At 41.6% G+C, this 132,984-nt stretch overlaps 1 protein-coding gene across 8 annotated transcripts; it reads right to left on the bottom strand.

The window, feature by feature from the left end:
• Positions 1-15,497: 15,497 nt before the first annotated feature.
• kank1a (KN motif and ankyrin repeat domains 1a) lies at positions 15,498-120,132 on the bottom strand. 8 transcript variants are annotated; one of them, XM_042332916.1, is made up of 12 exons: positions 120,115-120,132; positions 58,612-58,725; positions 42,443-45,103; positions 33,535-33,726; positions 30,762-30,879; positions 27,639-27,860; positions 27,167-27,254; positions 25,875-26,094; positions 24,655-24,797; positions 22,852-23,052; positions 22,011-22,109; positions 15,498-16,483 (listed from the first exon to the last, which is right to left on the bottom strand). In XM_042332916.1, the coding sequence occupies exons 2-12, from the start codon at positions 58,643-58,645 to the stop codon at positions 16,421-16,423; spliced, it is 4,041 nt and encodes a 1,346-aa protein (XP_042188850.1). In that variant the 5' UTR covers positions 58,646-58,725; positions 120,115-120,132; the 3' UTR covers positions 15,498-16,420. The 8 variants fall into 8 exon arrangements, with proteins under 8 accessions (XP_042188850.1, XP_007890817.2, XP_007890818.2 ...); XM_007892626.2 differs by lacking the exon at positions 120,115-120,132 and adding an exon at positions 78,477-78,630; XM_007892627.2 differs by lacking the exon at positions 120,115-120,132 and adding an exon at positions 78,477-78,630 and having other exon boundaries at positions 30,762-30,876.
• Between the last annotated feature and the right edge of the window lie 12,852 nt (positions 120,133-132,984).

Below are 132,984 nucleotides of genomic sequence, written 5' to 3'. Positions count from 1 at the left end.
AGAGTTCTACCAACTGAGCCAGGCATACGCACAGGGCACAGGATTAAAGTTATCACACTTTTACCTGTAGAACTTTCATCTTTTAATCTGTATGATTTCATCTTTTATTCTGCAAAAAAAAATTCCCCTCTATATATTTGAGCTCTTGCCTGTAAGACTTTTAGCTTTGAATTAATGGCAAACTACTGTGATATTGTTCACAAACGTCATGGAAAGTCGAATCCCAGGTCCTGCAGTCGCTAACCAGATGCCGGGCAGTGCAGCAGAACAAGGGAACCTGGGGGAGTTGTCACTGGAGTTCCAGAGATCCAATGACTCGGACATTCCTAGATAACATGCGCTCAAGAAATGATATCACTGATAACTGAGGGTTCAGTGGACATTTGCCCTTTTACTCTCTTATGTTCACGGACTGANTTTTTTTTCCTCCAGATTCCTCTACAGTTTCAAATATTTGTGAAAAAGCCGAGGACTATAGAACATCATATCTCCCCTCCACCCCACACCCTCCAATCCATGACCTCACTCCATCATCGTACAGATACTTATTAGAAGTTTTGTTGTTGAAAGATGCACCAAGGTATGCTGCATTAAGACTGAAATATTGGAAGCACTAGCATATTTGCTTTATCTACAAGTTGTTATTAACTCCTCTCGTGTATTGTAAAGAATGTGTGCTATTTATAAGTTGACCTGGTGGTTCAGTGGGTCAGAGTCATATAGCATAACACTCCAGATTCTGCAGTAAATGGTACCTTCAGCCTGGTCACTGAAGGGAAGGCTAAATGAATGAGTGTAAATTGGTGCACAAGCCATTCTGAGCTGTTCTCAGTGGACAATAAAGTGTGATTATAGGCAGAAGCATCAGGATAGATTTCCTTCACCTCTCCCACTCGTTAAGTAACTGGCAATTGGCAAAGAAGGAAACTACAACAATGATAACAACTTGCATTCATGCAGCACCCTTCACAGTATATTCTGTGAAGAGCTTTGAGACGTCTCAAATACGTGATAAGGTGCTATATGAAATGCAAGGATTGTAATTTATTTGTTATTAAATCATGTGAAGGACTTTGGGACATCTTCCTGATATGAAAGGTGCTAAACCAAATGTAAGGATTATTGTTTATTATTGTTACAATTATCACATCATTGATAATTAGTGTCCATGAGACCAGTCAATAACTGAAGAGATTGGTTGGTTGGTAGGGCCAATTCCCACACCACCTCTCAATGGTTGGGTTTGAAGCTGGTCCATGGCATCATTGTACTTTCCACCCACAGATTAAAGTGGGATTCTGGATTTGTTTTGTGAAGTTATCCCGTTAACCAGGACTCTAATGTGGCCTGGCATCAGGTTTAACATTGTGACAGCATCGAGGGAGGAGATAGTGTAACACCAATCAAAGTCTACAGTTGTTAATCTCTATCATATTCTTTTTAACTCAATTATTACTGACATTTCTAAGACAGAGTAAATGTTTGTTGATATTTTTTAAAAAGCCAGTTACTGATAAGTAATGTACAGTGCCTCGTAAACAAATTACCAGAGAGGTTCCCAAGTAAAATACATTGGTAATAAATTGTTTCCTCTTGTACAAATGATCTTGTAAGTGTGCATTTCTCATGGTCTGCTTTTCCAGTGAAGAGATTTGTCTGAAAAAGTCAACCAGATCATTAGTTTAGGATATATCAAGAAGTAGAACAAGTAGACAGTAGAATAAAAAGACACAGGTTTAGAGTTCTAAAGGGCAATTTTAGGACAAATACCAGGAAGTTTCTTTCTTTACACAGAGGGTAATCGACAATTGGAGCAGTTTGCCCGATAAGGTGGCAGAGGACGGAACACTGGACTCATTTAAAAAGTAGCTTGAAGCTGTGATGGGGAGACGGTATGTGGATGTTCTGGAGGGATGAGATCAGATGGGTCGAAGGACCTTATACATCCATACCAATCTTGTGGTCCGAATGTAAAGCATGTGTGTATCAGAGGAAATTATGCGGTCATGTGGAAGAGAATAAGGATTTCTCCTCCCCTAATTGTTTCTTCCCTTGTAAATGTATTCAATGTGTTATCATGATGCATCTCTGCTTGCCAGTGTGTAAAATGTGCCTTTACACTGTGGGCTGTATAATCTGTCCAGCATGTTTACATTAAACTTCATAGGGGGAGGAGTGATTTATTCTTCTGATTAAAAATCACGTCATGTTGCGGGAGTAAACAAGAATTTGTTTTGTTAGTTATCAACTTGAACAGGAATATATCGGGCAGGAAGATTACATCTAAGGAGGATATCCTTAATGCTCCAAACATGGGCGCGTGGGTCAGATAACAACTTATCCAATGAATTTGATAAGGAGAGAGTCGACAGTGAGTTTGGAGTCATTGGACACTAGTAATGTAGATAAGATGCTCAACCTGAGCTTCAGAAGGCAAAAGGAATTTGAAAATAGGAGCCTAGGCTAGGATCGAAATAGTCCTTATAACAGATGTTTACGAGTGAGTGACCTGTCCAACACTTTTCCACTAATATTACATTAGAATACATTAGATTATACAGCACAGAAACAGGCCATCCATCCCAATTGGTCTATGCCGGTGTTTATAATAATAATAATAATCCTTGCATTTGATATAGCGCTTTTCACGTCGGGAGGACGTCCCAAAGCGCTTCACAGAACACACTGTAAAGTGAATTGACTGTATATTTGTGGGCGAACGCGGCAGCCAATTGCGCACAGCAATGTCCCACAAACAGTCGTAGATTGAAAATGACCAATTTATTATTGTTTTTGGTTTTGGAGGGATTATTATGCTCCACATGAGCCTCCTCCTGCCCTTCCTCAACTAAGCCTTCAAGCATAACCTTCTATTCATTTCTCCCTCGGGTACCTATCCAGCTTCCCCTTAAATACATCTACGCTATTAAGTTTGAATATGCTATTATCTATGATATTAAGGTGCAGCTTGGATTAACAGGAACTGCAAAAGGTTTTGATTATTTTTATATTTCTAATTTAGGTCTTCAGGAGATCGGCCAGTCTCTCAGACTGGTTATCACAGTGCACAAAATAGGAAATGAGCCCAATTAAAAAACTTAATCTGTTGGGGTGAGTTTATTATTGCTCTTTATGTAATGAAATGACTAATGCTCTATGTATCCAGTTTTACGTTCCATCTTTTTGACAACCATGAAATGTGTGGGTTATTTAGATGTCTCTTGGAGCTACAGAGCACCAATTGTAACAGCAAACATGTATCTCAAGGGATAACTATTATTCTTTCTTTAAAATTTGCGCTCTATCAGTTGGGTTGAACAGCTCAGAGATGCAACAGCAAGCTTGGAATAAGCAGTGACTCTACATTAGGATTTATTTTATGCCACTCACACCACAGAAAATGAATACAGTACAGCACCAAGAACATGGGACTACATACCAGGCAAGGACACAATGAGCATCACCCCCACCAATGGTCCTCTTCATCAAGCGGAGCTGGTACTTGACATTTACACTGCTCAGGATAGCTTCAAGAACTCACTTGAAAAGAACTTGCTTGCTCACTCTGATGCCTTCATTTTAACAGTAACCTTTATTTTAAAAAATTAATACATCCAATTATTTTTCTCCCTATTGGTAAATGTCTCTCTGCTCCTGGTACCCAGCCTCCTCTTGCTGGTTGTCCTTCCTGTTTCCCACCCAAATGGCCATGGTTCATGTGTGAGCCTTGGCAGTGAATATCAGGAAGCTACTTGACTGTAGAAAGTGACACAGTTGAGCCTGCCCCCTCCCGAGTTTGCCTGCCATGCATATGTATAACCAGTAGAGGTGCTGGAGGACGAAGAACAGGAGCCCTGGCTGGTTTCACCCTTGCTAACTCTGGGAGGGCTGGGGCCAGTTTAACCTCCACATGCCACTCAGCATGGAAACAAAAAACATTGTTTAGCAGAAGCCAGTGCTGCTGATGAAGAACGATGGCTGACATTTGGAACAGTCAAATGAGCTAATAATCATAATAATAATCCTTGCATTTGATAGAGCACCTTATCACGTCTTTGAGATATCTCAAAGCGCTTCACAGAAAATACAGTAAAGTGTAGTGACAGTGTGTTTTGTGGGAGAGTTGAGACATTAACTCACTTTCCTTTCTCCGTAGATGTAGCCTGACCTGCTGAGTGTTCCTATCGACTTCTATTTTTATTTCAGATTTCCAACATTTGCAGTATTTATTTTGCCTTTGTTTTGAGTTGAGACATTCATTTGTTTGATGTTGAACATTGATGATTGAAATTGATTGTGGAGTCCTGTAGCTCAGTGGTTAGAGCACTCGCCTTGCAAGCGAGACACCTGGGTTCAATTCCAGGCAGGGCGAAACCTTGGGCAAGTTTCCTTACTCCACACGCCTAATAATAATCCCTCCAAAAACAAAACAATAATAAATTGTTCATTTCAATCCATGACTGTTTGTGGGACACTGCTGTGCGCAATTGGCTGCCGCGTTTTGCCCACAAATATACGCTCAATTCACTTTACAGTCTATTCTTTGAATCGTTTTGAGACGTCGAGAAGCGGTGAAAAGCGCTACATCAAATACAAGGATTATTATATATTATTAAATTCTCGCAAAAGTCCCATTTGAAAGGTTTTTATGATTATTGTTTAAACAGATGATAATATGGATGCAAAAGTATTTTAGTGATGAAGTATTTATTGCACATACAATAGCTGTGTACAGTTGCCAAGTCTTTGCGAAGCTCTGGGAAAATATATACCTGGTGACATCACCAGTTTAACTCCAGCTTGAATGAAAATGCTGCTCTTACCACCAGATGTCACTCTGCACCTGTTCTATGCAACAGATTTATTCCTGCAAAAGGCAATCTACTGCGGATGCTGGAAATCTGAAATAAAAACAGAAATCGTTGGAAGCATGCAATAGGTCAGCATCTATGGAGAGAGATTTATTCTTGCATTTTGCTCACACGGGCAACGCACTTTGAACCAGTCATCCTGAATTTGGATCTTGTCTATTTTTTGAGGTGACTGTTTTGTTGGTCATCCTAATGTCTGACACACACGGAAACAACAACAACAACAAGGTTCCATTTATACGTCGGGAGAACGTCCCAAGGCGCTGTACAGTTGGGTCAGGACTCGAGCAGGGGGGAATGGTCAGGGTGAGGGGAGGGAAGGGAGGGAGCGAGGAGGGGGTAGAGAGTCGAGAGGGGAGCTGAAGGCACAGTCAAAGAGAAAGGTCTTGAGACCGGCCTTGAAGGAGGAAAGGGAGGAGGCAAGGCGAAGGCACTGGGGGATAGAGTTCCAGAGCCAGGGGCTGAGAGGCTGAAGGTGATAAAGGCGTGGACCAGAGTTTCAGCAGCATGAGGGGTGAGGTAGTGCCGTAGTCTGGCGATGTTCCGGAGGTGATGGAAGGTGGTGCCAGTTGTGGCGCGGATATGAGGGAGAAAGGACAGCTCAGGGTCGAACAGAACACAAGGTTCCCGACTGGCTTTGAGAGGTGGAGAGTGCAGCCTTGGATGCTGATGCTGTCAGCGCCTGAGGTGCGGAGGCGCTGACGTGAGCCAATCAGGAGGGCCTCGGTTTTTCGCACGTTGAGCTGAAGAAAGTTGTCTCTCGTCCAGGACTCGATGTCGGACAGGCAGCTGTCAGGACATCGGTGGTCGTGGAGTTGAGGGTAGAGGAGGAAAGGTAGAGTTGGGTGTCATCCGCATACATGTGGAAGTTAACCCCATGTCTGCGGATGATGTCACCAAGGGGGAGCATATAGAGGGTGAAGAGGAGGGGACCGAGGACAGAGCCCTGAGGGACACCGCACGAGACAGTGCGGGGTGGAGGAAAAGCCATTCGTGGTAACAAAGTGAAGACGGTGGGAGAGGTACGACCTAAACCACTCAAGGACAGGGCCTTGAAGGTTGAGGTGGGAGGACAAGCGGTGGAGGAGGATAGCGTGGTCGACCGTATCGAATGCTGCCGATAGGTCGAGGAGGCAGAGGGAGCCCTGGTCACAGATGGTCAGGATGTCATTGGTGACCTTGACCAGGGCAGTTTCTGTGCTATGGGCAGCACGGAAACCCGACTGAAGGGGTTCGAATAATGAATGGGTGGAGAGGAAAGAGCGCAGCTGGGAGGCGACAACTCTTTCAAGGACCTTGGACAGGAAGGGGAGGTTGGAGATGGGCCGGTAGCTTGATAGCTGCGACGCATCAAGGGAGGGTTTTTTCAAGGTGGGAGTGATGGTGGCAGTTTTTAAGGGAATGGGAACAGAGCCAGAGGAGAGGGACAGGTTGACGATGTCTGTGATATGTGGGGCAAGGAGGTGGAGCTGGGAGATAAGGAGTGGAGTGGGGATGGGGTCAAGGGAGCAGGTGGTGGTTTCAGGGATAGGATGAGTTTGGTGACAGAGGGTGGGGAAACGGGTACGAAAGTGTGTAGGGGAGGATGGGTAGGAGTCGGAGTGTGGGAGGGAGGGGGTGGGGGGTGGGTGGATGTTGGAGGGGAAGTGACCGCGGAGCGAATTCCCTTGATTTTGGATTCAAGGAAATCCAGCATCTCCTCGCAGTGAAGGTTGGAGGAGATGACCTGCGCGGGGTGGACGGAGGAGTCGGGATGTGGTAGAAAACAGTAGCCTGGGGTTGTTCTTCGCCTCCAGGATTATCCTGGAGTAGAAGGACGACTTGGCCGAGGCTAGAGTGGAGCGGTAGATTTTGAGGAGGTCCAGCCAGATTTGTCGGTGGACCGTTAGGCCAGATTTGACGCAGGTGCGTTCAGCGGCCCGCACCTGGCTCTTCAGTGAGCGGAGGTGGGTGGTGAACCAGGGGGAGGAGCGAGAGTAGGAGACAGTACGGGAGGTGATGGGGGCAAGAGTGTCGAGTGTGGAGGAGAGGGTGTTGTGGAGGAGGGTGAGAGGAGAAGAGGGGTCAGTGAGGGTTGAAGGCCAGAGGGAGAGGAGTTCAGAGGACTCCAAGGCAGCGGTTAGGGATTGTGGGGGTAACTTCTTCCAAGGGCGGTAGAAGATCATGGTGGGTCTGGTGGAGGTGGGTGGAGGTGGTGAAGGAGATGAAGTGGTGATTGGAGACGGCTTTGTCGGTGATAGTGACATCTGAGACACTGAGGCCCCGGGTGATCACCAAGTCGAGTGGGTGGCCGTGACTGTGAGTGGGGGAGTTGATGTGGAGGGAGAGGTTGAGCGAGGAGAGCAGGGAAGAGAAGTCTGAGGAGATGGAGCAGGAGGGGGTGAAGTGCAGGTTAAAGTCGCCCCGGATGATGAGGCGATCAGAGCAGAGGCAGAGAGATGTAAGAAGTGTCGAAATATCGGAGATGAAGGTGGGAGAGGTTTTAGGGGTAGGATTTTTAGGGGGAGGATTTTGAGTGAGAGGAAGGAGGTGTGGGAGAGGGTGAGGTGCTCGAAAGAGGGGAAAGAGCCAGAGGAGTAGGGGGATAGGGCAAGTGGTGTCCTTGAGATAAGGGCTACACCACCGCCACGGCGGTTGGGGCGAGGGATGTGGTGGGAGGTGTAGCCGGGTGGTGTGGCCTCCGTGAGGGGGAAGGTGTCGCCTGGGGTGAGCCAGGTTTCCGTTAAGGCCATGATGTCAACACTCTCATCAAGGATGAGATCGTTGATGACCAGGGCCTTGTTACAGAGGGAGCGGACGTTTTGTAGTCCGATGTGGAGGGAGCGGTTGACAGAAGGGTGTGTGGGAGGGGAGGGGGGTCCAGGTTGTGAGGCAGGGGTGGGGGAATGGGGATAAGGGAGGAGAGGTTGGCTCCCCGGGTCTGTGTCCGGGGTGGCTGGCGAGTGTGGTGGGGAATGGGGCAGTCGGTGTGGCTGCTGCTGGACAGCCAACGCCGAGTGCCGCGGTGAGCCCGGCGGAGGATTCCCAGGCTGGAACAGAGGGAGGTTGTGGGAGGGTCAAGTGGGGATAGAAGGCGAGAGGGACGGAGAGAGGAGGACAGAGCGGGAGAGATGCAGAGGGGGGAGGGTTTAGGGGGAGTGAGGAGGGGAGAGGGAGGGAGGGGGTGAAGGGGCTCGGGTCAAAGCGGCAGCCATAGTGCGCACGCGGGGACCGGGAGCGAGCGGTCAGGTGGATGGCATTAGCCCATAGGCTGGGGCAGCCAACCCAACAGGACCATGGTGGTCCCTGATGTGAGCCCTGGGGAGGGGGGGGGGGGGCGCAGCGGTTTTTTTTCGCTGTTGCGCGCACACACTCCTGAAAACTAAACTATGATGTCAGCGGTTCCCCCGCTCCGCCCCCACTTGTTCCATCTTCAGCCCCGCTAGCTGCACTCCCTGCCGCCTCGTGGGTAGGCCCAGGCACCTCCCCGCGCTGTCCTGCCGCCGCTCCCCATGTGGCTGCACTCCCTGCCGCCTCATGCTTAAATACCTGGGTAGGTAGGCCCAGGCTCCTCCCCGCGCTGTCCTGCCGCCGCTCCCCATTGCCATGTTTATGAGTATCCAAATCAAACAGAGTTCTGTATACAAATGCACTTACACAAGGTGACTTGCCTTTGTCTGTGTGATGTTTTGTGTTCCTCAGGTGGATTTTGTGACTGACCAAATTTGCAATACTTTTCAGATACTATTAAAGTCTGATGGGCACAGTACACAACCGAAAACAAGTACAGTAAGTAAACATCTTAAAAACGAGGATGTTTTGAAACTGCACAGAAAGGAATATAATGAAACAATCTAAACATTTTTAATCAATGAACAGAGCTCTGAAATCTAAGTAACCAAACATTTTAAGTGCTCTTTTGCAATACATTCTTCTACTCAGGCTGAACTTCAGCACGTTGGATCTATTCACAAGAAATTAAAGTCTTCAACAACTTCCATTATATACAACAAAATGCACATGAATGTAGCTGTCCTTCTGATGAGATATTAAACTGAGGTCCCAACTGCCTGTTTGGGTGAATGGTAAAGATCTCATGGCACTATTTGAAAAGAGAAGGGAGTTTCTCCCAGTGTCCTAACCAACTATTCCTCAAATAAAATTGGTCACTCACTCCATGGCTATTGGTGGGACATTACTGTATGCAAAACTGGCTTCCGCGTTTCACCCACAAAAACAGTCGATTCACTTTACAGTAAATCCTGAGAAGCAATTTGAAACTTATCAACAATGACACCGGACTGGTCACTGAAACCCTGGAGGCTTCCACTGAGGAGAACATCAGCTGTGGCTGAGCCAGGCTGAGTGAGGGTAGGCATTCAGTGAGCAGTGATGGGGGGGCTCCACAGGCAAGGTTCCTGCAAGAGGAGTCCTGTACTGTAGTGGTTAGAGTGCTCACCTCGCAAGCGAGAGAACCTGGGTTCAATTCCCAGACAGGGCAAAACATTGGGCAAGCTTCCTTACTCCACAAACCTCTGTTTGCCTAGCAGTAAGTAGGAACCCGCTTGTTAGTGGATTGGAGGATCGATTTCCGAGGTTAATAATTTCTCAAAAAAAAGAATAATTTGGTCACTCAATCCATGATTGTTTGTGGGAAAATCCTGTGCACAATTGGCTGCTGCGCTTCGCCCACAAAATATACAGTCAATTCACTTTATAATGTATCCTGTGAAGCGCTTTGAGACATCTCGAAGACATGATAAGGCACTATATCAAACAGAATTATTATTAACATAATAAGGTGCTATATCAAATGCAAGGATTATTATTATTACCTTTCAAGTGGAAGAATGTCTCAAAGCACTTTCCAGAGATAAAGTAAGAACTTGAGTTGAGTGGGAGATAGGTAGGGGAGGGGTCGTTCAAGTCACAGTCAAAGGAAGAGTTTTTCAGAAGGTTTTGAAAGCAAAGAGAGGGATGATGTGGAGGGATTTAGGAAGAGAGGTCCAGAGAATGAGGGGCAAAGTGGCTGAAATCTCAGTTGGTCTGCTGGTAGATAGAGAACCAATGAAGCCTGGGGAGGATGGGTTTGTAGAGTCTTGGGCAGAAGAGAATGCAGGCTGTGGAGTTCTGGATGATTGATAGCCAGGATACTAGGCAAAACTTTCAAACAGTGCCATGAGATCTTTAATCTCCTGATGGGACCTTGGTTTAACATCCCATCTGAACAGCTCCTCCAAACAATCTGAGGTGCTCCCACAGGCCTGCAAGTGGAATGTTATCCGAGAATATGAGCTCATGTGCTTTTTTAAAATAGGGTTTGAACCCACAATTTCCGGACCCAAAGATGAAAGTACCAACTGAGCCAAAGGAATAAATAATATATCGAAACACAAACGTTGTCTAAAGCACCTTCAGCACAACTTCATTTAATACAAGGCAAGCCACTTGAAGCCACCCAAATCAGAGTTAGGGTTTCATATAGAAGAGCTATTGAACCAAAAGTCACACTGGTCAGAATATAATTAATATAATAATAATCCTTGCATTTGATGTAGAGTCTTATGTCTTTGAGATGTCTCAAAGTGATTCACAGAATATACTGTAAAGTGAATTGACTGTATATTTTGTGGGCGTAACTCGACAGACAATTGCATATTGCAGTATCCACAAACAGTCATGAATTGAGTGACCAAATTATTTTTATTTTTGTTTTGAAGGAATTATTACCCCTGGAAAAGCGATCTGCCAATCGACTGACAACCAGGTTCCTACTTACTGTAAGGTAAACAGAGACAAGTGGAGTAAGGAAACTTGCCCAACATTTCGCCCTGCCCGGGAATCGAACCCAAGTCCTCTCGCTTGCGAGGCAGTGCTCTAACCACTGAGCTACAGGACTTCACGATCAGCCGATTCTAGGAGTTGAGAAGATGGAAGATTAAGTTTCATTAATTTTATTTTTCTTTCGACCGGAGAATTTTTCAAATTAGACTTCCGAATGGGACGTCCTCCTGACGTGAAAGGCACTCTATAAATGAAATCTTGTTGTTGTTGATGTTTTTTTCAGCAGTTTGTTTATGAATGGAAACTGGTGACATATTTTGACTGAAGTACAGATACTGTGGTACAAAAATGAATCTTGTAACAGTGACTTTATTACACCAGTAGAGGGACACATTTGCATTTTGTTGTGGCATGGGGTTATGGAAAACAGCACTATTGTTTCTGAGCAAGAGAAACTGAAGGTGGAGGATAAACAGAAGATGGCAAGCTATTTGTTTTTTCCCTGGTTAAATTCCAGTAGTACCGCATCCTATACTCTGGGGTCCCCAAGCCTCGGCTCTTGCCAACCTATGCTTAATATTCTTCAGAATTAGGTAAGCAAGGGGTATCCCTCCAGGGAGAGAGTGCGCATTCCATTGCAGACATGAGGAAATCTCCAATCTGTAGGTGGCAGATAGCAGACATATGTGGATTTTTCAGTCAGGTTAGAATACTCTTAAGCTTGGAGATTGATTACCACAAGTGTCAGTCACCTGGCTGACCAAATCAATCCCCACAGGAAATGATGTACAATTAGTGAAAGAATAACCTTAACACTGTGCGTGCAATACCTCCCTGTGATTGACACAGGCACTGGCTGAGTTCTGGCAGGCAAGAGGTGATAAGAGAGTGTGACGATTCTGCAGGAAAAAGGAACACAGACTAGGAATGTCGCCATCTGGCACTGTCCCCTGTCTGTGCTCAGCTAAATTCAGTAACTTAGAAGATTATGGGTTGAAGCCCCACATTTGAATTTGCACGGTCTAGGTTCATACTCCAATTCAGTACTCAGAGATGCCAGTCTTTGGATGAGATGTTAAACTGTTATCCTGTCTGCCTCAAACACAATTGGCCTCAATAGTCCCAGTACAATGACCGGGACACAATGTTAGTCTGTGCTCCCACTACTGATCATTGTACAATAAGCCCTGTTACAACAACACAATTACATTTGTATAGCACCTTTCACGTTAAGTAACATACCCCCATCAAACACTTGTTATTCACTTAATAGCATACAACTGCATAATTAAATACTCAAGGAGTTTATAAGATTAAGAGTCAGAGGTGTACAACTGTTCTGCAGCATTCACTAAGGTGGCCTTTAAAACACAATGCAGTGCTCAGACTGTGATGGAGGTACATTATCCAGGAAAAGGTCACAATATTTCTGAGTCATAAGAGTCCACAGCCGTGTAAAGTGAAGAGAGTGTGTGAAATTAAGGCTGTTAAAGATCTCCATGTAATTGTGCCTTTCAAAGATTGGTATGTTAAGACCTCAGGACAACCTGTGTTTTAAAAACACATGAGTCAGAAGTCTGAACTTTAAAAGAGGACTGATAAAAAGGAAAACAGTGAATGCTGAATATACATATATATATATATATAAACTGAAAGGCACCTCAGGTCAACCTGCATCTGAAGGAGAAATATTGTTAATGTTTCAGGATATGGTTCAAGAACAATAATTTACATTTATGCAGTGCCTTTCACATTAGGAGGATGCCTCAAAGCACGCAATTGACTGAGAGCCTGAGTAAAGGGAGTGGGGAAGGGAGCAGAAGCAGAAGGAGGTAGAGAGAGATAAAGGATCCAAAAGCTGTCAAATAGGTATTATTTTGGAGGTCCAATGATTGATCTCATGTGTATGTCCAGCATTTTTGGTCTTATTTTGTATTTTGAATTTAATCTTGTCAGTTCCTACTGCTGGCTTGCACAATTCACATCAAGATATTTACTAACAAATAATAATCCTTACAATTTCATAGAGCACATTTCACATTGGGAGAACGTCTTAAAGCGCTTCACACGATATACTGTAAAGTGAAGTGATTGGGTATTTGTAAGTGAATGAGTCAGCCATTTGCTCACAGCAATGTCCCACAAAAAGCTTTCGCCCACAAATATACAGTCAGTTCACTTTACAGTCTGTGAAGCATTTTGAGACGTCGAGAAGATGTGAAAAGCGTTATACCAAATGCAAGGATTATTATTATTTATTATGAAGTGAAAGACCAATTGTTTCTGGGGGATTGTTGGCCAGGACACCGTGAGAAACTCGCTTCTCTTTTTGAGTGGTGCAATGGGATCTATAATGTCCATTTGAAAAGGCAGATAGGATCTCAGTTTAATGTCTCATTCAAAGATTGACATCTCTAACCATTCAGAACTCCCCCAGCACTGGACTGGAGTGTGAACCTCGACTATGCGAGTTCAAACATGGGGCTTGAATCCACCATCTTCTGACTCAGTGATGAGAGTGTTACCAACTGAACCAGACATTCAAAGAACAAGAATACTTTAACATTAAGATGAGAAGTACTGTACATACCAACAAATACACTTTTACCTGAAATAAATACTTTTAAAAGTCTCAGAACAGAAATTGGCTCATCCTTAGCTCTAGCAATCATGCTTTAAAAACAGACTATGTTCCTCCCACAGTATGAAAGACATAGAACTGGGAAATTCAGGGATGTTTATCCCTTTAAGTAACCTTAGAGCTAAGATTCCATGTCACTTTCTCACACTGTTATCTGTTTATATAAGTTTTTTTCCACCAGTCAATTACTGTAATGATCAATTTCCCTTGCAACCTGAAGGAAGGAAATAAATCCCTTTTCCTGTTATGCTGCAGTGAACACTACAGCAAAGACATTAACTGGACTATTCAAAATAACCAAAGCCTTTGCTTCTGTAAGAAAAAAAAGTACCAGAAAATCAAAACATGGGAGAACAATTGAATGTAAAAAATGTTCCTATTTTTAAATCCTTAAAAGCAGCGTGAGGGTGGACAAGCAGAACACTTGCAGGAATTAACCATAGCTGCTCTCAACCTAGCTGCTGTACCAGTCCTTGCTTTTGAATATAGCACCTTATTAAGTTGCAAAAGGCGTCTTAAAGAACTTCAGAGTTTACTGTAAAGTGCAGTGACTGTATATTTTGCAGATGAATGCCACAGCCAATTTGCACTCAGCAACAGCCATGATGTGAATGACCAATTTAATTTGGGGGTTTGTTGACCAGACACTGGGAGAATAGTGCCATGGAATCTTTAACAATCCAAAGGACGGCACCTCCAACAACGCAGCACTTTCCCAGCACTGCATTAGAGTGTCAGCCAGACCATAAGTTCCAAGTCTTAAAATGGGACTTTCTGACTCAGATTCAAGAGTGCTACAAATTGAGCCAGATTGTAATGAGAAACACACACTCACTGCTGTTGAATACAGTAATTTACTTTACCAATTGCCTGCCTCCACTCTGCACCTCCTTCTGGTGGGAGGGTTGAAATTGGGCCAAAGCACCATTTAGAAACATCTGTTTGTTCTATAATCTCCTAATATTACCTTTTGTCTTGCACCATCAACATTTCTGATCTCATCGTCTTCTGTCCTCCATCAAAAAATGTTTCCTTTGTCTTTTCTTTCCTTGCCCCCTTCTCTGGTTGTCCTTATAATCTGCTCCCTTCCAATATCCCCAGGTCTGATAAAAAGTCATTGACCTGGAATGTTAACTCATTTTCCTCTCTCCATGGATGCTGCCTGACCAGCGACTTCTGTATTTATACCTGATTTCCAGCATCTGCAGTACTTTGCCTTTTGTTCAAAGCATCAGCTTCTTGCCTTAGAAATAGAAATGTCATAGAAATGTCAGGCAGGTCATTATGCCCATTGTATCTCTCTGCTGGTTCTTTAAAAGAGCAATCCATTTAGCTGCCGACCCCTCACCGATCTATTCCCTTAACTCCCTAACATCCTCTTACCTTATCTACAACCTTTGACCCATTTTCCATGAGGTTTTCTTCAATTTTTAATCTCATTTTGTACCTAATCCCAGCCCTTGCTTGGGTGGTAATGAGATTCCAGTCACAGTGAAGATACCAGGTTAATTTTGTCAGCTTCCCTGTCTGACAAGCGTCTGAAACACAAAAGCAGCTAACATGGCATCATTGGATTATGCTGATAATAATCCTTGGATTTGACATAGAGTTTCACGTCATTGAGACATCTCAAAGCACTTACCAGAAATATACTGTAGTTTGACTATTTTGTGGGCGAAACATAGCAGCCAATTTGCACACAGCAGTGTCCCAGGAACAACCATAGAGTGAGTGACCTATTTTTCTGGGGGATTGTTTGCCAGAACACCAAGAGAAACTCCCTTCTTTTCGAATAGTGCCATGGGAATTTTAACGTCCACCTGAACAGACAGACCCAGTATATCGTCTCATCCGAAGGACAGTTTAGATTATGTGATTCAAAGTTTCGCATGGCGCTTCACCCCACCATCTTCTGCCTCTGAGTCGAGAGTGCCACTGAGCCAGGCTGACACACGATTTGGTGTTTTTGATGTTTTCTCATCTGATTCTCACTCGCTCACATAATTTACCATAAAATAGGCATTCTATAGCCTGGGAAAAATAAAATAAGGGGAGGGGAGGGAAGAAGAGTTCTAAAATAATCCTTACATTTGATACAGCATCTTTCATGTCAGGGGAACAGGATATACTGTAAAGTGTAGTGACTGTGTAATTTGTAAGCTAACAAGTTCTGAACTGGTTTGAACAATATAAACTTTTTTATAATGGCACAACAAAAGGAGTGAATAGTGAATTAGCATAATGCAGCTTTTATTCTGAAAATATGGCAAGGGTCTAAGGCACTTCAAACATTTAAATACACACGTGACAAAATTTATATGCGAATAGATTGCCGTCTTTATAAATATGCACGAATAAAGTGTACATGTTTTTTTAAACTGAAGGACAGAAGTGGATATACAAAAAGTACCTCAAATGTCACTCTAAAACCAAATTAAGATACAATGACGTGTACAATGTCTAAAGGAATCAATATATTTAATAGCAAATTAAGTAATTCTTCATGTAAATTTATTTATTAGGGTCTGTATAAAATAGTTTGAAAATTCTGTGCGACTCAATTTTTAATAGATACAAATTATTTCATTTTGACATATAAAAGTAAGTAACAACTATTTAGAGATATCTTTCTGCAGGGAAGCCTCTAAAACACAAGCCCTCCCTTATTTCAACTGAACATGTATAGCATTTCATTTTCAATGCAGCTAATTTAAGTCGAATAGCTCCGCCAAAATATTATAAATATGTGTCCTAAAATATGCCATTAAGAACATGACATTTCTTACAATTAAAAGATCGATAGATAGACAAAATAGATTACAAACACTAATTAATGCATGCAGAGAGATAGGGCAGCTTTTTATTATATATATTACATATATAAAAAAAACTTTAGGAAAGCTGGTTGCAGCATCACAGGTTGAGGCAGTAGTTTTGATGAGTGCATTACAAAGTCTACACAATGCCAGCCATCATAATGCCTTCCAGTTTAGTTGCTGTTCAGCAGATTGGCAGAGCTACCTTTTTCACTATTGCTAAAAAGTTTGCTGGTGAGCTCAGGCACACATTTACATTCAGTATCTGTCCACGTTAACAGGAATATATAGCAGCTTGGTTCAGGGTTGGGGGCAACAGCGGATAGAAATCACTCAAACTTGCTTCGTCGGGTTGGACTTGGAGACGTCTTTCTTCCTAATCTGGGGGTACCCTGAAAAGAACAAGAGGTCGATTTACCAAACTGAAAGACTACATTCACCTGTCACAATAAAATACTGAACTCTGCAATTTATGCAGTTAATAAAAAAAAACTTCTTATTGGCTCGGAGTGGGAGGAATCAAAAACTGATTTTCCTTTTGAGAAGGAAAACGCAAAAGTTAAGAGATTAAAAATGTTTGTGCACAAAAATTGACTCGACATCTCTTCTGCTCAACATTCTGGATCAATTTGAAAATATCTCAACATACTTACACGTCCATATTGACCGCTTAGGGAAATAAACACTGTATTTACATTCCAAATTACTTCACAGTAAAATAGTTTCCCAAGTAAAGGACAGAGTATATTTTTCAAAAATGGATGTGCAACACACTGCAGACTTGACAAGTGCACTTTACTTGCAGATGACTGTGCAGTAAAACTCTAACACAGTGATTTTGAGCATGGCTAACATCTTTAGAAATACTCATTTCATGAGTCATCTGTCTTAAACACGTTACCATGGGGAAAACAACAATAATAATGACATTAATACAGCACCTTTCATGTCAGATGGACATCGCAAGGCGCTAGACAATGAGAGGTTTGCACCCGAGCTAGGGATTGGGGGTCACAGAGGAGTGGAGGAGAGAAGATGACCAAAGGTATGGTCAAAAAGCAAGGTCTTGAGATGCGCCTTGAAGGAGGCAAAGGAGAGGGTGAGGCAGGGGGCAAAAAGACACAGCTGAGGCTGTACTTGGTGCAAGTATGTTGGCGCTTCGCTGCACAGTCTATTATGGCCTTAGAGCATGATATAAAATAATAATAATTCTTTCATTTGATATAGAGCCTTATCATGTCTTCGAGACGTCTCAAAGCACTTCACAAAATATGCTGCAAAATGAGTTGACTGTATATTTTGTGGGTGAAAGCGGCAGCAGTGTCCCACAAACAGTGGTGGATTGAGTGACCAATTTAGTATTTTTTTGTAAGGCATTATTACCCCCGGAAAAGTGATCTGCCAATTGACTAACAACCGAGTTCCTACTAGGGAAAACAGAGGCATGTGGAGTAAGGAAACTTGTCTAAGGTTTTGCCCAGCCAGGAATCAAACCCAGGTCTCTTGCTTGCGAGGCGAGTTCTCTAACTACTGAGCTGCAGGACTCTGTTTGAGACTGATCTCTTGGATATGAAATCAGTGAGGACAGAGGGTCATCACACAAAATATAATGTTCAGTACCAACCAGAAGCTTCATCTATCAGCAGCTGTACGGTCACTATAGTACATGGTCAGTGCTCTCTCTCTGCTTTGCTCCACATGTGATTGGTGCTCTCTCTTATCCTGACTGCCTTTGCCTGTGTGTGTACATGCATATTTGTGTACACATCTTTGCTTCTGTTGATTTTAATCTCTCTCTCCAATCGCACCCTCCACCCCACAGTGTTTATTTAAACCAGATCCATCCACTTCGTGATTCATAGATTCATAGAATGTTACGGCACAGAAGAGGCCATTCGGCTCATCGAGTCTGTACCGGCTCTTTGACAGAGCAAGTCACTTTCACTAACCCCAATCACCAGCTTTCTCCCCATAACCCTGCAAACCCGTCTTCCCCAGATACCTATCCAGTTCTCTCTTAAAAGCTTTTATCGAATCGGACTTCACTACCCTTTCAGGCAGATCATTCCAAATTCGAACAACTCGCTGAGTGAAAAAATTTCTTCTAACCTCCCCTCTGCTTCTTTTGGTAGATATCTTAAGACTGTGACCACAGGTCACAGATACACCTACCAGCGGAAACAGCTTTTCCTTATCTAGCCTGTCGAAACCTTTCATGATCTTGAAGACCTCTATCAGGTCCCCGCGTACCCTTCTCTGCTCTAATGGGAAAAGTCCTAACTTCTCCAGCCTGTCCTCATAGCTAAGGTTCCCCATTCCTGGTATCATTCTCGTGAATCTCCTCTGCACCCTTTCCAGTGCCTTGATGTCCTTCCTGAAGTAAGTTGCCCAGAACTGGACGCAGGACTCCAGCTGAGGTCTAACCAGTGTTTTGTATAGATTAACCATAACCTCCCTACTCTTATACTCTATGCCCCTACTAATAAAGCTCAGTACACCAAATACCTTTTTTACTGCCTTATCTACCTGCCCCACTACCTTTAATGATTTGCTTACTTGAATACCCAGATCCCTCTGTACCCCCCCTTAAGATTGAGCTACCAAGTCTATATTGCTTCCTATCATTTTTCTTACCTAAGTGTATCATCTCACACTTACCCACATTGAAATCCATCTGCCACATGTCAGCCCATTCCACTATTCTGTGTATGTCTGCTTGCAGTGGGTTACAGTCCTCCTCACTATTTACTACCCTACCTAACTTTGTATCATCTGCAAACTTGGAAATAGTGCTCTCTATGCCCAAGTCCTGTGTGGAGTCCTGTAGCTCAGTGGTTAGAGCACTCTCTTTGCAAGCGAGAGACCTGAGTTCAATTCCAGGCAGGGCATAAACCTTGGGCAAGTTTCCTTACTCCACACGCCTAATAATAATCCCTCCAAAAACCTAAAACAATAATAAATTGGTCATTTTCAATCTAGGACTGTTTGTGGGACATTGCTGTGTGCAATTGGCTGCCGCGTTCGCCCACAAATATACAGTCAATTCACTTTACAGTGTGTTCAGTGAAGCGCTTTGGGATGTCCTCCTGACATGAAAAGCGCTATATCAAATGCAAAGATTATTAAGTCCAGATCATTTATATTAGAAAGAGCAGTGGTCCCAATACCGATCCCTGGGGGACACTGCTGCACACCTCCTTCCATTTCGAGAAACACCCATTAACCACCACCCTCTGCTTTCTATCACTCAGCCAGTTATGCGGTATCTGTCTCTTATCTATCTCTTATGCGGTACTGTGTCAAAAGCCTTTCCCTCATCAACCCTCGCAGTCACCTCTTCAAAAAATTCTATTAGATTTGTTAGGCAAGATTTGCCTTTAACAAATCCATGTTGGCTATCTCTAATAACCTCATGTTCCTCTAAGTAGAGATTTATTCTGTCCTGGATTATGGTCTCCAGTAGTTTTCCTATTACCGAAGTTAGGCTGACTGGCCTGTAATTTCCAGGTTTGTCTTTCGGCCCCTTTTTGTAGAGGGGGGTAACATTAGCCACTCTCCAGTCTCTTGGCACCACTCCTGTGTCCAATGAAGATTGAAATATAATGGCCAAAGCCTCCGCTATTTGAACCCGTATCTCCCACAGCAACCTTGGGTGAAACTCATCTGGTCTTGGTGACTTATCAATTTTGAGCCCAGTCAATCTTTTCAGAACTTCCTCTCTGTCTATAGTAATCTGATCTGTTTCCGCTACCGTCTCATCCAATACTTCGGCATTTGGGGCATCCATTTCCGTTGTGAAGATAGATGCAAAGTACTCGTTCAGTACATCAGCCATGCCCTCTGCCTCCACAACAAGATTGCCGTCATTGTCTTTGATTGGCCCCACCCTACCTTTAACTAACCTTTTTTCCTTTATGTGCTTGTAAAATATTTTAGGATTCCCCTTATGTTACCCGCTAACCTCTTCTCATGTGATCTTTTAGCCTGTCTTATCACTCTTTTAAGATCACTCCTGCATTCTCTATAATGCGCTTTGCTATCCTCAGTATCTTGCGTCTTCCAATTGTCGTACTCCGTCTTCTTCTTTTTCATCCTAGACAGAATATCCCTGGTCATCCAGGCTGACTTGGTTGTCACACATTTCCCTTTTGTGGGAATATATCTATTTAGACCATGAGCTATCATGTCTTTGAGGATTGCTCATGAGTCGTTTTACCTGCTAGTCTTACTTGCCAGTCCACCAACTCTAGGTCCCTTTTTATCCCATCAAAATTAGCCATTTTCCAGTTAAGCATTTTCACCCTTGACTGTACTTTGTCCCTGTTCATGAGTAATCTAAATCTAATAATATTATGGTCACTGTTACCTAGATGCTCCCCTACCGAAACTTGTTCAACCTGACCTATTTCATTCCCCAGGACTAGATCCAGCAATGCTTCCTTCCTCGTAGGACTGGAGACATACTGCTCAAGAAAATTTTCCTGTACACAGTCTATGAATCTTTCTCCTGCCTTGCCCTTAGCGCTGCTATTTTGCCAGTCTATATTGGGATAATTGAAATCCCCCATTATCACAACTCTGTTCGCCTTACATCTATCCACGATCTGGTTGCAGATCTGCTCCTCTATCTCCTTCCCGCTGTCTGGTGGTCTATAGTAAACCCCTATCAGTGTAACCACTCCTTTCTTATTTCTTATCTCTAACCAGATGAATTCTGTTGTCGGGCCCTCCAGAGCCTCATCCTTTCTAAAGCTATAATTGTATCTTTAACTAATATTGCCACCCCTCCTCATTTTCTTCCTTCTCTATCCTTCCTGAACACATTATATCCTGGAATATTTAACTCCCATTCCTGTCCTGGCTTGAGCCATGTCTCGGTTACTGCCACCACATCGTAACCCCCTATGGCCAGTTGAACCTGCAGCTCATCAACCTTATTCCCTAAGCTACGTGCATTTAGGTACATGCATTTGAGGAAATTGTCCGCTTGTACCTGCTCTAAACTTCCCACTTGTCTTTTTCCTCTAATCTCTAATCCATTGTTTATCCTTGGATACCCACCCCCCCTCGACACTGGTTTAAATCCGCCCCTACAGCATTTGATACTCTCTTGGCAAGGAAGACCACCCCTGCCTTGCTTAAGTGCCGCCCATCCTCAAGATAAAGATCCCACCTCCCCCAGTAGTGGTCCCAATTGTCCAGAAACGTAATGAAAAACACAAAGCCTGTTACAATGCACCAAGACCTTGTTACTTTGCAAACACAAATCTTAGACTTCACTCCCACCACAACAACTTGCATTTATATAGCAACCTTCACGCAGGGTAGGGTGGGTTTCTGAGCCTTCGTAAGTAGATATGTGATTAGCTGGCATTCGGACAAGTAGTGCGCTCCTGTACCCGATGAAGAGGGAGAAAACCAGAGAGCTGGTCACTCTGGGCTGTTCTCAGATACAGAACAGTGTTAGCAGAACATTGGCTGACAGACAGTCAGCTGTTGGGGTATGGCCTGGAGATAACTGAGGTGAGCTCTGGCCTCCTACTCGTCCCTTACCCCCTCCACTCCACCATCGGTGGCTGTGCTTTCAGCCACCACACCCCAAAGCGTTGGGACTCTCTCCTTCAATCTCTCTGCCTTGAGTCCCTCCTTCCCCTCTTTTAGATCATGACTGAAGAACTTCCTTTTCAACTGTGTTTACAGTAACCTACCCCTCCTCCTGGCTCGGCTTCAGGGTCTGCCACTGTTAAGCGCTCTGAGACGCTGCCTGCTTGAAGGGCGCAATATAAATGCAGGGAGTAATGAAGGGAAATGCACTAAGTACACTAATTTATATGCACTGAAGTCATTATTATCCNTTTTTTTAAACAAAGAACTACTCTGAAAATTGTGAAATGGGAAAACAATCAAATGTGCACTCACCGGTGACTGAGCTTTGGAGAAGTTTACATGAGCATACAGCAAGACTGCTATATCTTTATGACCAGCATCAAGAGCAATGGACAAGGCTGTACTTTCATCCTGAAAAGACATCCAGTGTAAGGTTTACAGCGTTACAGCTATAGCCTCCCACAACAAGAACAAACTACATTTGTATAGCACTTTGCACGTCGGGAGGGGATCCCAAAGTGCTGGACAGTCAGGGATTTGGCCTTGAGTAGGTGGTTGGGATCAGCAGGGATGGAGGGCAGGGAGGGTAAGGGTAGGAGGGTGACCGAAGATGCTGTAGAAGAGGAAGGTCTTGAGACGTGCCTTGAAGGAGGAAAGAGAGGGAGCAAGGCGGAGGGATTGTGGGATGGATTTCCGGAAGGTGAGGGCAAAGAGGCTGAAGGCCCGACCGCCAACGGTGGGATGGGCCAGGCGGGGGACGTGGAGCAAACCGGAGCCTGCTGGGATGGGGAGTGGATCCCACACTTCAAAATTAGAAACAGTTTGGCTTTGAAAGTGATTCTGGTCAACTATTATTATATCCATTTCTTCTTAAAACAAAATCCTTTTTAAAAAAGAATCAAATAAATACATCTTCTATTTATTTATGTACATCAATGTCGTGAAAATTAGTAAAATAATAAAGGAATTTGAGTAAATTTTCTTCAATATTCCTTCTTCAAGTCTCCTTAAGGAGCACACATGTAATATTAATGAAACCAAATGGCATATATTTGAATAGAGGAAGGAGTGTGTGCGGTAGAGAGTTCAACACGTACATCTTGGAAACGTGAAAGTGCTCAGTCCTTGCATTAAAATGCTCCCGGGAACTTACGTTGTCGGTTAGGGTGGCATCACATCCGGGTTGGGCCAGAAGGAGTTTCACTATCTCCGCATGGCCATGCTCACTTGCACACATCAGAGCCGTGGAGCCCTCATCATCCTGGATGTTGACGTCTGCAGCACAGAGCAGCAGCGCTTTGACCATGTCCATCCGACCGTGACTCACAGCCAACATCAGTGCTGTTTGACCAGCCTAAAACAACACAGATACACCATACAAAGCTTATCAATCACTCCATGCTCCAAGCAGCATTTCCAAGCTGGAGACGATGCAATCATGTAGGAAAGCAGGTGCACAGTTCGCACGTGCAATGGAAAAGTACTAAATGGAGAGAGAGAAGGAAACTCTTTGCTCCTGGTGTTGCTTGCACTGTGTATTGGTGGATACTAAAGAGAAATTTTGGCGGAAGCATGAGAACTGATATTCTGCCAGTTCACTCAGCTAGGGAAGGACGTGGAACAGGGAAACAAGGACAAAGGTACAATAGGACCACAGGTCATCAAACCCATAAAGACTACGTCTTTGCACAGACCATTTGCATTGCAAAAAGAATCTTCAATCAAGCGAACACTGGTGCAGATAAATAATGGTCCAAACCTGGAAGTGCACTGGGTTGGTAGAAAGAGGGAGGGTGGGGGAAGACACCAGGGGAAAAAGAAAACCCAAGCTGTTAACATAATAATAATAAACCTTGCAATTGATATAGCGTCTTATGTATTCGAGACGTCTCAAAGCGCTTCACAGAATCTACTGCAAGGTGCAGTGAATGTATATTTTATGGGTGAAACACAGCAGCCAATTGCACACACAGTGTCTCACAAACAGTCGTGGATTGGGTGAACAATTTATTATTATTTTGAAGGGATTATTACTCCTGGAAAGTGATCCGCCAATCGACTAACAAGTGGGGTCCTACTTACTGCTAGGTAAACAGAAGCATGTGGAGTAAGGAAACTTACCTAAAGTTTCACTCCTTGCATTTGATATAGTGTCTTATCATGTTGTCAAAGTCTAAGCGTTTCACTGGATTTTTACACTGAAGTGTAGTGACCGTGTATTTGTAGACGATACACACAGGTAAAGCATGAAAGGTGAAGAGAAAGCAACAGCTCTAACACAGACAGTTGAAATAGGGATCAGAGGTGATTTGGATGTTCAGATTGACATTGCTACCTGGTGTTTTTTTAATTGCTTGGAAAGGGAATAAAGTAGAGGAGCTGAGCAAGTGATTGTTTAACCAGTGATTGTTTGATTGTGGCATTAGTTAACAGAAGGTGGTCAGTTTCAGACCATTCATTATTTTATGTTTTTTGTGGCACCGAGACAATCCTGCTCGAAAAATATTCACGAAGTTTCGCCACCAAGTTGATGTATGTTTTAAAAATCTGTTTTTAAGAAAAAAAACTCAAGAGGCTACGGCAGTTCTATTCTTTACCCACAGAATCTTTCATTCACTGCTAAATTCATCCATGTTTCATCCACAAATAGTTAATTCACTTATATTCTGTGAAAGGCTTTGAGACGTCTCAAAGACATGTTAAGGCACTATATCAAATGCAAGGATTATTATTATTATAAATTCAAACCTAGCTATAAAATTCAAATACTTAAGGAGGGGTATGTACTAGCTGTGCATAAAATGGAGTACGACATTAACCTGGTAACCAAAAAGGCATTATTTTTACTATTATTTTTATGGCATACAAAGTGAATCCTTCCAAACACTTCTGAAAGAGCTATGTGCATAGACCTCTCAAAAAGGATTGCTACAGTGCAAACAAGGACATTGCTGACCTGACTGGCTTTGGCATTTACATCTCCTTGACTAAAGAGCTCATCCACGATTTTCATGTCTTTCTCGGTCTCCACTGCAGCCAGAGCGGCCAGCATGATAGGAGTATAGCCAGCTTTGTTCTGCTGGTTCACGTTGCAGACATCTGTAACAAAGAGAGGGCCTTAATCTCTTGGCAAACGATAATGTCCAAAGACAATAAGCACAAAGCTTTGTTAATGTGCATACCTTTCCTGATAGCTATCATGCAAAAGTACTTAAAACAGAAATAAACATACATTTTGACTATCTTTCAATGCAATAAAGACTCCGAGTTAAATTAAAGTATATGGTTACTTATAAACCAGGTCTCAGACATTAACAAATACAAGAGATCATCTTCAGGGACAATTCTAAATATTCCTAACGCAACAATAGTGTGGCTTGTATTTCAGCAAATCAAAAGAGCACTCAGTGTTCTTTTAGAACAGAAGAGATTAAAAAAGGAACATAAGTACATATACGTGCATTAGAGAAGCCTCTTTTGGCTCCAGTATCTCTGTAACCAGGTCAGCAAATCCTAATTTATACAGATTTGTTTTTTGGTGTCTAAATGGCAAGTTTATTTTTTTCCAGGTACTCAGATGTCATTCGCTGCATAACAAACAGATCACACAAGTGTGTGAAGGTATTCAGATACTGGAAAGCTGTCTGGGCTTTGATCTATTACTTACCCATAGTTTGATGCCAAGTTGGGAAAAGGGAGGTGACTGTTGGCACGGTCAAAGAGGAAAGTCTTCAGGTGTGATCTGAAGACTAGTAAAGAGGGGGCAAGGTGAAAGGATTGCGGCTAGGTGTTCCAGAGGTTGGGCGGATGGGTGGGGAAGTGGCTGAACGCATGGCTGCCGATTTGCACGCAGAGGGGTTAAGGGATGCACAGAAGAGATTCCTTGACCCCTCTGCAGAATACAGTAAACTGCTGATAACTCGACCCTAGCTTAACTTACCACTACAATTGAAGTCATCATGCTGGCAATATTCCAGCCCCATTTATTTTGTATTTTTATGTATGCCTAACTCGCCCTTCCTGATAACTCGTCACTGAGTCTTTTACCCTTGGAGTGATGAGTGTGTATATTTTGTGTGCGTGTGTGTATAAATTTATATATATAAAAGATACATATAAATAAATATATTTATCGTATAAACATGTAGGCTACAATAAAGGAACTATAAAACATACTTGCATCTAGAAGCATCTTCACAATTTCGAAGTTTGAGTGAGACACGCTATAGTGAAGGGCCGTGTTTCCATTGCCATCTGCCATATTGACCACATGCTTCAAGACTTCCAAAGAGATCTCCCTGAATCCTGTCAAGTAGTCCTCCACCATGGTGGGAACAGCCGACTTCTGACTAGACACTCGGAACCATTCATGCTGGACACTGTTCAGGCAAAGTCTCTGTCAAATTTACACAAGCAAGCTTTACATTAGGAAAGGGGGAACTTAAGTAGAGGAAAGAAAAAGTATCCAAAAAGCATATTGAAGCCCCTTTATAGTGAATTCTGATAGCGTGCTGAATCTCTCCATATCCTATTTATTCACAATGCAACTGAAAAACAATGCAACACTCCTACTGCAGTGAAATACACCTCCCTGCTTGCTATTCAAATGTGAGCTCTTACGAAGCAGTGGCATTCTATGAACTATGCAAGTGGATGGAATCTGTGATCTGCAGTCAGAACTTTAATCAAGTTTTTACAAAGGCAGATAGTTTTATTACATGAAATACAGGATTTTAATGACAGGAATTTGTCGCAGGAGTGCAATTCTCTCTCTGTAGTTTAGCGGTCTGACTGATAATACATAAGCAGCAGAAGGAATGCAAGGTTTATTTAATATTTAATAATGTTAATATTTAACAATACTGAAAACTATTAGCTTCATGAAATTGTCAGATGTGTTCAACCAGGCAGCTTTTGATATAGTACATTTCCTAATATCATGTCATCGCAATGAAGTAATAATAATAATAATAATAGGCTTCATTATAAAAGGGCTACAATGTCTAAATAGGTTACAGCAGTGCTTTCTAAGGCTTTTGTTTCCAAAGAAAATACTCTATCCTGGAACATTATGTAATATCCTATAAAAGCCACTGCAACAAAATAGAAATACTGTAAAGTACCATTGCATTAGATAGGAATGGGACAGAGCATTCAGCTCATGAAGCCTGGTCCACTTAATTAGATTATGGCTGATCTGCAATTTAATGACATTTCACAGCCCGCTCACTATATCCTTTGAGTTTCTGCCCGCCAAATATTCATCCACCAAACTCTTAAATATTTCAATTGACCCGGGGAAAATAATCTTGAGCACGATACATTGGGTCTGCCTGTTCAGGTGGATGTTGGAAGATCCCATGGCACTATTGAAAAAGAAAAAGGAGTTTTTCCCAGTGTCCTGGCCAAAATTTCCCCTAAATAAAATTAGTCACTAAACCATTGCTGTTTGATTAATTTAAACCTACCACTTCTTTGCTTGCCATTGCTTTTGGGTCACAGAGCTGGCTTTTCAGTAGTTTGCATGCCGAAACCATCTTCTCACTTAACTCATACCTTTTTCAAAAAAAACAATGTTAATGCAAACATATTTTACTCAGCATGAGCTTTTGTAAACAATTTTGATTTTCAACTGGCCTCAGGCTGCGCCACATTTCCCAGTTCAATAGAATAGGCAGACTAGTTACTTGTGAGGTTCTGCCAATGTCATTATGTAAAAACAGTTAACGGGAAGTGTGCAAAAGTGACTTTTCAACAGAATTTTCATGGGGAAGGAGTAAGTCTTCCCTTTATCTCACTGAGAATATGGATCAGATCAAGAGCATCTCTTGTGACGAGTGCTAGAAATGTGAGCAATCCCATCAAATACATGTAGATGATATGATCACTGTCTTCAATCAGCATTATAAATTACAATACTCGTATGCAGGTTGTTCATACCTCTCCCTTATTTCCACCTTGTCCACCTCTTTGTCCAATTCCTCACTTTCTCCTGACACATCTTTTTCAGTCTCAGGCTGACGTACAACAGGTCCCTCTGACGACTCTTCGCTATTACCTTCAAATTCATCTTTACAAGAGTCTGGTTCTTCAAGCTCCTCTTCTGATTCAGAAGATGAACTCTCATCTGAACTGGAATCATCACTGGACGTGGTTTCGTATCTACAAGATGCAAAATAGTTAGCTGGGAAGCTTTGAGGATTTATAATAGACACGAGCTAGCACACCACACTCAGGAAAAAGCCATATAGCTTATTACAGCTATGCTCCAGGCTGAGTTCAGGGATTTATAACTAATATATTTGGTACTTATAATGATGGATACAACAACTTCAATTTATAGCGCCCTTCATGAGGGTAGCATCTGAGCAATCAACACCAGTGGTGCTTGACAACAACAACAACAATTTGCATTAACAGAGTGACTTTTAAGTACGTTAACTCTACGATGTAGGATACCGCCATGGAGCACTGCAGACTTGCAGCAGAAGCATGGCAAGAGGAAAGGTCAAATTACAAGAGTAACCAGCAATGTAGTAATTTTCACATCTCTGTACACTGGACCGGTGACATTCTACAGTAAAATAAAATCCCACATCTACAGTAAAAAAAAACTCTAAATATATAGAATGAGAACAGCAAAATCTATGTGATTCGATTGCTGTCTCAGGCTGAACACATGGTTGAAGCTGTACAAATTCTATGTGCACACAGCTCACTGAGTGTACACAGAAGCATTCAATGTGATGTGTTGATTTCTTTCAGCAAGTTAGCTCATCTCCCCAGTGTCCTGACCAACAATCCTCCAGATGAAACTGATCATTCAATTCATGGTCATTGGTGGGACCTTACTGCGCACAAAATCCCTGCTGCACTCGTCTGCAAATATACAGTTGCTGCACTTTACAGAAAGCTTTGTGGAGCACTTTCAGTGCTACATAATAATCATCCTTAAATAGGGCAGAGGACCTTTCATGTCAGGAGGATATCCCAAGCACTTCATAGGATATACTTTAAAGTGACTGTGTTTTGTAGACAAACTTGGTATTCAATGCAATATCAAATGTAAGGATTATTACTACTCTATTTGTTTTCTCCATAAATAATAATCCTAGTTTTATATCTAACCAAGTTGTAACTGAAATGTAACTGATTCACGTGACCGGCGCCAAATCCTATTCCCCAGCAGGAACGGAAGTCGGCAGCTACAGAATTCAACAGCGGGATGGTTTCCTGCACAGAACAGCAGCTTGCTGTTTGCCTCTCTCAACTTCACAGATGGGAAGTCGTCCAGAGAGAGGCACTGATCCAAGACCATACCCTTTTGTTTAAGAGCCAAACAGCTTGGGTTTAAATGTGTATAAAATCTGTTCTGTGATCCTAAACCTTTGTTTTAAGGGCCAACAGCCCGAGTTTTAAAACACACAATATTTCATTCTGTGATCTCGCTCCCCATTGCCGATACAATACTGTATGCTTCAAAAAAATCTCTCTCTATATATATGTAGTCAGCATCAAAAAGCGGCTTAGTGGACTGTTTGAGCAGAGTAATGACCACAGGCTGTTCCACATAGGTTGGGACTAGGAAGGTGGAGGCAACTCAAGACTGAATGAGCTGAAAGAAAAGACTGTCCTAGAGAAACAGAGCTGGTGGTGAAGGCACCAGCACAAAGGAGCCAGCTGTCTGCAGTGGAGACCATTGAAAAGTTTGGTTATGAACATCAAAAAGGGCAATTTATGAGCCAAGAAACGATCACGCTATAACAGAAACCGGTTGTACTCTAAATAAATTCAAGCTGTTTTTTCAAAACTGAAGTGTGCAGTCTTTGGGTAGGATACTGGAGCTCAACATAAATCAACCGGGACGAGGGCAGCCCTGAAGGTTCATTGGAAAGAGCTGCAATTCTGGTCCTGGAGTTCACTGGTTCAAATCCCAGCCCTCACTGAGTGTGCTGTCTCATCCAGGGCTGTATGGGAATGCTAAATTGGCCCTAACCTTCCCAGGGTTAGGGAGGGGAAAGACAGCTGGGTTCCTGGACCTCTTTAAACACCCTCTACTGGTTGTGTGAGTGTGTTGTGTGTGGAGGGGTCAGCTTGTAATGCCCTCCACAGCTCTGCCAACACTCACTGCCAAGGCTCACACATGAAGAATGGCTACTTGGGCAGGGAACCGGAGAGTTAACCAACCAGTGCTCGTGGAACTGCATCTTTGGATAGGATGTATCCCAGGCAAAGGAAGCTGTGGAACAGGAACAGAGGCAAAGGCCCATTGTGGAGAGAAAAAAAAATTGGACACACCACATTTAAAATCAACCAGGACAGAGAATTTGCTGTACAAAATAGGCTAAGACTGAGGGGAAAAGGTTGCACTCGATTCTAATGGCTTTACTATTTACGCTGTTCCAATCCCCCTATACCTATTTCACTTTGATGGTTTACAATGTCACGAGAAAAGCACTCAAGAGAATATTACTACACAGAAGTAGGCCATTGTCAACATGTTTTGCTCTATAAACAAACACATTTAGTCCCACTTCCCAGCTCCCCCCACATTCCCTCCTATTCCTCTTCAATCTTGCTCTTTTCCAAGCCATTTCATTTGATGTGAAAGGCACTGAATACATGCAAGTTATTATTACCCAATTTTCCTGTTAAAACCAGAGTTTGCATTCTGCTTCAAATGCTTTGTGCGGTAGAGATTTATTGGCATCCTCTTTGTAAACATTTGTTTCCTACACCCTCATTGATTCTTGCTGTGGTCATTTTAAACCTGGGTGCTCTCTCGTCATTAACTACCCCATGAATGACCAGCGCTTTGGGACGTCCTCCCAACATGGCAGGCGACAATGTGACAGTATACAAATGTAATTTCTTGTTGTTGTCGTCAATGACTCGCTGACCAGTGCAAATAATCTATTACTATTTCCTTTATCAAAATCCTTCATAAATCAGGAAGATCTCCATGAGAAGTCCCAAACTTTTCTTGATAACTGAAGCCCATAATCTCTAGGAACATCCTATTGAATTGGATTCTGAACTCTCACTAAAAAACATTGCACTTACCCTCCATTAACACCAACAAATTGTAGGTTCTTCTTGGTGCCATTCGTTTCATGCTTTTTAGGACTATCTTTCTTCTTCATAATGGACTTCAGTATCCCCGTACTGCTAGGAGACACTGCTAGAAAAAAAAGCACCCGTTAACAATTCTTTGTGCTGTATTTTCTGAAAAAAATTATCAAATGTGCAGAAGCTCAGGAAAATTGTTCACCAAGCAATAAGCTGCTGTGGCAAATGGATACGTCAGGCTGGCTTAGTTGGTGGTACACATGCCTCTGAGTCAAAAGAATGGCTTTGGGTTCAAGCCCACGTGGAAACTTTGACCTCAGTCAAGGCTGTCATTCCAATACAGTGCTGGAGGAGCCTTGTATTGCTGTAGTTGCTGTTTTTAGATCAAACATTAAAACAAGATCCCATCTGCCTGTTCAGGTGGATGTTAAAGATCCCTCTGCATTATTTGAAAAGGAAAGGCAGTTGCTTCCTCTGTCCCAGCCACATATCCCACAGATTATAATTGGTCACTCACTTTGTTTGTGGGACATTGCTGCGCGCAAGTTGGCTGCCACATTTCCCTACAAAGTACAGTAACTACACTTTACAGTAATCTCCCATGAAGTACTTTGGGACATCTTCCTGATGTGAAAGCCACTATATCAGATGCACAGATTATTAAAGCACTAATCTCCAGGTCTACACCTGCACTGTTGCCACACTGTAAATCTCCAGTATAATCTATGTTGCTCTGGCAGGTGCCCAGAGCGACCACCACCGGAGGAAGCCTTTCTCTATCATCACTGGCTGGTTTCAGAGCATCATTTCAGAGCTCTTGGGAGTCTGCTCCCTTATCTACTTCTCTAGCAAGCATTGTTAGAGACACAAAAAACTGTGTGGGAACTAAAATGGAACTAAAACTATTTCAACCCAAATTTTGTTTTAAAAAGACTCAAGCTTCAAAATAGTAAGGATATGTTCTACGGATAAACCAAATGATCTTTGCATATTTTAGACCATTTCATCTGTTTTGGTTTCCATAAAACCAGTTCCCAGGTAATAGTGAAACAAAGGCTTTGAACTTCCCGATTGAATCACTCGTTTAATTGGTGTTTAATAATGAAATGTGTGATTCTAAATCTTTAATTCAAGGCACAGATCGATTAATGAAGTACAGAGCGTTCAAATCATAAACTGGCCAACCTAATGGCAGCTACGTAAAGAGCCAAGTACCCAATGTTTGATGAGAATTTAAGCAGAATTCAGGCAGGAACTGTAGACTGGTTAACGAAGAAACACCAAAACTGTGGATCTAAGGAAATGCTATGCCTATCTCCGTGCATCTGATACGCTGAAACTAATTTTTTTGCCTGTGAGGTAGTCATGTACATGGACCATTGTTCTTTGTTAATTGGAAAGGCTATTTGAAAGATCTATAGAAATGTATGACACAGGAGGAGGGTATGTAATCCAATGTATTAGGATTAGCATTGGCTCCAATTTTCTGCTCTTCACATGCAGCCTCTAATTCCCTTCCTTCACATTTGGCCATCTAATTCCCTTTCAAATGCCCCAATGAACTCTGATCCTACAGCCATCCTTGGCATCAGTGAGCCGTTTATTCCCATTTACAGAATGTACAGTGGATGAAAGTACAGCTTAAATCATTTCAGTTTGTTTAACAATAAAGACTGCCAAGGCGAGAGTAGACTGCTTGCAGAGCGCAAGTTATTGTGGCACACTGCATCATGATAATAAGTAGGACTACTTTCAGCACCGAACACCTCAATTTTTTGCTCTGCAGGAATGCGCACAATATGAAAAATAGATTGCTAACTCATGGGCGGGGGGCGGGGGGGGGGAGGAAGGAGAGAGAAGAGGGCTGTAATAGGGACATACCTTCATTCTTTCATCAGGGAACAGGAGTGCTCCAAAGACTGCTCTCAGCTGCAGTAAGGAGCCTCAGAAAAGGAGAATGTGCAATTGGGAGGTATGCTATATCAAAACCTTCTCCCCCCTCCATAATTACATAAGTAGCTGATGTAATAAACTGGGCAGGGGCGGTTGGGGTAGGAGAGGCACTTTAAGATTAAGCTGTTACAGGATTTATTCACACATTTTGCAACATTATTTTTCACACATGATGTACAGGGAAAGCGGTGGAAGAACCTCCCCTGGGATATAGGAACAGCATTTAAATCTTGAATGTTAAGCGCTTTGAGATGTCCTCACAATGTGAAAGGCTCTATACAAATATAAATTATATTGGATGAGCCTAAGCTTTATAATAGAAGGTTAAAAGCCGTTGAGGGGAAAGTGCACGGACTTAGCTTCTTCGGCATTGCATTCGACAGCAAAGCAGATAGATAGTCAGGCTTGGAATGTCAATAGATTAAGGTGGATTAACAGTGGAACCATTAAAGATAAGAGATCACAGCTTTCAGTTAAATTTGTAAGATACAGGAGAGGGAAAAAAACTGAGAAATTGGGGTAACGGAAAGCACGTATATTTTTATGGTGCCTTATGTCAAACAACTCAATACCACACAAGTAACTATAACAATAATAATCTTTGCTGACGCTCATATTGTGCCGCTCATGTCAGGAGGAAGTCTCTGAGCATGTCAAAAAACCCTGCTGTAAAGAGTAATGACTGTGTATTTTCTAGGCAAATTGCTGCCAGGTGTAGTGAGTTTTGTAAGCAGATGGGGCAATTCTTTGCGCTATTTTTGTCTCACAAACAGCCTTGCCCGAAAATAAAAGAATCAAACATTAGAGTACGTACCACAAATGGTAGATGTCGCTGGTTGACTTGGTGAATCAGTCTGAGGAGTTAAATTGTCTTGTTGTAGTAAAGTCTCACAAGATTCGATAGTTGTTACCGTTGTAACCTGTTCGACTCGGGTGGCAATTGCTGACTGAGATGTGGTCACAAGACTGGTACTTTTAGTAGACAAACTATGCTCACAACTTATACCTGTTGGATGGACAATGATGAAACCAGCATTAAAGAGCAGTAGGTGAGCAACTATAGTACCCATTGGACATGTAGCTTGTGTTCTAAAAATACTTACGCTTTTAGTAGTTTTAGTTAAGCTTATGCTGTTGTTCATGGCAAAAATGCTCTTCCTTGCTTCCATTCAATAATATTAATAATAATACTTGCATTTGATAATAGTGTCTTTCACATCAGGAGAATGCCTTAAAGCACGTTGTAGGATTTAGTGTAAAGTATAGTGACTGTATTTTGTAAGCAAAAGTGCCAGCCAATTTGCGCACAATAATGTTCCACAAACTAAAGTTTAATACTGGTAAATACATAGAGGATCCCAGAATAGAAAACTCAAGTACTTCATGAACTTGCCAAGGAGGAAGCTGAAAGAGATCTAGGGATATTAATTGACTCATTGCCTGGACCAACAGAAAAGTGCAAATGCACGTTTTCCGTGGAATCCGCTACAAAAGTGCTGCTGCTACTGTGAGCAGAGCGGCTCTTGTTGTGCATGTGCAGCGCGGGGAGTGTTGGGATCGCGGAAGCGGTATGAGTGGGAAATCAGCTTCGCCCGAGGCAACTGAACTCCTGCAACAAATTCTTGGTAAGTGCTGTACCATTAAAAATTAACATTTTTAGCATTTTAAACATAACTACATGTTCAGGAAATATATGCCCATAGTTTTAATCTGTTGTTTCACAAAATGCGTCTCTCAAAAGCACCAACCAACCCCCGCAATTTTCTGCAAGGTTCACCAAACCTCTCGCAAAATTTGTCAAATGCCCTGCAATTTCTGGAAAATATCTCCCCACCTTTTCTATTGGTCCAGCTCATCACTTACTATGCCAAAACAATGTGAGGCAGCAATAAATAAAGCAAACAGGATATTTGCTAATCAGTTGAGTTTAAAATCCCCAGACGTCATACAATGCTGTACAATGCTCTGGTCAGACCGCACTTTGAATATTGCATACATACACCGTGATATAAGAGAGCTGTCCAGGCCCTTGAGGCTGTGCAAAGGAGAGCAATGATGGTGATCCTCAGTGTTAGAGTAACAACTAGACAAGCTTCAGTTTTGAAAGAAGACAGCTCAGAGGGGACCTCATACCGGTGTGGAAATTTTTAAATAAGATTGCAAAAATAAACCCAGAACAATACTTTAGGATGCATCAAGGCTGTAGAACAAGAGAACAGGTTTAAAGTTGTTAAGGGCAATTTCAGGACAGACATCAGTTTTTCTTTACACAGAGGGTAATCAATGACTGGAATAAGTTGCCAGGAAAGGTGGTAACGGCCAGGACACAGGACTCATTTAAAAAACAGCATGATTTTGTAATTCTGGGGGTTGTTTTGGAGGGAAGAGGTCGGATGGGCGAAGGGCCTTCTTCATCCAGACCAATCTTGTGATCTCATGAACAGCCATAAAATGAATGAATAGGGACTGGGACTTTCTGGATTTGTATACCCCCCTATTTCACACTGGGCAGTGACTTTGATACCTGAACCATTAGGGAAGTATTTATATATTTGAACATTACAATTCCTTGATCTCAAGCTACAGACTATCCAGAACTCTGCAACCTGTGTCCTCTCTCACATCAGATTCCAAGAGTCTGTCACCCGCATCTCGCTCGGCTCCACTGGCTCCCCATTCCACAGCGGATCAAATTCAGGAATCTACTTCTTACCTTTAAATCTCTCCATAACCTCACCCCACCCTACCTCCTAAACCTCCTCCAACACTACCTACTCAGACACTCCCTTTGCTCAGTGCCCACTTGCCTGCTTCATGTCTCCTACCCTATCTGGTCCACTGTTGGTGGGCAGGCTTTTAGACACCGTCCCCACTCTCTGGAATTTCATCCAGAGGCCCTTGGACTCTCTCGCTCCCTCCCCTCGTTCAAAGCCCGCAAGGAGACCTCTTTGATCACACTTTTGGTCATCTTTCTCCTCTCCACTCACCTCAGGTACCCAGCCTGCAGTGTCAATTTTGAGACATCTTCTCAATGTGAAAGGTGCTATATAAATATAAATTATACTGCATCTCCTTACTTTGGGACACCGGTCATCTTAACGAGGTGGACTACACAAAGGAATCTGGATAGACTGTGTGGACTCGTGACAGATGTCACCAAAAGTAGATAAATGTGGAGTGCTGAGACTAGGAATGGGGAAAATTATGGTTGCAGTACCATTAAAGAAAGCAATCAAGATATTAGGATGCACAGCCAGAGGGATTAACATTAAGCACAGAACACACTATTAATTCCTTAAAATCTCTGCCTTTTCGACATCAGTGGGTGATAAATATGTGCAGCAGACTGCCCAGAGACAGCAATGATGAACAGTATCAGCAAATTCAAGATGCAGCTTGACGCAGTTTTGACACAAGAAATGTTTGTAAGGGCACCTTCTGGAGGTATTTTACAGTTTGGAAAGAAACACGATAATCCATTAGGTTAGCTCTGTACATTCCCTCCACAATTCGCTCCATTCCACCGATGTAATCTTCTTGATTCCTGCATTCCAGCCCATATCCACAACTATGATCTGATAGTCACTCTACATTCCACCAGCTAGACAACAGGCCCATATCAATCAGAAAGCTTCAAAAACCCTGTCCAAAATCCTTTTAGAATATCTACATATAAACACACATGTTACCGTGTATGGATCAAGTGGACAAAAAGCTGTCTGCATTTTGAGGCTTTGCTGAAGTGTTTTACACACAGTTCAAAAAGAATAACAAAATTCCTCTCAGAGGAACATCAAGGTTCTCGACTCTGCATCTCCCAAAGTTGACAACTTTTGAAAGCTTCCCCACCCTCATTTCAGATGATTAAAAGTCTATGGGCGTTTCAGTCAATTCACTTTACAGTATATCTGTGATGCACTTTGAGACATCTAGAAGACGTGAAAAGCGCTATATCAAACGCAAGGATTATTATTTATTATTATAAAATAAAAATTTAAGTACATTTATCTATTTTAGCTGAATGGGAAACAATTTTTTTTCATGAGTAGGCATGTCGGTCTTCATCTTAGCTACAACAGGAATTACAAATTGATAATAATGAAGCAATGATCAGGTCGTTGTTTTAAATGTAAACGGGTGCAATGCTAAGTATAATGTCTCTATTTATAATTTTTTAAAGCGTACCACAAAGAAAACGTCATCAGTCCTGAACAGCCGAGCCAGTCTCTCTCAGTCTCCTCCGAGAAAACAAATTTTATGTTGTGGTTGGGAACGAATTACTGAAATAATAACCCTGACAAAACTGGAGGCCTAATATGGACACGATTGGACCACTCAATTTCTGATGCCTGCTCTGCTTACTCCACTAGGAGATAAATGGGAAGCAATATGTAAGCAAAGAGGAACAGTAAACATATTACTCATGTTCACTGAATGTATTGTGGACACAGCCCTGAATAATACCACATTTAACGCAATAGTTCAGATGATGACAAGGTAGAGAACCATTTCAGTACCTTGAAACAAGCAAAACTTCCTGTTTATACTAGGTCGCCTGGGATGATCATTGCCAGTAACCTCAGTCAACTCCAACCAAAACAATGACTGGGGATACATTTTCATCTAGCCAGGCTGGGTCTGACTCCAAGAAAAATATTTCCTGGAATTACTCACATGTAGAAACAAACACATTAAGTTACTGGCTAGCCATACAAGCTGCACAAGGATCTCAGGTTTTATTTCTTCTAATTGTCATTACTGGTAAGGAGTCAGCGAGCAATCAGCAAGGAGTGAGGACGCGACAGTGGTGTGTGGGCAAGGGGCTATTGGCTCACAGCACTAAATTACCCTCGCTCCTTGTAATAATCGAGCCTAAAATACATACTAATAATTTACCAGTCTAACAACACCGTAAAATAATAACTTTTTGGGTTTAAAGCCAGCGAGATCTCTTGGGTTCTCTGTACATTTCATGTCAACACGAAGAGAGAACTACAGGCCAATGCAGTTTTAAGTGCCACTGAGGAAATAACTGGCAACTCAAAAAATAAAACTTTTACAAACAGCAAAGAGTACATTTCATTAGTTTTGATTCATGCTGTTTCGTTAATGACCAACCATCACAGTGTGAAGCATTGAACCCGTGGCAGTAACACAGTGACGTAATCGACAATGAATGTGCCCGACACTGATGCCCTCTTCCAGGTCACAGAGTGCACTTAGCCTGTCAGATCCCATCATACATCTTCCCATAAGGAATGCAAGGTTAGCATAAACTAAGTATGTGGCTTCAATTTAACATGTCACCACTTCTCGCAGACACTGGAGACGGGAGCGGGGGTGACGGAAGCGTTTAGTGAACTACATTAGCGGAGTTCCGCTAGACCCCTCTCCAAGCAGCACTGTCACAAATACGGTAAATGCGTGTAAAGCGCCAGGAGACGTCCGCCTTTTGTGAAAGAAGCTAATTGTCAAAACTGCAATCGTAAAAAGGTCAGAACGCTGTATGGCTTGCTAAGCATGAAGCTAAGTGGAACAGTACAGATCCTCAACATGCTCTGTTCCTGCTATGCCTGTTTACGAGCAGTAAGTAGGAACCTGTTGTTAGTCGATTGGCAGTCCGCTTTCTGGGGTAATAATCCGTCCCCCCCAATTTCTTTTTAAAAAAATACTAAATGGGTCACTCAATCCATGATTGTTTGTGGGACACTGCTGTTTGAAATGGGCTGCCACGTTTTGCTCACAAAATATACAGTCAATTCATTTTACAGTATATTCTGTGAAATCCTTTGAGACATCTCAAAGACATGATAAGGTCCTATATCAAATGCAAGGATTATTATATTATGATTATTATTATACTACTTTGGTTCAAACTCCATGGTCAGAACAAGAAGGAAATCCATCAATGAACGATCAGAGGAAGATTAAGAACTAGACTTGCATTTAATGTAGGATCTCACCAGATCGAAATGTTACATTTTTGTAGTTACTTTGACATAAGGAATGGTAGCAAATCTGCAGCAACAGCATTAGGATCCAGGTAATCTGCTTTTAGGTTAAATTTTAGAAAAGGGAACAATATTGGTGAAGACTTTGGGAGGAATCCCTCCTCTTCTTGAAAACAGAGGCATGGAAATTTGTATTATCCATCTGAACCAGCAGCGTAGGGAGAAACAAGATCTTGGTTTAACGTCTCAGTTGAAGAGCACCACCTCGGTCAATGCAAAGCTCCCTCAGTACTTTGTGGAGTCCTGTAGCTCAGTGGTTAGAGCACTCGCTTTGCAAGTGAGAGACCTGAGTTCAATTCCAGGCAGGGCGAAACCTTGGGCAAGTTTCCTTACTCCACACACCTAATAATAATCCTCCAAAACCAAAAACAATAATAAAAAATTGGCATTTTTAATCTACGACTGTTTGTGGACATTGCTGTGCGCAATTGGCTGCCGCGTTCGCCCACAAATTTACAGTCAATTCACTTTACAGTGTGTTCTGTGAAGCGCTTTGGGACGTCCTTCCGACGTGAAAAGCGCTATATCAAATGCAAGGATTATTATTATTATTATTATTATTATTACTGAAGTTCAGCCTGGATCGTGAGTTTAAACACTGTTGTGTGGCTAAAACTCACAAACCTTCTGACCGATACAATATAAATGAAGATTAAGAACAAGACTTGCATTTAATGTAGGATCTCACCAGATCGAAATGTTACATTTCTGTAGTTACTTTGACATAAGGAATGGTAGCAAATCTACAGCAACAGCATTAGGATCCAGGTAATCTGCTTTTAGGTTAAATTTTAGAAAAGGGAACAATATTGGTGAAGACTTTGGGAGGAATCCCTCCTCTTCTTGAAAACAGAGGCATGGAAATTTGTATTATCCATCTGAACCAGCAGCGTAGGGGAAACAAGATCTTGGTTTAACGTCTCAGTTGAAGAGCACCACCTCGGTCAATGCAGAGCTCCCTAAGTACTGAAGTTCAGCCTGGATCGTGAGTTTAAACACTGTTGTGTGGCTAAAACTCACAAACCTTCTGACCGATACAATATAAATGAGAGGTGGTGGAAATAGACAGCTCAAGACACCCAGCTCCGTACTACCTCAAAAAAAACAGAATGTGGAAATAAAACTACAGAGTTCTTGTAGGTCCAAAGGTTATCACAATTGATTTTGATTAACTTATAGCTTTTAATAAACAAACTGAATCTAATTAGAAAATTAATAATCCTTGTATTTGATATAGCTCCATATGCTCCTTGAAAAGCCCCAAAGCGCTTCACAGAATTTCACAGGATTATTATAAAGCATATCGATTGTAAAGGCAAATCAATTTACAGTGGGTTGAATACAACAACAACAACAACAACAAGATTCCATTTATAGAGCGCCTTTCACGTCAGGAGGACGTCCCAAGGCGCTGCACAGTTGGGTCATGACCCGAGCAGGGGGGAAATGGTCAGGGTGAGGGGAGGGAAGGGAGGGAGAGAGGAGGGGGAAATGGTCAGGGTGAGGGGAGGGAAGGGAGGGAGCGAGGAGGAGGAAGAGAGTCGAGAGGGGAGCTGAAGGCACGGTCAAAGAGAAAGGTTTTGAGACCGGCCTTGAAGGAGGAAAGGGAGGAAGCAAGGCGAAGGCACTGGGGGATGGAGTTCCAGAGCCTCGGGGCTGAGAGGCTGAAGGCCCGACCACCGATAGTAGGGCGGTTGGGGCGGGGGACGTGGAGCAGACCGGAGCCAGAATACAAATGAATTATGAAAAAGAACAGACCAATCGAACTAAAAAAACAACTTTTCCTCTTGTTCTTATAAATAAGAGTGATCTGATCTCAAAGAAGCTCATGTTCATTTTTTGGTTGGGTCGAGAGCTGTTTTGTTAATTGTGAGACACAACATTCAATTTCAGAAACGGGAGAAGGAAAGCAGCGGAGGAGGGAGACTATGAAAAGCAGTCATGCTCAAAGCAAGCCTGCTGGGCAGGCTGTTTATGGAGTGGAACAGACTGTGGCAGTGAAGTACACAGAACAAACAGTTCAGGTTAGTGATGAGCTGGCATAGTTAGATGGGGAGATAAAGAAAGGGTAAAATAGAGGGAGAAAAAAAGACACAGACAGATGCAATTTTGAACCACAGCGGCCAAATAAAACGAACAATATTCTACAAGTTTAATTAAACTTGATGTCCACCTTCTGAGGATGGTTTATGCAACGAAAGGATTAGCACCCGCCTTACTAGCTACGCTGTACAGCAAATTAGAATCTTTCAAGCGTCAATAAATCCAATTACCGTTCGCCTGTGTAATGGCTCTGAATACAATAATGATCCTTACATCTGTTACAGCGCCCATCATGTCAAAATGCCTCCAATAGCTTTACAGTCATTTATTATCAAAATAATCATACTTGTATTTGATTCGGTGCTTTTCATGTCGGGAGGAAGTCTCAAAATGCTTCACGGAATTAATTATAAAGTGTAGCAACTGTGTAATTTGTAGGCTAATTAAATATTACAGCTTTTTCCAAAATTTGGAAATCCTAACATATTATGGCACTTTCAAAGAAGTCAGAACAGAGCCCAATCCCAATCTTGTCCTCGGTCTATAATTCATACACATGCCCTTCCCAGGAGTGTCATTAGAGATTAGTTGTGGTGCTTGAGGGAACTATTACTGGCGGGTGGGTCGGTTATCCAAGGACACTGATATAAAATAGCTGTTAAAAGAAACAGAGGGAAGGTGAGGAGAATTTTTTTCACACAGTGAGTTGTTTGGATCTGGAATACCTTGCCTGAAAGGGCGGTGGAAGCCGACTCGATAACAACTTTTAAGAGAGAAGTAGATAATTATTTGGGGAGAACAAGTTTGCAGGGCTATGGGGAGAGAGCGGAGGAGTGGATTGATTCGGATAGCTTTTTTCAAAGAGCTGGCACAGACACGATGGGCTCAATGGCCTCCTTCTGTGCTGTATAATTCTATGATTTCCCCTTTTACCCTGACTGATCAGCTAACAGCACAGATGTCCCCACATACTCTATAGTCATGTGGATTCCCAGGCAGGGCGAAACCTTAGGCAAGTTTCCTTACTCCACATATCTCTGTTTACCAAACTGTAAGGTAAGAACCCACTTGTTAGTTAATTGGCAGATTGCTTTTTAGGGGTAATAATCCTCCCCAAAAATAATAATAATCTGTTCACTCAATCCACGACTGTTTGTGGGACACTGCGGTGTGCAATTAGCTGCCGCATTTCACCCACAAAATATACAGTCAATTCACTTTACAGTATATTCTGTGAAACGCTTTGAGAAGTCTTGAAGACGTGATAAGGCGCTTTACCAAATGCACAGATAATTATTATTACAGCTTTGTGATGCATTTCCTCTCCCTATAAAGGATGCTGCACGTCCCCCGTACACCCCACCGTCAATGGGTGAGCTTTCAGCCATTCAGCCTCCGCTCTCTGGAACTCCATACCTTCGCCTCGCCCATTCCCTCCCCATCTTTAAAGCCCACCGTAGGATTACAACCATGCTTTTGGTCATCTTCCCTACTCTCCCACTCCCCCAGCTCAGGCTCCCAGACAGTTCTGTGCAGAGTGTTTTGACTGCTTCCCGACAGGAAAGGTGGTACGTAAATGTAAAATTATCATTTAAAAATGTCACAGCCAGAGTAGGGAACAAAACTGAGCAACTTCTACATGGAAAGGGTTGTAGACTTGCAGCTAACCTGTGTCAATCTCTGCGCTGTCCGGACGGAGGTCCACAGCGTCACCGCTCCTAATTTCCTCGGTGCTCCCGTACTTCATGGCCGAGCTAATAGAAGACAGGGTGTTGATAAGCTGGCAATTGAGAGAGCCAATGTGGGAGCCAGGCTCTCCGAAGGCATCAGCCAGTTCAGTGTAATTTTCCGCCAGCAGCGTCTGCTGTTCCTGCAGCAGCTTTTGCACAAGCTCAATGTAATGGTGCAACTGTGGTGCCGGGTCCTGAACAGCCGGCTGGCCCCCTTCTGCCACGCACGCAGGCTCGTCGCCTACGCCGACGCTTTTTGTGTTGCCGTTTGCAAGGGTTGGACTAACCGTGCCACAGCCAATGTGTCTCGTTTTCAGACCGACCAAATAGCTCTCGTTAACGTTGATCTGTCCGATCCCAGAGTCTTTGGTCTTAACTGAGGATTTTTCCAAATCAATATCACTGGTGGCTGTTGTGCCAACTCCAACAGAGCGGGTTTTCAGCGCTGTGCTGACATCTTTCACTCTACCATCGCCCACAGCCACCGTCCGCATTTCAATGATGGCTGTGCTGGTCTCTTTATCGCAACTGCTCGCGAGGGTGTTGGTGCTGGACTCCATGTGGGCCACCTGTTCAGTGTTTGTGAACTTGCAGGACGTATCTATTTGTGTGTGCGTTTGTTGGGTGGTGGTTTGTGGTGCTGCCATGACAGCCAACTCAGCCGTGCTAACCGCCACAGTGTTCGTGCTGGAGGACGCCAGTTCTTTTGCTGGGAAAACCACCACATCCACCAAACAGTCCCCGCAGCCTACGGACTGGACGTCCTTGGCCCGCGGAGCGCTGTGTGGCCCCCCGGAAATGTCTGGATCCTCCACAGTCTCATCGGTGTTCACACCCATGTCTGAGAAGCACACGTTCACTCCACAGGTCACAGTCTTATCGCACATTACAACGTGCCCGCCTACATTCTTCTCTTGCACTTCCACTTTCTCATGCACAACCCAGCAGTCCATGGGGATGGCCGGCCCCACAGCCACGTCACAGAGATCGGGCTTGCATGTGACTCCAACGCTACGCGTCTCTTGCTGGATTCCTACACAGGCGTCTGCATACTCCACGTGATCACCTACCATTTGGCTTTTGGTCTGCACTGCTGCCTGCACCGACACACTGCATACTGCCGGTCTCGCTGTCGCACACTTGTCCGCCTTCTTCCAGGAACCGGCAGCCTGCAGCTCAAACTTCAACTTGCTCATCTCCGCTTGATGCATAGTTTCTTTGACCTGCGCCTCGAGCCTGTAAACTTTATCCTTCAGAGCATCGATGGTCTGCTGCTGCAGCTCAATCTCCTGATCCGCCTCCGTGGAGACACCTAACAGCGCCTCCGTCACCCCCACACTGACATCTCTCTGCTCACTCACCGTCCCCACTGCTACATCTTTGAAGGATCTCGCAGACCGGTGGTAAATCACAAAGTCATTCATGTTTACATCTGTGCTCACAGCCACAGACCTGAACTCTCTCGCCTTCGCCAGATGTTTTACGCAGGGCTCAACCCCGCCTGGCTTTTCATTGCCATTGTCCTGTATCTTTCTCTCGAGAGCCTGCACCTCTGCCGTGAGCTGCCTGAACTCTTCCATCCGCAGCGAACTCTGCTCCAAGCTTTCCATTTCGTCCTCGGAATCGATGTGCAGCTCCCCCCGCAGCGGCTCCAGCTGATCCGCGTTGCCCGCGCTGTAGGACCGCTTCCGGAAGCCGGGAGCCACGTTCTGACTCGAAAGCTTGTGGCTCTTCAGCTGCGATGCCAGTTGCCTCTTTTCCTCTTGTAACACTGAGATTTTCACCTGCAGAATGGGAATGGCTTTCACTTGCTCCTCCAGCTCTTTGAGGCGACGCAGTGCCACCACCATTTGCTCCCTGATGTGCTGCAGGTGCGTGGGGGTGACGTTGGTGACCGGGGTGGTGAGCCCCGAGCTCAAGGGGCTGTGACGGATGGAGCTGCCCATCGATGACGTGAAGTACGGATTGTAATCCCCGTTGGTCTGGAAGCCGTTGTGAACTTGCTGGGAATTTGGGGACACCTGGTTCAAGCCGGTGGAGCCCGTGAACGAGGACAAGGAGCTGGTGGAGCCCATCCCTCCGAAACTGGCAAACCTCGGACGCCGGGCGTCCCCTGACGTGGACTGCATGATCAGTCGCTCCTGTTCCAACCTCCGGCGTGTTTCCATCAGCGTCTTTTCGACATGGAAGTTGTGTATCGGTGGCCTCGGTGAGGGCGGTGGCAGCAGCTTATTCTCCTGAACAGTTAAAAACGCCTGAGAAGCTTCAATCCCACCGCCCCTTATTGGAGGAGCTGGCTGGCTCCGTGCACCAATAAACAGAGATGGTGACAATTTGTTGTCCTCACTGTTGGAGGAGGATAGGGATTCAGTCGAGGTCCATCCACTGACCTGCCCTCCGGCGTTTCTCGTGGTCGCCAGTGTTTTGGGCACTTTGGGCTTTCTCTGAATGTTCACTTTCTTTATGGTGTTTCCCCTTTGTATATCATCCACATACTTGAGAAAATCAAGGTCTATCTGGTAGCCATAAGGGGTTTCCACAGAATACGGAGACTGCGGATCCTTTTCATCTTCACCGTTTAAGGAAGCCTCTCCTTTTTCTGTAAGAGGGAAAATATAAAAAAAAATTCAAGTTGCTAGTTTCCTTCCAAAAGAAACAGTTTCATTTTAGAAAGTTCAAAAAAAAAGCAGCATAGAATCTCACATTAAAGATCACAAATGCATAGTGGTAATTGTTATCCCTGTGAACCGAAAAACAAACAGGATGCAGTCTTGCTTTGAAGCTTATGAAGTCTGGGACAAGAGAGGTATGTTGCATGTCTTAATAGACTTTAACTATCAATCTCCGCTGAAGTACAACATCGAGTGGATAAAAATAAAAGATCCAAGATGGTGATAGTCCTAAGGGTATCAGCAAGCTGCCATGAACAGAAATCTGCTGAAATCGCTCACTGTTTGACTTCAGGGGCATGTTACTTTACAAATAAAGAGGTGGTCTGTTGTACAGTAATCAGGTGGCCACATGTACTGATGTGAACTATAGAGGGGGACAGAAAGGGTAAATACACAAACGAGTTCTACTAAAGCCAGGTCATGGCTACCTTCAGTTTACGTTGCTCCCTCCCCCCCCACCCACAGAAGAGTTCAGACTTTGCTGAACTGACGGGTGAGAAATAATCTATTCTCTTGTGTTTCAGAAAGATTTTTTTAAAGTCTGTTTGTCACACTGCATGCGGTTGGTCTCCGGCAGATTTCGCCTCTCTTGGAGTAGGCTTGCTAAAAATATGCCTTTCAGTTATGGTCTGAAATTCCACAGCTCAAAGTGAGACCGTCTATACAAATATCAGGGCAGACATTGTGTAAAACCAGGGCACAAAGCTTCAGGCTAAATTAAACATTATATTAAACATCAGGCTAAATTAAACTGAGCAATCTCAAAACCTCATGTGTGCAACAATAGAATAGCTGTTGCTCAGATTTCCTTCAGCTGCGCTAGTTTTGCTCTGTGCTACTGGACGAGAAATGAGACATAGCTTCAGTACTTACGTCTGCAGGCAAGAGACTGGAGGAAACGAGAACGATCCAGCTTCTAAAACGGTGGTCAAGTCTTGGCAGTATAATACAGCCAATACTTTTTTTAACCCCTTTTCTTCCAGAGGGAGGAAGGGACAGGGAGGGAAAACTTCCGTTGCAACATACTCTGCAGGGCCTCCTCAGACGCTTTTGCTGCTCTGATCAGCTTCAACTAATCTGAACGAGCTATCAACTGGAGCCCTGCCTGCTCAAGCTCCTTCCGTGCTCTATAAGGTAAAATTCCAGTATTTTGGGTAACTTAGCCAAATGAAGCACAACGCAGCACTGCCCCATCACCAATGAAATCTTTCAGCTTTTTGAGACTACGCCAGAACTCTTCCACCTGCTGCTGAACACTGTCTTTTTGAATTGAAAACAGTGCAGCTTCTGTTCATTGAAGCCGATGTATAACGTGCACTGTTGTACTACTGCACAGATCGGACTGTAAAACAAGCAAGACCTCAACTTATTCAACGCACAAACGATGGTAGAGCAAATTACTGCAGCTATGAAACTGCTCATAAATCAGCTGTAATTGTTTACGGTTCAAATGCAATCTCATCAGTTGTTAAAATTCAACTGCAAAATACAGTCACTCCATTTCACAGTATGCCCTGTGAAGCGTTTTGAGAGGTCTTCACAATATGAAAGGCACTATGTAATATGTAAATATTACAAAAATACCTCTTAAAAAAGGAAAAGTTTGTGCTGTGGGAAGACTGAAATACTTTTCAGGTGGTATAGTAATAGTATCCAAACCAAACTGACAATTCCAGGCATCCCTGCACGGAAATCCCAGAGATATTTGTTGGAATGGAATGGACACTCTCCCTGGAGGGCCGCATCCTGTTTACCCAATTGCAGTAAGTATTAGGTGCAGGTTGTCAAGAGCCAACGGTTGAGGACCCCAGAGTGTGCGTTGGGTTAATGCTGCAGTCTAACCAGCTAAAACCTAAGACATTGCTAAGACATTGAGGGATTTGATTGGAAAATAGAAGTGGCATCAGTTCCAATTGTTGATTCTTATGGTAACTTGGGTCGTGGTGGACAACAACGTTTGCCTGGACACTGTCCTGAAGGACCGTGCTGCGAAGGGGGCAAAGGGGAAGCTGAAATATTTCAAAATGTACATTTCCTTGATATTATAGTTTTAAGAGATCAGAAACCAAGAATTTTACATCTGTAGTTGGCATGATAACTTAATTTCCGATATATAAAAACATTTTTATATCAAAATTAACAAGGTAATGTTATGGATAGCTTTAGATCTTTTGCTACACGCAATTATGTAAAGCTTGCATACTCACCAATGCACTAAAACCTCAATAAGTGATCTAACAAAGGATTTGTTGCCTTTTTAGATAAACTGAACAGAAGAAGATACATGCATTTAAATAGGTGACACACACTTCTGAAACTGAGGATATACTGTAAAGTGCAGTGACCGTATTTGATGAGTGAATGCCGCAGCCAATTTGCGAACAGGAATGTCCTACAAACAGCCATGAAGTGAATGCCCAATTTTATTTGGGGGATTGTTGGCCAGGACATCTGCACACACTCCCTTCTCTTTCAAATAGTACCTAAAATCTTTAACCTCCACCTAAAAAGGCAGACAGGGCTCAGTTAACTTATCATTTCAAGAACAGCACAGCACAGACTATATGGGTTCCAGATCCTGATGTGAGGCTTGAACCCACAATCGGAAGCAAAAGTGCAACCAACTGAGCCAGGCTGATGTACACAGTTGTTGGGAACTATAATATCACAATTTGTGCTCTAGATTTGATCCTAGATTTGAACAAAGCTATCACTCACCTCTCAATCAAACATGGGTTCTTCATTGTACAAGGATTTCAACACCAAAACAATGAGCGGTTTATATTAACAAGCTAATTTGGTGTTACAAGTTGATGTGATTTCATGCTAACAGTACTGTACACACATTAGTGCTATAAATGCACGTCACTGTACCAGACAGTGCTACTGTGTGAGCCACAGCTCCAATTGTGCATCATAGCCAGATGTGAGCAGTTTGTTGCCACGCCAGAATTCTCTGAAAAATAATCACCCTTAACATGTACCTGCAAGGCATAAAGTTCTAACAATCAGCAGGAACATTTACCCTACAACCGACCTACATAGACCAAAGTACTTCCCAGTGGGCAAAGTACTGTAGAAAGCAACACTCTAAGAAAGGAGAGATAATTCCACTGACATTAACCTGGCACAGGCTCCATAATATAACTGTACCGATCACTATTATGTACTTACAAGCTGATGCCTTGCTGTGTGCGTGGGTAGGTTTGGAGCTCAACTATAATGCCCCCTAATATTCACTGGCCTTGGTTCATACCAGAACAATGGCCATTTGAGCAAGGTACAGGAGAACATGTGGAATTGTAGAAGTGAAAAAGAATCAAAAATTGACTTACGGAGAGGATGAAGAATAAATTCCTGCATTTATTACGTTTCTGGACTTGGAGTGATGAAGAGGGCAACATTACAGGAGAAACAGCTAGTGTTCCCATTCCCGACCACTGTCCAGTGTTTAATATTTGATGAGACGGCATGTACGGACACTTGATGCCCAGCATCATAAGAAGGGCTGACAGCAGCTGTGAAGCCGTACACCATCTAGCGTACACCAACATGACTCACCAACTTCAGATGCAGCTGTGTGCGCTTGCGTATATGCATGTAAGTGTGCGACGACAATTTTTTTGGAAAAACCTCACGGCCTATTTAACCTTTCCAGGGAAATATCTGAGCTATGCAACAAGTGGAAACGTGCTTCGGGTATGCTGAAATTGTAAAACTGATTTGATAGTAAACTCGTGAACTTGCACGTTCTTAGCCTGGACAAGCCCTCAGAATCTCATCCACCCCCATCCCTGTCCCATTCAATACAAACATGCTTCTAACCTGCAGGATTCTCCAGATTGCCCTCTGTGTCTCCCCTCCTGCAAAAAATCAGTAAAACTCTGCGTTGATGCAATTAATAAAGCAATGGAAATGCAGGGGAAGGTCTTACAGTCCAGACAAAGTTGGGCCATCTACTTTTTTCCACGTACCAAAATATAACAATTCGTGAAACCCATGAACTGGGTTTCATGGGTTTCACGAATTAATAATTGCAGAGTGTAACTGTGAATTAATGGTTAAAAGATTAGTTTTCTCATTGCACAAATCAATCAATCGTTCACACACCCATACGCATGTTAGTTTTAATTAATTCTGGATAAAAAATAGACTCACTGTAAGACGGTGCCCCATTTTCAATCGTGGTGGCGTTTGCAATGGAAATGTCTTCGGGTCATTTCACCCAGATTGCCTGCAAACTCCGCCTCACCCTCCAAAAAAAAATACCTCCTCCTCTAAACATGCTGAGGTTTGTTTGTCAGCGCAGCACAGACAGATTCAGCCTGGACTTTATGTCCTTCAAAACCATAGATTCAATATTTATTTTAAACTTCCTCTCTGAGTTTTAAAACTGCGGTCATTGTAATTGTTAGTTTGTTAGTTTAGAAGGACCGATTATATACACACACGCATGCACGCACAGACACAACATACATACATACATACTGAGCGAGTTAAATATGTTTGGCTGCCTTTACAGTCACAGTAACCTACAGTAAAGCGTTTGAACAGTCAGCTGGAGCAGATCAAAGCAGTGCCATAACACTACAGTGTTAAATTTAAGGCCAGCACAACAGAGCAGAGTGGTTTATTGCTCTCCACCAACTTTGCATTGGTCATCAGGTGCAACATTCCTTTAAGATTAAGAACTACAGGCTCCAGATTTCCTGGGGGGTGGGGAGGGGGGGAAGGAGATAAACATTATTTAGTGTTTTCTTCTATAGGAACAGGGAGAAAAGCTGGTTTAATTAACTGGCCTAACTAGCTCAATGGGCTGAAATGCCTCTTCATGTTCCTATGGAATGGGGTGGGGAGGATTGGTGTAAAGAGAAGTGGAGGGCAAGGGGGATGGGGGTGAGAGGATAATGATAATAATAATCCTTGCATTTGAATATAGCACCTTATCACGTTGTTGTTGCTACTTTTGTTGCCCTTGCTGTCAGCACTCAGATATTGGAATGGGTAATGTATGAAGGAGACCACTTGGAAGGTAAATATTCCTGACAGCCAGACGATGCTGTGCACCGACAGGAAGGACCACCATATCTTCTGCATATTCCAAGGGAGCTGTGAATCTTATGATAAAAGCTGCAAAGTTGGGACAGTGGGATAGGGTCTTTTGATGCACGATCGAGTCATAGGAACTTCTACCCAACCAGTCTTCTCTCAAAGTGGATGCAAGAAAAAATCACAACAACTTGCATTTATATAGCGCCCTTCACATAGGGTAGTGTCTCGGAACACTAAATAGTGGCACAGCGAGCCAGAGGGAGGGACCAGGTGATCATAAGCACGGTCGAAGAGGAAGGTCTTCAGTCGTGATCTAAAAGAGGGGAAGGGGGACAAGGCAGAGGGATTGGGGAAGAGTTCCAAAGCTCCAAGGCTTAGTGGCTGACACAATCAAAAGCAAAAGGGGCCTAGTTCAAAGCCACCTGATGTTCAGGGGTAGACTGTCCAAGAGAAGTGTTTTTTTTTACAGGTTTAGCACGTATGCCAGACATACGGGATCGTGCATTGTAACAAGATGATCTCACTGGCTGCACACATGTGGAGAAACAACCACAATGACTTATTAATATTAAAGTCGTAGCTGCACAAAGAGCAACTCGCCAAGAGTCAACAACAATGGCGCCAGGCAAGGGGTGTGAAAGGGGAGTCAGCACCTCCACCAGAGTTTTAATTTTTACCCACAGCAGGCAGCACTGCTAAATCCTATGAGACAGATCGACTCACTCCTTTAATACAAACAAGCCTCCAGAGCAGTTCAGCAGACTTAGAACGTACGACTAAATCCCAAATATTTTCTTATCTTTAGTAGGATTGCTTCAGGTCCAAATATGTGCTGAAGTAATCACTTTTCTACAAAGCATACTTGAAGAAACTATTTGACCTCTAGGAGAACATTGTGCAGAGACACTTATTACATTCACAGTTGTACTGAACAATAAAATTAGCTTGCTAAGGCGTTCTGGTCTACTGATGAAGAATAACCAACTTGCCAATCTTAGAACTGCAATTTACTTGCATATATATGAGAGCAAAACAAGAAAAATTAGCCTTCTCTCCAATTCACATACAGTCAAATCACTTTACAATATATTCTGTGAAGCGCTTTGAGATGTCTAGAAGACGTGAAAAAGCACTTCATCAAATGCAAGGATTATTATATTATATATTATATAATATCCCGCACTCCCTAATTACCTCAGTCCTTACCAGACTTCTTACTACAGAACAGATCAATTTAAGAGTGTCACACTCGAGCACAAATCACTTCATGCCCCGGCACCTCCCTGCCTCTCCGATCCGTTTACCCCCACCGACCTACTCTACTAGCCCCCTGCACTCACCTGGAATGATCTGCCTGAAAGGGTAGTGAAGTCTGATTCGATAACAGCTTTTAAGAGAGAATTGGATAGGTATCTGGGGAAGACGGGTTTGCAGGGTTATGGGGAGAAAGCTGGTGATTGGGTTTAGTGAAAGTGACTTGTTCTGTCAAAGAGCCGGCACAGACTCGATGGGCCAAATGGCCTCTTCTGTGCCGTAACATTCTATGAATCCACCATTACTGGTCGTGCTTTCAGCCGTGACACTCCAAGACTCAAACTACCTGCTTCAAAACCTCTGTTTTGCCTCTCTCTGCCCTCTCTTCAAATCACACCCGAAGACCTTCCTCTCCAACCACGTCTACCGTCACTTTGCCTCCCTCCCTGGCATGCCGTTAAACTCAGTCACTGTTAAGCGATCCGAGACATTACCCCACCTGAAGGGTGCTATACAAATGCAAGTTGTTGTTGTGACATGTTCCATCTGGCAGTGGACTGGACTATATTTAGCAAGCTCATAATTATAAAAATAGGTAACTGGAACACTGAGCAATTAAATCTGTATTTTTTTGGTATTATTCTTGGAATAGGAATTCTGTGAGAGAGGAATGAGCGGTGCACTGGAATTCTGGACTTGGACTGAGTTTATTTTGTGGCATGTTTAGTCGAAATGTGAAACACGCAATAGAATTTAGACAGCGAGATGCCACAGTTTACAACAAAAAGGGTGAGATTCAGGACAGCTCATTTTTACTTTGAGAATCTAATCTTAGAAATAAAATATCACTTACAAATGGCATATATGAGCTTGCTTTACAAGCTGACCACTCTAGGTTCAGTGGCATCAACAACATTGCTCTGTGAGGGGAGGCAGGGTAAATTTATTTATTTTTGTTTGTCTGCATGCATATCTCTGAACTCCTCTCGGTACCTCCCCTATCAATGCCCAGCCAAAATTGGTTTACAAAAAACCCTTAGCAAAACATGAAAGACTGCGCAGGAATCGTGTGCAAACACGACTCACTGCATTGCATTATGCTTTCAAAGTTTTGAAAACAAAACCAAAATGTATTTCGTTTTTAAATTACAACCTCTCTAAAGGTTCAAGAGAAACAAAATAAAATCTGAAACCTATTCGAGTCAACAACAGAGTACAATGTCCAAATTGGTCTCACTAAAGAATTTCTTTGTAAAAATCAAAGTGGCATGCGTTATTCTACCACCGAAGCAATTTGCTTGTTGAAATTTTACTTTTTTTCTTCCAAGTAATGATGGAAAAAGTTTGAAATGTTAAGATTTCACTTGTACTTTGAGAATCTTATCTTAGATTTAGCTCCATCTATTTCAACAATACTTACCAGATAGTAATGATGATAATCTCTATTATCCCACACAATGCAAGATGTTAAAAGCCCGAAGCACACTCCTCAGTGAGGTCTGTTTGTTCCTGACACATCAGCAAGCGAGTAGCTAGCGTTACTGAGGCCAGTTCAGGCTGTTCTTTTGGAATTTCCTGGTAGATGCTGAACTGGCTGCCAAACCACAGATCTCAATCCCACCATTATTCTCTGCATCAGCACGTGTTTTGCCAATCAAACCCGAGTTTCAGTGAGCTATCCACAGGTTTCCAACATTTATTTTTTAAAAGTGGAAAAATACTCTGCCATCCAATACTAATTACTTGCCTGACGCCCAGTATTAAGAGCACACTCCGATCTCAAACTAAGAGTAGTTAAACAGTCTGTGAATTGATGAGCTATAATAAATACATGTTTTTGTTAAGAAAGATACTGACAAGACCATTCACTTTTTCTTACATAAACACTTCCATTGTTAAGATGCATTAGCTGGATTTATAGCTTTTGAGAAAAACACATAATTATAGTCCCAAAAGGAAACACTGACGTTAGTCAGTGCTTTACTCACAAAAACGGGGATATACTTTTAGATCTATTCTCTCTCTCTCCACCGCCTTTCACGTACCAGAATATCACATATTCTGCTTTTGCCATCATACTTCACTATTTAACCTGCTAAAGAGATGAAGAGAGTTTAAAAGGTGCATTATGTTGCTTTATGGACGAGGTCTGGTTCCAACGCAAGTGCCAATTAGGCTAGTGGTGCATTAAACTAGTTTTGCATTTTTACTTTTTATTTTTCTTAAATGAATTTCAAAAAAGATTAAAAAGTAATTAAACCAAAATGCAATTTAACAGTCACAAAGATTATAACAAAAAAACCCAAGGGAAATTATATCACACCAGTTCTCCACTGGTCATTGCTTACGAAATGGGGATCACAATTGTGAACAGGGAGAGCAAGTGAAGGGCTGAAGTTAGTGATGCTCAGGACAACAAATTACATTTGTATAGCACCTTTCATGTCAGGAGAACATCCCAAGGCACTGGAAATTCAATAATATTCAATGAGCTGGAAGCAAACCAGCCCCAATCTCGCTCTCACTGACCAAATCCAGAAAGCTAGATGTAGAACAGTGGACTTTCAGCTCGGGGCCTTCCATGACCAGTGAGCAGTAAACAAAGTTTTTAAAAAATGCCAGAGTACTGAAACCCAGACACATGAAACCGATTGTCCCCGGTGTACTTTAGCTGTTCTAAATAATTCAACATCATTAATAATATCAATATTTAAATCTTATGGGAAAGAACAGAGAATGGGATTAGAGGAGACTGCTCCACCGTGTATTAAACACCTGAAGACGTGATATGATAGTATATGAAATGCAAGGCATCTTTCATTTTAAATGAACTCCAGTGCTTCAAAATCAGCTAAATACTTCAGATGGATTTTAAGTTAGGTTTTACTTCTATAATATAAAATTATACAATTGCACACTTCTGGTGGCATTCGTAAATCACAGTCATTTTACAAACACCTCAATTAAATGGCATTAAATGACAAGCCACAAATGCAACATTGGAGCTTTCCATCTTGTCCTCAAATAGCTCAAATTAGATTACATTAAGCTAATGGCAAATAAAATATAGTCTGAAACTCATTGCAGTGCAGTTCAGAGCATTCAGATACAAGGAAGGTGCACTTTTACAAATGGTTAACAATGGGGAGGGGAAAAGGAAGAAATATGCTGTGCAACCAATCTAAGTGATAGGAACTCAAAAGATGGGTAAAGCTACTTTGGAAGGACTTGTTGGCATTAACATACCTGTGGTATGGGAAGAAATCCAAGAAAGATTTCAATAATAGTTACTGTTATTTTGAAGTAGGTGAGGGTGGTTGAAAATTTTATCCTTCATTCAAATAAATATTTGGATGTATTTAGTAAATTTCATTAAAAACGGATTTGTCAACTCGCTACTATTCTAATCTGGTAACAACAAAACATAGTACTGTAATTCTGAATGATATTTTAACTGGATTTGTAATTCTTTGTTCTGTTGCAATATAAATTTTTTTTTCCAAAATATGTTTCTTGACAGTCTTTAGCAGGGCTCCAGATGCTTGGAGCAACATGCTACACTTGAGGTGCTTGCATTACAGTCACTCACTCACTGCCTAAGGGGAGCGATTATATCAGTCCTTTTACTTGCACAAGCTTCAACTGTAAGTCTCCTCATGGGTGGCATAAAGGAATATTGTAGTTTCCTGTCTCTTCCCCCATCCCCCCAAGGTGAATGCTTTTCACTTGTTGAATGAAGCCCGCACATGCCTGGCTTTCTGCATTGAATGTTCATGTTAAGACAGAGGCAATTTAACATCACTGCTAAACCCGACAACTAAATTAATGTGCCGTAAGCTATAAAGCGAAAACATATCTCTTGGCTATTCTATCTGGTATACACTCATTGCAATAAATGGTTGACTCAAGTGAAAGCTCCTTCAAATGACACATTCTGCAATTGTCTACATTCTATAATATTTGCTGAACAGCCCACATACAGCAATTCTTCAAAAATAATGATTTTATTATCCTAACGTCTCTAACTTTAGCAAGGCCACCACTTTGGAGTACAAGACTCCCATGTTGTACCATTCAAAGTTCAAAGCTGCGGTTAAATCTGTAAGTAAATATACCACCGATTCCTTCAGCTTAACTTTTAAGAATACTATGTGGATTTCAAGTATGTGGGCGCCTCAAGTCACTGTACCCATATTTGTTAATATTAACAAATAATATTAACTTCAACAACAAAATTAATACCGTCACCAATTTTACCTTATTATTTACATCGGGCCTTTCACGTGTGGGACGTCTCAAAGCACTTCCCAGGGCAACAAACCAAAATACAACACAAAAATGTTAAAATTTTTCCTGTAGCCTTTTATATGTTTTATTTTTACTCTTTTCCCACCTCAATATATTTCTTGCAAATGAAGTCAATGATCTGGAGGATATCTGAAGGATTGTTGGCCAGGACAGCATGAGAAATTCCCTTCCCTTTTCCAAATAGTGTAATGGGATCTTTAACTCTGCCTGAACAGGGAGACGCAACCTCAGTTTAATGTCTTATCCGAAGGACGGCACCTGCAACAACGCAGCATTCAGCACTGTATTGAAGCGTCAGCCTAGACTATGAGTTCGAAAGTCCTGATGGGGGGCTTGAACCTTAAATGTTCTGAGTCGCTGCCCTGCATGAACGGTGCTATATAAATGCAAGTTGTTGTTCTTGGTGAATCTACAAACTTCTGGTCAGAAGCGAGACTGGTACCAACTGAGCCAAGCAGATACCTCTTGGAAGCTAAAAGCTTGAAGATTGATAGACACATTTAAGAGATGCCCCTTGTAACTTTTAACCCGTGAAATGAGAAAAACAAAATCCGGATCAGGAGCCGAGCAGAGAATAGGAATACATCAGCCTCGACTAGAGGAAGATTGCCTGTAATACAGATACATCTCAGTGGAACTTTGAACGGTTGTATAACATAGGCCAGGTCACAATTATAGCACACAGCTCCTTGAAAGAAACAGAAGATGTGTTCCAAAACTGTAGTTAGAATGGCTTACCTTTGCAGATTATAAAAAGAATAAGCTCTCATTTATATCCCAAAGTGAGATGTGGCCAAAAATAACAGTCTCACCCTCAATCTGCTCTCAGGCAGTACAAGCAGTTGGCCCAAAGCTCATTGATAGTGACTGAGGAGCAAGACACATACCCGATTGCAACTAAGGATGGTGTGTGGTAGCGGACTGACCATAACCCTGGACAAATAGTGATCAGAAAAATACATACACATGTTGAAGAATCTATCCAATTGGCCCTTTCACTACATCCTTAGCCCCTATACCAACCAGCCAGTCTACTCCACATTCCAGCAAAGATACGTGTAAAATAATTACTTCCCTTAAACCTGCACAATTTCTTTAACTTTATAAACCAACTCTGGTTTCACCTCACCATCCCTCAGGATTCTGAATGTATGGATTACGGTAGTTTCTTTACCACATCCTTGTCCTCCTTAAGCCCTTCCAATGATTGACTTTTTTTTGGTATGAATGCCCGAACTGAGCAAAGTATCCAATGATGGCATCTGACACTTCACTTCAGGTTACCAACAATTTAATGTCTCATCCAAAGGACGCTTCCTCCAATAATCCAGCACTATATTAAATTGGCGTTCTCAAAGACATAGGACTTGAATGCACAACATTCTGATTCAGAGATGAGAATGCTACCAATTGAGCCAGGCTGAAACGTAGAGTTACTGACCAATAGAATTATTGTATCTTGAGAATTGTGACTCAAGGCAGACATAAATAAGGGATAGTGGGAACAGTTTAACAATATGCTTGCTATTTTTCCATTATTATGAACTGTCTTACAGTTCATGACATTAAATGTCAAATGCTACAGTTTGCTAACATACCTTAAGAATGCTCCAGCCTCATCTCTTTACATCAACCAGCAGAAACATTCTACTTTAAAAAAAAACTACCTTCAAGGTCAATAATGGAGTTGTTGTGAAAGGAATGGGCTGCGACTCATCAGGAGGGATCTGATTTCATCTGCCCAATTAGATCATTACTGATGATAACTACCTATTTTCCCATTACCTAACCAATTACTAACCCGACATGCAACTTTATACTGGATCTCATTCAACTACCTTTTAGTTTAGTCATTAGTGCTCCCCTGAGAGGTCACATCAGATTCTTTCTGAATGTCAAGTACTAACTTACAACCTCAAGGAACTTAAAACAAATTAGATATGTGCTTAGATCTTGCTTTATGTAGCTTCAGTCTGGCTCATATTCAGCACCCATTAACTCATTGTTCCTAAAATTAGATCCTTTACATCAGAAGCTAACATTTCTCATACAATGGATGGCAAATTATAAAGCTTTTCAGAATCATACCCAAGTTACAAGAAGGATTCGGGAGGGGATTAGTCGGTTTTTTTTAAAAATACAGACATGTCAGCCACCAAAACATGGATTGAAACTTATTCAAACTTATGCAACAGGGGACACACATTCGTCATATTGGTTTGGGTTAACATCTACAAAATCTTACAGTTACTGTCAATAGAAAACCATTATTGAACACTACAGCCAAAAACCACACGGGTCATACACATTAGTTGCATGCTTAACAAACTATCACACTCTTTGATTAAGATAATAAGCATTCAAGATTTAGCATTCATTTTGTTTATACTATAACTTGAAGAGCATCATTTATTATCCATTTGGTCCCATTATTTAATTTACTGGACAGTGATTAAGAGTGGGCGATAAGTGATGGTGCCTCAAACGTTTTAAAGGTCAGAAACAGAAAAGTCAAGGAAGGGAACACATTTTGTTAATGGAAAGCTGAAATCCCGGCCAGCTCTCAGTGCAGCACATCCATGATGTTGACCTCCAAATGGGATTTTTTCCCCATCATAATCAAATCATCAAAGAATTCCTGCTCAGAAAACAGAGCGGAAATTCTGCCATCCGGAAATTGTACGTTTTGTACCAATAGTTCATGTGCCTGGAGGAATTGCAGGATTTTTAAGCAATCTCATGACACTGCCCTGGGACAGATCACCACTTGACATAGATCTTGACGATACATTATTGTTGCAGGAAAAATGTAATTGGTTACCTGGTACACTCTCATTAATCACAGTGTGAGCCATATCTGCAGCGGTTTACTCATAAATCCAAAAAGACATTAGGCATGCAACCGCCATGCAGAAAGTCCAGCCAGTCATGCAACCTGCAAAGGAGAAAAGAAAAAAAAATGTTATGTCAGATTAGGTATGTGTGAGCACATCACCATTCATTAACTGGAGCTAATTATAGTACACATGATGCAATTAAATAACTCGCACGGCTTTGTTTTTTACATGCACATATATCATCACAGCACAATAAATCACAGGAAAAAGTTTGTGATCCCCAAAACGGCAATTATAATTATTTTGCACATTAATGTTGTCAAGATGTTCGTGCATTCATCCACGGGCATGTTTAGATTATCAAACAAATTCCCAGATGGCTGTAAAAATAAACAAGAAACTTGGAAAGTTGGTGGTTCATTCTAAGGGTTTGTTGCACATGTACAACTAGAAAGTAATGGTGGCGGGGGTAGGGGGGGGGGGGCTGGCAGGGGGAGGCAGGGAGCTTGAAGGCACCATTTTGAAAAATGTAAATAATCTAAGATTTTATTTTCTTGTGAGAAGTCATTGCAGCGAATAAAGCGCAAGTATGTGCACACACTACAAGAAACAATTTGTGCGACTGGTTATCAAAAAATAGGGTGCAGGCTTTTGCATCATTAGAATGTTCTACTAATTAGAAACGGTTGCATGTGGAGATCAAAGAAAGATTAAGTTTTTATTGCTTTTCTAGGAACGTGAACACAGGATTTGCTGCACAAAACCACCATAACTAGACTTCAGAAACATTTTAATACTGCACTTAAAAATAATTTTCCTTTCAACTTCAACTTTATAAAACTTCCAAAACAAACTCATCCAAAGTAGACTTACCAACACTGTGTCAAAGCCCCCAATCTAGAATAGCATCAAATAGTTTTATTTTATTTATTTAAGAAGACCAGGTTATTTGAAACATTTACAATTGACGTGTCCCAGAAAAGGCACAGGGCGTAACTTTCATCCAATTACATAAAGAATTGCAAAGATTTTCTGTTTCACAGCAATTATCTCAAGGTCTTAAAATAGCCATTCCTCTGAAAAAACCCAGCCTACCCAAAAAAATTGTGATCCAAGCAACGATAACATATAAACCTGTCTGCTCCGTCCGCTCAGCAGGCTGCGACCTGCTCCACGTCCCCCACCCTGACCGGACCGCCCCACCATCAGCGGTCGGGCCTTCATCTTCTCTGACCCCACCCTTTGGAACTTCATCCCACAGCCCCTTCACCTTGCTCCCGCCCTTCCTCCTTCAAAGCACGACTCAAGACCCTCCTTTTCAACCGAGCCTTTAGCCACCCTCCTTCCCTACCCTCCCTCCACCCCCAACCCCCTGCTAGGGTCCAAATCCCTGACTGTCCAATGCCTTGGGACATCCTCCCAACATGAAAGGTGCTTTACAAATATGATTTGTTGTTGTTGCGTTTTTTGTAAAGGCCTTTAGCATAACACTCTCAAACCAGAGCTAGAACTAAAAGTCATATCAAATGCTGTTCGGTTTAAAAAAAAATCAAATGCTAAAGGGAATCAGGAAAATCATATACTGCTGGATATAAGCAGTTACAAAAAACTGCACAATTTCTCTCTCCCACCCACTCCATGCCACCCGACTTATCAATAACTGCAGTCTCGACAAACCTGCACGATAATCCAGTTGAAATCTGTGAAACCTGAGCATAAAGTTCAAAGCACTTACGCTTTGGTAATGTAAAATGAATGCACTATATAAACACAGGGTGACATAATAAATACTCACTTTAAATAACTGTTGCCATCAACAAAGGGGACAGTTTTGCAAGCCGCACACATGTGAGCAACACCATAGAGTCAACCTTCTCTCGATGCAGATTACATTGAGATGATTCTCTTCAAAACCACACAATTCAAGAAACAGTTTTATGAACAAGCAAGTGAAGAATCCTGTCTTTGCAAGAAGATAAACAAGTTGCTTGTATGGGAATGGGGATGAAGCTCACTCAGACCTTTCAACTCTGCATTCCGCAGATGAAACCACATAGGCCTCAAGATACAATAAATTCCATACTGAAACATTACAAATGCTTTGATATCTTATATGCTGCTTTGGTTTCTTTCACCACTCCCTTCCTGTTGGAGTATAATCCCACAGGAGCTAAGTACCTTCAGTTACCTCACTCAAGTGACTATTCTTCATACATGAACTCAAGATACAAGTGTCAACAGATGGTCAGCTGTGAAGGCCTCACAACTGAACCATACTCATCTCGAAGAGAGATTTTTTTTACCGTGGAATACGAGTAAAAGTAGCTCTGCAAACACAGGGTGGGGATGACAAATGTTGAAATAAATTAAAGAAGATTAAATCTGGACAAATTGAACAATATGTATGTTTAAGTCACATAATTCTCTTGCACGTGTAGACACGCAAACATTATTGGTATCACCTAGAATTTGTAATGTTCGAGGACATGGTTCCTTTGAGAAACGCCTGAAATTGTGAACCTGAGAAACATCTTAGTTCCCGAAAAGCTAATGCTCTGTACACATCAACTAAGTTGTACACATCAACAGTGGAAGGAATGTGAAGCAACGGAATAAAACCTAGATTTCCTGAGATAAACAAAACTCCGCTTTCAGCAAAAATAAAGGATAGGACCCAGGGAGTGCCTTCTGCACAAGCCAAACCACATAGCCACATCAACAACATGCAGTTCACTGATCCTTTATTCTGAGGCAAAGTTCAGAATTGTTTGAGTGAAAGATACCCAAGCTCAAAAGGGTCGTGCCACTAAATCTACTCGTAAACAAATTCCAAATTAAAAAAATGCCATCGGGAGACAAAACACGAGAAATAAACTGACAAAGCTGTGGGGCAAATAAACCTTCTGCACAAGGCAATAAATTTCTATAAAATCAGATCTTTAATTTTAGACTACACTGCAGAATCATAGTCTAAAGTCATCTTGGCTCAGTCGTTAGCACTCTAGCCTCTGGAACAGAAGGATGTGGGTTCAGGTCTAAGGTCCAGGCTGACATTCTAGTCCCGTGCTGGGAAAGTGTTGCATTGCTAGAGGTGCTTTCCTTTGGATGAAACATTAAACCGAAGTCCCATCTTCAAGTTTCAGGTGAACGTTAAAGATCCCATGGCACCATTCGAAAAGAGAAAGGAGTTTCTCCCGATGTCCTGGCCAAAAATCCCCCAGATAAAATTAATCATTTGCTTCATGGTTGTTTGCGGGACTTGCTGTCCACAAATTGGCTGCTGCGTTACTTTAAAATACAGTCACTACACTTTACAGAAAACTTTGTAAAGTGCTTTGCGATGTTCAATGTTTTAGGTACTGTATCAATTGCAAAGATTATATTTATATCAACAAGCTAAAATGGGATCTAGGTTGGAAAAAAGCATTAACTTGATTTTTTTGCCGGATGATGGAAAACACATTGATATTCAACAAGGGTATGCCTTTTTTTTAATCTCAAGGTACAGTGCTGCTGAGTTTTGAGAGAAAGAAGGAGTAGGCTTGTAATTAATAAGTGCAATGCCAGCAGGGTCATGGCCAGAACAGATATAAAAGGTAACCCAAGATTTCACAGAGAGAGGCAAGGAAGGCAGCATCATTCATGCGTATAACACAAGTTCTGTGGGTAATCACGGTGAACTTGCCAGCACTGGAGTCGTATTTTAAGCACTTGCCAAGGACATGTTCAAACACAAATTACAAGTCAAAATGAATTCAAATGTGACAGAGCCTGGACCAAACAACAAATCGAAGATAGCGCAGACTTTGTTGAAAAATTCCATCTGCACGCCTCTACCAAGCCAGGATTGCATTTGCCCGCAGTAAAGACATTAATGTTAATAAACACTTAGGCCCATGCTCAGGAAGTTTTTTTTGCATGCAGCATCATTTTCAATCGCAAGACAGTTACAATGCCTTCAATCCAGTCATTAAATTGTGCCTCAATCTCATCAGATAAGCACATTATTCACAGCAAATTACATGTCTATTTCATGTACCTGCATTGTCTTAGGTCCTCGAGTGAGACATCTAATTTCAGTGCAAGTTTGCACTGGGTCCTTATGCCAACCCTAGACACTCAACAGAATTGAAGCTGGATTCATTTTAATTCATGGAAAGAAGGGACTCAGTTCCATCCCACTGGTGGTGGAGTAGAATCCAAGTGTCTGAAGGGAAACCAGTGCGTTAAACCATCAAGCTATCCAGTACCACAAGTCCAGAAACTTATGATCAAGTGCCACCCTGAGTAAAGGGAGTTATATAAATGACACTGTTGCTGAAATAGATGGAAGACAGAGGGAAACACAGCAAGCATTAGAGTACGATCAATTCTGGGTTCCATATCCATTCCCCAGAATTGATTTAGTCCAATGTTTATGAAGAAAATGTTATTTGATTTCTATTTCAGTTGATCAATCTCAGGCAAAATGTTAAATAGGGTGTTATTGCATGAGTGCATCCTGAAACAGCTCCTTATTTTTGTTACGAGACACAAAGATTGAGACCGTTATGTAATTTAAACTGTGATGGAGAACATGAGATGGTTCCTCGTGCAACTAAAATAGGAGCCTTGGGTCTAACAGTATACCCTTACAATAATGAAATCAATATTATGCATTATAAAATGAATTTGTGATGGGTTCTGGTTACTTAAACACTTTCTGGGTGTAAACAAGTTCCTGGAGCCTGAAATCGCCATTTAAGCTTTCAATAGTATTCTTCCAAATAATCTAACGAGAGCAAATTACCGCTTGTCCTGCAAGATATAAATGTACAGCACAGTGGAGGCTGAACTCTGTAGCAACCAGAAGTCATTCTTTGATGAGCGTGAAAGATCCATCAGGACAAGTGGGCATCGTCTGCTACAAGAAACAATGAACGGCTGCGTCAGACATCACTGCAAGGAACATTACAAAGAAATAAAATAACAAGTGAAAGCCAATAAAAGGCAGAAAAATATTATCATTGAAACTGAAACAAATTCAACACCGTGGTCTTAAATTCTCCGTTTTGTATTCCTACTCTAAAGATGATGCTTGAATTATCGTGATAAAACAAATTGATACAGACTGGATGAGAAGCATCATTTGCTTCCTTCAGTTGAGCCATTTTACCATCAAACAGCAACTTGGGAGTCAGCAACACTTAAATGAGACAGCATTTAATCTGACACAATCTTAGTTAGTCATTGGGGGAGGGGATTCTTCCCACTCAGTTCCTGTTAACCCTGCAAGCCAAACCCCTAATGGATAGGGTGGTCCTAACTGGACAGGTAAGCTATGCAGTTTTAACTGGTTAGACTCATTTAGTACACCAACGCACACTCAGGGGTCCCCAAAATCTTGACTTGTCAACCTGCGCCTAATGTTCTCCAGCACGAGGTAAGCAGGGTGAATCCCTCCAGGGAGAAAGTACAGATTCAATTCCACACATGGAAATTTCCATATGTAGATGGCATGCATGGAACCATGTCTGGGTTTGGATACTCCTAAGCCTTGTGATGGGTTTTCCGTATGTGTCAGAGACACCTGTCGAATGCTGGTAATTGGAGCGTGTGCTTGCACTTAACCCAACACAGTAAAGAGAGGTTGGTTGATGGAATTTGTGCCAATAAAAAGCACAGAAAACAAATCATCTTCTGAGAAGCAAGAAGAACTTTTGGCGTAGTAGCAGCATATGATGAAATTGCACACACTTGGTAAGACAGCCAATGTCACAGACAACAGCAGTGTGAATATAAACACTACAACAGTTACGTTACTAAGGCTCCCCCACTACGTCCAATTATTGTAAGACTGACACTATACAAATTGAATATTTTTATGATATACACAGTATCTATATCTTATTTCAGCAGATAATAAAATGCTGAGGAGTGGATAGGTAACTTTACATTGGCCACATTCCAACTCCTTGGAGAGGCACCTGCATTGGAAATTAAATATGTTTTTATGATTTGACAGCTGTAAGGGGGAAGAAGAGAAAGTGGCCGTGCCAAAGAGGCTCCGTGAAATAAGCTTTACAGTGTATCACTTTTCATCAGACACTATGTGAAAAACAATATTGTTTTTATATTTGTATTTGTTGGGAACCGTTTTTTTTAAAGAGTGTATTGTGTATACGGTAATACTATCAGAAGGCAATGTATTGAGATGACAGTGCTAACTTATTCCTTCAATGTTTGTCTTCTCCCCTGACAATTTCCTCTGCCCTCATCCCCCTACCCATAGCACCAATTGACCCATTCCTACATGTAGGACGTGACAGGGTGTTGGTAGGTTATTCAACCACAGAGATAATCACTGTTTAGCCATACGCTGGATACTTTTCAGAAGTTACGAGTTAGTAATTAGGAGTGGGAAACTGGGGTAATATATTGGTTTCATGTAGTCTTTTACTGCTCAATGAATCTCAAACAACCTGAGAGGAGTTGAATTATTGCATTTTCACCCATCTTAAAAAAAATCACGATAGCAGAGTTTTCTTAGAGTTGAGCTGGCTTCAAGGTGATGTACTTGGCTGAGTAACATCGGAATTGAGTCAACCCTCTGTGGAAGGTCAACCTACCTCATTGACAACACTTGGAAGGGCAAAACCATCAGTTTGGTTTGGATACACCTAAACATGGAATTATTATATTTGGGCATATAACAGGGAGAAATTCAAGTAAATCTCAACTTAGGGTTCAGCTTTTAAGTCTAAAACATGTCATCGTCTGCAGGCTTGTTTTTAAAAGAAACAAAACAATAGCATCAGGCCAACCCAATGAAGTAAGATAGCCTAACACATCACTGATTAGCCTTCCTTGGCCACGTATTGATTAGAGATTGTGGTTATAAATTATCTTAATAAAATTGTGATAGTAATGATAATGTGGAGTCCTGTAGCTCAGTGGTTAGAGCACTCGCTTTGCAAGCGAGAGACCTGAGTTCAATTCCAGGAAGGTCAGGGCGAAACCTTGGGCAAGTTTCCTTACTCCACACGCCTAATAATAATCCCTCCAAAAAACCAAAACCAATAATAAATTGGTCATTTTCAATCTACGACTGTTTGTGGGACGTTGCTGTGCGCAATTGGCTGCCGCGTTCGCCCACAAATATACAGTCAACTCACTTTACAGTATATTCTGTGAAGCCCTTCCTCCCGACGTGAAAAGCGCTATATCAAAATGCAAGGATTATTATTATAATCGTGAATGTGTTTGTAATGGGGGCAAAAAAGACAGTACAGGGAATGTAGGGACATGAAGCAGGCCAGTGCCCGCTGAGCAGAGGGAGCAGGCAGGTTGGTATGGTTTTAGTAGGTTGGAAACGTAGGGAGGAGCTTTAAAAGAGAGGAAAATTCAAGCACGAGTTATGTGGTTCAACGTCACTCAGTGGATATGCTCTCATAATCTTTCGCTCACTGGTTTGCTCTAGACATACAAGAGTGAATATGCCTGAAGATACATTTGCCATTTAAATTGAAGAAGCAAGATTCCCTCTCATGCACATGGAGCAGAAGCTCAGTTGATGTTTTCTGCTGCTTCAGGTTGAATAGACCAAGCACTTGGAATTATTTGGTGGACACATTACTGCTGGCAGATCTGTAGCTTAGTTCCTGGCTTCCAGAACAAAAGCAAACATATGCACGCCCACAAAGCTTTCACAGACCTTTCATCCAACGGCACACACCCTGTGATAAATTAGATTCAAAGTACATACTAAAGAAATGCTGGAATGTGTTTCGCTGCCTACACATCCTGGTTTCTCATAACAGCTCATAAACACCACTCAACACTGTCCAGTCAGCAGCATATGCTTCACAGCCCGATTCCACTCTCTACGATCTGTAGCAAGATGACTGCAGTGGATCCTTGAATGTCTGCCATCAACAAAACATAATCTACTACTTTACCTGCCCCATACATTCTCCTTTAAATCTGCAGAATACAACAGCACATGACGAAAATATTTTTTAAATATACATCACACAATGTTTTTAAAATTGAGGTCTTAAAAAGAGAGAAACTGATTTAGAAGCATGACACAGCCTTTTAGTAGATACAGTTATAATAATAAAAATAATCCTTGCATTTGATATAGCGCTTTTCACGTCGGGAGGACGTCCCAAAGCGCTTCACAGAATAGACTGTAAAGTGAATTGACTGTATATTTTTGGGCGAACGCGGCAGCCAATTGCGCACAGCAATGTCCCACAAACAGTCGTAGATTGAAAATGACCAATTTATTATTGTTTTATTTTTGTTTTTGAGGGATTATTATTAGGCGCGTGGAGTAAGGAAACTTGCCCAAAGTTGAACCTTGATTACCTACTTCAATTACTCACTAGGCGGAATCTCAACAACAACCACCAAATTACATTTGTACTGGGCCTTTCACGTCGGGAGGATGTCCCAAGGCGCTGGATGTTGAACAATAACCTGCATCTCCGTCAAGGCAACTAAATCAATTTATCCCCCATACATAAAATCCCTTTTAAACATCTTATACACAGCGTGCTGACAAACGCAGCATCAGATACTTTCCAGCCAAAGGCAAGTGGCAAACTCCAATTCACATCGAAGTGTCCTCTCTAGTTTTCCCCTCTCTCTCTTCCCCCACTTTCCCAAAAAAATGTACAAACATGTGTTAAGCAAATGAACAACTCGTAGGCGGTAAATGTAACTCATAATTGAGTGATGCAAAAAAACACCCAAAGCCCATCATTTTCTTTTGCACAACCTCCCCCTTCACTCACTGCCACCTGTGAGATGACATGCTCAGAACCAGTGTTTGGATATGTTCAGCCATCTACACTGTATGTTTCACCCACAAAATATACAGTCCATTCACTTTACAGTATATCCTGTGAAGCGTTTTAAGACGTCTCGAAGAGGTGATAAGGCGCTATATCAAATGCAAGGAATATTATTATTACATTCACGATCAATTACGCTAGAATCCTTTCATCTCATCCACACAGAAAACTCAGGCAAGTTCTACTTTTAGCCAAGCTAACTCGGGTTCAACAAAATACAAGTCCCAGCTGAATGTCGACGTACAGTTTATGCATTATGTTTTAATGAAGCATTACTGTTTTACTCGCTAACATAACATTAAAAAGTAAACTGCTGCTCATAGCAAAATGTAAAAGCAATAGCTGACTGCGATGAGGGATAAAGTGAACACCAGCAGTGCACAACACATTCCAGGATGTGTTTGAACCCGAGAACCGCATTCTTGCGAGGATTGATTTTAAAATTGATTCATAATACTGGGCGACACTGGCAACCAAACACGAGAAGCTGCATAAATACGCAAAAGTATAATGAAGAGATGACTACATAGGTGATTAATGTGCAGCACTACAACAGGAGTTTGCAAACTTCACGCAAGATTAGAATATTTTTGCAGTACAGTAAAACTCGTACAAGTTGATCTGTATAAATCGTATCATCACCTGAATTGTACATCTGCCTAAGTCCCGTTGAATTTCCTGGTATTTATATGTTGCACATAACTCAAACTTTGCATAAGTCATATTAAATGTATGGTCTGATATATCTGATACTCTGATATGATTTATGCGAGGTTTACTGTTGTACACAGTTAGTAAAGCCATGATATCGTTCTTGCCTCTCCCACCCCCCAAAATAATTGTGCAGATGTTACTCAGTTTTAACGTAATGGTTAAAGAAAAGCCTGAAGTAGCAGAGCACAGATCAGGCAATATAGTTCAGTCATATGTAAAACAGTCAGTCACAGATTGGACTGGACATTTATATTAATCCTCAGAGTGCCACAAAAGGCCGTGGATGCTGGATCCATTCAAATTGTCAAGACTGAGCTGGATAGATTTCTGTTAGGTAAGAGTATCAAGGGTTATGGGGCAAAGGCAGGTAATTGGAGATGAGGTACAGATCAGCCATGATCTAATAGAATGCCACAGGCTTGAGGGGCTGAATGGCCTACTCCTGTTCCTGTGTCATGGATGTACATCGTCTCTTGGTACATTGCCTTCCTCCAGGAGGCCGCTAACATGTATTAATACTCAGACTCGGGTTGACCCCTGATCTCAAAACTTTTTCTATGTTGGAGACAAATAGAATGGTTTTGATATGACAATGTCAATCATCAAGCTTTTAGCTTTCAATTAGTTCAAACATCAGCCTTTTGTAAACAATAACCAAAAAAAATTTGTATAGAGCCTTTCACGCCTGGAGGACATCCTGACGAAACTCTGATCGTGTTTTTAAAAAAAAACTGTTACAATCTTCCAGAGTGGGCTTTTGGGAGCCATAAGGCTCCACAAAGCAACCACTCTTCTAGTTACATGCATCACCTGAACAAGTCAGTCCCATTCTTTCGCTGCAAAACATTGTATTTTTTCTGTTTCACCCTCAATTTAGAATGGAGTCCTGCAGCTCAGTGGTTAGAGCACTCACCTTGCAAGCAAGAGACCTGGGTTTGATTCCCGGCAGGGCAATACCTTGGGCAAGTTTCCTTACTCCACACGCCTGATAATAATCCCTCAAGAAAAAAACCCAATAATAAATGAGTCACTTCAATCCACAACTGTTTGTGGGACACTGCTGTATGCAATTGGCTGCTGCGTTTCACACACAAAATATACAGTCAATTCACTTTACAATATATTCTGTGAAGCGCTTTGAGACGTCTCGAAGATGTGATAAAGTGCTATATCAAATGCAAGGATTATTATTATTATTATTATAATTTAAGATTTGCTCCAAGGCTTTCTCCAAGGCTGCTTTACAGTTTGCACGCAAGGAAGGTCTGAGCGACTGAACCTCCCATCTCATTCTTCAGTCATAATGTGAAAAGCCCTGTAGCTCTGTGGTTACAGCACTTGCCTTGCAAGCGAGACACCTGGGTTTAATTCCAGGCAGGACGAAACCTTGGGCAAGTTTCCTTACTCCACGGACCTGATAATAATCCCTCCAAAACAAAACAATAATAAATTGGTCACTTCAATCCACGACTGTTTGTGGGACACTGCTGTGCATAATTGGCTGCTGCATTTCGCCCACAAATATAATTCTACCATTTTAAACACAAAAGTCTGTTAGATGATAATAATAATCCCTGCATTTGATACAGCGCCTTATCACGTCTTCGAGATGTCCCAAAGCACTTCACAGAATATACTGTAAAACGAATTGACTGTATATTATGCCGGTGAAATGTATTGCAACTGTAGGCTCATTCCGACTAGTCAGTACAAAGAGTCTATCTAATAGTTCACCAAACTCAGAGATCGTAAGAAGCTGAACATGTCTTTTTTTGAAAAACTTTTGATGACACTGCGGATTTTTAAAAAATTATACATTGTATAGCACCTTTCACATCGGGAGGACATTCCAACTAAACAAACTAAAAGCTGATTGTGTTTTAAAAAAGCTGATTATGTTTTTAAAAAAAATTGTTCCCATATTCCAGAGTGGGAGCAACAATGCTCCAAATAGCAACCACTCCATCCAAAAGACGACATTACATGTCCCCCCATCACTGCATTGGAGTGTCAACCTAAACTGAGCATAAAATACTGATGTGGGCCTTGAACCCAGAAACTTCCAACTCAGAGGTGAGAGTGCTACCATCTGAGTACATGTAGTACTGGTAAACCTCTCGCTATCCGAATGTCTCATATCTGGAATTAGCTGGATCGGGTCCAAAAATAAATAAATAATATAAATGTTTAGTGGTATATGTTTTACCTACTTATTTTAAACATTAAATGTAAGAATTAGTAGTTAGCTGGAAAATCTGGCTTGCCATACCGGATCTCCACCCTATTTTCTGGTTAGCCGTGGGTTTAGTGTATTTTAATGTGACAGAGAATCTGTATTTCGCTTTGAGCAATATGAAACATTGAGTTCTACTTAGATAAGCAAACCTGAGCAATCAATTAAAGCAATTAGATTTTCAACCACCAGACTGAGGACCCTCCAAGAATAGTCACCTCCAGCAGGGAGAACGTGCCTGCCACCCCTATCGACTTAGGTCATAGAAACAAGAGAAGACCATTCAGCCCATCAAGCCTGACCCACCAATTTTCATGATCTGGTTGAACTAAATGACTATGTGCTATAATAAGTGTGCAGAATCCATTAATCATCCTCTTCCCTCACCCTGTGATCTTTAGAAAGTTATGACAATTATATATAGTTTGTCAAATGCTGCAGGGTAGACATGAAACCCTGGGCAGCCTGCTGAAATCTCACTCTCTTGCTTTAATAATAATCCTTGTGTTTCTTCGAGACGGCTCAAAGCGCTTCACAGGATATACTGTAAAATTGATTGACTATTTTGTGGGCATTAATAATAATCCTTACATTTGGCATGGCACTTTTCACATCAGGAGGATAGCCCAAAATACAGCGACTGCGTGTTTTATGGGTTAGTGCAGCAACAAATTTGTTCACACAATGTCCTACAAACAGCCATGGTGTAAGTGATCAACTTTATTTGGGAATTGTTGGCCAGGATAATTACAAAATTGATCATTCTTCCACAGTAGCCATGCGCCAACAATTCATAAACCTTTATCTTTGTTGCTGGAAAACATTTGCTCGAATAAATGCTTACATATTTCTGAAATAAGCACTCATTGTTGGATCCCATCCCTGAACATCCCTGAGTATTGTCATGGAAACAAAATGTTGTTTGAACATTCCAGTCAACTCTTCTCTTTCCACCCTATCCCCAACCACTTTGAACATCACAACAACATATTGCATTTAGTGTCTTTCACATCAGTTGGACGTCCCAAGGCGATGGACAGTGAAGGGTTTGTGCCAGAGCTGGAGATTGGAGTTAAGAGAGGTTGAGGGCAAAGGAATGAGAGGATAATAATAATCTTTGCATTTGATATAGTGGCTTATGACATCTTCAAAACGTCTCAGAAAGCACTTTGCAGAATATATATTATAAATTGAATTGACTGTATATTTATGGGCGAAACGTGGGAGTCAATTGCGCACAGCAGTAACCCACAAATAATAGTGGATTTAGGTACCAAATTATTGTTATCTTTTTTCAATGGATTTTTACCCCCGGAAAAGCGATCCGCAAATCGACTAACCACCAGGTTCCTGCTTACTGCTAGGTAAACAAAGGCGTGTGGAGTAGGGAAACTTGCTCAAAGTTTCACCCTGCTCGAGCATCGAATCCAGGTGCTCTCGCTTGCGAAACGAATGCTCTAACCACTGAGCTACAGCTAATGTAAAGACTGTATTTTGTGGGAGAAATGCAGCAACCATTGCGCACAGCAATGTCTCACAATCAGCCATGGAATGAGTGACCAATTGTTATTTGGGGGATTGTTGGCCATGTTGGGAGAAACTCCTTTCTCTTTTCAAACAGTGACGAGGGATCTTTGCCGTCTTCCTGAACAGGTAGATTAAATCTCGGTTTAACATCTCACCTGAAGGATGACAACACACCCCAGCATTGTATTGGAGTGTCAGCTTAGACTATGTGATTCCAAGTCCCAATGCGGGGCTTGAACCCACAACCTTCTGACCCAAGAGGCAAGAGTGCTACCACTGTGCCAGGCTGACAAACAATGACCGAAGGCAGAGTTAAGGAGGAAGGTCTTAAGACGGGCATTGAAGGAGGCAAAGGAGGGACGAGGCGAATCGGCTCACAGAGCTTGGTGCAGGAGAGGACACGAGCTGCAGAGATCAGAGTAATCTGCAGCTTGTGGAGGGAAGAGTTGGGAAGACCGGCAAGCAGAGAGTTCTGAATAGTAGCCATGCAATGCTTATCATCTGCCTGAACAGGACAGCTCAGGAGTGTCAGCCTAGATTATGTGAGTTCAAAGTCCCAACAGGAAGTTTGAACCCAAAACCTTCTGACTCAGAGGTGAAAGAGTAACCAATGAGCCAGGCTGGCATATTTAGCGCAATGATATAAGAACAATACCGATCTGAACATTAGACATTAGCTCCAACTAATAGTGTGTCAATCTGACTTTGTGTCAATCTGGTTTAGTTGGTAGCGCTCACACCTCTGAGTCACAAGGTTGTGGGTTGAAGCCCAACATTGGGGCTTAGAATTAAATATAAGATGTCACTCCAACGCAGTGCTGGGAGGGGTGAAGGGGTACTGCTGCGTTATTGGACGTGCTATTTTTCAGATGAAACATTAACCCAAGGTTCCGTTTGCTTGTTCAGGAGGACATTATTATCCTCAGTTTTCATTTGGAATTGATAGTGACCAAAACTCAAAATACAAGTCTTATAAACTACCCTTAATAGTAGCAGTAGTGTCAGGTTTCCGCTGCACACTGGACAAACCATGGCTGCAAAATAATGTAAAGTGTTTCAGTTCATTTTATCAAGAAAAAACTAATCTGGGAGTCTAGACTGCAGTAGTGTAAATTCATCGAGTCTTGTGCCAATATAATTTTCCACTGTGCAATGAAATTTCGTTCCAGCAATCACACAAATGCACAACACAAATACTGTGACCTGCTCCACATGAATGCTGCTTGTCTGGCCCAGTTTTGTTGCAAATCAGTCGACCTGCTGTGCAATGCAATACAAAAATTACAATACAGAAAAAATAAATGAAATCTAACCAGCTTGCAATCTAGGCACGCCCAACAAACATCACCCTGGGAGTAACCACTTTGGTATAAAATGTACAATGGGTTTTGGCGGAAGTATAAAAACCATTTTACACAAGTTTGCAATTTGGGTCTTTCTCGCCAATCATAAATCTCACTCATAAATGTTTTCCCCCTGGTTTGGCAGTTCCACCTGGCATCAGTTTTACTGGAACACCTCCAGCTACAATGCATAAAGGAAACTTACCACCGCAGTGCAGAGAGTACATTTGATCTTGAGTTATATGAAACCAGTTAAACTGTAGGAGTTATCACAATTAGGGCAGAACACCCCAGCAGAAAAGGTGTGATATGTGTGTATGCGCATATATAATATATATATGTATTATAGGTATATAAGCAGTGACTCAGCACTTGACTTTCAGTATATACATTCAGCTTCGGAAGAACAATTGGAGCAGTCGCTGGGAGAACAGGGGCAAATTTAAAGAGTTGGGAGCCAAATCTCCAAATTGTTGTGTGCAAGGAGAATATAATTAAAAAATGTCAGTTTCTTCTTCAAATAAAACTAAGCAATGTTGAGATGCTGGTGGGGTATGCAACACGAAAACCACTGCACATTTCTGACGAGAAATGGTTTGAATTGGAGAGGATGGAGATCAAAGAACACATTAAAAAAGTTTCCATCGCGTGAAAGAATCACAGCCGGGTGTTGCTTGTTGTGCAGCAGGAGGTTTAATCCAGTTGGAATGCAGCCAACCCCTGTGCGAGTCTCAACCTGAGGACATAACTGGGTTTGTCTCAGTACACGTGGATACACACACACACACACACACACACAATCATCATCTCACTGACTGTCTGGTTCCCACAACGCTTTCTCTTGGTATAGGTCAGCCTCTGTAAACTGCTGCACCATGATAGGTTTAGGCTGAGACAGTGTGGTATTCATTTGGATGAAACATTTTGAGATTAAAATTCCTGACAAGCTGATTATACTCAAATGCATCTGAATTAAACTCCCAAAGCACAGATTACAGATCAATCCTTTATTGAGGGGGGTGGAGAGAGACTGGGGAAGAGGGAGGAAGGAAATATATAAGCAAAGATTAGCAGTTTAATTATCTGAGCCAAGAAAGCAGGAATGCTTATGCTGTAGGTGTGAATCTCTCAACGACACGTCACAATAGAGGGTTCAGCCCTAGATATTCCTGTTGGCACAGTTTTGTAACCAGTTACACTGAAGGGCCACAAATAGCCAACGGCAATTCAACCGGCAGGACAAAGATTAATTTGGATGCCTCAAACTGTACAGAAGTTCCATTGTTTTCCCAATTCCTGCATATATGTATTGTGCAGATGAAAATAAGTTTCATTGGTGAAAAGGTTAACTCCACTCGTAAAAAGATTACAATAGTGTATCTCATCTCTCTCCCACCCCACAATCAGCAAAAGGGTTGAGCATTATTTGAATGTATTTGCAAATTTACATAATCTATGCCATAACAATATAAATCTGAAAAGCCCAGCAGTAAATCTGAGAAATGTTCCAAAAGACTTGGTGCCAACACAATCCAATCATATTGCATCACTTTGAGTTGTAAACAAATGCAGGCATTTTAAACCCGTGAGCAAAAATTGTGCACTTTAAAGGCAAAACCTTTAACAATGGTAGAATCCAAACAGAGACTTGAAGCTTCCCCGATCACTATATAATTTACAAATAAGATTTGCTTTTGCCTCCCTTCATAATTTACTAATAAGATTTTCTTTTGACTTCCTATCAGAGTTAAACGTAAAGCAACCACAAGAACACCAGTTGAAACTAATTAATTTGAACCTTCAAACATTTGCAACCAAACACTGTGCGCAGTCAACTGTTTCGCAATGCTTTTTCTGTACTGTTCCATCTTAAGACATCTAATATTAAAAATCTCCGTCAAGTTAAAGGTCACATGGGCTGGAATCTCATCTGAAAGGCTGAAATCTATCCATTGGCCAGACAGCTATCAAAAATACACAAGCTTCAATTAGACTCTAACAAAACATTTTGAAAGGCAAGGGGAAAAGGGGTGACAGATATTTAACTTTAGATACAAGCAAAACCTAAAACTGACTTGTTGCACAATTCTCCAACATGTTGCTTTGAGCAGCCAACATTCAGCCTTTGTTTAAAAATATATTGGTAATATTAGGCATATTAGTATCAAGGTCAAAGGACACTTGAAGCTTTACTGTTAAATTCTATTTTCAAAGATAGGCATGTTTACACACACAAAATAGTGCTTTGCTGCATAAGCGTTTTAATGCAAGAGTATTTCATCTCTCGTCAGGGATATTTGGCCTCCATACCTAGACATTTGCTTCAAAGGGTTAGGAGCCAGAAATACGTGCATTCCAACACATTTTATTAGACTGTGTTCTTGCTCTCTCCCTTTTATCTGTTTCGATATTCCCTCAGCAGAAAACAATCTCAAGTTGAAATGGCCCAGGGCTGCTGCCCCCTGAACTCACCACGGTAGCACTGTTCAGATTGAGATGCAAATTAGGGGGCTCCAAAGTATTTTTAGCATCAAGCTTCCACCCTACACCCTCCCCCCACCCATATCAAAACTTCACCACTCTCTTCAGGAGCGTCAATCATTAAAAACAGATCGTTAAACAACCACTTTAATGCTGCAATCTGTCAACTAGAATAGCCTCACTCTTAAAATTCTGCATCGAGTGTTCTTTGAAGAGGAACGTGAAGTTGAGAACAGCAGCAATGTCGCTCAGCAGCAAGAAAATAATCATAAAATGTAATCTTTTCAACTGCTCGGTGTTCTTGGTAGCAATGAATCAGAGCTAGAAATACAGTCTACGCTCTCTGGGGAAAAAAAATCAGCACAGTATCTTAAACAACCTGTCAGTGAAATTTTTCCTTACTTTAAAAGTCAAAAGATCCCGACAACCTAGATTTCCAATTTTGAACTTTTAAGTGTGTTAAATACGCATTTTGCCCACAAAATATACTGTCAATTCACTTTACAATATATTCTGTGAAATGCTTTGAGACATCTCAACGATGTGATAAGGCGCTATATCAAATGCAAGGATTATTATTATACCTTCAAGGTCAATAATGGAGTTGTTTTGCTCACAAAATATACAGTCAATTCATTTTACAGCATATTCTGTGAAGGGCTTTGAGGCATCTCAACATAATATCAAATATATCAAATGTTGTTGTTATTATTCATTGTAATAATAATAATAATCCTTGCATTTTATATAGCGCTTTTCACATCGGGAGGACGTCTCAAAGCGCTTCATAGAACACACTGTAAAGTGAATTGACTGTATATTGGTGGGCGAACGCGGCAGCCAATTGCGCACAGCGATGTCCCACAAACAGTCGTAGATTGAAAGTGACCAATTTATTATTGTTTTTGGTTTTGGAGGGATTATTATTAGGCGTGTGGAGTAAGGAAACTTGCCCAAGGTTTCACCCTGCCTGGAATTGAACCCAGGTCTCTCGCATTGTACACACCTAGCAGCAGGTTACACAAATATAGGAGGCTTGACAGGAGGTTGCCGTAGAGAACTTCCTGTTTTTTCCTGCCAAATTATATTCTATTATTTATTAACCACATTTGTAAACAAGTTTTCTTGACTTGCCATTTTTTCCTTTAAACACCTTATCTATCTCGGTCCTGGCTTTGGCTACACATTCACAGCCTTTCCCCCAAAAATAAGAAAATAAGGGCATTTCCCTCCCACCCCCCAGAAAAAGGAATCTTGGAAATAAAAGGAAATTGTGCAAACATTTGCTCACAAGAGAGACTTTTGTGTATTGGAACTCTCCATTAACGCAGCATTTCACAGGCTCAGCAAGGCAAAACATGGTTGACAAGACAGGTTCATGGTCAGTGTTAGTCCTTATTAAATGCCGAGTCACTAAAAGAGGAACCAGCAGTCAGATAAGGCTGGTGAGGAGGAGGAGGAAGGAAAAACGAACTCAAGAATGTGGACTGCTCTTGCAAACTACCAAATGGCCATCTGGAAACATCATAGAGAGAGGATTGTCGGCCAACTCTGCCAGGGAATGGCAGGTACACTGGGCAGACTGACAAATTGAGGAAATAGCTGAAATGCCATATCTTGCAATGCACGCGAGCTCGCAATCTTGGAATTTATGGAACTTAAACACTGGCTAAATAAGATAATATCCAGATAAAATTAAGTAAAATGCCATAAGTTTATCTTAACTAAACACCTCTTCCCCCATCTTGATTATTCGCCAATCAAAGTTGATTTGGAGGCTCACACAACTCGGTGAACATTTCTATACTGGACAACCTTTGCCATATTACACAGACACAATGAGTATTGAAACTTTGTCTATTAAAGGTTACAGACCAGAATTTTCCACTACATGGTTACTGCACAAGTGAGGTCTTTTGGTCCACGAAATGCAAATACGGTAAGAACAGTAGCTGAGTTTTACTGAAGTTTTCACGCAGTAAACAAAGTGCAGGCAAGCAATCCAGTTTGATGCAGCAGACTTCCAACACAACATCAGCAAAATGAAAGCTTGTTGCAGGCAATATTGCACACATCTCAAAATAGCCTTTAGCCACCTATGCCCAAGTTCTCAACAACTTTTTCCAAATCTTTCTGGCTTGCGTCTTCCCTCCATGCCTTTTTTTAAAAAAATGTCTCTCTCTGACCAAAAACTTCAAGTTCCTCCTCCTTTCTTCCCAACTTGGAGATATCCCCCACCATTCTTGAGAAGCACTTTGAGACTTTCACCGATATAAAGTCACAATTCAAAAGTGCAAGTAGTTTTCAATACGTTTAAAAAAGGGGATTGTAAGATTTTCCTGCAATCACAGATCAATAAGCAGGATACGACAAAGAAAGATTGTGATATTCTTTTGAAAGCACCCAATTATCTGAATTTTTGTAAAGCAATGTTTCTTACCTTTTGGTGACATATTAAAGCTCCTGACTGACTAGTGTAGAACATTCAGCAGGCACAGCAGAAGGGGACAGTGTTACTGGTCAGAATAAAAGTCAGTGAAAACTGAGATCTGGGTATCACCTCCTACCCGAATTAGCTACTTTAATCATAGGAGTGTAAGGCGACACCTCAATCGCAATCTGGTGGGTGCATAACCACTTAAAAAGAACCAATGGAAACCAAAGGTCTTCAAAATGTCAGGATCAGAAGAAAACAAGTAGCTGTTACTCACCAAGAACAACACAGGGAGGAACAAACATTCCTGGTCGCCAGATGTAAAATACTGCTCAGCCCTTTATAGCTAGTGAACTTTAAAACAAAATACTAAGACTGGGAGCTGCAGGCACCAGCAACTTTACATGAGCTCGACCACGCTGCAGTACTTCACATGCCTCAGGTTAAATATTAACTGCACTGACTTAATAGACAATCTGCACCAAAAGGTATCTATCTCCCAGTTTCCTAGATGAAGACACACCTCCACTGATTCAAAGTCTTACAATCACTGTGTGCTTAACAAACTAAAGCACAAACAAAGGCTTCCTATGTGTAGACGTGTAAAGGAATGCAAAGTAAAAGGAATTAAGTTCATTAAAAGGAAATTTCTTTTTTCAAAAAAACCTTTTCAATTCACTGCCCCTTTAATTTACATTTAAACTGTAATAAAATGCTGGAATTAATTATTTTAATCAAATTGAGTACAGCATGAAATGAGTTCTGGTCTTTTGAGGAAGTGCAGGATGCAGAAGGATCTGGGAGGGTGGTGAGAATCAGTGAATATTCACAGGGTAGGGAGTTTTTTCCAGTGTGCTGGCCAACAATCCCCCAAATAAAGTTGGTGATTCACTTCATGGCTGTTTGTGGAACGTTGCTCTGTGGAAATTGGCTGTCACATTTGCCTAAAATAGAGTCACTACACTTTACGATGTATCCTGTGAAGTGCTTTGAGACATTCTCCCATTGTAAAACGTGCTGTAGCAAATTTAAGAATTATTTGACAAAAAACTCTCTGCCGCCCACCCCGCCCACACACAAAATCAGTTAAACAGCTTTCAATAATAGAAATTTTCCACCCACACGGAAATGTAGACGATAGAATCTGGTTTTATTCAAATACTGGTACCCAGTCAAACTAAATTATCTCTTAAAGTGTCAGACTTCATTTGTCAGCTTTTAACCTTTACGGTTTGCTTCCCTGTATGTGGACCAATCTTAAAACCTTTAAGTCCCATTTGCATTTGACATAAAAAAAAGCAGATCCATAAAACTTATCTGTACGCATTTCCTAATTTCAGAACACCACATGAAGGATAGTCTCAGAGGGGGTCATTCCTCCTATGGTTTCCGCATAAAATCTGCCAAGTACAGAATCAAGGAAAGTGCACACATATTTTGCATCATATTGGAATATTCATTCACAGTCTTTCCCATCCTCCTTAGGATCAATTTCTTCTTGAAGGAGCAATTGCAGACACTAAAAAATGGGTTGAATGGTCTCCTACTGTGACGTACATTTGTTTGGTCCCAAACACTAACAGTATCAGACTATAATAATAATAATCCTTGCATTTGATATAGCGCTTTTCACGTCTTCTATTTGTGGGTGAATTGAGATAGCCAATTGCACACAGCAGTGTCCCACAAACAGTCATGACCAAATTGAGTGACCATATTATTATTATTTTTTGAGGGATTATTATCCCCAAAGTGATCCACCAATCGACTAACAACCGGGTTCCTCTTTACTGCTAGGTAAAAAGAGAGAGATTACTCCGAGATTTTAGGGGTAGCACAATTAGGGGTAGAGCATGACAGTTAAGGCCTCAGCTTTATGTCCTTCCCTGCTCCGTAACAGCTCTACTAAGTGCTCTAATGGAAATTACAACATAGGAGGCCATTCAGCCCATCGAGACTAACCTAGCGATAGATGTGATAGCTATTTCACTGGAGCTAACCACTCAAATCCCAATTCCAAACTCTTCCCACACACACACACCCTTTTATATCCCTCCTCTTCAAACATTTGTCCAATTTACTTTTTTTTAAAAATTATGATCTTAGCCTTAATAGTCAATTGTGGCAAAGCATTCTTCGTTCTGTCAGCACACTCCAAAGTACTACAGTATGTATATTTTTGTCTTATCAACACAGTCTGTTCTTGAGTACTGTTCTTTGGAAGTTAAGCAGAAGAGATGGAAATCCCACAGAAAGCAGTCCCATAATAGATTATATGGAGGAATGAGAGAATGGAGCTATAAATGAAGAAGACTGTGCAACACTCATATGTAAACTCTGTACTAGCATAGAGAGCTAAACTTGGACAGTGAATACAATCAATATTGATATCAGAACCATAAAATGGCAGGGAGTGGATACCATACTGTAGATCCAGAGAATAGAAGAGCAATCTAACAGCGCAAAAATATTTGGCCTGGTTAAGACACCTTTGTAGGTTGGGAAATAAACTACGAAACAGATGAGATCACAGTAAGAAGGACAACCAAGGAAGAGCTGGAAGATTTCAGGCAGAAAACTGAGGCAAAGTGTTAATTACATACATTAGTAAATTGCAAAATTGGTATGGGGTTGGTTCGTTGCCGCCCTATGCATTCTTTTCGCACCAGACAAGAGTTAAGAGAGAAAAAATCTTAGCACAAAACTAACAAGGTCTGAAATAAGCAAATAAGTCTAATTTCTAGTGTGTGCCTAGCACCCATACATACACACATACACGCAAGTGTGCGCAGACTGAAGGGCATGAATAAGGCAAATCACATTTCCAAATCATTCACTTCAGTTTATCACCCCCCAGGGGACTTCCTTACTCCACATGCCTCTGTTTACCTAGCAGTAAGTAGGAACCCAGTTGTTTTTTTCTGTGGGTAATAATTCCTTTTAAAAAAAATTAATAAATTGGTCACTTCCATCCACAACTGTTTGTGGACACTGCTGTATGCAATTGGCTGCTGTGTTTCGCCCACAAAGTATACAGTTAATTCACTTTACAGTATATTCTGTGAAGCGCTTTGAGACGTCTCAAAGATGTGATAAGGCATTATATCAAATGCAAGGATTATTATTATCATATTGCTTTGACACTAAGTTTGTCTCCGAAAAAAATCTCTTTATTGTGAATCGCTGGTTTTCCCCAGCTCTGGAACAGAGTCGGATACACCGTTGCTTCCATAACTTGGAATTCAATCTCAATCACATAAAGTGCCCGGCAAATCAGTGTGTGACAACTTCAAACAAGCATTGCGGGAACATCAAGATGATCATACATGCGTGAATTACCATTGCAACTTTTTCTTTGATCTCGGCAAGCCAGATAATGGTAGGTCAATGGCCCACAAACAGCCTGTGGTAAAAGACCAATTTTTGAGTTTGGGGGATTGTTGGCCAGGACATCTGACGAGAGGCGAGAGTGCTACCAACTGAGCCAGCCAATGAACCTAATTTCTTAAAAAAAATAAAGACTATTTCTCCAGGGATCTATTGAGAGGCAATATACATCTCTGCTATCTGCAGTTCTGCCTGCAAATCTAGATTGCTCAGTTTACAAAATGTTTTAAATCCTGATCTTGTACATAATGGATCCTCTGGGATGGTCATGCTCAGAAACACATAATATGGAAGTGGGGCGTGGACAAAGAGAACTGCGTTGAAGGTCCACAATCAGCAGTTTGTGACAGAGGACAACTAGTCAAGCCTTGCAAGCACCAGGAGAAACATTCCTCAGTTGCAGTGAGATAATGTAGTAAGCTTGATCAAGTCCTTGAATACGTAATCGAGGGCTTGTCCTTAACCAAGCCCTGTCGGGGAGGGGGAGCGGAAAAAGAAAAACAGCAAGAGGGATTATAGATTGTATGACAGCCCCCCAATGGTTTAGTAAGTTTATCCTGCTAGTTTATCAAGCTCTATGGTTTGATCTCCATTCTCAACTTTTTCCCTTTCTTTCCCAGAGGCATGAAGCCAATTAGAGTTCCCCTCTGATGTCCTGCCCAATTCTAGTCAAGCCAGCCCAAGAAAGGAGACTTATTTTGTTGAATAAAGAAAACAACACTCTTGAAATCCTACACCGATTGGTGTGCAACCAGATTAAAACAGTTAATGTGGTTGTCATAATGCAGTAATATCATGGTGTTTATGAAATCAATGCAGCATAAAAGATCAGAGTGAAGGAAGAAAAAAAAAGGATGAGTGACAGTCAGTCATGAGGGTGGAGGGTGGCAAACAGAGGCAGGGACAGAAGAACAAGAGAACCTGGTGCTATCAGAGAACCAGAAGGACCAGTGCTTTCAACAAGTACAATGAACTAGTCATCAGTGGGGATAAGGAGGAGGCCAGCTGGGGGGACAACCAACATACTAATCACAGCACCGTGGCACATATTGTAATTCATGGGAGGAACAAATTAAGGAGAGGATTAATGTTACAAGAGATTAAATTATTAGAGTCATAAAGGAATTGTTTGCAGTCACAATCGAGAGCACAGGAAGCTATACTGTCTCCCCGGAGTCATGGAGAAGGATGTTTTGAGACGATTGGGAAAGAACTTGGAAATGGAGGGTGAGCAACTAGTAGCTGTAGTCTACATGGGAACCAATCACATAGGGCAGTACTCAAGGGAGGTCCTTCTCGGTGACTGTCAGAAATTAAAGATTTAATTAAAGGGCAGGATCTCCATAATAATAATCCTTGCATTTGATGTTAGCACTTTTCATGTCGGGAGGACGTCCCAAAGCGCTTCACAGAACACACTGTAAAGTGAATTGACTGTATATTTGTGGGCGAATGCGGCAGCCAATTGCGCACAGCAATGTCCCACAAACAGTCGTAGATTGAAAATGACCAATTTATTATTGTTTTTGGTTTTGGAGGGATTATTATGAGGCGTGTGGAGTAAGGAAACTTGCTATGAGAATGATAATTCCCACATTACATCCAGTCACACACAAACAGGTAACATGGGCAGGCAGATCAAGGAGGTGAAGTGGAAGTGAGGGAATGGTGCGGGAGTAAGGTTTTTTTAGTGGGACACTGGCACCAGTTCTGGAACAAGTGTGGGCGGAGCTGTACCTGAGGATTGTCGTTACTTGAGGAGGTATCAAGGTTCCAGTGGAAAGGTTAACTGCCCACAAAACAGTCATTGCATTTTACACCATATTCTGTGAATCACTTTGGGATTCCCTCTGACAATGAAAGGCACTGTCTTGCCAAATATAATGATTATATTATAATAAATGGGACTGAAAGGATACATTTAAACGAGTGGGTTGGGGGAAGAAGCTGGTTAAAAAAACTATAAAAGGGAAAAGTAGAGGAGAAAGTGGGTGGGGGAGCATATAAATTTGAGGGAATACAAGTCACTAAAAAAAAAGGAAGCTACAATGGTGCCAGTAAAAATAAAAACTATAATGAATTGTAGCTGCCACAGAAACTGCACCTACTGAAGTATGTAGACACTTAGATATAGGGAACTGCAGATGCACTTTCAACCACACCACTGCACAATGCTCCAAGTGTACAACATGTGTCTCCATTTACATACCTATCTACCTCCCACTTTAGACTCTCCCATTCATTTGCAATTTGCTGGATTTGATATGAGGAGGAAGTGAAAGGAAAACCTTCTCCAGGGCTCTGCCAATTATGATCTTCAGCAGTTTACTGGGTCACACGACTTTGCAGGATGATTATTCAACCCGTTCATCAGTCAGTTAAACCTGCCCCATTGATCACTAGTCAGAAACACCAGTACTGCAGGTTAAATAGTACAATCACGACTGGAATGCTCAGGTACAGAAGTAGAATACCAAAATATATCAGAACCATAAGGCATTTGTTATATATAATATATACTGTGTATATATATATATATATACACACACACACACCTCCCTGGTTTGTATTTTTGTTGTGTTATAAATAATGTTGCTTGGCCATATACATGAGATTAATCAAAGCAATATACAGGTCCCCCCAAACACACACAATCCCCCCCACTACCACATGCACACAGCACCCCCCTCACACACTCGCGCAGCCGCCCCCCCCCCACCCACACACTTTAATCCACGACTGTTTGTGGGACACTGCTCTGCGCAATTGACTGCTGCGTTTAGCCCATAAGTATACAGTCAATTCACTTTACAGTATATTCTGTGAAGTGCTTTGAGTCTAGAAGATGTGAAAAGCGCTATATCAATGCAAGGTTTATTATGATTATAAATGTACCAAAAACCCAATCCCTCAACCAGCAAAAAAAAAGCTCCCCAATAAAATTAACTTATGCCCTGAACCACAGAAGGATTACCATGACATTCCAGGCACAAATATGGATGTGAAATGAATTTCCAAAGCTATATTTTTAAGGAGATTTGAAGCCACTCCCTAGCATTTTTGGTATGACAACTCTACACTCCTAAAGCTTTAAATGTCAGCATTTTTGCATGGCTTACAGGCAACCGCTCAAAACAAAAAGCACATGACGAGTCTTCAGCAACTCTCGATTAGATGCGAGGGCAACTGATACACAAATCCAAATACAAGATGAGGCTCTATCCCATCAGATCACATAGTAAACTGCGGGAGTGGTATAAGCCACTGTTAAGTGCTCCAGGATGCTATCCGGCGTGAAGGGTGCTACATAAATGCAAATTATTGTTTTTGTTAAGTGCAAGAAAGAGAAGCAAAAGTTCAGATTTGAGAGAGGAGAATACGTGCGAACATGCATCATTATTTTCTTTAAATAGACATAACTGAAAGGCAGGAGTAATGAGACTGGCAAACAGAACTGAAAGTGATAAAAAGCATTCTTCAGGCTTTGCCAATAGCCTGTTTACATAACATTTGATTTTGCACCAAATGTGCAGCTGTTCCGCATTGAGTAGCATCTGAATGGCGAGACTGCGCAATTAAACAATACTACTCACTTTTCTGTCTGTAAAATCAGCTACCAGCATTTCTTAGACCAAACACACACTCTTAACTGGATCCCTAGCCGTTTACCTCATCAGTTAAGCATAGGTGTCGAGAGAGGCAACATTGAGTTTAGATTGATGGTCCAGAATGAAATTAATTGGATTTCTCACATAAACCAGAAAAAAACACAGAAAAATGTGATGAAGTGCTATATCAAATGGAAGGATTATTATTATTGAATTTTGAAATGTCATACGAGTTATATCAATTTTATGACACGGGTTGCTTAGCACATCAATCAATACCAATATGTGGAGGTCCCTGTGGGGGGAAAAGAAATTCAGCCATTCCAAATTTGCCAAAATAATAATGATGATAATAATCCTTGCATTTGATATAGCACTTTTCATGTCTTCCAGATGTCTCAAAGAGCTTCGTAGAATACACTGTAAAGTGAATTGACTGTATATTTGTGGGCAAACACGGCAGCCAGTTGCACACAGCAGTGCCCCACAAACAGTTGTGGATTGAGTAACCAAATTATTCCTTTTTTTTAAGGGATTATAATCCCCGGAAAAGCAATCCGCCAATCGACTAACAACCCAGTTCATACTTACTGCTAGGTGTGTGGAGTAAGGAAACTTGCCCAACATTTCGCCCTGCTGGGAATAGAACCCAGGTCTCTCACTTGCTAGACGAGTGCTCTAACCAACAACACCACCATCTTGGATTTATGTATCGCCCTCCATGCCGGACGGCGTCTCAGAGCGCTTTACAGTGAAAGTGCCAAAGGCGGGGTTGAAAAGAAAGGTCTTTCCACTGAGCTACAGAACATCCTGAAAATGCTTCTTGTATCCAAGATTTTTATTCCACCATGACCAACACAGGACAAATCTGATATAACACAACAACAACTGGGCATTTGTGTTTGTGTCTGACCTCACGATAGAAGTCGGCATGTTAAAAAAAAAGGTCAACGGTCACTGCATGTGGTGTCGTCAGGTCACCAATAATATGAAATACATGTACACAAAGCGGTCCAGTGGGTGTCCACAGACAAAAATGCTATGAGCAAACACTCGCTAAACTGGGGGGGGGATGGCTGGGGCAAAGAGGGTCGGCCTAAATTACATACAGGTTTGAAAGGACAGCGTATGCAACAGTATGCGGAGTGTTTTCATAGTCCAAGTGTTATTGTACTAAGGAAAATTCACATCTAGTTACAGTGTCAAAATCCTGTTGAAAACAATCAATGTATTCTGATCTCAGTGTGTTACCAACTTGTCCTTGTTCCAGTGACTCTTTTTTTGTTTCTCTAATGGAAACAGGAGTAGACTTAAGTGAAATGGTACGAGTTTTCCCATGTATGGTCCTTTGGTAGGCCTTAAAAGTGCATTTCAAGGAATTACTGTTTGGATGATTGATGTATGATGAAGGAACTGCAGCAACACTTTAGGACAAAAATAACTTATTTGTGCCAAACACAGAGTGATTGCATAACCATTGTATAAACTTTACTTTTTGGGGAGAAAAAATTCTCAGCCATTTGCTGTAATTTAACAATCAGAAGGAAATGCATGCACTTTCTGAAAGTTGAAAGAACTTACCTAAGCAGTAGAATAACAATAATAATTTTAATAATAATAGTTCATGAATTTAATAAAGCATCTTTCACATCGAGACAATGTCTCAAAGCGCGTCACATGATACACAAATGATGTATTGTAGGCAAATGTTATAAAAGTTGAAGAAGTTAAAATTATGAAGTACTACCAAAAAAAAGGTATTTTAACATTCGAAATATAATTAACAGAGCAATCTTAGCACAATAATTTCAAGAGTCTAAAATTACTATTGCACTAACCAATAGACCATTAACTTTTGCTTTATCCAGTGGATCATGATTTTAATACTTAATGCTCAAAGATGCACTTAATACCCCATTGTTTCTCTGTTGCGAGCAGCTCCAGTGCAACCATGTAAAATGTATGGGCTGGTATTCCTCCCCCACCAGCCCAGCCTTGGAAGTGCAGAGACGAGGTCTGAGTGGTGTAATGGATGGAGCTGCAGCGTACAGACCAGGAGTTCAATAGCTCAAATGGGATAACGGGAGGCTAAATTGGCGAAGGTTCTGACGAAAGATCATCGACCTGAAACTTTAACTCATTTTCCTCTCTCCATAGATGCTGCCTGACCTGCTGCGTGTTCCCAGCAAATTTGTGTTTATACCACATTTCCAGCATCTGTAGTACTTTGCATTGTATTAACTATCTTCTGGTAACTAAATCAAAGCTGGGGCAGGGTCATGGGAGTTGAACTACAATATTAGAGTGGAGCCCTTTACACCCAATTCTCCAGCTAACCAAGTCTGGTTAGGTGGCTTTACAAAAACAAAAAGGAGGAATGGCAAGAACTTGAAAAGCAAAGAACAAGCAAACAAAGTAAGAGAGATGAAGAGGATAAAGTATGAGATAGAGGATTGTAGAAATGTCATACTTATCCTTCACACAACAAAAGATAGCACTAAGGCAAGGATGAGATAGAATAGGATTTAGGTGGACTGCTGGTCACAAAGAGGATTAACAGATTAACTCAAACTAGGGAATGGGTATCTAACCTCAAGAGTGGTCATTGCTTTAAGGTGATGTAACCTCGGGGAAAAAGGCATAAAACAGAATGGAAATACACAAGGAATGGTTAGGATGTTCATATGTTTGTGATAACTATTTTATGATAGCCAATTAAAAATCAAAAAGTATTATGAGAAGAACGAGAAAACAGGCAGATACTAATGAACCTGGACCAACATAGTTTCCAATGGCTTCTGGTTAGAATTTATCCATTACATGTGGTCAGCCTGGTTCAGTAGTAGCACGCTTGCCTCCGAGTCAGAAGGTTGTGGGTTCAAGCCCCATGTCGGGACTTGAGAGTCACAGTCTAATATGACACTCCAATGCAGTGCTGGGGATTGGAGGTGGCGTCCTTCAGAGGAGACGAAAACCGAGGTCCCGTCTGCCTGTTCAGGTGGACGTCAAAGATCCCATGCACTTTCGAAAAGAGATGGGAGTTTCTCCCAGTGTCCTGGCCAACAAATCCCCCAAATAAAATTGGATACTCACTCCACGACTGTTTGTGGGACATTGCTGTGCTTAAACTGACTGTCGCGTTCGCCCACAAAATACAGTCACTCCACTTTACAGTATATTCTGTGAAGCGCTTTGAGACATCAACAACGTGATAAGGCGTTACTTCAAATGCAAGGATTATTATTATTTCTTTCCTGTACAGCTAGTTGTTTTAGAGATAACTCTGCATCAAATTGTGATACAGAATTTTTTTTGGAGCAAATCTTGGCCCTATCAAGGCAAATTAAGTGATGGAAAATCTTTCCCTTTGAGATCACATATAGCAAGATCTTCTAATTCTTCTGTAAAATTGTGTCTGCACACAACCCTTCCCATGGTGTAATGTTCAATATAATTGGCAATTTAGAGCCAATTTCTGCTACATTAGAGCATCTTTTGTATTGGAAACAGCAGAGAGATTTTTGTACCAAAAATCTGGGCTCAAGTTGAACCGGGTCCCAGAGCTGAAAGGAGAGTGCACAAATCTTACATCACCCCATCCCCAGAAAATAGTACTTTTCAAATGTACAAAAAACTCTTTTCCAAAAGAATCACAAAATCCTATGGCACAGAAGGAGGCCGTTCAGTCTTCCATGCTAGTGCCGGCTCTTTGAAAGAGCTATCAACTAGTCCTGCACTCTCCCTATTTCTCCATAGCTCTGCAAATGTTTTTCTTTTCCAATAAATATCCGATTCCCTTTTGAATACGCAAAAATAGCAACACATTTTAGGAATCCAATTTTAAAAAAACTCTAAAAAATTATCAGGATTCTTTACAGATTGACAAATAAAGCCTCTTTTAGCTTATCATCAGTACACCACCATGGCCTGCAGGACCTCTACTCCACAGTAAGATTGTACCGGAGTAAAGTTACTGTGGGTCTATATGACATACTTAATGGAAGGAGTAGCTTCTCCTGTCCCCATTTGGAACCAAGTGGAGAAGGAGTCAAGTTAACTTTGATTTAGATCCCAGTCATATTTCTAATTTGAAAAGCTGGTCATGGAAAATTCTATTTACTGAGAACTCTTAATTTCACAGATAGGATAATAGTGCACATTGGAGCAAAAGCCAATCTCTTACTGCAGTAACCAAATTTCTCTTTCCTTCCTTCTATTAAAAGTTAAACATATTTTCTCCCATTCCTGGTCAAAAGTACTAGCATCATCAACTGGTTGGTGTAGACAGATCAAATGTCACTTGTTTAGAAATGAGTTTCTTGGTTTTATACGGTAATCTATTTGAGACTTAAATCTAAGTCTCAAAAGTAAATAGTTCCTTATATTTCAATTCCTGTCAACCAAAGACACATCGAAGACCCTGACGTACAAAATAAGATGTTTTGACAGGGTGAATAGGCAGGAGCAATTTTCACTAGCAGGGGAGTCAGTGACTATGAGACATAGTTATAAGTTAGCCACAAGAAGAGTGAAAGGAGAAATTGGAATTTTTTTTCACTCTGAGATGTTGGGATGTGGAATGCCCTGCCAAGTAAGGTGGTAGAGGCAGTGTCCATTGTGGGGTCCAAGAGGGAAGTAGACAGGTACAGTTACAGTAAACTCCAAATAACTCAACCTGTATTTATTAGTTACTACCACTGAAGTTGCCATGCTGTCAATACCCCAGCTGCTCCCCATGCAAAATGTTAATAAGGGACTCTAGTTTACTTGTCACCCCACTTATCGCATAACTAGTCGCGTTCTAGAAATTCCTGTAAGTATTTAGAATGTAAAATTGATTGGATAACTCGTCCTACAAGATTGTATCATACATTGCAGATATCTCCCACCCTATACTGTGACTGGTTCAGGCTACAGTGAAGTTTGGGTATGCATGCTCAGATGAACAGCCTATCCTCATATCTGTTCGAGCCTCTAACCTTCATATTTAGGGGGGGGGCAAACAGACTTATTTATCAGCTTCTCTATGATCTAAAAACATATTATGTATTTAAGACTTATCAGACATTGTAATGGTATTACGACTTTTTGGGCACCCTGTACAATAAACTCTGGATAACTCATCACTCCAAGGGAAAAAGGATTCATTGAAGAGTTATCTGGAATTGCTAGTTAGGTATCGGTCCTCCCTTGTCACAAGGGGATGCTGTTTCTTGTGCTGGTGCTCAACAGGACAGTGGGATTGAAAGTGCAGTTGGGTCTAAGAGCCAGTGCAGGCTTAACGGTCAAAATGTCCTCCAGCTGCACGGTAAATTTCTGATTCAATGTCGGTAGCTTGGTTAATTCTTGCTATTGGGCAGGGTACTGCAACCTCTAATTTTATCTTCATGTCCTTTGCGGGAGGCACCTACTAGCCCATGCTTCATATCTCTCCCCTGAGTCCCACCTTCCCAATCTAGAAGTTGCTGTATGAGGAAACTGAACAGATGAGCGCAGATGCTTGGTTGGGAAACAAACAAGTCTGGTGAAACCTAAACTGCTACTAAAAACAGATCAGATAACTATTAAAACAAATCTGGTACACATATTCCCTTCTAAACCCCTTTAAAAGGAGATACATTCCCTTTAGTAACCGTGACCCCATCACTTCGCAAGTGAGAGACCTGAGTTCAATTCCAGGCAGAGGGCGAAACCTTGGGCAAGTTTCCTTAATCCACACAGAGCCTAATAATAATCCCTCCAAAACTAAAAACAATAATAAATTGGTCATTTTCAATCTACGACTGTTTGTGGGATATTGCTGTGCGCAATTGGCTGCCGCGTTTGCCCACAAATATACAGTCAATTCACTTTACAGTGTATTCTGTGAAGCACTTTGGGACGTCCTCCCGACGTGAAAAGCGCTATATCAAATGCAAGGATTATTATTATTATTATTATTATTTAGAACATGCCTAAAGTATTGATGTAAACTCTCACTGGCTTTAAAACCAACTTTCTATCCCAAAGAATTCTTATGTCATGTCAGAATACTAACAGGTTATAATTTTAACAGAGTGCAACAGATCCCATAAAAAATATCCACCAGATGAAGGAACAGGGTATCAGATCAAATTCCAAGCTATTTCTGGTCAAAAGAACTGCAAACGCACATGACAAGAAGTATTTGTTAATTTTTTAAAAATGCAAACCACATAGAGTTGGGGCAGGAGGGAGAGGAAGGGGAAAAGAGGCTCCACAAGTTAAATACTGCATTGCTCTAGTTTTACAAAATTACTCACTGGGGCAGCCACCATTTGAGATCAGTCAATGCAGCAATTGGTTGCAGCTATGTTGTCTCTCCCCGCGCTTCACTTACACTCCCTGATAGAAGGAAAAGGCAAGTCATCCGATATGTGAGCCTTCGCTCACCTGTATCCACTTCCTCTCCTCTTCCCCCTCAGTCAAGTACTACCTTTCTATTTAAATCGATAGCACAACGGTCATGACTTTGTCTGAGCTCCAAATGTATGCTTGTTTTCGTCCCTTGTATTCTCAGTGTTGAAAGTAAAACTCATCGCAGCTGCCCGCTCTCAGAAGTGGGAAACTCCTTTCCTTCCTTTAATAAACAGGTTTTGAAAAACCCAGGCTTGACACCACGTAGCCACTAATCCACAACTTCAATTCGACCTCCGGCACCATTCGCAATGTGGGTCTTGACACTTCAACAAAATGTCAGTGTGTGTGTGTATGTGTGTGTGTTTTGGGGGGGAGGAATCAATGAATGCAAGATCAAATAAACCTTCTCTGATATTCCAGCCTAAAAATTTAATTTCACCTTTATTTAGAGCAGAGTTAATTTTTGAGACAGCCACATTGTAGAACAGTTTTCCTAATTCCCTCAGACTATTTTGTCAGACCAAGAGAAAGAGGAAGAAAAAGGGGAAGACTCCTTCTCCCTCTTCAACAGCCTTAGAGGACTGCTTTACACCAAAGCCAAATTTACGTCTGGCAACAACTCCAATGATTAACACAAGACCACTTTACCCCAAAGACAACCAAATGCCTCCAAGCCTTCACATCATAACTCACGGCCACAATGGGCATTCTCTTTGTGAGAGAAATCATTGCAACTAGCTCATCAACTGTCTTGTCCACCATCTAAAGGCTTGGCACAAACTGTGCAGAAACAAATTCATATTCTTCCAAATCCAGGCCTGGCTTCCATTAACTGAGAAATAGAAGTATAACAGGCTATCACTTTTTTTTTAAATAATGTTAATTTCAGACAGTAAGGTGCTGAGGGGAAAATACTGTTGTCAGGAAATACTTCAGTAAACACAGTGAGCCCAATACAGAACTGGAGTCCTGTAGCTCAGTGGTTAGAGCACTCGCTTTGCAAGTGAGAGACCTGAGTTCAATTCCAGGCAGGGCGAAACCTTGGGCAAGTTTCCTTACTCCACACGCCTAATAATAATCCCTCCAAAAACCAAAAACAATAATAAATTGGTCACTTTCAATCTACGACTGTTTGTGGGACATTGCTGTGCGCAATTGGCTGCCGCGTTCGCCCACAAATGTAGTCAATTCACTTTACAGTGTGTTCTGTGAAGCGCTTTGGGACATCCTCCCGACGTGAAAAGCGCTATATCAAATGCAAGGATTATTATTATTATTATTATTAACTGTAGTTAAATCCACATTCAACTTGTTCAGTCTATCACAATTGCTTCTTCAAATTCTTCACAAGTTTAGATCTACCAATGCTGCCACGAATTACCTCAACCGACCGTTAATCATCATTTAATGCACCAACAAGCCAAAGGAACTCAAATTTGGTTGAACAGTGCAGCATTTGGAAAACTGTCAGTTTTACCTTGTTAAAATCCTGCATGAGGAGAAGTTGGGTTATACTACAAAATTATGAACACTGCTCTGAACCCAGAGGAAACCGATAAACACTGTGGTGTTCTATGCCCAGCTTTAATTTTCCCTTTCACTGGTTCTTGGGAATGTTAATGTGCTATTAAAAAAAATCTACACACAGAACATTCTATTTCTCCCAGTAGGTTAAGCCTACCTGTGATTTCTCTTTACCAAACCCAATGCTTATGCACGACAAGGACCAAAATATAGCACAGTGTACGCAAATCATTTCCAAACCTCCCACCCGCTCCTGAACAGCCTTTAAAGAAACCCAACCAGGTATAGAAAGCCCTTCCATTCATCATTGTACTTTAAGGTGCCACTTTTTTCCCCTGGGAAAATACTCGGTTTCAAGTGCAACATGAAACCTCGGCACTAAAAAAAAGATCTGTAGAGAACCTAAACTGAAAAAGCATTGTACACTGTATGGAAATGCTGACTTGCCCATGGCATCATCTGATACGAGCTTCATTCCAATTTCCGGATACGTGAAAGTTACACAATTCTTAACTTTTTTTACATGCCCCTTGTCCAACAAAACGTCAGTATTTAAACAAAGTTACTGCTGCGACAACGGATACAGGTGCAGATAAAATTCTGATGCAGATAAAATTTACAACGCAGTTTAAAATTGCCTGTTTGTTGTACAAGCAATAAACAATGATTTTAAGTATATTACCTGCAAACCAACGGTGGTTATTGTATTTTTACAAAAAAAATCGCTTCTATAGTTGCACCTTGCAGTCTATGAAAGGCAGAAAGCTGCAGGTAACCAGAGTGCTCACACTAAAGGAAACTAATTTGCATGCTTGACTCGTTTCCTACAACCATCGACTGTCGGGGGTGGGAGGAAAGAGAGAAACACGTGGCCAGGAATTGTATGACACAGCAGAGTGTTTTTCTAAGCTGCAGTACATACTAATGGCTCAGGTTAGGTTGATATATACATAAAAAATTAAATTACAAACCAATCGTAAAAAAACACTTCACATGCTGAGTTCGAAGTCTTCACTCATCATGCACAGAAGGTAAGTTCAGAACTCAAACCCTTTTTATAGGAGACAAATGACTTCTATAAATGGTGTTGGAAAATAAGAGGCTAGGGCTCTATTTGTTTTTGAAGTACTCCTCACACAACAGGCATTTGGAAGGCGAACACAAACACATGGGTAAAATTCCACCCCCGCATCGAAATTTACACTATTTATGTAGCATTTTAAAGCAACCAGAATTTGGCAAGTTGTTGAATTTAGTCTGAATTCTGAAGCCGTTTATCTTTAGCTCTTAAAATAACCTGTAGAAAAACAACTGTTCAAAATTAAGACTGCTTTTAAGAATTTGCAAAGTTCTGTATACTCCGAGATGCTACATTTTATTAATAAAATAAATCTAAATCAGGGGGAATTTTACCCCTACAGTCGATACCCTTAAGAGCAATTACCTATGAAGCACTTTGAGATAGATGTTATCCTATATGAAATGCAATATTATAGAATGCTAGAATGAAACAGAACTTTAACATATTTTGCACTGTTTGACAAAGTGTTATTATAAAGTGCAATGACCGTTATTTAGTAAATGCAGCAACACACCACAGCACTGAGATTAATAACCACCACCAACAACAAAATTAAATTTGTATAGTGCCTTTCACGTCAGGAAGATGTCCCGAGGTGCTGAAAACAGAGTTTTACTTGTTCCAAGGAATATTGACCAGGGCACAAGGGAACATTGTGTTTTTCTTTTGAATAGTGCAGTGCCATAAAATCATTAATACCCAACTGAACCATCAGAAAAGGACTGTATTTCAACATCCCATTAAACGCAAGTGATGATGTGTTGCTCAAACTCATGCAAGCCTCTGGCTCAGGTGACAATGTTAATCCCTCCCAGATAAGCAAACGCAACAATTCAGAATAAAAAGAAGTTTTTTNAAAAAAAATCAAACCAACTCTCTATTCCCATAGTTTTTCAAGCAATGTAGTAACTTGATGTCTAGTACAATCAATCCCCTATTAAAAGGAAAAAAAGAAATGACATACCCATATTCCACATTTGTACCAGGTCTGTAGATTTATTCAAAAAGACATTAACTGAAGCTGACCACCAATATCAGATCACTAGGTAATCAGACCCACCAATTCCTGACATACATTTCGAATGATATTGAAAACTCAGAGTCTGCCCACAAAATATACTGTCAATACACTTTACAGTACATTCTGTCAAACACTTTGAGACATCCTCCTGAAAGATGCTGTATCAAATGTAAGGTTTGTTTTAAAAAACTTAAAAATATCTAATAGAAGCACATACGATAATTCCAACCATGATTTAAGACTTCAAATACAGTTGTCATGGATTTTTAAAATCTCTCCCAGTTATTCTCTTGAATAGAAGAGAACATTCTTCCTGGCTGACACAGTGAGATTTATAGCGTCAGGGACCTGGATATTTACAAACGTTTGAAAGGCTGGGATTTGTTTCTTGTCGATTTCAATACAGGTCGTGACCCAATGAAAATTCATCAGTAAGGGACAAATAATAATACGCCCGCTTTTGATTTATTAAAGGGTTTCTGTGCCGCCCTCAGCACAGAAACAGCCCCGGTCAAAGTGACAAATGACATTCTATCCATCTGCGACCAGGGCTCCCTCTGCCTCCACGTCCTCCTTGACCTCTCTGCTGCCTTCGACACAGTTGACCACTCATCCTCATCCACCGCCTCTCCTCTCAACCTTCACGGCTTTGTCCTTGACTGGTTCAGATCATACCTCTCACGCTGCCTCCACTTCATCTCCACATACAGTTTCTCCTGTAGTCCCCTCACCGTCTTGTGAGGCCTTCCTCAGGGCTCTGTCCTTGTTCCTCTCCTCTTCAATATCTACACGCTCCCTCTTGGCGAAATCATCTGCAGACATATGGTCAACTTGCACATGTATGCAGATGACACCCAGCTGTACCTCTCTGTCTCCACCCTTGACCCCACGACCACTGCTGTCCTGACAGAATGTCTGTCAGACATCAAGTCCTGGATGAAAGACAACTTTCTTCAGTTGAAAGTCAACAAGACCGAGGCTCTCCTGATTGGCTCCCGTCAGCGCCTCCACACCTCAGGTGCCGACAGCTTCACCATCCATGGATGCACACTCCACCTTACTAAGCCAGTCCAGAACCTTGGCGTATTGTTTGACTCTCAACTATCCTTTCTATCCCACATACGTACCATAACACGCTCTGCCTTCCCCCACCTCTGCAACGTCGCCCGGCTCCACCACTGTCTCACATCACAGGCCACCAAAACCCTCATACACGTATTCATTACCTCAAGACTTAACTGTGCAAACTCCTTGCTTGTCGGCCTCCCCAACTCCTTCCGCCATAGGTTGCAGATCATCCAGAACTCTGCAGCCCATGTCCTTTCCCACACCAGGGTCCGTGATCTTATCACCCCCATCCTCATCTGACTCCACTGGCTTCCCATTACATAGAGGATACAGCTCAAGATCCTGGTCCTCACGTTCAAAGCCCTCCATGGTCTGCCCCCAACCCTGCCTCTATGACCTCCTAATCCCCTATCATCCTGCTCGCTCCCTCTGTGGGCGGGCCTTCTGCCACTCTGCCCCCACCCTCTGGAACTCCATCCCGCAGTCCCTCCGCTTCGCCCCTTCCCTTGCCTCCTTCAAGACCCATCTCAAGACCCTCCTCTTCGTCCGTGTTTTCGATCACCCTGCTTTCTCCCCCTGTCCTCCACCTCCCCAATTCCAACCCCCACCTCGGGTCTGAAACTCTGACTGTCCAGCGCTTTAAGATGTCAACAACAACAACTTGGATTTATATAGTACCCTCCACGCCGGACGGCGTCTAAGAGCGCTTCACAGAAACGGATCCAGGGACCGAGCCAGGGGGAGGGGGAGGAAGGTGACCAAAGGCGCGGTCGAAAAGAAAGGTCTTCAGCAGAGACCTGAAAATAGGAAGGGAGGGAGCGAGGCGAAGGGAGTGAGGAAGAGAGTTCCAGAGCCTCGAGGCATAGTGGCTGAAGGCACTGCCGCCGAGGGTGGAGCAGAGGACTCGGAGGAAGCCAGATCCGGAGGAACGAAGGCAACCGGTACTGTTTTGAGAGAGGTCAGAGATGTAGGGGGGTGCAGAGGTGCAGGGACTTCAATACAAGGGTGAGGATCTTGAAATCGATTCTCTCTGGGATAGGCAGCCAGTGCAGTCTGGCAAGGACTGGGGTAATCGGGGAGCAGAGTTTCGTGTGGCTAAGAATGCGGGCGGCAGAGTTTTGAATGTCCTCCTGATGTGAAAGGCACTATACAAATATAATTTTGTTGTTGTTGTATTAACTATTAAAAGATCAAAACTAAATGACAATTTGATATTTAAAACTACTGCGCAAGTAGAAAACATTGGCAAGTTCTTTAAATGCAGATAAGAACAGACTACAACATGCTTGGTTCAATACAGTAAACTCCTGGTAACTTGTCACTCGAAGGGGAAAGACTTTAGCAACTAGTTATGCAGCTAGTTAAGTATAGGTAATCCACAAAGGCGCTGACTAGCATTGCATTGGCTCGTTTATAAGATGGGGGTTGGGTTGCCCATGCTGCAGATCATATCAACGCACATACTAACCTGCTTACAGTAGGTTAGATTGTACACTGCAAGGCCGACTGCTTTTCTGTGCACGTGTAACATCACAATGCTGATCACTGGCACCATCCAGTGCTCCCTGTTATAAGGTGAGATGGGATTTTATGGACCACAACTGTTGCATGAAACTGATACTGCTCTCTAGTTGGAACAAACTCTCAGTTGTGGCGAATGGTCAGGTGTGTGCTGATGGAACCAACCAAGAACATTAGTGCAGCAGAAATCTATTTGCCTCACCTTTGTGCGCCTTTTCGTTCTGCACTGCAAAAAAACACCGAGAAGGTCAGTACTTGTGGTATTCAGTTACCAACCTTGACAGAATATGAAAGGTGATAGTTAACTATTTCTGAGGGACAGGTTTACACAGCAAGAGAGCTCAAGGAATTTCCACTAAATTCAATAAACCTACTCCTTGTGTGATCTATTGCCAACAGCACAGTTCTGCACCTATGCGGTACCCAGGTGGCATCAATCTTGAGCGAAAAGCATGCCTCTTTCAAGTCCTGGGCATCACTTGCATTGCATTGGCACACAAATGGTATGGAAATCCTGCCTAACGTTGCAGTTGTTTGTTCTGATGCACAACAACATCACGCAAATAAAGTGTGCTGTTGCAAATTCATGAAAATATTGAGATTTACATTGCAGCAAGGGATTTTATGGGACATCCCAGTTTACTTCTTCCCCCTTGGACAACAATCTTATTGTGAAAATGCTGCAGTTTTGCCTGGGGGAAGCCAGAATTTTTTTTGGTATTATCCCATTTCCAAGTAATTTAAAAACAATGTAAAATGTAGATACATCCCACGATTTGTTTCCTTCCACAACCCTGTAGCTCCTTTGTTGCATTTAATTTATCAGTCCACTTTAGAAGCTCTCCTATTCCATGCTTTTCAACCTCCTGAACCCATCTGCTACATACACAGCATCAAAAACTGGTCCTTTTGTTTTTGCAACTTGTCCAATTTTGACTTCAGAAGATTTAATGAATAGTTAAATGATTATCTAAGTTTTCAATATGTATAATATATACACACAAACACACTTCTTGGATTCAGTTACAGTATGAGAAAACAATTTAGCACAAATCTTTGAAATTCAGCATCTCTTTTTAATTGACCATTTGCAACCTTGTTAAGTTACCTGAAAGGCACACTTGAAGTGAAATTTACTCATTTAGTCACACTCGATTTGTTCGGGTGTATCTAAGCAGCACTAAATTGTCCCTGAATTTGTGATGTTTGGATGAAGTGGTTGCACTTCTGTAAGGATGGGGAAGTGGAAACAGGTATTTCTGGATCAATCTCAGGAGGAATGGAGAAATAAAAGGAAAGAATGTGGCTGCTAACCTGCTAAATAATATTTAGCATATACGAATCTACAAGGGTGTTAATTTAGACACAGCTAAACTTTTGTATTTGGGATTAATTGTTCAATCCAATAAATGATAATGCATGGCTTAAAACCCCCAAAATATTCAGATACCCCATCCCTATATTTCTATAGAAAATTAAATTTACACTGAAACATTTGAGTGGACACGCACAAGGGGGGACATGTACACTTTTATATACAGGAAATCATAAGAACATGGGTAACCTGGAAGCTATGATCCTATGATGCCCTATGGCAACTAACGGCCCGTCCCCCCTCCCTCCTTTTCATCTGGCTCATTTCCTCCATATCCTGCTAATGTTGTTACATTTGTGCAAGGAAAACACAAAAATATTGCTTATGCGGTCCGCAGTCAATTGTCAAATAGGGCACCCGGCCCTCAGCAGCCAAAAAGTTGGACCATCCTGTCCTATTTATGTTGTGGGGATGAAGATTTGTTGGGGTACATGGGAAATTATAGGAATCAGAGGAGGCCATTCAGCCCATTGTGCCTGCATAACCAGTTCATTGGATCTTGACAGATCTTGTAATCTCAATGCCGTGCTCTTTAACCATATCCCTTAAATCCCCTTAATACGGTCTTCTCTTTTTTAAAGATCCCTATTGATTTCGCCTCTATAAGCTTTCTAGACAAAGCATTCCACATCCACACAATGTTCTGCATGAAGAAATATTTGCTGGCCTCAGTTCTAACAGTCTTGGCTCTGAATTTAAGTTTGTGCCCGTCTTGTATCAGATGCCTCTGCAAAAGAGAAGAATCATCCATAATCTAACTTGGCAGTTCCTTTCATCATTTTTAAATACCTCATCAAATCACCCCTTAACCTTCTCTGCTCTTAGGAATATAACCACAGTCTACCTGGTCTCTCATAATAGCTCTTCCCCTTCACCCCAGGTGTTAACCTAATGAACCAAAACTGGACAGTAGTACTCTAAATGATGTCTGATTTGTTTTGGTCAGCCAGGTGTCTTAAGAGTATCCACGCATCCCGCCTACACATGGATAACCCAGAGATAGATTGTAGAAATGGAATGCACTCTGGCTGGAGGACGTATCCTGCTTACCTCATCTCAGAAAGTATTAGGCGCAGGTTGGCAAGAGCCAAGGCTTGGGGACCCCAGAGTGTGCTTTGGGGTATTAAGGTCTGAACAGCCCTCTACATAACTGGAGAAGTGCCTCCTTACGTCCATATTCAAGACCTCTTGTAAGAAAGGCCAGCAACAAATTTACCTTCTCATAATTCTGCAACATTGCTGCTCCTGATCCGCCAAATCTTGACGACCGTGCACGCAGTCTATACTAACCTCAGCCAAGCTATGTTTTGTTTTTGTGGCTGGTTCCAAAAGTGCAAAGAAACTGTGTTCCAAGAACCAGTCTCGCTTGCATACTTCATTTGAGTGCGCATGTCCAGCCTTAAAGCTCAACTACAATCACATGTATGCCATCTACTGTATTTATTTTCACTTATTCAAATTAATTTATCGGTTAAACAGAACATTAAAACACAGGCAGGTTTATGGGCTTAGGTGCTCAAGGCTCGAGTCTCGTGGCCCTCTTCACCCCCATCTCAAGCCTGCCAAGAATTTTCCAATGCAAATTTACTTTTGTTATAAAATGTAGTATATATGTGCTGGCATCTAAAGGATGTCAACGGGGACCTGCAACTTCATTGTGCTCAGAAAGATTGTAGGGAAACCATCAAAATGACGCTGTACAAGAGTGTACAAGCCTTCACATACATCCTGGAAAGTAAAAACCTAAATGGGGAAGAGAACCAAAGGGATCTTGGAGTACACATACACAATTCACTAAAAGTAGCAATGCAGGTTAATAAGGCCAGAAAAAAGGCAAACCTGGCATTCGGGTTCATTTCTAGAGGAATAGAAATGAAAAACAGGGAAGTTATGGTAAACTTCTATAGAACCTCGGTTAGACCACACTTAGAATACGGTGGGTAGTTTTGGTCCCCACATTATAGAAGAGATGTAGAGGCACTGGAGAGGGTGCAAAGGAGATTCACAAGGATGATCTCGGAACTGAGAGGTTATACCCATCAGAAAAGGCTGAACATGCTTGGACTGTTTTCTCTTCAAAAGAGGAGGGTAAAGGGTGACCTGATAGAGATCTTCAGGATTATGAAAGATTTTGATAGGGTAGACATAGGGAAGATGTTTCCACTTGTGGGGGAGACCAAAACCAGGGGCCATCAATATAAAATAGTCACAAATAGATCAAATAGGGAAGTTAGAAGAAATTTCTTCACACAGAGAGTAGGGGGAATGTGGAACATGCTACCACAAGGATTTGTTGAGGCAAATAGCATAGATGTATTCAAGGGGAAGCTAGATAGGTACATGAGGGAGAAAGGAATAGAAGGTTACGCTTGAAGGCTTAGTTGAGGAAGGGCAGAAGGAGGCTCATGTGGAGTATAAACACCAACATAGACCAGTTGAGCTGAATGGCCTGTTTCTGTGCTGTATATTCTAATGGGCACACAAATTTACCTTCTCATGTATGGGCACACTTTGGGCATGTGATGTGCGCAATTGTCTACCGTGTTTCACCCACAAAATATACAGTCAATTCACTTTACAGTATATTCTGTGAAGCGCTTTGAGACGTCTCCAAAATGTGATAAGGTGATATCAAAAGCAAGGATTATTATTAACGTGGGAAAACTTGCAAGATCGACTTTCAAAGGCTCAGCGATCAACTGGTCAATCAAAATCAACCGAATGGAGACCCTTGGTATAGATGCATTTAAAAGGAAGATAGACAGACAAAAAGGAGCATGGAATAGAAGGGTATGAGATGAGTTGGACCAAATGGCACATTTCCATACCTGCATTATTTTTTATTTGCAGGAAAAGGGTGCGCAAGATTCTGAAAAGTTTGAGATTCCTGCTGTACTATCAATCACTTATGTATCAAACACAACAGAAAGCTAAATAACTAGCTAACAGAGAATCAATAGTGGGCACGAATGGTGCACCTGGCATTTAATTATTTCATAAAATGATCAATGTAAAAAAACACGACTGACTTTGGTTTATGAAAGCACAGCAGACATTCCACACATCAAGTTTTGTATTCAGTTGCCATTAATCATCACCTACATGAGCATATTTGTTGCCACCTGAAACTATATTGCACTGTTGAAAGAGGCGGATTTTAAAGTAAAGTCAAACAGAATTCACCATAATTGCTCAGACTTCAATGTGTGCACAGCTTAGTCAACAGAGCAGATCAGAAGAGTAGAAAGGGCAGGACTCTGGCTCTCCTAGAATTGTAGAATGTTACAACACAGACACAGGCCATTCATCCCAGCAAGTCTGTGATGGTAATACACTGTGAAGTGTAGGGACTGGACTACATTTAAAAATAATTCCTGTATCTGATATCTCACCTTATCACATCGTCAAGATATAATAATCATCCTTGCATTTAATATCATATCGTTGTGAAGTCTCAAATAGCTGCTCTAGGATAAGGCCTTAAATGGCATGGATCAAGAAAACAAAAAAAAAATCACTCTTTCCCCCCAAAAAAGCAAATTGGTAGCCTGTCTGGGTGTGCCACCACTACAGTGTCCAGTATTAGAAATAAGGCTATTGATTTTGCCTTTAGTTCCCACATCACTCTCCAGATGCCATGTGGAAATCAGAAAACAGCTGGCAGGTGCTGCAAGATGAGAAAGTGCAGAAAGATCACACTTAAGCTCCAGCCTTTGAAATCCCACCAACAGGCCTGCAGACACCAAAGGACAAAGCAAAATATGTTTATTAAAAATTATCGCACACAATCCATTCAGAAAGGCAAGATTAACAACACTACATTTGTATAGCCCTTTTCATGTCGGGAGGATGTCACAAGGCGCTGGACAGTCAAGAGTTTCGGATCTGAGCTAGAGATGGGATCGAGGAGGGTGGAGGGCGATTGGGAGGGGGGGGGGGGGCTGGGGAGAGGGACCGAAGTCACGGTTAATGAGTAGGGTCTTGAGACGAGTCTTGAAGGAGCTAAGAGAGGGACGAGGCGGATGGATTTCCAGAGGGTGGGGGCAGAGTGGCTGAAGGCCCACCCGGCAATGGTGGGGCGGGCGAGGTGGGGGACATGAAGCAGGCCGGAGCCAGCTGAGCAGAGGGAGCAGGATGGTAGGGGGTTAGTAGGTTGCAGAGGTAGGGGGAAGCGAGGCCATGGTCGGCTTTGAAGGTGAGGAACAGAATCTTGAACTGTATCCTGTGTGTGATGGGAAGCCAGTGGAGTCTATGAGGACAGCAGTGGACCTTGAGTCGAGGGTGGAGGCAGAGAGATAGACTTGGGTGTCATCCGCACACATGTGGAAGTTGATCCCATGTCTGCGGATGATGTCTCCAAGAGAGAGCATATAAACACTGAAAAGGAGAGGGCCAAGGACAGAATCCTGAGGAACACCGCACGTGACGGTGCGTGGGCTGAAGGAGAAGCCGTTAGTGGCGATGGTGGGAGAGGTAGGATTTGAACCAGGCAAGGGCAGATCCGAGAAGATTAAGCTGAGCGGAGAGGTGGTGGAGGAGAATAGAGCGGTCGACAGTGTCGAAGACAGCAGAGCGGTCAAGGAAGACAAAGAGGCAGAGAGCTCCCTGGTCGCAGATGTTCAGAATGTTGTTAGTGACTTTGACCAGGGCTGTTTCAGTGCTGTGGGCAGCACGGAAACCCGAATGGAGGGGTTCAGAGAGGGAATGGTGGGAGAAGAAAGAGCAAAGCTGGGACACGACGACTCATTCCAGGGCCTTGGAGAGGAATGGGAGGTTGGAGATGGGGTGATAGGTGTAGAGTAGGGATGAGTCCAGGGAAGGTTTTTTTTGAGGATAGGGGCGATGACAGCTGTTTTTAGAGGGTGGGATCAGTGCCAGCGGATAAGGAGAGATTGCTAATATCGGTTAAAAGACAGGCCAGGAGGTGGAGCTAGGAGGTGAGGAGAGTGATTGGTTCGAGAGAGATGGTGGGCTTCATTTTTGAGCTGACGGCGGTGAGGAGAGAGGGGGAGACAAGGTCAAAGCTGTATAGGGAGAAATGGGTGGGGACCGGGGCATGAGGGGAAGTGACGAGGGGGTAGTGGTGTACAGGGGAGAGGTAGCCGAATAAATCCCCTTGATTTTGGATTTGAGGAATTCCAACATCTCCTTGCTGTTGGAGTTGGAGGAGAGGATGGACAAGGCGAATAGAGAGCTGGTTAGTGGTGGAGAAGAGGAACCTGGTATTATTCTTGGCCTCCAAAATTATCTTGGAGTAAAAGGATGATTTGGCGGAGGTGAGGGCGGAGCGATAAGTCTTAGTGTGATCAAGCCAGATCTGCTGATGGATCGTTTGATTTGGCCCAGGTTCGTTCAGCAGCGCATACTTGTGCCTTGAGAGATCGGAGATGGCTGGTGTACCAGGGGGATTTACAGGAATATGAGGCAGTTCGGGAGGTGAGGGGGGCAAGGTAGTCAAGGAGAGAGAGTTATGGAGAAGAGAGATCGAACCAACTTCCACTTGTTTTTCCAAGGTCTTTTACTGGCTGCTGTGCTATTCTATTGGAGAGTTTGTGAGGAGGGGGGGAAAGAGAGAAGAACAACAACTTGCATTTATATAGCACTCCTTAAAGCAGAATAGGATGCTAGAGTGCTTGACTGTGGCGGAGCACGACGCTGAGCTGTGGGGAGGTGACCATAGGCACGGTCAAAGGTTTTCAGGCATGACCTGAAGATGGGGAAGGAGGGGCAAAGGAGGAGGGATTGAGGGAGAGAGTTCCAGAGTTTCGGGGCGTTGTGGCTGAAAGCGCGGCCACCAATGGTGGAACAGAGGACTCTATGAACAAGCAGGAGTCTGGAGCCAGTCAAGCAGAGTCAGCCGGTCGTGGGTTGGTAACCAGGTCGGAGAAGTAGGGAGGTGCTAGCACATGAACTGAAAGAGAACTTAAAAAAAATTTGAAACATTATCCTGAAGGAAATCACACAATGGGCATTAATATTAGCTGAACTAAAGAGATGACATTATGAAGGAAGTGGCCACAGCAGCTACTCATTAACTGCAAAAAATCACACTCCCATTTGGTCGATGCAGCTGCATTTATTTTCCTTCCGATGGTGTCATAGAACACATCTACCTTATGCTTTTTGCATTAGGTTAAATATGGACCACATTGATTTGAATTTAAAAATTAGGATCAAGTGTACATTCCACCTTCAGCTGAAGTACACGGGCAAATTCAGACCTTTTGATATTTCTCGACATCTTTTGTACTTTGTGTAAAAACCATAGTAGCATAAATGAAGTCCACATTCCATGAGCAAACCTTCAACTGTAAAATTTATGAGGTGTTTGCCTACAAATACAGTCACTACACTATGCTACAGTAAATCCTGTGAAGTGCTCCAGGACTCTACACAATGTGAAGGGCGATATATAAAGGCAAGTTATTGTTGTTCTCCTGATGATGAAGCACTATATCAAACCCAAAACTTATTTTAACAATCTGCACAGATTTACCTAAAATGCATAGACCAATCAGCTCCTACATAACACCCAGAAAAATAGCAACATCCCAGAACCCAAGTGATTCAATGGATTTTGGAGCCAGCAGTTATACACCTTGATACTTCGACTTCTCGGGTTAGAGAGGACATGTCCATAGGTAGACACAACATATTTACAAACAAAATATACAGTCAATTCACTTACAGTATATTCTGTGAAGCGAATTGAGACGTCTCCAGACGTGATAAAGCGCTATATCAAATGGGAGTATTATTATTATAATACAGATTAGAATGTCCACACAATTTGCCTTTATATATATATATACATACACACACGCGCGCCCGCTAGCTCCTTCACAAAAGATAACAGTCTTCAAGGACTTATTGAGGTACTCTGGAAATCCAAAAGCAAGGGGGGAAATGGGGGGAGGAGGGAACGGAGAGAAGAAATGGCACTCAAATAGATAGGTTTTTAGGACACAAGTCAGAGGGATTTGGGGAAAGAGTTCTGGAGAGCAGGAATATTTGCTGAAAGCCAATTGTGGGGCGAAGGGTGCGAGGAATATGCAGAAGTCCCAATCAGGTGCAAAGGAGGGAGTGGGTGATGGGATAGACCTGGAGGAGACAGCAGAAGTAGAATAGGGCAAAGTTATGGAACATATGAAAGTCAGACTCAGGATCTTGAAAATTAAATTGCCTATTGTGAACCAGGGAGTGAGTTGGATCTAGCAAGGATTTGCTTGCACAGTCTAGTGAAAAAGTAGATATGAAAGACAAAGTTCGGGACAAATTGGAGTTTATGGAGAGCTAAAACTAATGCTTCCACATGTACTTTTGTATAGTCACTGTACTTACACAAGCAACACAACACATAGGTGCTTCCATTGTGGAGATGTTCTTAAGTGTGGGAAGAAAGTTTAATTTCAGATATTGCTAGTCAGCTTCTCAAGTGTTGGTAGATTAAGTACGACAAAAAGATTTCAAATTCATTCAATGATATGTGTGTGTGGGGCGCGGGGTGGGGAGAGGGGAGAGAGGAATTTGATAATGATTAATGATTTAAAGTCAGTAGGGAGGAAGATTTTCATTTGGAAAACTGAAATCCAGAAGTTGGTCAAACCTTACAGCTGGGACATATGGCTTAAGAAACTTCAGAAATTAGTATAATGTGGGCGACAGTGTAAGGGCTCAATTACCATTCACAGAGGTCAGAAGGAAGAGAGGACTAAAAGAGGATGCATCTCCCACAAGGACATTAATGGTAAGGAGTGCTTTCCTCAGTAAGTTGTTATTTTTGGAACAAATACAAAAATTTGCCCGGGGCACATTTCTGAATACGACTGAGAATCCTGGAATTTACTAACATTACACCATGACAGACCAACCACCCTGCTTATTTACTAAGTTACTTCTGGGTTTACAGTCTTAGAATGAAGCGGATTATCTTTCACTTTGACACAGGACCGAGGTTGTTCTCTTGGCCTCAACCATTCCATTAAAACACTTGTACTGACAATCTTACAAGACATTGATCGATCTGAGAAAACAGGACTACTTTGCACGACTGTAAAGTTTACATCTAATTTTCAGAAACTTGCGTGTATCGGAAAGGGGGGGGTGGGGAAGGAATGTGGCAGACAAATAGATTTAGTAATTTGGAACACTGGAATAGAAAAGAAATGTCGTTAAGAGCAGTAGTATTACTGGCACCTTGCAGCTGCAAAAAAATATACTGGCAATATAAAATATGTTTTATACACAAATGTGATGCCAAACAAAAGGCCATATTTGAGCCACTGTATGCAGGCGTATCGGAGAGAATGCGCATTCCATTCCAGACACAGGAATTTCCATGTATAGGTGGCATAAGTGGAACACTGGTTTGGATACTCTTAAGCATGGTAATGGGTTTTGGCCGTGTCAGATACCTGGCTGACCCAAAAAACGGTTACACAGTACCCACTATGTATGGGCGCTCAAAGAATCAGGTGGTGTCAGCATAAATCAAAAAATATTCAATCAAGACAAAACTGAAAACACCACCAACAATTGAACATGGACTTACCTAAACTCATCCAAATGTACGCGGGGGGTCACTTCTTGACTGCCCCATGAGTCACAGGTTGGCCACCATTGATCTAACCGAAAAAGGCAGGCAGGATCTGGTTTAATGCCTCATCTGAGCAACAATTTTGATAATGCAGCACACTCCCAGCACTGCCCTGAGTGCCAGCCTGACTGAAGACAGACTTGACGTGGAACTTGAACCAACAAGTTCTGACTGAGAGGTGAGGGAGCTACCAGCTGAGTCAAACCAACATCAAATGGAGACACTCCCATGTGCACTCGGCTCCTCCTAACATACATCACTGGAGCATTTCAACAGCTGAGCAGGCAGATTGCAGGATTAAAGAAATATCCCTTTCCTGCAGTTAAATGCCCTGCAGTTAATTTACAGTTTTACTTCTAACAGCTTGGGGAGGAGAGGAATGGGGTAAGAGATGGTGAGAAAAGCGGAAAGGAAGAAAAGAAAATAGAAAGTAAAGGAACACTTTGGACAGAAGCTACTCGCTATAGCCTCCTTCCCCTTTAAGGAACACCTACCTTGTTATTGTTTGGGGGGAGGATTAACATTAACCACCTCACAGCCACCCAGTAAAATCAAAATACTAGATAATTAGCTACAAAGTGCCAGAATAGTGTCCTGTATATACACACACACAAAAAAAAATCGGTCAAGCATATACTTTAATGCCAGTCACATGTGGTCATCACCAAGGCAACTTAAGAAATAACTCCACGGGCAGACCACACAAGCAAAAAGAGGGGATTCAGCATGAAGTGGGTGAGTTCCGCAGAGTAACTCATTGACCAACATTGCTGCACAACTTCAAAACATAGCGAGGATGAGTAAGTTATGGCAGACAGATCACAACTTGCTTACTTTCCACAGTTCACTGCGATTCAGACATGCACATGTGAGTGATACTCACGTTGATTAATTCTCGAAACAAACAAAAGTGGAGTTTTATAATGACTTGTTAAATAAAAGAGGTGGTTTAATGGATTCATGGAGGGTATTTATCACATCCTTGGGTCCATGGACTCTGCTGTGGCCATTATTTCTTGCAATGTGAATGCACACACCACACATACATTATGTACTGTATTTATCCCCCAAGTCATTGGGTACATATTAGATTTAGAAATGCACATTTAAGAAAACAATACTGACCAAAATGTCAAGATTTTAAAAAATCATACCAGGGAGGAAAGAGAGAAGTGAAGCAAGTCTGCTTATTATCCCAGCGAGCTTCTCTCCTGACTATCAGCTCAGGGAAAAGAAAGGTTGTGGAAATCTGACACGCTGTGCTTGTACTTTATAATCTCTGGTATTGACAACATTACTGGCATTAAGCTGCATGGCTATTTTTGTGTACCTGTACTCTATTCTGGCACTTTGTAGCAAATCATCTGGGTTTAAATTTTATCGGGTGTTAAGCACTCTGGGACGCTACCCCGCGTGGAGGGCGCTATATAAATGCAAGTTGTTGTTGCTTGTGTGGATGTGAAGTGGTTAATGCTTCTGCCTCCTCCAATACAGCCGACAAATCATTGTAGCACTACGTAGCAATAATCTCGTGCTTGGTTTAACTGTGTGAAAATGAAGTGGTTAGCCATGAACAGTAGACTTCTTTCACAATGTCTGTTCCAATGCAACTGCAGCAGATAACATGAACACCCAGATTACTTGCCAAGGACCTGGGAGGACACCCAATGAAGGCAGCAGTTTGCCCTTGTGTTGTACCAGCAGGTTAGGAATGGATTTACACCAATACCGTTGGAAATCACACACTAATTGGTAGCTCAACTCGACTGCAGCATGAAGGAGGCTTTGCAACGACCCTCTCGATTAACAACAAATTGAAAAATTAGGAAGAAAAAGTTCTTACTCCTGTCAGATTGCTAAAAGCAACAATTGCTTCAATATAATAGCGGTAAAAGTATATTTCTTTTACAGTAGAGGGAAAGAGTGCAGATTTGAATCCCAAATCCCAAACCCCAACCGATGTTTCTAGAAGAATTTTCTGTACGAGTGCCCTCTATTCAATTGAAGCAACAGCAGATGAATCTGGCAATATTGAGGTGTGGGGTGGGATAGTCGGTGTGGGGTAGGGAAGAAAAGAGAAGAGGGTAAAAAAATACACAATTAAAATAAGAGTTTTGAATCTTTGAATCTATTTTTGATACTCTGGCAATATGTACACTCATCACAGGATTTCGGAGGACACTACGCACAGCAGCCAGAGAAAGGAGCAAAAAGGCAAGTAGAACCCAAACAAAAAAATCCAATTCACCCTATAAAGAAAAAGTTGTAAGCACCACGCAAAATGCAACTCATCTTTTAAAAAAAATGTTAAGGTTAGCTGCTCTTTGCTCAACTAAAAACTGGTATACAGTAGTTTGTGAGCGAGCTAATGAAAATGTATGAACAACTGCAGAACTACCCTACCAATTCCCTCTCAGTACACTGGATCCGTTAAGTAACTCAGAAGTAAAAACATACCCGTGTCAGTCTTAATTAGAAGTTCCTTTGTTTGTAAACTCCTTAATTCCATCGGTAAATAATGCTTTCAATGAAGAGCCCTTGTTCATGTCAATAAAGTTGATGAATGTGCAGAGTGGCCAACCTCTTTTTAACCGCTGTACACTGAGGATCAAACTACCAAGCAATCATTCTCTCAGAAAGAGACACCCTCCCATACACTGATTATTGGATGAATCACTCAGAGGAGGGACTCAGTTCTTGAAAAGGTCAAAGTTCCAACAAACCGTGTCACTCGTTTCCCTAGTTCTCCCCCCGCGAAAAGCTTTTCCATTAGGAATAGGAATGAGAAATTCAGCAGAAAGGTACTATTTCAGCAAAAATAAGCCTGGTTTGTTTAGTCACACAGCAGGTCGGTTCACGAACTGACTCACAGCTGTCCCAATCCTAGCAAATTAATTTTTTACCCACAGTTCAGAAAAACAAGGCAATTAGTTACTTGCTAGAGTGATGTTGCGATGATCCACGTAGAACAATTTTGGGTATGCAGACACAACACACACTAGCAATGGCACAGGGAACTACTGTTGTTCTTGCAATGCGACGATCTTGCTTTTTAAAAAATATAAAGTTTATTCAGGAAATTAGTCAGCCTCACTCAGTCAGATTTCACTGTTGCTGCCTTTGAGCAGATCCCAGGGCCACATGCATTCTTTTTTCTCTTGTTCTGTGGTTAAATTGAAACACATCTGCTGCTAAAATAAAGGAAAAAGCTTGTCAAGATTTTTATGATATGCAAGATGACAATTACTGCAGGCAGGAACCCTCTTTCTCTCACCTCACCGAGGCACAAAAGCCTCAAAGTAGCAATAGAAATTGAACTTTATATATTAAAAAAAATCAGGCCCGTTAACCAGTACAATTTTACGATAGGAAAGCACAACAAATTGTGTTTTCAAACTTAGTTTAAAATGCTATGGAAAATGAGTTTCTTTAATGAATCACCAACTCAAAAATCAACTACCATTCACAGGAGTAAAATGTACATCAATGCTGCAGTTGGCAATCTCTCTTTGGCTATTGATGAGCCATAAACAGCTTAAAGTAAGCTAGGTAGTCCATCTATTGCAGGCTTTCAGTTCTTTTGCATGTCTGAAATTTCCAATACATGCATGCACTGGAAGATTCACATCCTATATTCTCTCCTACACCAGGCTCCGCAACTTCACTGACACTGGCAGATCGACTTCAAGATCCTCCTTAATTTCACGTGCCTCCGTACTTCTGACTCACTCTGTTATGTGATCTCCTGCAGTCCTACTCTCCCTCCCTGCCATCTCAGGTCAGCTGGACATACCCCACCCACATTCTCTGGGAATCTCCAAAAATATTCCTCCCACCATACGTCCTTCTAAATCTACCTCTCACTCCACCTTTGGTCACTTCCCTTCCACTACCCTACCTCCAACAATCTCCAACTCTGCTTAGGCTCCCATTCCATCTCTATGATGTGCTTCAAAGCATTATTCTACTTGGAAACCACAATATAAATGCAAGCTGTGACTTTTGTTGAAGCTTTATATTTCAAAAGGGCTTTGTATTATTGGCAAACTAGAGACAATAACTGAAGTAACTTCATCTGAAGTGGAATAAGCATCTGCTTTAGCTTCATTTGCACTGTAGTTATTGATATGCTGGGATCTGTAAACACTGTTACTTCTTCAAATCTCGGCAGTAGTTCGAAATCCAAGATATGAGGTTTTGTATAAAAGGGACATCTACACAAACAGCCGATCTACAACAGGCTGCATAAAAGTCACCCCATAATCGTCTCAGCTTTTTCCACTAATTGTATCTGACTGGTAATTTAACACTCATCACCATGCAAAACAAATCAGGGCAGAGGTGAGCATGAACACTGCCAAAACGCTCAAGCTGAATACAACTTTGTAGTATAAAAACAGCCGTTTAAGGTAGATAGTTAGTGAGGTGTAATGAAGGGATGCATCAAGGCTGTTAGCAAACATTGCACAAATGTAACACGTTGCTCCAGTCCAACCATGAAGTGCTGCTACTCCAACACTGAAGGTTCACAAACTGGCCGTTTACAAAATGCAATTATGTAAAATGTAAATATCTATCGCAGAGCCTTGATATCACGCAATGGTTGAATACAAAAATCTGAACCCCGGCTATAAGTAGACTGCAAAAATTGGGTTTGGTGCTATGAGGCCTGCTCGCTTCCCAAGTGCCTTGGGCTAAATTGGTCAACTTCCAGGATCTTCATGTTCCCATTTATAGAAACATAGGAACAGGAGTAGGCCATTCAGCCCCTCGCGCCTGTTCCTCCATTCTTTATGATCATGGCTGATCTGTACCCCAATTCCAATGAACCCAGGTGTCTCACTTGCAAAACGAGTGCTCTAACCACTGAGCTACAGGACTCCTACAAAGGTTATTGGCAATGAAACGCACGATTGGTAAAATTTAGTTTTCCACCCAAAGATGTCTCGAGACACTACACATTACCTGGGATACGGGTTTAGGTGGCGAATTTCAGAGGGTACATTCCCAATGAGCTAATATTCACCTATAATCCGAGGCGATAGGAATCACAACAGAACCCATAACCTGTCCTGGTCCTGACATCCATTTGCACACACCTCCACCAGACGTCACTGGATATTACACAGCAGTGGGAACACCATCTGAAGAGCAGTCATTGTTTAAGTAAACACTCAATCTTCAGCAGGCTTTTCAGTTGCTTTGGATGGAGGTCTGAACCACGTTTGCACAAGTAAACAGTTAATTTTAAAAAAAACTATAATGGGTGATATCAGTAGTTTATTTAGTCCAGGGTTTGCATTATGATGCCGGCAAAACCCAAACCCATTTACCTGGAGATCAAGGAGTCAGCCACATCTCTCAGCACTTTTTATTAAAAACAGATAAATAGCAGCTCACTGAAAGCTGTTCAAAACATGACACAACTGATCAAAGGTGACATTTCACATGCTTTTTCTGACAGTACTTAGCTGATGAAATTCAAAGGTTGCATTTATTAAAATCAAACAAAGTTGAGGATTCCATTGTTTGACTTCTCTCGTTACACGCCCTAGCTGTCGGAACAGAAAGCTTCCTCTGCAGAACAACAGGCAGGTAGAAACCCACCATTTTGGAATTATAGACAGAAATAGGCTATTTTCAACAGAGTTTGTGCTACTTCGATGAGATTACCGAGATACCAAGCGGTGTCACCTTGGAGCTGAACTGGAAGTCCAGTTCCTGAGCCAGGCGGGTTCGCAATATTCCAGAGCTGCTGATGCCAGCACAGTCAGCCTGGATCATTGGCAGGGCCTGGAAGGGCAGACCAGTTACTGGGGGCAGGGAGTCATCCACTCAGCTCCCGTTAACCCTGGGTAGGACGGTCCGAGCTCGACAAGCAGCGGCAAAGCTTGCTAGACAGCAATATCAATGACAAGCTATATGGTTTTAGCTGGTTAGACTCCAACAGTACCCCAACGCACACCCTGGGGTCACCAAGTCTTGGCTCTTGTCAACCTGCACCTAATACTTTCTGGAATTAGGCAAGCAGGATACGTTCCTCCAGGGAGAGAGTGCGCATTCCATTCCAACAATCTATTGCTGGGTTTTCCGTGTGTAGATGGGATGAATGGAGCCCTCAGTTTGGTTTGGATACTCTTAAGCACGGTGATGGGGTTCTGCATGTGTCAGACACACTGACCAAAAAAAACACAAAATTGAGATAGTAACCTCACTGTCCTAAACTGGCTGTTGTTTAATTAATTCTTGTGGAAAGCAAACCTTTAGAAAACCCTCCTTCAAATGCTGCACCAGCTTTAAGATACATAATGTAAGTTAGGAGCTTGCTTGTCAGCCTTAACGAACCTTAGAAACTAACTAGCAAATAAATGGTAAATGTCTGAATATTTTGGTCAGCCGGATGTCTGACACATTTGGAAACCCATCACTATGCTTAATAGTATGGAGATATAGAGCTCTCTACTCTCATTCACGCTCTATGTCTATTACTCTGTCTCTCATTCTCTCTCGCTCTATCTCTCTCAACCTCTTTCATTCTCTCTCTCGCTGTCTCTCCCTTTTACAGACTATCCATTTCTCTCTGTCTGTCTCTCTCTCTCTCTCTCTGACACTCTCGATTTGACCCAAGCAGTGACCTGGTGACTCACACCGGTGCCCCTGAGTATAGTGTCAAACACAGTCCATCTCCCACACAAGACACAACAGACTCAAGTGGAGGGAGAGACACACGTTCCACCATGATATTGTTATTGTGTGTGTGAGAGTGTTTCTGAGAGTGTTAGCGTGTGTGTGTTCAATACAGCATTCTAAAGTAGGTCAAGTCACACCCATGTCTGCTGCTCATCCCTGTGGAGTCGTGTAGCTCAGTGGTTAGTGCACTCGCCTTGCAAGCGTGAGACTTGGGAACTATTCCCACAGGGCAAAATATTGTGCAAGTTTCCTTACTCCACACTCCTCCATTTACCTAGCAGTAAGTAGGAACCCGGTTGTTAGTTGATTGGTGGATCACTTTTCCCATGGATAATAATTACTCAAAAAAAAATAATTTGGTCATTCAATCTATGATTGCTTGTAGGACACTGCTGTGTGCAATTGGCTGCCGTGTTTTACGGTAGCAAATATTCAGTCAATTCACTTTACAGTATATTCTGTGAAGCGCTTTGAAACGCCTAGAAGACGTGAAAAGCGCTATATCAAATGTAAGGATTAATTATTAGTAGTCGTATCCAAACCAGAGAGAACTCTGTGCATGCTATCTACATTGAGAATTTGCCTTTTGCCTGGAATGGAATTGTCACTCTCTTCCTGGGGGACACACCATTCTCACCTAATTCCAGAATATTAGGCTCACATTTACCAAAGTTTAACGACCACAGAGTGTATATTCAGGGCACTGCTGCATTTTAACTAGCTAAACAATGCTTTCCATTGAGACAGCTTGGCTGGCTGGCAATTTTTTCACTGCTTGCCACCCTACCAGTTAAGGCTTTGGCTTGCATTCTTAAAAGGAGCCCAATGAAAAGAATCTCTGCCGCTCAACTCCCATTGACAATCTAGACTGGCTGTGCTGTCAGCAGCAGTGCCCTGGAGTACCGTGGACCCGCCTGGCTCAGGAACAACACTATGGAGCCCGCCACAGAGGGTTGTCTGGATTCAAACATTCCATTACCAAGCATCTCACCTTGGAGCCAGTTCAGCCACAAGGAGTCGTCCAGCGATTGTGTAGCAGAGCTGCAGTGTGCACTCTTCACTCAAACACACCATAAGCCAACAGCTGGTTGCATCATTCGATTACTGCATGGTCTCAACTTGTCCGTAGCAATAACTGTCCACACATTTAATGTTGTGTAGCAAGAAACAGCAACTCAGTTTAAATAGCAACTTGCACTTGTATAGTGCCCTTCACTCAAGATAGTGTCTCAGAGTGCTGGATAAATGACAAGGTAAGTACAGTGGGTTAGAGTACACGCTGATCAGCTGTCTGGCAAGAGGAGGAAGAGGTAAATGCTAAACAACAACTCTTTACAGAACCGGAGTTCCCAAACTTTCTGGGCTCAAGGACCCCCCAGGATATCAAGGTTCTCCCCCCCGGACGGGATATCAAGGCCACCCCCCCACCCCCAGTCGGGATATCAAGCCCCTTGCAACGCAGTGAGGCCTCCCTCCCTCACAGCCTCCACATAAGGATGCCCTGAAGTATCTTGCACTAGAACCATGCACCTTCTTCAACCACTCATTAGTCCATAGTCCAACGAGGCTTCCACAGCTTTTGGACTTCCGGTCTCCCATGCTTTGCAATCCCCCACCCACCCAAAGTGTCCACGGAGTCCAACTTGGGACCCCTGCAGTGGAGTCTCGTAATGCTGAAATACAAGACAAGCTGATTATCCCCTATTTCAGCAAGCCCTTTTCACCCACAAAATACACAATGATTCCACTTTACAGAATATTCTGGACAACACTTTGGGACGTCTCAATGACGTGATGAGGAGCTGTAGCAAATGCAAAGATTATTGATGATTATAATAGTGTTTTGCATCCATAAAATGGCTCTTTGAAAAAATGTCTTCCAGTCCCATTTCCGGGCCACAGGTTGAAGCCAGTGTCGCTTCTGGATTACGGCTAAAACAGACCAGCTTCCTGCGCCTGTGCCCAGCACTTCAGAAACCAGCCAGTCAGTCAGTAACGCTCCAGCGAGCAGTCTGAATGCACAGGAAGCAGGGAGGTCCACGCAGGAAGTGCTTTGGACATTCAGTGACTGTGGGTCTATAGGATGCCTGTGCTATAAAAGCAAATCCATGCTCCAGCGGGCCATATTATATTACAGTGGGAGCAGGAGATACCATGTATGAACATCTTGCGCTGTAATTGCCCTATGTACAAAACTCATAATTCACATTAGAAACAGGTGCTGGAATGAAGGAAGGCTACAGACATGAATAGGAAAGGAAATAAACAAACAATATGCATTAACCCTGAATAAAGAACAGTAATGAAGGATAGACTGACTGGTTGAAAGCCCCAGGGACCCTGTTCGCTAAATGAAATGAGTATAGAACCTACTACTGTTACTACACAAAACCTTTTGGGGAAAAACATTTTACAAAATAAGCAGAGCTCAGAAAATCTCAGGGCAGGAGAGAAACCAAAATCCCATTCTATTTTAAGATTAGCGAGTAGCAGCTTTAAAAACTTGTCAAGAGTCCCAACTCACTAGGAAATGGTATGCTGTGTTCTCTCCATCCACCAACAATGCAGTGAGTTCAATTGGTAACTTAAAACTCAACATGTCTTTGTTGGCGTAGTGGTAGTCTATCTTAAATCCTGATTGAGTAGGTGTGGCTAGCAAATACTTTACATGGAACGACGACAAAAGGCAACCACATACCTCACCCCAGACTTTAGAAGTCACCAACAAACAAAACAGAGTATTTATTTCCTCATCATCTTTTGCTCTGATATGGGATTAAAATTTCTCTGCATTTATTCAGTAAATATTTGTTAGCTGGATCCTAACTATTGTTTTCATTGATTAGTAACTCATGGAGTCCTGTAGCTCAGTGGTTAGAGCACTCGCTTTGCAAGCAAGAGACCCGAGTTCAATTCCAGGCAGGGCGAAACCTTGGGCAAGTTTCCTTACTCCACACGCCTAATAATAATCCCTCCAAAACCCCCCAAAAATAATAAATTGGTCATTTTCAATCTACGACTGTTTGTGGGACATTGCTGTGCGCAATTGACTACCGCGTTCGCCCACAGATATACAGTCAATTCACTTTACAGTGTGTTCTGTGAAGCGCTTTGGGACGTCCTCCCGATGTGAAAAGCGCTATATTATTATTATTATTATTTACTTCTTAAGGAGATCAATCCACATTCCTGGAAGTTCTAAAAACATTTTCTTCCTGTGGTCCTTAGGAAATTAATATTTTTCAGATCCAATTTTCTGTGTCTGCAACTTCATTGTATATCTACATAAAGATACTTGACCTGGTCAGGAATTTGGTAGTTTTTCCCCTTGACAACACAGCACTTAAGCTTTAATTACTTCCTGCCTTTAGCCACTTCACTGATCCAGAGAAATGAACTGGTGAATTTAGATTTCTATACTCTGGCTTCATTTTTGTGTTAAAAAAATTGCATTGGAAAGAAAGAAGTTTCACTTTGAATCCTTACTTGAAACAAGATTAAAGTTTCAGTTCTTCATTTTACAAAAGTCAACTTTCTTCTTCCCCTCTCCACAATAAAAAGAAAATACTGTAGTTAAACAGGAAAATTTCACGCAGAAGTGTCCCATAAATAGTCGTGGATTGAGTGACCAAATGTTTTTTTTGAGGGATTATTACTCCCGGAAAGCGATTCGCTAATTGATTAACAACCGGGTTCCTATTTACTGCTAGGCAGACAAAGGTGTATGGAGTAAGGAAACTTACCTAAGGATTCGCCCAAGAATTGAACCTAGATCCTCTCGTTTGCGAGGTGAGTTCTCTAACCAATATGCTAAAGGTCTCCACAATGGGCAAGAGAAGCAAGCGCAGCCAACAGGAAGAGAAACACGACACAAGGGAGGCACTGCAGTAAAGCACTGGTCAATACAGCCCCAGATGAAGATTGTATAGAATCTCATGGCAATCCTTTACATCACTCACCACTTAATCTAAACACAGCTAATCAGCGATCACATTTTGCTATGGAAACAAGACTGGCACAGATTGTGACAACCCAGCTGCACAAAGCCCAGCCTATTGTGATGGAAAGTTGCCCTGCGAGGCCCATTATGTTTGAAGCATCAGACAAACAAACTGATGGAACGAAGCCCAAGAAAGCACTACTTGGGTCAGGTCACTTACAAGCATCTATCCTTTGCACACTGGATAAATCCATCTGAAGCAGATCAGCAAAGATAAATCTGCATTAGTTGCGGCACGCTCTCTTTGCTTTGGAACGTCTCATCAGCTTGAATTAAGCAGCGTACAATAAAAAGGCTATGAAAAACTTTGCCAACTGGCAGAAGATGCAGTAAAGCCTGAATATAGATACTTTAGGAGACATAAGCATTTCCTCAGTCACGCATATTGAATACAGCATGCAGGATGTCAACTAAGTATTTCACAGCAAACTGATACAATTGGGTGCATATAATCTTTTGTTTAATGCTAGATTTTCCCAACTTTGGTCATTCTGAGCAGAGCAAGTGAGCCGAGAATGCCTGAGCAAAATGTGTCATGAAATACAGTTTCTTATCCTCATATAGGCTCAAATGAGTGGTGTTTTGCATTCCTCTCACCACCAGGGGGTATGAAATTCCACCTGGGTCTAGATTTGTTTTATGTATGTAGCTTTATAGAGCGTACACAATGTGGGAAATTGTTGATTCAAAATTGTCTCAACTTTGAAATTCGTTTTCTGTAGCTTTTTAACAAAACAAACTTACAGCAACAAAAAAGCTGCATTTAAAAATGTGCTAAATTCTGGACACTAAAATGTTACATGAACAGAATAAATCTAAGTCCCTGAGGCCAGTGCATTAAACGGGCATGAGAATGACATTATGAGCTGGTGCAGTCTCACCAAAATGCTCAGTGATTAAATTCTGCTGGAAACGTACCTCTATCCTAGTTGTACATTTCCAACGTGAAAATATTTTTCAGCAGTTTTCAACCCAGTTCCTACAAGTCAGATTTCACAGCACAAATTTCTGACAAATCGGCAGAATCATTTCACCTACGAAATACAGCTGTTCCATTTTACAGTATATCCTGGGAAAAGCTTTGAGACATCTTGATGACGTGATAAGGCACTATCAAATTCAAGGATTATTATGAACTATAAATCTTATTCACAGAGTAGTCCCAAGAGCAGCTGGTGAAGAAATAGAAAAGTCACACTTGGAAGCGCTCCTCGTCTGAGGCTGGAGTCTAAGCAAATGGTACAGAAAGTTTACTGAAAATTAAAGACCTTGTCACGTGCACATTAGATTCAAGCATTCCTCATCACACAACTTACACAGATTGATATTTCAACAATTCCTGGGTTGATAACTTAATGCACACATTTTAACAAATGAACGTGCACAGTGATAGTGGATCTGAAAACTAAAACCTACTATCCTGGTAAAGTTTACATTAAAACCTGGTTAATTTGTTCAATTATTACTTCTGCCCATTGGCTTTCTACCCAGTGACAAGTTAGGATGCACGTTCACAAGGCAGAACTGCAGGCACTGGCTAGCTCTTCCCCATTCTGTAGAAAATATATTTTTTAAATCCCTCATCAATAAATTTACTGTAGTTATGCTCACTGCTGCTCCCAACTATCTAATCATTGCTTATCTTTAAATAAAACAAGATTTGTACCTGTTTTATATCAACACATTCAACGTCCTGATAGAAGAAAATTCACCAAACAAATGGACTGGATATCAATGTGCTCCCATGACCATTGTACATCACAGATTCTAACTGCATCTTATCCAATGGGTCAGATATTCCACGTCACTTATATACAGAAATCAGCATAACACTAGAAATATGTTCCCACGTTTTTGACAGCAGCAGCAGGCCATGGGGTTATTTCTCTGAAGATTTCAGTCCTGTTCCAAGTCCATATTCCCCTGGGAGGATTTCCTAATGTTAGATTGAATTACATCTAAAAGACAAATAAGTTCCAAGTTGGAAACTGAAACCAATTCTGTGACAAACTTGTTAATATGGGAGAAATAATAGATTATGATATTGCCAGTGATTTTTGGCACGCAAAGCTGCATCTTAGTGGATCAATTAAGATTGTTAACATGGAGCTAGAGCAACAAGCATGCCAATGGTTACTAGGAATTAAAGCATAAACAGTGGCAATGAATTTTGCTAGCAAGTTGCCTAAACTTCAAGATATGTGCAATCCAACAAGTCTCATTAATGGGCCAGGCAACACACCCACACACAACTCCCATAAAGATGGTGGGCTGCATAAAGATTCAGGGGTGCCTCAAATAGGAGTAAATACAATAGGTAAATAGTTGGACAATTAAGGTTTTGGGGAAGAAAGGGAACGAGGTAGAAAGAGAAAGCAGATGGCAATTTATTGGAAAATACAGTAATTGACACGGAAACAAATCCACGACTGTTTGTGGGACACTGCTGTGCGCAATTGGCTGCCGCGTTTTGCCCACAAATATACAGTCAATTAACTTTACAGTCTATTCTGTGAAGTGCTTTGAGACAAAGAAGATGTGAAAATCGCTATATCAAATGCAAGGATTATGATTATATTATTAAATAGTTTATGAAGCTCTTGTAGAACACAAAATTTGATAGAGATTGTAACCATAAAGCTTCCCACCACTCACAAACCCAAAAGGAGGTATTGGATAAAAAAAACTCAACCTCTTTCCTTACGTTTCCCCCTCCACATCCTCTACCTACCCCCCACGCCACCCATGATAGGAAAGGTTAATAGATATCTTAAATTCAGTAGGGGGGGTGGGGGAAAGAGAGAAAAGTATTAAAAACAATGCCTACCTCTAGTCCAAAATCGAGGGAACATCTTCCATTTTTGGCAAAGAGCTTATTGGAATCTGTGTCTTGCCCCGAACAAGGCTCACTATTCAGTTAATGTTGGACGTATGAAGCTGTTTTAAATCAACAAGTTCATCACTGACTTTTGGCAACACTGCTGTGTGAATGGTGCTGCAGTACAGACTGGCTGCACTTGCACCATCTATCGCTTTTCATAAGAAACTGCACTGACGATATATTCAGTATTTTGGAGCAACCTGCAATCAAACCCACCAAGATCTACATTTGTGGCATCATCAGAAACAGATTTACCATGTTGCAAGTCTCTTTCTCTCACCACATCCCAACTCTTGAGATTAACAAAGAATGCCACTCCTCAAATAATGATCAATTACTTATTATTGTCTAAAATAAATATTTAGCAGGGAATAATAAATAATCCTTTTATTTGATGTGGTTTCTCATCACATTGTCAAAATGTTGCAAAACATTTCACAGGATTTTTTTAAATTTTAAATATAGCAACTATTTTTAGGCAAGTGTGGTAGCTAATTTGTGTAGAACATTGAAGTACGGAATCAGTGGTCCAACTAGCCTGTGCCAATGTTTACTCGACACGAGTCTCCGCTATTCCTTTCTCCTGAGGGTTCAAGTTTGCAGCATTTCGCAATAGGTTCTTGAATAATCAATCTGGGTTGCGTAAATAGGAACTCCTCACCAACCTGCAGAATCTCCATTTAATGTGATCCATTTCCAGAGCAGAGATGTGCACAAAGTTTCAAAAAGAGCTGTAAAGTGAAGGACCAATTATATCTGGAGGATTGTTCACCTGGAAAACAAAGCAACTCTCTTCTTTCTCCGTTTCCCTCCTCCACCATTTTCTGTGACACCAGGATAGTCCTGTAGCTCAGTCGTTAGAGCACTCGCTTTGCAAGCGAGAGACCTGAGTTCAATTCCAGGCAGGGCAAAACCTTGGGCAAGTTTCCTTACTCCACTCGCTTACTAATAATCCCTCCAAAACCAAAAACAATAATAAATTGGTCATTTTCAATCTACGCCTGTTTGTGGGACATTGCTGCGCGCAATTGGCAGCCGCGTTCGCCCACAAATATACAGTCAATTCACTTTACAGTGTGTTCTGTGAAGCACTTTGGGACGTCCTCCCGACGTGAAAAGCGCTATATCAAATGCAAGGATTATTAGTGCAATGGCGTGGAGGCTTCCTCTTTAAGAGAAATTGCAGTGGAGCTGTCTATTTGGAATGAAATTGAAGCTGGTGAGCGCTATTCAATTTGGATCCTTACACCTGAAAGACAATATATCAGCTGAACAACAACAACAACTTTTATATTTATGTAGTGCCTGTCAGGCAGGGTAGCATCCCAGAGCGCAGATCTCACTAATCCAGCGTAGACTCAGATCCAGATCTTTTAAGGCATTTAAAATTGCACAAACACCTTCTATGCCATCCTTAAAATATCTTCTGAAAGCCCACAGAATGACAAAAATTGCAGCATTGTACAATCTATAATATGGGCAAGACTAAAGAAAGATTTATTGAAAATGGGTTATTTGTTTAGAAAAAATGGCAAACATCCAAAAGTGGCAAATATAGACCACAATTCAGCCATCATAAAAAGTATAATTTGTACTACACACAGAAACGCTTTCAATTTCAAACCTGAACAACATTCAATATGACAGAACCATTTCATTACTGTACCAATGTTAAATCGTTAAGACAAACCAGAATATGTTGAAAGCTTACACAGTGTAGATACTGTCCAACGGTTAAGGCCATGAATAATGAAACCAGATGCAGCCCGTCAAACTTGATGAATTAAAGCTAAGTGCTCAACTCTCACGTAGGTTATCAATAATTCAAGTTCACTGCCTAAAAACAGCATTTATTCATTTTCCACATCAGACTGCTCTCACTCTTGAACAGCTGCAAGCCACAGCAGACCTCCTCCATGCAATTCAGATAACGGTACTGCCTGGAGCTGTGACCTAAACTCTCGGCAATGTGTACACATGTTCACTGTATAGCTGAACAGTCTCATGTCTTCCCACCGTATTGCTCTCCACAATGCCTCAAATGCCACTTTTAAAATGCAGGTGCTGATGGTCTCAATTTACTTTGCAGGCTTAGCTGCCAAATCATTTTGGTTCCCCTCCAAAATTACATTTTTCCCACACAAAATGCATCTCAGAATCACCAACTAATGTTGAGAGCTCAACCGAACACGAGAGTTATGTATTTGGAATAATTGAATAAGCCTTTCACTATCACAACCAAAATAAACACAATACATGCAGGACCTACATATTCTGTACAATAGGGTCCAGCTAGACCAAAAACTATTTGCATATAAAAAGGAATGAAGACGGGGAAAATTTGCATGCAGATCTAGGGAATTATAAACAAATCAGCTTGATCATTAAAGTTTCTGTTTTATTAGTCGGCACTCATGCCTGGATAATTGGTTGGGAAATTACCCAAGAAGGAGCCATTTTTCTCTTTGTTTGCCCTTTTCACCAACTGTCTTCCTACCCAGGGCAAACTCCTTCTCTCCCCCTGCCCCCGTACCTTCCAAGACAGAAGCCTTGGCAGCAATCAAGCTCTTCAGCTTCAAGGGGCATTGCAACAGAATCCAATCCTGTCCTCACATAACATCCAAATACATATAATTCTCAGCAGACAAGTCTCTGGATTGTGATCAGAAATTGTGGCCCAGTTTTTCCTCCAAAGTTAGCAGCATTGTGGCCAATTGCAATTCCTCTACTGACTATAATAAGTTAACTCAACACAGCTCGAGCAATCAAACTGGTCAGTGACATCTCCAGTCTGGTTTAGCTACCCACTTGATAAGGGGATTGAAGCATCAAGTAAACTAAAAGAGCAAGATTGCAGGGGAAGCCCACTATAGCACACTTTGCTATAGTGCTGCTTCATTTAAATGCAGATTTAATAAAGACTTGCACTAATTGTGCAGTTTCTATACCTGACTTCCAGTACTAACTAATAAGGAATACCCCTACTGAAATTTTGCCTCTATACATTAATTTTAAAACTTCTACTTCCTCATTTCCTTCTGCTCACCTATCTCTGCCCATGAGATAGATTAACTTTTAACAAAACTGGACCAAACCAACTCAACCCCAAAACCTTTCACACCAATCCAATGCTAGGTACCCAATTTGAACATGAGGTTTAGTCACAATATTACAAAGTAAATCCACTTTATAGTGTATCCTGTGAAGTGTTTTGAGACGTCTACATTGACTTGATAAGGGCCTATATATGAAATGCAAGGATTATTATTATTATATGAGATATGATCGGGTCATCCTTCAATTTAAAAATTGTCAAGACAGGAAGATGTGCCAAAAGATAAGATTACTCTGCCAACAAGCTATTCAATACAAAATTTCATTCATCCAAAATGCAACATCAAATTTATAGTTCCTTTCACATCAGGAGGACATCCAAAGGCGCTTAACTGTCTTGGTATCCAAGCTAGGGGATGGAAGTTGAGGGGGGTTGAAGACAGAAAAGATGACCTAAAAAGGTTAGGTCTTGAGACAGACCTTGAACGAGTTGAGGGAGGAAGTGAATTGAATAAATTTAGTAATCACAGAAAGGACCAACACTAAGTGGACAAAATTCTGTTTCCCTTTTCACATTTGGATTCAAAACATTCCTGCAACAACTTTCAAAGGCTTCCAGCTCTTGTTCCATCATCATGCAGCAAAGGTCACTGTTCAGCTTATTACACGCCAGGTATATGGTGCGCAGAATGCGATTACCCACACTCTTGAATAAAATGGACAACAACAACAAAATTACATTTATGTAACCCCTTTCCATGAGAAGTGACCTCCCTTTACTCCATCTATTGACCCATTTTCCCCACATCTTTCAAACTGCATTGTTGGTGGGTGGTTGGGAGTATTCTTGGATATTAATAGAAGGAATAGGGAAATAATTTGGAATTTACCTTACAGCTGTCCCAATCTGGAAAGGATGTGCTCCACAAATAATTGTTCTGCCTCAGTTTCTTCCAATTGTAGAAAGGCCAATTTTAAGTCCCTGGAACCAAGACTCAATATCCAAATCACGTCTCCAACAATGCTTAGAAATTCAGTTACATTAAAACTCTCACAGGCCTTTAAGAGAAAACAGAAGAACATTTCACTTCAGGATTGTTGAGACCATTAAAGGGGACACAAGATTCTCTCCAGACTAAGTCAAACCAAGAAGAAAAAAAATTAACATAAAAGCTCTAAGAGGCTCGAAGAGGGAAGTCTGTGTATACATTAGCTTGAAAGTGATAGCGAGAATGCTAAAAATTGTCTTCTATCAAGGCACATTAATATTTTAGTATAGTTAATAAAATATATGTGTTATAATGCATTATTACATCGTTGAGATGTGTCAAAGTGCTTCACAGGATTTTACTATGAAGTGTATTAAATGCATTTTGTAGGCGAACACAGTAACCAATTTGCACACTGCACCACAAACAGCTGTGAAATGAGTGATCAATTTTATTTGGGGAATTGTTGTCCAGCTTCTGTACTCACACAGATACACGATTTTCAATGATTTCAAAATATTCAGTTGTTTAATAAAACCACAATTTCTATGAAATGATTTAATTCTGAAAACCGTTCTATAAGATGCAATGGTTGGAAGGACACACAAAAGAGGGTTCCTTCCACAATAGGGGAATGTGATATGGCCATTTGGAGACTTTCCAATGGCATTTTAGGGATAAATCATCTGCATCAAATTCAGATTTTGAAACATCAAATAAAAAGCATTTGGTCTGATTAATTAATTCTTAAAAAAAATCAATGAATAAGCTTGAAGCACAGCACCACAGCCCACGGGATTCCCAGGAACTGCAGCTTGTTCACAAAACTAGTACTGCCACTGAGTTCCTCCTGTGACTATTAATTGAATTCAGTGCACTGAGAACAACATTACACATCACGGACAGCTTTAAAATATATTTCAATATATAAACAGAGAACATGACTAGACTAGTTTTGCGCACTTATCTTTCAATACCAGGATTGTATTTATGTAGAACTTTTCCAAAGGAGTTGGAGGCTCAGATGGATACAAAATAAGTGAGGATTGTACAGTGTAAAAGAAGAGGGCTTCAAGATTAGAGTGGTCTTGCCTCATTCCATGCTTTACGGTCTTGTACTATGTTAAATGCTCATTTAAAAAAAGGCAAGTTTGATACAAACTGAGCCAATATATTACGAGGGTATAGGGAAATAAACGGGAGAATGCAATTACACCAGCACAAATTTGAATTGGCCATTTTTACGCTGCTACATTCTTTGGTCAAGTTGAATCAGATCGGCTTCAGAAACAACTTGCTATCCTGCACATACTATTGGTACAATGAGCTTGTTTGCTGAATCTTTCAGTAATTCAAGTTTCTGCCATACCCACATCAAGCACATTCATATATCACACACAAGTTCAGTAGCACTCCTCCCTTGTATGTTTTTCAAAGAATGGCCACAATATTTGTCCTCTTGCAATCTGATTCAGACACTGCAGGGATGGTGCAGGAAAACAAAGTTAAGGCTGGTGCTGCCAAGCTTTGGACAGACGCCAGAAAGATTTCTTAACACACAGAACAATCAGCAGCCGCAATGGAGGAGGGTCACTGGGTCCAACTAAAGCAACAGCTTGATGTTGGAACGTGAAGACAGAGGGTTTTGTACTTTAAGACTGATATCAAAATCAGCCAAACTTCTCTTCTGATGCTGTGACAAATGTTACTAAGGTAATTATCAATATGAGAAAAACCTTGAGTGTCGCATGTGAACATTGGGTACAAATAGCAGGAAACGTTCCACTCCATCCCTGACATTTGTTCCCTAAAAGCACATCATCTACATACTGTGCACAATAATGTAAGGTAATAATAAGTACAGTAAACTCCTGATAACTCGACCATGACTTAACTTGTCATCACCACTTAAGTCATCTAGCTGTCAATATTCCAGCCGCATTTATTTATGTATTTATACATATACCTAGCTCGCCCCTCCGGCTGACTTGTTATTGAATCTTTATCTCGGAGTGACAAGTTATCAGGAGTTTACAGTAATAATAATCTTTGCATTTACAGGATTTACCATGAAGTGGAGTGACTGGATATTTGTAGGCAAACACAGCAGACCAATTGTGCACTGCATTTCATTCCTAAATGATTGTTTCAAATGCACGCCAGTATATCTAAAATTAATTTGAATGTTCCAAGTGCTTTCAATAATTAATTACAATCTGATCTGTTTCGATGCAAGAAATAAAAACATTCCATAGAAAGGACTTCAAGTGGGTCACAACGTATTGTAGCGCCAGTCTGCTCCAATGTCTAAGGTAACTTAGACACACCAACCTATTCATTTGCCTTTCTTTTCACCTCTTTTCTCCCTCCACCGACAAAACTTTACTACTAATTTGAGGGAAATTAATGCAGACAAAAGGAACTGCATTACGACGGCAGTTTATGAAAGTATAGCAAAATATTGACAGCACTTTCCAGTGTGTCCTTGAGTGAGTAATCCTAGTTGGTAACAGCAGTGTCAATGATTAAAACAAGCCCACGGAAAATGTGATCTAATGTAGCCTGACAAATCTAGAACAGCTGAACTTGTCTGATTCAGAAAGTCATGCTCGATTACACCGATCTTCAGTGTAAAAGTGAATTAATTGCAACTGTTTAAGGGTGGAGCATTTCTCTGCATTTATATATCTGTCGACACTCAAATACAATATCAAAATTGTTCAACTTAATTCTAGCTCATCTTCAAGCGCTCTTGAGATGCTACCCTGCATGGAGGGCGCTATATAAGTGCAAGTTGTTGTTACACGTTTTTGTAAACAAAACAAGGAAAGCAAAACCAAAAAAGAAATCAAGAGACAAAGTTGTTCAAATACACACTTGTGTCCACTTTAATGATTATATTCTTTTTTTGACTGCAATTCTTCCTTACCTATCAGCCCCAGACACATCTACTCTACTAGAAAACAAAGTGGGTAAGATTAGTCTTAAATTACACATTCACTATTCTGAAAGACGTTTTTAAAAAATACAAAGGAGTATCAATATAAACAGCTAAACCGAAACTAATTTTCTACACAAAAACACATTTCGACAGATTGACAATCAGACATTCGAGCGATGATGTAGTTCCAATGGAATGCATGGGAATTTTTTCTGTAGCTTCAACATACTTCACAACCCAATGAACACTGATCAAATCAAACCAGCATTTTGTGCCAGAAATCAACTTTACACCCATTCTTCCCCCCACGATTCTTTCTGCACTTCTTCCTTTAATTTGACATATAATTAAGTTGGAGTGTACATTTCAACACTGCTTCATCCACAGCCACAATTGCACTCATTAAGATGCAGCAACTAATGTTAAACTCCAATAACTACAAAACCAGCATCCTTCCCTTCAATTGATAATCCAGATAGGGCAATCCATCTAGCAGCCAGCGGGCCAATTTCATCCGCAAACCACCCCCCCCCCCACCCATTTCATTTGGCCCACCTGCTCCCTCCATAACCCAGAAATATTATGTTTCTGGAAGAAAAATACAAATATTGCTTATGCAGCCTGTAGTCATTTCTCAAATGAGGCATCTGACTCTCAGCAGCTAAAGACCACCCTGATCTAGATCATCAAGTGATCTGCTAAACCTAATGCACATGAATACCACTTCAGAGGACTCAAAATGCCCGTTCACAACAAAGTTAAAGTTTCATCTTCAACAATAAATGATGCATGACTTTTTACAGGTATCAGCAATCTTTGTGTAAAGCACACTTGTGAAATAGTTCAAAACATGATTAGTTTTCTTTTCTAAATCCCACTCCCTACAGATGTTTCAGATGGGAAAATGGTGGGATTATACAGACAAATTACTTCAAAAAGATTAAATCTAGGATTGCAAGGTAGATAAATGGTGAACTACTTTACCTTCAACTGCAAGATCAAGTCAAGGAAAATAAATTGGAATACTGATCAACTCAAACGCAGAGGGCACGAGGAACAGGAATATGTGTAATTCCCTGGGGTGCATCCGTGCACTCATCAACTTGAGCCTAATACTTTCCTGAATTAGGTCAGTAGGATTCGTCCCCCCAGGAATTAGGTAGGCAGGATTTGTCCCTTCAGTGGATTGCACATTCCAATCCAAATACTGTTTTGGATACTTTTAAACATGGTCATCTGTTTCTGCATGCGTCAGGACACTCAGTTGACCAAAAGAAAGAAAGCAATTTAGTGTTCCAGAAACCTCACACTTCCCCAGTGTTATTATAGGATTCCAGTTTAGCAGGATACAGAAAAATCTAATCTCCTCCTTGAACTCAGTGCAGTACAAATTCATACAGACCAGCAGACAGGAAAATGATACCTACTCCATGCCAGAATCTGCCTCCTGCAAAAGCAGATAACATAACCAGGCTTTACAAGTGCAACTAAATCAGTACCATAAGGTAGAATAAGGCAAACTCGTACATATTTTCCAGGAATACACTCCTGCACCTGTACATCAACATGCTGATGTGGGCACAAAGAATGTACAGCACAGAAACAGGCCACTCGGTCCAACCAGTCCATGCTAGTGTTTATACTCCATGTCCGTATTCACCCATTCTTTACTTCCTCATAATCAATTAAAAAATATGGAATGCTTGACAAATTTGTGATTTATTGATGCAAAAAGGATGCAGAATGCCAGGGACAAAGAGTCAATCCCTTCGCTTGCCTGAAACTTTGCTCTTTTAGGCAGATATCTAAATTCATATATAAGGTCTTGTTATTAACAGGCCAGTAAAATGATTGCCAATAACAAACAGCAAGTCTCCACTGTAGAACAAAACTTGCAACATAGGATTCGTGTCTGGAAGCACTCAACAGATTAGAGAGCATCAAGCAACAAGGATATCGACCAAAAACGGGAGAGGAAGTGACACCAGAATATTTGAGTGTTCTTGAAAGCAGCCAACAGCTCAAACATTAAAAGTGGGATGGAAGTAATGAAGCTGTAACAGGAGTGAGGAACAAGCAAAAAACCAGAAATTAGATGCATGAAGAACATGAACAGGAAAATAGAAACAGGTGAGATTGCATAGATAGGATGGAACGAGACCACAAAGGAATGTGAAGGTGAGGACAAAGACCTTAATTAATGTCAACCCACTTCTCCTGCTCATCATGGCAATAGTATTTTGTAAAGTTAAAGTTGTCTTATTTCTTCCATTTCACTCCACCCTCATAACCTAGATGTCACCTAATGAGGTACAAATGATCAATCTTAACTGGCTGAACAAGACTGATGCTTCTTCGACCCAATGTAGCCAGTGAACTGAAGTGTATTGTCAATACTTAAAAAGCTTTTGGAGGATTTAACAACATTCCAAGGCACTTAACCATACTCTCTAATTTAACTTCTAATTAGCCACAAATTTCTTTTAAATAGCCCAGTCTCTGCTTCAGGCAAAGGAACCAAACCGACTGACTGAGTTAGGAGTCTGACAGAAGGCAGCACATCCACAGCCCTGCAATGTTCTCCAGAGACCACGAGTGGGATGGAGAGTAGTCATCTATATTCCAAAAGGGAAAAAGGAACAAATTTTCTCCATGCATAAACTCTATCCCTACTTATCCATTTGTGAATCTCAGTGCCCCACATAGCATAATACTGCAATATCTACAACAGGAAAGTTTTAGGTTTATGCCCTGTAAAGTTTCAGTGCTGAGGAAAGCATGAAAACAGGAGGAGGCCATTCAACTGATTGAGCCTGTTCCACCAGTTTATCAGATCCTGTAAGATCTTTTTAATCCCAATGCCTTACCCTTTCATCATATTCTTTAATGGCTGTTCGTGGGTTTATGGCTATTTACAAATTGACTGTCACATTTGCTGAAACATATTCACTACACTTCATAGTAAGATCTTGTGAAGCGCTTTAAAATATGCCACCGATGACATATCCAATCCAAGAATTATTAATAAGTGTTTCTCTGCTACCCAGGTACCCATCTATATCTCTTTTAAACATCCCTATTAATCCATAAACATCTCATTTGATTCCACCTCTACATCTTGTGACAATGCTGTCAGTCACTAAATTTCATTTTGGAGAAGCCAAACCTGAGGCAGTTTACAGACAGCAACATTGGTAACCATTAATGGAGTAATGACAAAATTTGAAAGATTAAGTTTAACATTACCCAGAAAATTGGTGCAAGATAAATGTAAATCACTACTCTCATTTCCTGGTGCATCACCATATAATGCAACAAAGGAAGGCATTGATCGAGGCAACATTTAAGACTCTTCGAAGCTCATAAGACAGGCACAAACAAACTAATTTACAAATTATGCAAATAGAACAATGAAAGTAGGCTGTTGGACAAATAAGGTGCAATATCAAATACAATGATTATTATAATAATCCTTATAAATAACTGCAGGTTGTTTCCCAAAGGATATTCTAAAATATTGTGGGGTTTTTCGTCACGCACTTAACACATTCATGGATCTCTCACCTTTAGTTATTTATTTTCTAAGCATACTCTAAGCAATACACACCACTAATGCTGGACATTCTAGGCTGCTTAGTTTATGAGGCAGATCTTTTTGGTGGAGGTCAATGCAATTCTTTGCTGGAGCTTATAATTTTGTCACTGAAAGACTTTCAAAAACGAGCATTATTGCAGCTTGGTTTTAAATCCATCATGACATTTATTAACACTCCACACTCCAATGGCCACAAATTACAAAAGAGGGAACAATAACTCAAACCATCATTAAGCAAGGACCAATTTTGCATAAAAGACTATGTAATTTTAACAAAGAAGGATTTTAACCTAACAGATACGTGCAACAATGCAGGTGTACCTACTGTAGTATCATGTGAAGCCCCATAGGTATTCTGGGGCTGTTCATTCAACAGATAGAAATGTCAGGGGCCTGCTCTTGAAAGTAAATCATTTACTCCTCTCAGTTACTTACCAATGGGTCACTATACAAACCGCGACTTATGAAATGAAATGGACCGAGAGTTCAAATAACTGCAATGTGACTACGTTCTAAACCTTGAAAACTCTTGCATATTTGGCAATTTTCCAGAGAGTTTCCACGTTTCAAACCTCATGATTTCTGCTCCAGTTACCCCAATTCGCCTTTTCTACAAAGGGATTCAAATCGGTTCCAATTCAGGACATGAACAAATCTCCTCAAACAGATGAATCGATGGACACATTTGCCCAACTTCAAATGTGTGTGAACATAAATCAAACTACATACAGCAAGTTAACAGGAACACAGGGGCAGTAAATTTGCTGTTGAATTAAATAGTTCTTGAAGGATGAATTACAAGTTTGGAAGCACCTGCTGCAACACTGTAAAGTTAGTTGAACAGATTTTAAAAAAAACAAAGGGAATAAAATACTGCGAGTCCAGCACTTCTATATGTTTAGAAGTGAAGTAAGCTGTGGACGATGCACATCCAAAAGATGCACATTCAAAAATCGCCTTGACTAAAGAAAAACATACCTTGTTTGGAGGAGGTTTCGCTATTTTGGGGGGCCAGCTACACGGATGAAGCTCGAAAATTTCAGCTCAAAGTGAAACAGGCAGGATGACTCCTGCTT

Source organism: Callorhinchus milii, unplaced genomic scaffold (assembly GCF_018977255.1).
Source record: "Callorhinchus milii isolate IMCB2004 unplaced genomic scaffold, IMCB_Cmil_1.0 Scaffold1, whole genome shotgun sequence".
NCBI lineage: Eukaryota > Metazoa > Chordata > Chondrichthyes > Chimaeriformes > Callorhinchidae > Callorhinchus > Callorhinchus milii.
Note: the sequence above shows the minus strand (reverse complement) of the source record. Positions and strands in the feature narration are given on the sequence as shown.

Excerpts from the sequence above, each read along its gene's own strand:
- kank1a (XM_042332916.1), bottom strand. The coding sequence starts at position 58,645 with ATGGCTCACACTGTGATTAATGAGAGTGTACCAG. Across the intron at positions 27,255-27,638 it reads AAGGTGGAAATAAGGGAGAG|GTATGAGTTAAGTGAGAAGA; the intron begins GTATGAACAACC and ends TTTTTGAAAAAG. Across the intron at positions 23,053-24,654 it reads TAAATGCCAAAGCCAGTCAG|GCTGGTCAAACAGCACTGAT; the intron begins GTCAGCAATGTC and ends GTGTTGTTTTAG.